Below are 134,463 nucleotides of genomic sequence, written 5' to 3' on the forward strand. Positions count from 1 at the left end.
GCGCATCAAATCCAGTTGATCTGGATTCTCACCTCTTAAAATAACACTGTCTCTTATTTGTGCATGGGTTGATTCTTTGGGCAGATTGTTTTTTTTATTTTTATTGCTGGCATTTCTCTGCTGCTCTACTCCAAAATGCCCTGTGGGGGGTGTGCGTGCGCTTCCTCTCTGCAGCAGAAAGTCCCGGGAAAGCCCCCCTGGTGTGTTCAGCTAATGGGCTGTTTGCAATTAGCCATTTTTTTACCATAACAGGAACTTGGGACTCATGACATTTCTCCAGTTACTACAGAAGTTCCTTATGTTTACATATAAATACTGTGTGTAGCTTTGATCTTCTGCATTGCATTTTTGAAGGCCTTTTTTTTTAAGTACACGTGTTAGTTTTGCCATTGTGCAGCTCCAAATAAAACGGTTAAACAAACCTGCAATCTTATTTCGCTGTTGCTTCTATGCTGTAGTGTTATCTGAGGGCATAGTGCCTGGCATGAAATAAAGGGGTAAATCTCTGCCCTGAGGGGCTTACAGCCTAAAAGTAGATGCCCAAAAGAAATTAGCCTTGGACCAAAGGGATGCCAATAAAGCTAAAATCAAAAATTCTGGCCACAAGAGAGCTTTTGCCTCAAGAAAGAAACAAGTGTCAAGCTAAGGATGTAGGCTTAATCAGCTAGATCGCTTACTTTTGAAAACTACTTGAGTTTTCCAGGGAGTTAAGAGGGCTGTTTTCCAAGGGAGTAGTCTAGGATGACCTTTCCAAAATTATTAATTAAATAGAGTCAGTATTTTTGCACTGAACTTTGTGGGGGGATGAGAGGTGAACCTCTGCTACAAGGTTGTGAGTGGGATGGTGAAGGAGCCTGCTCAGTCCCTTGTTTATTCGTTTAGTCGCTTCCGACCCTTCGTGACTTCATGGACCAGCCCACGCCAGAGCTTCCTGTCGGTTGTCAACACCCCCAGCTCCCCCAGGGACAAGTCCATCACCTCTAGAATATCATCCATCCACCTTCCCCTTGGTCGGCCCCTCTTCCTTTTGCCCTCCACTCTCCCTAGCATCAGCATCTTCTCCAGGGTGTCCTGTCTTCTCATTATGTGGCCAAAGTAGTTCAGTTTTGCTTTTAATATCATTCCCGCAAGTGAGCAGTCTGGCTTTATTTCCTGGAGGATGGACTGGTTTGATCTTCTTGCAGTCCAAGGCACTCTCAGAATTTTCCTCCAGCACCACAGTTCAAAAGGATCTATCTTCCTTCTCTCAGCCTTCCTTATGGTCCAGCTCTCGCAGCCATATGTCACTACAGGGAACACCATTGCTTTAACTATGCGGGCCTTTGTTGTCAGTGTGATGTCTCTGCTCTTAACGATTTTATCGAGATTGGTCATTGCTCTTCTCCCAAGGATTAAGCATCTTCTGATTTCCTGACTGCAGTCAGCATTTGCAGTAATCTTCGCACCTAGAAATACAAAGTCTTTCACTGCTTCTACATTTTCTCCCTCTATTTGCCAGTTATCAATCAAGCTGGTTGCCATAACCTTGGTTTTTTTGAGGTTTAGCTGCAAGCCAGCTTTTGCACTTTCTTCTTTTACCTTCATCATAAGGCTCCTCAGTTCCTCTTCGCTTTCAGCCATCAAAGTGGTATCATCTGCATATCTGAGATTGTTAATGTTTCTTCCAGCGATTTTAACTCCAGCCTTGAATTCCTCAAGCCCAGCATGTCGCATGATGTGTTCTGCGTACAAGTTGAATAGGTAGGGTGAGAGTATACAGCCCTGCCGTACTCCTTTCCCAATCTTAAACCAGTCCGTTGTTCCATGGTCTGTTCTTACTGTTGCTACTTGGTCCTTATACAGATTCTTCAGGAGGCAGACAAGATGACTTGGTATCCCCATACCACTAAGAACTTGCCACAATTTGTTATGGTCCACACAGTCAAAGGCTTTAGAATAGTCAATAAAACAGAAATAGATGCTTTTCTGAAACTCCCTGGCTTTTTCCATTATCCAGCGGATATTGGCAATTTGGTCCCTAGTTCCTCTGCCTTTTCTAAACCCAGCTTGTGCATCTGGCAATTCTCGCTCCATGATTGCTGAAGTCTACCTTGCAGGATCTTGAGCATTACCTTACTGGCATGTGAAATGAGTGCCACTGTTCGATAGTTTGAACATTCTTTAGTGTTTCCCTTTTTTGGTATGGGGATATAAGTTGATTTTTTCCAGTCTGATGGCCATTCTTGTGTTTTCCAAATTTGCTGGCATATAGCATGCATTACCTTGACAGCATCATCTCGCAAGGTTTTGAACAGTTCAGCTGCGATGCCGTCGTCTCCTGCTGCCTTGTTATTAGCAATGCTTCTTAAGGCCCATTCAACCTCACTCTTCAGGATGTCTGGCTCTAGCTCACTGACCACACCGTCAAAGCTATCCCCGATATTGTTATCCTTCCTATACAGGTCTTCTGTATATTCTTGCCACCTTTTCTTGATCTCTTCTTCTTCTGTTAGGTCCTTGCCATCTTTGTTTTTGATCATACCCATTTTGGCCTGGAATTTACCTCCGATGTTTCTAATTTTCTGGAAGAGGTCTCTTGTCCTTCCTATTCTATTGTCTTCTTCCACTTCCATGCATTGCTTGTTTAAAAATAATTCCTTATCTCATCTGGCTAACCTCTGGAATTTTGCATTTAATTGGGCATATCTCCCCCTATCACTGTTGCCTTTTGCTTTCCTTCTTTCTTGGGCTACTTCTAGTGTCTCAGCAGACAGCCATTTTGCCTTCTTGGTTTTCTCTTTCTTTGGGATGTATTTTGTTGCCGCCTCCTGAACAATGTTGCGAACTTCTGTCCATAGTTCTTCCGGGACCCTATCTACTAAGTCCAGTCTCTTAAATCTATTCTTCACCTCCACTGCATATTTCTTAGGAATATTAGTGAGCTCATATCTAGCTGATCTATGGGTCTTCCCTAATCTCTTTAGTCTGATCCTAAATTGTGCAAGAAGAAGTTCGTGATCTGAACTACAGTCAGCTCCGGGTCTTGTTTTTACCAACTGTACAGATGTCCGCCACCTTTGGCTGCAAAGGATGTAGTCAATCTGATTTCGGTGTTGTCCATCTGGTGAAGTCCATGTATAAAGCTGTCTTTTAGGTTGTTGGAAGAGAGGGTGTGTTATGCAGAGTGAGTTGTCTTGGCAAAATTCTATCAGCCTATGTCCTGCTTCGTTTTGTTCTCCCAGGCCATGCTTACCTGTAATTCCAGGTGTCATTTGACTGCCCACCTTAGCATTCCAGTCTCCTGTGATGAAAATAACATCTCTTTTAGGCGTGTTGTCCAGTAGGTGCCGCAGATCCTCATAGAACTGCTCTACTTCAGCTTCTTCAGTATCTGTGGTTGGGGCATATATTTGGATCACTGTGATGTTAGATGGCTTGCCCTGAATTCAAATTGAGATCATTCTATCGTTTTTTGGATTGTATCCAAGCACTGCTTTAGCCACTTTACTATTAATTATGAAGGCTACTCCATTTCTTCTGTGGTCCTCTTGTCCACAGTAGTAGATCTGGTGGTCATTTGATGTGAAGTGGCCCATTCCAGTCCATTTCAGTTCACTGACGCCCAAAATGTCTATCTTCAATCTGGACATCTCACCAATAACCACATCCAATTTGCCCTGGCTCATAGATCTTACATTCCAGGTTCCAATGGTGTGTTGATCCTTAGAACATCGGATTCGCCGTTCACCACCAGCACCGTCGGCCGCTAGCCGTCCTTTCGGCTTTGAGCTAGCTGCGTCATCACGTCTGGGGCTACTTGAACTCATCCTCTGTTCCTCCCCAGTAGCATTTGGACCATCTTCCAACCTGGGGGTCTCATCTTCTGATGGTATACCGACATATCTCTGGTTGTACTGATCCATTTAGTTTTCACGGCAAGAATACTGGGGTGGGTTGCCATTACCTTCCCCAGGGATCGCATTTAGTCTGACCTCTCTGTCATGACCTTCCTGTCTTGGGTGGCCCTTCATGGTTTAGCTCATGGCATTATTGAGGTGCTCAAGCTCCAGCACCACGACAAGGTAACGATCCTTTGCTGAAGAGTCCCTTAGAGACTTTTAAGCGTGGAGAGATGTGCTTCGTGTTAAGGCCACTCAGCCGTTTGCGACTGATTCAGGAGCGTGCACCTTCTCCCCCCCAGATTTGACCTCCATCCTGGCTCATGCAGAAAATGAAGGCCCAAGCAAGGAACCGGCTGGGGGAGCCCCGCCCTGCAGCCTCTGGGTGAGTGCCACTAACCCTGGGTCCGCCCCCCCCCCCCCGCTGCAGCGGTTGGCTCCTGGCAAACCAATATGTTTCCTTTGTATTTTCAGCACGAGGTGGGGTCCCTCTGGAGGAAAGTAGAAAGGAAGACAGCTGGTTCAGGCGAAAGCCCTGAATCACCAGCTCCACCGACCTTGGGGCTGCTCCCCACAGCGAGCATCAACACACAGGGGGTCATCTGTCCCAGGCAGCCTTCCAGATTCAACCTTCTCCCACCCAGCTCGGCCTGAAAGTCAGCAGCTCACTCCAGATCACTTTGTCCTTCCAAAACTGGGCGGGGGCAGGTTGAATGTCCACAGTCCTTCCCCACCCGAGTGTCCTTATGGCTTAACATATGTTGCAACAAGAACGCCAGGAACGGATCGTATTTTCAAATGTCCCTTCGCCTTTGTTTCTACGGTGTTGCAGCACGTCTGTCTGTTCGTCGTCCTCCAGCCAGAACGCGGGAAGTGTGGCGGCCTCCCACCGGGCTTGGGGCCCCCTCCTTAATTCTGATTGGACTGGAGGAATGGGGGAGCCCCCTGCCCCTGGAGCACCTGCCAGGCTGTTTGAGTCTTGAGGGGCCTGGCCAGATGTGCTCTGAAGGCGCACGGCCTCTCTCATCGCGCTGAGCCACAAACCTGGCCGGGCTGGCACAGCGCATGAAGCCAAGACCAGACCAGGAACATCTGGGGTTGCATCATAGAGCAATCCCTCCACCGGGGCAGCCCCAAGGTCGCCAACAAGGGGTGAGCAGTTCAGAGTTCAAGCAGGGGCAGGGACACCCGGGGATTCTGGAACCTTGCCAGCAGCCTCCTATGCGCCTTAATCTGCAGCACCATTGTGTGTTTTACCCTGGAAGGAAGCCATGGGTGATTGGTTATGCTTTTGACACCTACGCCACACACAGGAAGCAGGAAGGTGAAACAGGAAGGCGAAGGAAGGATGAATGTGCCCCAAAGTGGCAGGTGAATATTTACTCTGTTTAGAAACCACCAGGGCTGGGAGGGCAGTGCCACCCTTTAAGCTAAAACAGAGCAAAGGAGCCTCTTTCATGGCTAAGTGGCTCTTGGGAATGTTAGGCTGGGGGAAACCCCACAGGAGTCTCTCCCGGGCCTGGGGTCTGCAAAGCAGGGGCTCCAGAAGCTGGCAGGGACTGGATTGGCCTGCCAGCACTAAAGTAACCTGAAAAGGTGATGGATCGGAAGTATCTCTGCAGAAGCCGAGGGCTGGGAAGCAGTCACAAAAGGACCCAGCTCAGCATTCCCTGTTAATGCACTTCCAGCCAACCTGGGCAGCTCATCGCTTTCTGCAGCTGAGTTTGGCCAGGAAGCGCATCCTGCTGTTTGCAGGAAAATCCCCAGATATAGGGAGGGCCTCTTGCCAGACTGGCAATTCTTCATCTGCATCGTGGGGCAATGCTGGGTTTCTGGGCCCGAGGGGCCCCTGCCCACCACCTGCTGCCGCCTTGCTCCTTGCTGGAAAAGGGACTCTGGAAGGAAAGCTCTCAGTTGGCCTTCTCAAAGGTGTAGCACACACTGTAAACTGAGGCTACGGGTGGTACTTCAGAAGGCAGAAGCCCCTTTTTGGGGAAATCTAAGGGGATTCTGCCCTTGCTGACTGGAGCCCCTTTAGGGACGATCTGCCGTCTTGTTCCCCCTTTTGGGGCTTGAGTGTGTCTGAGCATGGAAATGCCAGTGACCATCAACAAAATCCTTGTTGCATAAATTTCCTGTTTCATCACCTGCCACGTCATCATCTGGGAAGGAATTCCAGATGTTAACTCTGGAAGGGGTCGGAGCTGAACCAACCACCGCCGAGTTCAGTTCTGCAGAGCCATGCTGAATTCAGGAATCTGGGCTTCCTCCCCCCCACCCCCCAACTCAAATTCCCTTGTTTTCTTGGCTTCACCCACTCCTGAGTTCTGGGGGAGGCGGATCACAGGATCTCTCCCACCCAGTGGTCCAACTTTGCTTTGGCTTCGTTCCCATTCATCTAAAAACAGATGTTTTCCTAAAGTCAGAATGAATTCCACCCTTCTCCTTCTTCCCAGAATTAGGGTCCTTCAGGAGGAAAAGAAAAAGAGGCTGGACTCTCAGATGAGGGCCTGTTATGAAGAAGAAATGCCCCGCTGGAGACGACTTTCCCTACCGAATTCTGGAGAAGCCAAGCCAGGCTGGTCTCTCCCTTGCTGGTGGGCATCTTGGAGGCATCTGACCAAACTTCCTGGGAGCTTTTGAGCCAGGCTGTATCCACTCTGCTCAGCTGGGGCATCCTTGCCACTGGCCCTCTGCTCCTTGTCTCGGATGTGGCTGGACGTTGGGGGCGATTATCTTCCCTCCCAGAGAAGTGAAGTGAATAGAATAGAATAGAATAGAATAGAATAGAATAGAATAGAATAGAATACTTTATTGGCCAAGTATGATTAGACATACAAGGAATTTGACTTCGGTGTTAGAGCCCTCAATATATTTACATAACATCAAAAATAAACAATAGTAAAGTAATAATGTTATTTACTAAAACTATACAATCAAGAAAGAAAAAAAATTGAAGGAAAGTAATACTACAGCTATTAACTAACACACACTCATATTTAAAGGGAGAATTAAGGGACAACTTAGCATCACAAGACCCTTTGCACTTCTCTCAGAGTGGAAATGCCAAGAGAGGGGCAACCCAGGCAAGACTGGGAGAGTTTCTGCTTCCAAATTCTTTCCATAAAAACATTAATGTTTTGTGGATCTGAGAGCCTGGTGGCTAATTTTGGAAGAAGGGAACGAACTGAGGAGTACAAGGCAACTTGCTATTATTAGCAATTTCATTATCCGCTAAATCTCTCAGAGGGGGGCTGTTTTATGCCACAAAGATTGGTTTGTTCTCCTTCTCTTGACTGTTGAATTGGCACGGAGGGCCCTGGGAGTCTTGCTCCATCCAGCTCACGCTGCAGAAAGGCTGGCTGGGGGCTGTTAAGCTTCCTTCCAAAGGCCAGGACCTCGGCAGGCTCCACCTCCATTGCTGGACCTGCAAAGGCCTTGTAAGAGGCAGGGCCTTCTTGGGGACATCTGTCTGTCTGCCTGCCTGCCTGCCTATCTCCGGAGCACCCTTGGAGACAGGCAGGCAGACTGGAATAACAGATCTGGAAAAACCCCAATGGGGGAAGGTGTCTTTGGCATCTGGACAGGACTCAAACAGGGCATCAGCTCAGAAGCAAGCATTCCAAACCAGCGTCTTACACCCGGAGCCTTTATACCCTACTTGAGTGACCGGCTGCTTGGTGCTGGGTCGGCGAAGCCACAGCGAGTGGCCAGACTCACATCTGCAGCAGCCACAGCCAAGCCCATTGCCCACCGGCATCGGCTCTGAGGACTTCAAAGCCGTCTGGAGGGGCGCCTTTTCTCTTTTCCAACTGCTTTGCTCCTAGACCGGATTTCAGAGCTGCATTCGAGAAGGCACTTCCTGAGGCTCTGGGATCTCCAGCAGCCAAAGGCTGATTTCCAGAGGAAATAAAGAAATGAAAGTGTGAGTCCAGCCCCACATTATAGGAGAGGAGAGAAGCAGAAGAGAGAAGCTGCCTGCGTGTCCAGCAGGGAAGAGCCCCTGTAGAGTGCCAGGAGCAGGCTTGGTTCTGCTCTGGCCTGGGAAAAGGAACTCAGAGGCTCGCTGCACCAGCCACCCAGCCGCATGCCACCTTAGGCCCGCTGCTCCCTCCAAGCCTCCCGACCGTCTTCGGAGGTGGTGGTGGAAATGCAGGGGGGCGCCTAAGAGGGTTGCAGGCCGAAACAAAGGGTCCCGGTCAAAAGCCCAGCAGCTGCATTCACCCCACAGGCTGCGCTTGGGTCGCCTTGGACAGCCGGGCCTGGTGCCCAGCCGGAAGGTGGGCTCACGAGGCGAAGCCTCCCGTGGCAATGCGGGTCCGGGTCTAAACGCTTGCAGCGCGCTCCCTCGGTGATATTGAGTCCTGGAGAGATACACTGCTCCTCCGCGTGGAGGCTCCTCAGAGCCGCCGTTTCCAAGGGGAAGACGAGGCCTCTCCGCGACTCCTCCTCCGCCGCCGCCGCCGCCGCCGCCGCCTCCCTCTTCGGGAGGCAGATTCGGCAACTTGGCCTCCCAGAGGAGGCGGGGGCGCTCACCTGCCTCTCCTTCCGGCTCAGCCCTGCCCCGGCCGCGAAGGAGGCGGTGCTTCGGGGCTCCCGACTTCGCTTTCGGTGCGGGAGCGGGGCAGGCGTTCCGCGGGTGCCGGCGGCATGGGCTCCAAGAAGGCAGTGGTAGCGGCGCTGGGCGCGCTGTGCCTGGTGGCCGTGGTGGGCCTCATCCTGCTCTGCGTGCCCACCAAGGACGTGCTGGAGTCGCCCGCCTTCAAGGTAAGGCGCGCCTGCAGCGCCGGGCACCGCGCGCGCCGCCATCCCGGGCTCTGCAGCCGAGCCCGCCGGGTGGAGAGGAGAGGCGCTCCCGCCGCCCAGGCGCTGCGCCCTCCGCCCGTGGGCGCTCACCGCTTCCCTTGGAGCCCAGGAGCAGCGGGGCGGGGTGCGGGGCGGGCGGGCGGGCGGGGGGGGGTCAGCCCGGGAGCCCCTCCGTCCCGGGAGGCGGCTGGGCCGGGGACTGGTGATCTGTGCGCGCCCGGAGGGGTGGGCGCTCCCTGGACGAGCAGGTTCCCCCGGCGGCGCCGAAAGCCCCCCGCCGCTGGGAGTCTGGCCTCCCTCCGCCCTTTCGCCCCCGGGCTTCTGGGCTGGCAGCCCTCTTCCCCGCAGAGGCGGCGGGCTCCTGGCCGCTCCTGGGTCGCGCTGCCAGCCCTGCCGGGTCTTCGGTTAGAAAACGGGTTTTTGCCGCTGACCGCCCAGACCCGCGGGGTCTCCCGGCTTCCTCCCCTCCTTTGGACTAGCGGCAGACCCTGACCGAGTTCGGCTGGCCCAAGCGGGAGGCTGGTTGTGGGTCTGTGGGTTGTGGGTGTCTTTCTGGGGAAGCAGAACAGGGCGGAGAACGGGAATGGTGGGCAGGGGGTCTTTAGGGGCATTTTTTTCTGGGGGGCACTTTGGGGGGCACCCACTGCTGCCTTTGTCTTGCAGACGTCGGGGGGGGGGGCGGCTCCGGAGTTTCATACCTAGGTTTCTGGGATGGCGGAGGTGCGTGTGTGGGCTGGAAGAGCGGCTGGCTCGGCTTGGCATTGGCATTTGGGTTGCGCTCTAGGAGCGCTTGGGGAGAGGGCCGGGCTCCCGCCAGCTTTCCTTCTGCACTCACTGGATGCTCAGGGTTGTGGAATGGAGAAGTTGGAAAGGAGATCCTTGGGCCAAAGTCTTCCTTCTCACATCCCACTCCTCGAGATGGGAAAAGACGGGCATGGCGGCTGTGGCTCCTGCCCGCCCTGCGTGGTAGATAGCAACAACCAGAAGTCTGGACCAGATGGGACTTTCCTCGGTGCTGCAGCCCTAGGCAGCCAGCCCATCAAGCTGTTGTTCTTTCTCCACCCGAGATAGACTGTCTCTGTCTCTGGGGGTTCTGCTTAGTGACGGGGCTCTCGGCAGAGTGGCAGCCTCCCCTTTAAGAGCTGGTGAAGCCGGTGCCCGGGCCGTGTCTTGAACCCACCCAGGAGAGAGAAGGCTTGCTGTTGTCTTTATTTACAAAGCAGTCGGGGCCCATGGCGATTTTGCAGAATTACATAAGTGGAAACAATCATTTTCTGTCCCAAACAGCTTCCAAGCTAAACTCTGAACTGTGGGAAACTTCCCATCCTTGCAAGGGGAGCGAGTGGCCACCCAGCCTTCTTTCCCTGAGGCAGTCCTCCCAGTGGGTTCATTAGCTCTTTCCTTAATTTTCTGGGCTAGACCTCTTCCAGTTCTTTTAGACTGGAAACCCCATCATTCCCGACTGGGTTGAAGGAAATTGTAGTGCAACATGATCACGAAACGCTACTCTAATCCTTTTGCAGCTATTTTCTGTGCGTCCTCCATGCGGACTGCATCCTTTTTTTTTTTCTGAAGCGTGCTTTGCATCCTTCCAGATAGGCATGGTCAATCTAGTCTGGCAACCTTCACTGTGGAATTCTGGGAAGTCTGGAATGGGCTTGGTCACCAAAGGGGGCATTCAGGTTTTTGGAATGGGGCAGACATTCCTGTCTGGTGGGAGGCTAAGCCATTGGTCAACACTTACCTTGCTTGTGATTATCTGGTTATTTGGGTTGGTTTTATTTAGTTCTCCTCAGCCATTCGGGAAGTGAAACCTCCATGCCCTGCAGCAGGCTACCTCTGAGTCCTAAATGCTGTGGGAGAAGCATCCTGCTTCGAAAGGGATCACCTGGACCACCTTCAGAGCCAGGGGGCTGCATCGACAGACCACGGTATTGAGATGTTGTCAGGTTTCTCATCTGCTCTGGATTCTGGGATGCTGGAATAGTGTTTTCAAGCCGCCTTGATGCCTTAAAGGTTAGGCACTTGTGCGCTTTTGAGCGGAGTCTGAAACAGCAAGGGACAAGGTGGGCGAGGGACCCAGGAAAACCCTGGTGCAAATTGTGTTTCATTTGGGAGCGTGCCTCCCCTGCCACAGGCTGCCCGATGTTGTAGGGCGGGCAGGTGGAAACCTTACCAAGGTAGTGCATGTGGGCAAAAGGAGCTGCTCTTTCTCCCCCGTGTGCACAGCTGGGGGGAATGTGCTTTTCCTTGGGACACCACGCCCAGGTTGTGTCTCCCACGTCTGGCACTTCTCACACCCCTTGGGGGCCCTGCCTAGGCCGCTTGCCAGTGCTGGGAAATGCTGGAGATCAGCTTTGCTCCGCGGGCCCAGATTCCACTGCTTGGGCAGGCTCCTCCCATACAGAAGTGGTGAAGGATCTTGGCTCTGGCAGACGGACAAGCAGGAAAAGTGGGGCAGGGCGTCTCAGGGCTTTCGCTAATGGCCTGGCCTGCTTGCTCGGAATTAAGTCCCTGAATTTATCTGGGTTGCCTTCCAGGTCAGGGGCCCCTCGGGCTGCTTGAAGCATCTTCCTCTTCCCTGTGACTCCGGGTCCAACTCCCGTCTAATTCTCTGGATTTTCCCTGGCGGGCTGAGCCATGTTTTAGTTGTGCTGAGAAGCTCTGTCTTGGGAAGGGGGCGCATTAGCAAGCAGTCTGGGGAGACTTCCAGCTAAAAGGCCGCCTTTCCCTTGAGCAAAACCTTGGATGCTGAGGCTCTAATACCGTCCTTCCGAGGACCCCCTCCCCTCCTTGCATTTCAGCCTCTACAAAGATTCCTGACGCCCACTCCCACCCCACCACTGGTTCCTCTTCCAGGCAGTCCTCAAGGCAGCTTACGGGAGGCTCTGGGCCACGTGAGAAGCCACGGAAAGCTGGATGGTGCCCTGGGCCACCGGTTACCAGAGGCAAGGCAGTGCTAGATGGCTGGGTGGGACCAGGGCAAACATTCCCTCTTGGGACGATGGGAGTTGTAATCCTGGAGGGCGAGTGGTGGGGGAAGGCGAAAGGGCAGGCACCTGTCTTTCCGTCTGAATCTTCGTCTGCTTGCCGTTTCGCTTCTCTGGGCTCAGACTTAGCTGCGTGGAAGCAAAGCGCCTTCTCCTCCCTTGAGCTGGACCTTTGCCAGGGCTCCTGTGAAGGTGCCAAGTGTGATTTCATTGCCTTCCCCCACAGAAAGGTCTGGAAGGAGACAGTGAAGAACCCTGCCATCCCTTGGCCTGCGTTTTGAACAAAACGTATTGACTCTTTGCACATCCAGAGAGAGGATTAAGAGTTGAGGCTGGGAATGGGATGGGGGCCCCCAGGCACCAGCTTTCAAAGCAGGGGGTCAGCTCAGGCTCCGACCAGCCTTTGGATCGTGGTCTCGGTTGCCCCCAACAGTGAAGAGAGCAGCATCGGGGTCCCAAAGGGCTGCCCCTTTCCTTTCAGGCTTTCCGACTCCGAACTCCGAGTGGCTTGTCCTGAAAAGTGCAATCAAGCCTTTGGGGCTTGGAGGTGCTCCTGAGGTGCCCCTCGGGGTAGCTGGTCAGCAGAGACCTCCACCCCGATCCCCCACCGGGGCAGCCAGCCAGGGCTCTGCGTACCTCCAGGCAAAGCCACACATTTCGGGGGCAGGCTCCCTGGAGAACTGGTCCAGGGCCAAAACGTTTTGCTTGCTTGGAGTGGTTTCAATCTGCACCTCCTCCTGGGCTCACCGAAATAACTGCCCAGGACACGGATATTGCAGAAGCATTAAGTGTCTGGCGGCTTTCCAAAGGACCGGCTTCTCGGAGGCCTGTGGGATGAAGCTATTGGCAGTGAAAGCAGCCGAACATCCTGCGTGGCCTTAGGCGATGGTGTGTTGGGACCAACCCAAGAGTTTTATGGTGGTGGTGGTGTATTAAAAACAGGAGGAGGAGGAGGAGGAGCAGCAGCAGCAGCAGCAGCAGCAGCAATAATGAGTAAAACAGTAGAGGTCATATTAGGACACCGCAGGGCTGCCATGCGTGTTCTGGGAACCCTCGAGCTCCCTCTTTGCAGAGGCCAGGCACATGCTGTTGAGGCTCTGCCAGGAGAGAAGAGCTGCCCACGAGTGTTCCCCGGGCTTCTCCAAATGGTCACGTGGCTGGTCTTCAGTGGGACTTGAGCGAACAGCTCTCGTTGCTCTTTTTCGGTCTATTTATTTTCAAAGGGAAGAATGTCCCCCTCTACGGTCCAGGGAGGGCCAGCGCTGCCAAAGAAAGGGAGGAACATCTCGCATCTTCCCAGCACTGGGCTTGTACATTTCCTCCTTGCAGGACGAGGCTCTGGGTAGTCACTTGTGGTGGTGCTCAAGGGGAGGCCTACGTTTCCCCCAGGTGAAAGGCAGGCTTCAAGGGGAGGAGGTTGCCCACAGATCCTCGTCTGGCAATGTCCAACTGGCTCCTGTTTGTGTCATGCCTCGTCCATCCACCAGCTTTCCTAGATCATCGCCATGAAACGCTCAAAAACCTTCCACCTGCAGAGGCTGAGCATCTCAGGCAAAGGCTGCTGCTGAGTCAGTGCCATTTTGGCAAGAGAGAAGTGAAAGTCACGTGTGGGTGTGGGTGACTCGGTTACCGCCTGCCCTTGGGTCTGGAATTCCAGGTCTGTGCAATTAAACGGTGGCGCTCAGAACCACCTGGATCGCTTGGACCAAATAATGGCTCACAGACAGGGGCTGCTGCTTGGGGGGGGGGACATGGAAGAGCTGCATCGTGTTCAGTCCTTCCAGAGAGCAGAGTCACGTTTTTGCTTCTCTCAAAAGAGTGGAACCCAGAAGGGGACTGATGGGAGAACAGAGAAAAAGAAGGCACTCAGGGCACATGGCAGAGCTAACCTGTGGAATTCATTGCCACGAGAGGCAGCAGTTGTGGCCAGCCTCAGTGGCACACAAGCGACACCAAACACATTTCTTGATGGTTCAGCTTGCAGTCTTGTTGACCATGGTGCAAAAGAAGGCTGGATTAGGTTTCTTAAGATAATTTGTGGTCATGATTTGCATGTCTGGCAAACGGTCAGGGGCTGGAGGGTTGCACATCCCCAGCGGGACTGTCTCCACCCTTCAAATTTGCAGGCTGATTCAAATGCAGCCTTGCCTTCCCCTCTGGCACCTGTGTGGTGTTCCTTGCTGCTGGTGGGGAACCCCACCCACCTCTGCTAATCTCTGTCCTCCAGGCTGTTATGGGAAGGAGAAGACCTGGGCGCCATGTTTTCTGGCTGATACAGTAGTTGGGAAATGTTTTGCAAGGTTATGTGGGTTCCCTGCAATGGGAGGGTGTTGGTAGCAAAGCATCTCCAGGGGAATTAAAGTTAAACTTCAAAGAGGGCGAGTAGCAGAGTGTGGAATGCACAGATTAATGTCAAACAAGCAGAGAACACAAACTGACATTTAATGGCCCCTTTTGGGTAGGAACAGCCAAGGGTTGTGCAAAAACACAGATCAGTGTAACCAGTCCACCAACTGGGGTCTAAAGAATGTGACGTACAGATTGAGGAGACTGAATAGGCCAGGCCAGTTCTAGAGTTCCTTCTCTCTCTCTGCCACAGGCTAATCTGCTTGGCAAAGGACCAAAATGTCAGAGGTCCGAGCCAGAAATCTACCCCCTGCCCCACGTAGCTCTCTTTCGAAGCCTCGAAATGTTGTCAAACATTCTATCTGCAGGTCTGGAATGCATCAGCTCTAGATTGTAGATCAACCGGTGCCGCTTCTGGGGAGGGGGTTTGGGGAGGGGGAAATCTCCCAGAGGGCTTAGGGCTGCAGCGACTAGGCCTTGGGAAGGCAAGAGCTGCTGTTGAAATGCTGCCGTCCAGTTTGACAATTAAAGGCTCCCTTGGTTAAATAGAGGGGGTAGCAAGTAGGGAAGGTGACCAACTGGCCGTATGAACGTCTGAGGTGTGTGGGTGGTGGGGGGAATTGGGGACAGAGCAGCCAAGGATTGGCCTGGAGAAAACGCCCTGGTTTTCAGGCAGAGGCTGCACCAGACTGAGAAAGTGGGAGAAATGCCGCAGCGCCGAGGATGGGGCGGGCGAGGTTCCTTGCTGCAGAAAACGAAGTCTTGGGTGAAAGAGACGTGGTTTTTAACCAGGAGAAAGGGTGAGGTGGGGGGGAACCTGGCAGGACCCCGCAAAGATGGGGGGGACTGCCAGTCCCAATTGCGTGGGAAGGCCAGGACCCCAAAGATGTGGGTGCAAACACAGAGGAGCCTGGAGAATGGAAATACTGGAGCTTTTGGGGGGAAACTGGTGAAAAATATATTTTTTCTCATGTGGTCTCCGCACCGCAGAGCGACCTGGGATCCCTAGTTCTAAATTAAGCCCGGGAGGGTCTTCCAGTCTGGGGCGAGAAGCATCGGCAGAGAAGAGCGAGACACCACCCAAGTAAGCCTCTTTGCCAGAAGCCGAACCCTTGCAGCCAAATTATAGTATTTATTTTGGTTTCTGGGGTGTTGGACAGGCGATCTCTGGAGGAGGCCAATCAAGTTGTGGCTGGTAGTGAGCAAGCGCATCCCGCCCTACGAATTTCTCCACCTGGAGCTGTAAATACTTGAGAGGCTTGGAAAAATATTTAGCATGGCCTCTGCCAGATTCTGACTTAAAGTCAGGCCGTCCCGGTTTCCTGCGTACGACCGGGATAATACGTGTGTGGTTAGATAATGGATATTGAGCCAATCGTTGTGTTGTTCCATCCGGAAAATGCCAAAATCAAAATGGCATCATTTGTGTGGGCTCTGCGCCACCCATTGTGGGACTACCCCAATTCCCAAAGCGTTTGGGAAGAGCCCAGTGGACAAAGGTTGGGAAGGTTGCAAATGGCGATCATGCGACCCCAGAATGGTGCAACCGTTGTAAATACAAGCTGGCTGCCGACCACCCAAATTTTGTTCACGTGATCGCAGGGATGCTACGACGACCGTTAGCGCAAGGATCAGTTGCAAGTTGCTTTTCCCCAGCACCGTCGTAACTTTGAATGGCCACTAAACAAATGATTGTAAATTGAGGACTACCTGTACAGTTATACATTTTCCGGAGAATTCTTAAGCTCTCCACGTTTCTCATTGTCCTGTACTTCTTGCTGTGAGGTGGTGGAGCAACCAAGGCCTCAATCTTGCATTTCTGCTTCCTGGCGGAAAACTGGGGATCTGGCTGATGTTTCCAACCCCCCCTCCCCCCTCCTTCTTCTGTGCAGTTCGGGATTGTTCTGGATGCGGGGTCTTCCCACACGGCCATGTTTGTCTACAAGTGGCCGTCGGACAAGGAGAACGAGACCGGGATTGTCGGCGAGCACAGCGACTGCCACGTGAAGGGTAAGTCCACACATCTTGAGGCTGCCAAGCTGGAGAAACACTGTCCGGGAGAGAAGGTATGGGGACTCACGCAGGGAAGCACCAGTCAGCATCCTCTGAGGGTCTCTGCCGCCTCTTATCCCGGCTTTGGAGCGCAGTCGCGTGGGACCCAGGTGTGGCATCTCTCTGTAGCCCCAGAGGCCAGAGCGAGCGAGGGCTTGCGAAGGGGGGTGATGAACAGCCTCTCCAGTGAGACATTGTGCGATGCATCTCTTGCAGAGTGTAAATTAGAGGCACTTCCCCAAATGGGTGCCCTCCAAAAAGGCTGGACGGGGCCTCTTCATCCCCAGCAGCTGGGAGGGACCAGAGCCATAGTGGGTTTCTCTCCCACTCCCAAATCCAGAGCTCTTCTCCAGTGCTGCCATGTGGGGTGGAGACGCGTCAGCGGCAGGCCTGGGAAAGCCCAGTTTGCACACACCTGTTGAGGGGCAAGGGGCTTATTCAATCTTGCGCCTGGGCAAGCCAAAGTTCAGGGTGACTTAGAGCTGGCAAGCGTCTCGCTGCCAACTGAGATTCCCATTTCACATTTTGTGCAATGGCATCTTTCCTCTTTTTTTCTGTTTCTTTTCCCATGGGTATCAGACAAAGAACTGGCATGACTCACCTGGTTCGTGGCAGCAACTGGAAAGAAAGACCTGTGGGCTCCACTTTGGGGGGGAGCGAGTGCGCGGGCGTGGCCTGGCAGGGGGCCAGGTGCTTGTCAAAAGGCCTGTGAGAACAGGAACGCTCCTCAGTGGAGGGCATGCCAGGGCATGGAACCAGCTTAGCCATGCCAACGTAATCCCGTCCCTTTCTTTGGACAGCTGGCAAGGGCTGGGGGGAGGAGGCCCCAGCAGGAGGCGGGCCAAAGGCCTTAGCAGCAGAACGGTCTCCCCCAACCTTGCCTTTTCCAGATGTTTGGGGTGGAATTCCCAGCACAGGGAGCACATCTGGAGGGCAGGAGAGGGCAGTGTTGGGAAAAAATCTGGAACGAACTTAGCTGTGCCTGAGTCAGCAAACCTTCCAACCATGTTTCTGTTGGGTGCTGAAAAATATCTGGACCCCTTCTGGGCCTGGTTTTGTAGAGAAGCCCCCACCGTTTTTTGCATGCGAGGTGGGTCCATCCTTGCCCAGGAGGGGTCTTCCTGGCCCGGGACTCATGGCTGATGGGCTTTGCAGGGGGAGGCATCTCCAGCTACGCCGCAGATCCCCCGGCAGCTGGGCAAAGCCTGCGAGAGTGCCTCGACCAGGCCCTGGAAGACGTCCCAAAGGCCAGGCACGCCATCACACCCCTCTACCTCGGAGCCACGGCCGGCATGCGGCTGCTCAAGTAAGACTTGATTGACTTGAAGGAGACTCCTTCCCCCAGGCATCCGGGAGGCTGAGATGGGTCATTGGTTTCCTGAGACTTTGTCTCCCTGTAAAGCTAGCGGCAGTTGCCTTGCAACAGCAGGGGCAATTCGCACAATCTCTTCTTCACTGGGTGCAGTGCCAATTTCTCCCCCTTTGATTCTATCCCAAATCCCAGTGTGCCCGCTGGCCTCCCAGATCCGCCTCTCTGGCGAGGTAGCAGCCCCATTATTCTTTTGCAACAAAAGCAGGAAAGAATTTGGTCACACTGTGAAAGTGAAGAAATTTCCTGTTCCTTAAAGTTTGTGGATCACCCTCCCCTGCATTGAATGGAGACAGAAATTGTCCTGAGAAGGGAGTTTGGTGCAGCTGCTCCTCAGTTTTTGCACGATCTTTGATGCAAGGGCAAGCCTTTTTCTGGCTTCAGGCTGTAGAAGTGCCCCCCTGTCCTTTCAGCTCCTGGGTGGGTCCATTTTGTGCTCTTTTAATAATGCCAAGATCTCTTCCTCTTCTGTTAATCCCCACCCACCCCAAGTTTCTTCATGCCTTGGTTTCTTTGGTTCCCCGGACCGATCCTTGTCTGTGAAGGAGGAAAACATACATGCCTGGCCCAGAAATTCCTCTCTGCAAATGCTCTAGCGATGTGAATATTTTTGCTAAGGAAAGCACCGTCAGGCCCAAGCCCCAACTGTCCGGGTAGCCAGGCTTGGGCAGGTCAACCCTGCCAGCTCCCCCAAGCAAACCGGCTTCTCTGTACTGCTGAGGTTCACATAAGACCCTTCCTGGTTACCAGCTTGATTCATTTTCTGGGCTCACAATTCATGGAAACGTTAAGCTAGCCAAATGGAGCAGAATCACAGAATATGCCAAGTCACACAAGGGGTGGGCTGTGGCCAAGCCTGGCAGCCACGAGACCTCAGACAGAGCCTGGTTAACCCTGTTGTGTGAACCTACAAGGGCAGATCCAGCTAGCAGTGGGTGCAGGGAGATCCCCAGAGTCAAGCCTAGCCCTGGTCCAAATCATGAACGATAATTGTGTCTGTGCGTGTGTGTGTGTGTGTAGCATTTCTGACCCCCAGGCTTCAGACAGTGTCCTCAGAGCTGTGACCTCCACGCTAAAGCAATACCCCTTCGACTTCCTTGGAGCCAGGATTCTGAGTGGAGAGGATGAAGGCTTATTTGGATGGGTCACCGCTAACTACCTCCTGGAGAACTTCATAAAGGTAGAGCCAACTTGCTTCTAGCCAGTCCTACGCCTTGCTTTTCATCCGGGCTCCTTGCAAATGCACAGCGGAGCCCCCCCGAAATTCTCCTCTTGCCTCCTTTTCCTCCGAGCCGGGTGCCACTGGGTTACCTCGCTCTGATGTCACAGCAAGAGTGCAGCCCATCGGTTTAGCTTCACTGACGTCACAGAAGGCCTGGCAGCTGAACCACCAATTGTGATAAAGTGAATGGGCAGCCTGATACCTGCCAGAGTCGCTTGGCCAGCTAAGCAATGCTAAGTGCTCAGCAAATGACAGAGGGGCAGGTTGATGGCGGGGCCAAATGTGTGTCCCTTGGGGTGAGAGCGGAGGAATGGGAGGGTAGGAACCTGAATGTGAAAAGTAACAGGAGGGTGGTTCTTTTTCCTGATGCCCCAGTAGACAGACACGGTCACAGGAAAGGTTTAAACTAGTCTGAATTGGCGGAGCAGGGGGACCTAAAATGTCTTGACTGGCTTTGGGGCCACATCCTTGCTGCGCTCCACCTAAGCAACCCACTCCCACCCTGGAGGGAGGTCAGCAGATTGCCCTCGCCTTTTCCCCATCAACGGCACGTATTAGGTGCTGCCCTTTGCGGTGCCCAGCGCAAATTTCAAGGGAGGAAAAAAGGCTTTTCGCAAAGGAAGCCAACAAAGACGATTGTCTCTCGGGCGAGCTTCTCCGAACTGGGTTTCAGTGAGGGGTCTGGCGGATGGGCCTGTGAAGAGCTGGCACCTGCACCCCTCTTTCTTTGTTCTTTTCTGGTGCTCCTCTTGGCGCTTGTAGAGTCTCATTTGGACGCCAGGCCCTGAGAACAGGCCCGCTGGCTCTTTGCCCTTGTGCTGGGTACTCTCAGACAGGCCGGTGCAGGGAGCAGGAGATGAAGAGGCCTTCTGCAGTGATGCTGCTTGTTTGAGAGCATCCTCTGGGGGTGGGGGGGAAGCATGGATGGGAACCTGCCTCCCAGGCCCAATTTGGCCCCAAAATACTGCCCATTTGCCTGTCTGCTGGGGGAAAGAAGGAATGCACCCTGCAGTTTGAAGCCCCAGGTGGAGAAAGCTCTTTGTGGGAAAAGAAGCAAAATTTGGAGAGCCCCCCCCCCAAGTCCCAAACGCCGTCGTGGCTTTCGGTTCCAGCACGGAGCTGGGAGACAGCGTCTTCTCTTTCCAGTACGGGTGGATCGGGCGCTGGATTCGCCCAAAGAAAGCCACGGTGGGGGCCATGGACCTGGGCGGCGCCTCCACCCAGATCACCTTCGAGACCACTGGGGTGATCGAGAGCCCTGGCAACCAGGTGACACTGAAGTTGTATGGGCAGCCCTACAAGGTGTACACGCACAGCTTCCTCTGCTACGGCATGAACGAGGTCCTCAACCGGCTGGTCTCCAGGATCCTGAAGGTGCGGCCTGGGCAGGAAGGGGCGGGGGCGGGGTTGCAGAGTGAGGAGCAGGGACCAGAGCCCCGTTTTTATGGGGCCCGCTCAGGTGGGATGGGTTCCCGCTGGTTGGCTAACAGAGCGTTCCTGCAGACAGGTCTGGTGTGGGGCCCCCAGCCATGGGATGTCCCTTGCAGTAGAAAACTGGAGGGAGGCAAGGGTTGAGATTCAGGCCCTGTGGCCACCCTCTGTGCACCCCAGATCCTGGCAGGGGCACTTTCCAGGCGGGAGGTTTTCCACCCGGGCAGCACAGCCTCTCATGGCTCCTGTGGAGAGAGCTGGAAGGGCCCAGGAGCTGGAGCGGGCCACTGAGGAGACATGGGGGGGCTTGAAACAGGCCCCCCAGTCTGGGTGTTTGCATCAACCTGCCCCATTGGGGCCCTGCCTGTCTTTAAGCTGGAAGGCTGTCCTTGTACCCCTCGGAGTCAGGCGGGGCGCCCACATTTGCCCTTTGGCAGCCAGCCTCCAGCAGGCCCCGTGCAGGGCTGGTTTAGCATCTCCCGGTGGCCCGAGGCAGCATTGCTTCGAGACGGGGCAGAGTGGCCAAGTCCTGAGTCCCTCGGGGATGGGCGGGCTGAGGAGGCCTTCCTAGAGCCCCTCGGCAGGGCTGCAACGAGGGTCTCTGTCACCCGGGGCAACCATGGATTCCGCGCCCATTTTGGCGCCCCCCAGTGCTCATTTTGCCCCCTCAGTTGCGGCCCTGCCCCTCCGTACTGGAATCTGCCCTAGGTAGGCTCCGTTTCAGTGGCCCTCAGCGGAGAAGGGGGCCCGCCTGCTGCCTGGGGCTGGCAGATACCCTGTGGGGAGGGGGCTGGCCTTCTCTTCTGCATCACTGATTCCTCCCCTATGCTTCCTCCCCGTGCAGGCTACAGGCTACGCCCTCCAAGTGGACAATCCGTGCTGGCCGCAGGGCTTCAGGCGCAGCTTCTCCCTGGAGAGCATCTACGGGTCTCCCTGTGTCAGCTCCGAGAGGCCTCCCAGCTACGCCCCCAAGGCCATGGTGAACATGAGCGGCTCGGGGGATGCAGCCCAGTGCTTGGCGCACGCGGAGAGCCTCTTCCGGTTCACGGGCTGCCCTTACTCCCACTGCTCCTTCGACGGAGTCTTCCAGCCTCCTGTCGAGGGGAACTTTATCGTGAGTCCTGCCGTCTGCCATTGCTGGGGCCCCGAGGAAGGGTGGGCCTGGGGTTCTCGCTGCGGCCGCTGGAACAGAGGAAACGGTCCCAGAGCTGGGGCCTTTCTTCCGCTGCCCCCTCCGTGGGGATTGAGGGGATCTAAACTTTCACGGCCCTTATAGTAACCAGTGAAAAGAGCTGCAAACGATTCTTCGGTCTTCCTCCATGCCTTCCTGTTCCCTGAGCCGTTGCGCCCAATGGGCAGAAGGCAAGGGGATCAAAATGGGGCCCGGAGGGAGTGGGGCCCCTGCAAAAGAAGGCAGAGGACGTGGGCAGGGCCTCCAGGACCCTGCTGCTCAGGGTCTCCACAGGATTCCAGGGAGGGAAGCCTCTCAGATACAGCAGGAGTGCGGCTCTGGACAGCGGTGCAAATGCCAGCCGCTGCAACCCACCTCTCCCGGAAGGATGTCTAGCTTGGAGGGTTCTTGGCTTGTTCCCTTCTCCACCAAATTGCACACCCTGCTCCGAGGGCCCCCCTGAGCCCAAACACTGCATTTATTTGTTTGTTTATTTATAAAATTTCCTCGCGGCCCATCTCGCTCGTTTTCCTTCGCTTTCCTCTCTGCAAGGAAGGAGCGCTTCTGCCCCCTGCTGGATAATAGTGGCATGACACCCCTTTTCCATTCCGTTTTGAGTTGGGCGTTTTTCAGCTATTGATTCCTTGCTTCGCTTCACTTCACTTCCATTCCACTCGTCTAGCCTGTGTTGCCTGGCTCGGCTTTACTGTATTTCTCCATTTTTATAAAGTCAAGCCTTTATAGTTGGTGACTTGATTTGTGTCTATGGCAGTAACACAGAAGCGGATGCTTTTACGGATTCTTTTACAACTTCCCAGTTTCAGCTGCAGCGCCCCATTGCCCTGGTGGATGGACCAGCTCCATCCCTGCTTCATTTTTTAAGAGAGTTCATTCTGGGTTGGCACTGCCATTCCCCACCCCCTTCTGAAATAGCAACAACATACATTATCATATATTTTTAACTATTTTTAAAAAATGGGCTGGATTGATCCCAATGGTAATATTACTGTGGCAGATGGGGTGTAAGGACCTTAAATGAGTTTGTCATTCCCCTTTTTCTCCCTCCCCTCCCCTCCCCCTCCTTCTTCTTCCACAACAGGCCTTCTCTGCGTTTTTCCACACGGTGGATTTCATCCAGTCCGTGATGAAAAGACCGGTGGACACGCCAAATGATCTGAGGGAGGCTGCGGTGGACATCTGCGGTACAACATGGAATGAGGTCGGTTTGTCCCCCAGAATCCTCCTTCACCGATACAACCAGGGGCAGATTCAGCTAAGCTAGACACGTAAACATGAGTGGGTTTTTCCCCCCAAGAACGCACACCTGAAATATTTATTTATTTATATATATAAAGGTTTAAACCTGAATTGAAATTGAGAGTGCAGTGGTTCACATGTGGGACAAAAGCTTCATGGTGACCTCTGTTCACATGTGGGACAAAAGCTTCATGGTGACCTCTGTTCACATGTGGGACAAAAGCTTCATGGTGACCTCTGTTCTCTTGCCGGGTCTAAGCCGGGTCTACCTGCAGAAGAAGGAAATGGATATAATTCACACCTAAAATGTTTCTACCCTAATGTTTGGGGTGGGAGAGACCAAGGATGTTTAGTTGTCCTCTGTCAGAGGATCTGGGGTGGGAACAGTCCATCAAGAAAGACAAACTGAAGCAAAGAAAACTGGTTTAGCTACTTGAGGGTAAGCAGAGAGGCAGAGAAGCAGCCAATGGGGGGTCCCCAGGAGGATTTTGAGAAGGCAGCCTGTCAAAATATGGACGACGAATTGCAGATGAAGCCCTATGAACTTGGAATAATTATTAAAGAATCTGTTGCGGATGATGAATGATCTTCCATCTCAGTCCTTGAGGGGGAGGAGATAGATTGGGAAACGAGCTGTACCTTCAAAGGTCAGAACTCAGCCTCCGCATTTCTTTCTGCCAATCCAGCTCCTTAAGAAAGCACCGAACCTGGAGCCCTTTCTGCAGAATTACTGCTCGATGGCCACGTTCATCTCGCTGCTCCTCATACGGGGCTACTCCTTCAGCAACAGCACTTTCCCCAACATTGCCTTCCAGAAGAAGGTAAAGTTTTTCTGGCATGCTTTGAGAGGGCAAGTTTGGAAAGATGGGAGGCCTCCGGATCAGGGCACACAGGCCGAGGCTCAGGGCTGGGTGCAATGGAGCCTTTGTGCGGTTGGTTTTGTTTTTCTCTAACTTGTGCAGGCCGGGGACACGACCATTGGCTGGGCCCTGGGCTACATGCTAAATCTCACCAACATGATCCCGGCAGAAGAGCCTGGCTTCTGGAAAAGCACCAGCTTTGGCCCCTGGGTTGGCCTCATCCTCTTGTTCGTCGCCATCCTCCTGGGCAGCATAGTTAGCGTCTTCTGCCTGCTGAGATCCTCCAAGGGACGAGGGGCAGTGTAGTGCCCGTGGGAGCCCTGACCTCACGAGGGGGCACTGGATGCCAGCTGTCTCCCATCCTGCCTTCCCTGGTCACGCCCTGGGGACTCCAGCCTCTTGCCAAAACTCAGGAAGGAAGAAACAGGGCCCGGACGGAAGGACCACTCTCCATGGCGATGCCTGGCATGGATCCTTGGGCGCTCAGCCAACCAACTTTCCTGCATCCATTTCCTTCCTGAAGGATCAGAGGGCTCCCAACTTCAAGAAAAAGAAAAAAAAGGACGCCGCCATTCACAAGGACAGCCTCCTGGAGTCCTCCATCACTTCCGTTCTTCCTGTTTGGTTGTTAGGCTCAGGAATTCCCAATTAGAGTTCAGATATCAGGGGCCTGTCCTAGACATCTTGACCCCAACCATACTCTGACCCCATGAACAAATGACCCCGGGAGGGAATATCACCACCTGTCTCTTTCTTTGGACTGTGGATGTTGGAAGGTGTGACAACCCGCTGGATATTTTTGCCCCTCAGCAAACACCAGTCTTCAAAAACTGCGGTCCCTTCAAAAGTAAATTTGTTTGTCCAAAAAATGTACTACGGGAACTTTAAATGGGCCCAAACCATCCAGATTCCCACTGGATTGAAGTCATTCGCTGGGGGAGGGGCGGTTTGATCCCAACTCTTGGCACAGGTTCTTGTTCCAGTTGAGTCAAGACATCATGGAGATCTTTGTGGTGTGTTTGGGGCAGCCATGTGGATTTCTGACTGTAGCCCACAACTGTGGGACTTCATTCACGTACAAACCGGGTTTGGCTTGGCTTAGCTCTTTGAGATCACCCACGATCGCCTAGCAGGGCATCTTTAGGGAACTGAAATCCAGCAAGCTGTCTTTACCTCTGCTGAGACAACCCCCTCTTTTTCTGCTTAGTACCTCTTCCTCCACCCACACACCCTTTATTGACCTCCTGACCCCCGAATGAAAGCTTATTGCAGGACAAGCCCCGCTTTGGAGTTTTCCTCGGTAGAGGGATAGCATGACTCCCTCCAGCCTTTGGGAATCTTTTTTTCCGAATCTTTTCCAGAAATTAGGGGAAGCCTTGCTTTCTTTCTGCGAGAAAAATCCAAAGACTGACTGTATTTCTTGCACTCCTGGGTGTCACACCCATCCATGAGACAAAACACTTCAAACAATGTTTAATTCAAAAATTAAAAATCATCTACATTCGAATTTATATTTTTAAATTTACTTTGGGTCCTTCCATTTCTTAGTGTACAATACACATATAGAAAAGTTGTCAGTTGTGCCAAGTGCCGGGATTGTATATACTACTGCTAACACGAAGAGACAGCTCTCCCCCAGCACCCTTAAAAGATACCTAAATACAGTCGTGCACAAAGTTTCCATTCATAAGATTAAGCTCAGTGGAGTTAGATGATTACTGCGTAAGAACAACTTGCAATTTTGCTGGCTATATGCCCCAGTTAATGCTTCCACTCTTTTACTTAGGGGTAAGTCCCACAGAAGGTGATGGGATTTATTTCTGTGGGGACAAGTCGAAGGTTACATTGGCAATTGTAGTTTCCTTCCCCCCTCCTCATTTCTAGAATGTCCCTGTGTGTGAATTTGGGACGAAGTCAGGGTAACTGTTTTTGTTGATGATAGAGCTCTGTATAATATAAACAAACTACATTATCCAGGGTTTGGGGTTTTTTAAATATTTTTTATATGGATAGTGCAACCATATTAGGCTTTCACATAGTTGGCTTCTGCACAAATTCTCAGGATAGGTAGAAAAAGGCCTCTGTCAGGGCAAACTGGGGAGGTAGCAAAGGCAAGGATGGGATGGGAAGAGAAAGATGGATTTTTTAAAGAAAATGGGGTAGTGTCTGAAGCTGGAAAGCTACCATTGTTGGCACCCTGTGCTCCCCACCAACTCCTTTTGGCTGTTTTGATACTGAGTTCTGACACGCTCGTATTTCCTTGTGCTTTTCTTTGGTGCCTTTGTGCTTCCCCATGCTCCCAGCCCTTCATTGTATTCTGCCTGTTTTCCATGTAAAGAAAACGAAGTGATGCTTGCCTTAAAATAATAAAAGCCCGTGTAGTAACCAACTTTGGTCCATTTTGCCTGGGAGTTGGCCTCTTGGTGGAATCTTCAATTCAGTTATGGCCATAAGGTAGCCCTGGTGTGAGTGCCAGGTGGGGCTGGGCCTCCTGGTCCTGGTGGGTTCTGCATTTGCAGCTGCGCCCCCTCTGCGGCACATCTGGATCGCTGCCCTGTGCAGGGCCTCACTTCCCGAGTGCCAGGTCTTTCTCTGCACAGCTGCTCTTGTTAACCAGGGCATGATAAAAGCAAAGCCCCTCCCATCGAGTGTCTGATAGCCTTTTAGACGCGCAACCCAAATGCTTGTCCCTGTTCCACCCAAAGGGCTCTTAGCCCTTTAAATTCAGGAAGCAGCTGCAGCAGAACCGTGATCTGCCTTCAGTGGGCAGGGAAGGCCCGTGTTCTATAAACTGCACTGAAAAAGAGGTTGGGCACTACCTGGGCCTGGGGCCCTCAGCGTGTGGATGGTCCTGTCTCTTGGCTGTATTAACATTCATGCATTGCTCGCTTGGCAGCCATGTATATTTATTTTGTATTTATTTATTTTATTTTATTTTAACTTTTAATTGTAATTGTTTTAATTGTTTTATAGTTTTATTGTTGTAAGCTGCCCAGAGTCACTCGGTGAGATGGGCAGCTATAGAAATCAAATAAATAAATAAATAAATAAAAATATCTAGATGCAACAGCTAGCGGGGGCGAGATGCCAGGGGGTGGCGGGTTGCCCCGGGAGCAAGGGGGGGCTGCGGGAAGGACTGTCTTGCGGGCGGCGCTCGTCCTCTCCTGGCCTGCCTCCCTGGGAAGCAGGATGTAGGTCAAGCAGTTCCGTGCTTTCCGCGGCTCTTTGAAGCGCCCGCGCGGCCGGCAGCGGTTCTCGCGGGCTAACCTTTCAGCCGATTTTCTCTTGCGCGCCCAGCTGGCGTGAGCAGGGCGCCCGGGGAAAACTGCCGGGCGGGCTGCGACGTTCCCGAGCCCAGCGGGTGAGGCCGCTTCTCTCTTCGGAGGCGTTTGCCTGCGCATCGGAGCCCGGTCCGGTGCCGCGACCGCTCGGCCTGGCTTGGCCTGGCCGCGCCCCTCGCCCCCCGTTCCCGCCCTGGGCCGGCAGCGGCTGGAAGGCCAGCACCGCCACGGCGAGCTCCCCCGGCGCCCACCCGGGCAGCCTTCGGGGCGCGGACGGACCGCACCGGCCGGCCTCCCCGGCGGGGGGTCGAGGCCACGCCCCCCGGAGGCCGAGGCGGGCATCCTGGAAGACCCCTCCGCGGCGCCGCGCGGGGCCGGGGGCGCGCGCAGGTGGCCGCGGCGAGTCGGCGGCAGCGGCGAGGGCTTTGCGCGCAGCCGCACTCGCCCCGCGCTCGGGCAGCCCGCGCACCTGCTGCCAGGGCCCAGGTGGGCGGCGCGGGCGGAGCCCCCCCCCCGGCAGGCGGAGCGGGCGGTGGCGCCATTGGCCGGCCCGCCGCCCGCCCCGCCCCGCCCCGGCTCGCTCGGCTTGGCCAGCGCCCCGCTCGCCTCCGGTGCCGCAGCCCGGCAGGCGCCTCCTCTTGCGCGGCGCCGCGCTGCTGCGATGCTCTCCCGAGGCAGCTGTGAAGGATGAGCGCCGCTGCCCACCGCCGCCCCTGCCCGCTCGGAGCCCTGCCGCCGCCGGTGCCGCTGCTGCTGCTGCTGCTGGAGCTGCTGCTGCTGCCGCCGCCGCCCGGCGCCTGGGGACTGCTGGCCGGCCCCGGCGGTAAGCGCCCCCGGCCCTGCCCGCCGCTCGCCCTCCCGGGCCCGGCCAGGCGGACCCGGCCCTCCCCCCGCGGGGGAGACCGCCGGGCCCGCCGCCTCCCAGCTAGCCGGGCCCGGCCCGCAGGGGAGCCGCACCCTCCCGGCGGGCCCCCGCGCGGCGCCGCAGCCGTTCCTCCGCGCCCGGCCCGGCCCGGCCCGGCCACCTCGCAGTGCCCGCTCTCCGGGGCTCCGCCATCTGGCTCCCGCCCCCCAATCCTTGCCCCCGCTTCTTTCCTCCCCGTTTTCTGCCTGTCCTCCCGCAGCCTCGGCCCAGCCAGCACTGGTGGGGATAATGGGAGCTGTAGTCCAAGGCATGCGGAAGACTGTAGGCATCCTGGTTTTTCCTAAGCCCCCGGGGCCCCTGACTGCCCGCCAACCCCCTCCCCGGCCTTTTTCGCCCAGCAGGTTGTGCTTCCTGAACTTCCTGTACTGAAGCAAGACTCTTCTCCCCTGGGACCTGGGGTGTTGGGCTCCTGCCCCCCCTTTCTTCAAAGTGCTCCCTCCTTCTTGATTGTTGCCCCTTTTAAATGACTTTGGGCTTCTTCTCAGCCGCCCTTCCCCGTTCTGTGGCAGCCTCACCCTGGGGTTCTGGCTGGGGAAAGCGTTGGTGGTTGACCCACCACCTGTCTTCGGAGGTGGTCAGTCAGTGCCTCAGATCCGCTCCCCCCCTTCCCATGACATCATTTCTGAAAGGCTTGGGGACTTCCATCCTCCGGTCCCCCTCCCTGTCGCTGGTTCCTGGTGAAAGCTCTGGAGAGTTTCTGTTGGAAAATAACGGGGGGAGGGAGCTGCCCACAGCCAGCTTTTGCGGCAGGACCTGTCCTCCAAACCTGACCGAGGGTGGTTGTCTGCCCCATGGCGCTTGCACCTGAGAGGCCAGCAGGAGGAAGGCAGCTGGGTGGGGTGCACCTGATTGTGTGTGGGTCCTATTTTAAAGGATATTGATGAGACAGATGACCACTCTGGGTCTCAAGGTGGGAGAGCAGCTGGTCAGATGATGTGCTTCTGACTCACCCACTCCCTCGTTTTCCACCCCAGCAATCCTGGTTGTCGTTTTAGTACATTGGGGTGGCGGATCTGGGGAAAGCTGAGCTGTGAATAGCTGAACAAGCAGGGGTGGTGGTAAGAAGGTGACCCTCTCCCCTTAAACCTTCCTCTTGGGAGTTATGGGTTGCTGCCCCCCCCCAGGCTCTCTCAGAAGCGGGTGAGACTGGGGGGGGCGCCGGGCAGAGGTGCTTAATGGGCTCCGCAGAGTTTGGGCATCCGGGGACCTGGGAGCCATTGAGTGAAGGCCTCTTCCTTCCCTGCGTAATCGGCCAAATAAGGCAGCCTTCCTTTTCAGATGGGACAGCCTCATCCTCCCTGGCTGGTTTCAACAACTTAAGAGGGGCTGTTTCTGGAGCCTCGCAAAGAAAATACTTTTCCTGGGCGGAAGAATTGAGGCTTTTCGTGTTTGGCTTGTTCCTGGCCTGAAGTGCTTGGGAAGGCCCTGGGGCCACCAGGGGGGGTGACCTTTAGCCTCTTCAAGCCATCCAGGACAAGTGGCCCCTGTCCTGCCCGCTTTCTGAATGGACTTCAGGCAGGTCCAGCAGGGAACAGCGAGTTTGGCGTGGTGTCTGGAGTCTGGCCCCTTCACCAAAGCCCTGGAAGTCCAACTGATCTTGCGTCCCCCAACTCGGATCCTGACGTTGCTCTGCAGGGGTAAGGTTGGTGGGGGCCCCCTGCAGCTTTTTCTTGAAACAAACATTTTGCCACCCTCCATTTAAACACCCCCCCTCCAACTTGAACAAGCTGTGTCTGGATTTGGGGACCATTTCTGTCCTGGGGTGTCTTGGAAATTGGTTGTCTGCAGCAGGGAATTTCACTGGGAATTGAGACGGCCTTGAAGGATTTTGTGTGATTGACTTTGACGGCTGTGCATTGCTGTAGGGCGGTCTAGTTGCTAACTTTCCCTTAAAAATGGTTATGGGAGTCTTGCAGCTTCCCACTGAGTTTCTTCTCTAAAGGGGGTCTCCAAGGCTCTGATGGAGTCAGCAGATGATTTTGGGGGGCCTTTGGCTGAGCGCTGCCGGGGGGTGCCCTTTGTCATTTCACACTTGCTTGAAATGACAAGCAAGCGTGAAATAACTAGCAGGAATGACTAGCTTTAATGGATCCATTTGAAAATGTCGGGATAGTGTGTAAAAACGAGGGAGCTCTGTGACTCGGCGGGCTTGGCCCCACATAATGCTCTTTCTGGAGAAAGAAAGCCAGTTTCAAGGCAGCGGCCCTGCCAACTCCTCTTTTGTAAGAGAGAAGAGGCAGCGTGGAAAGTCCATGTAAGACAGGGGATGATCTTGGTGGCAGATGCCGGCAGAGAATGTATTTTCCCCAGCGAGTCTCAGAAATGACAGTCGGGCTTTGAACGAGGAATGTTTTTGTTCTGGAAGGCAGCACGCCTGGCCTTCCACCACCCCAGGGCACCGGCCGCCTGCCCTTCCTAGGGCAGATCGCAGTGCCTGTTTCCCTCCCCGCTTGCTTCTCTCACGCACCGGAGGAGTAGAGGCACGCCTGGGCCTGGGCTCGGTGAGGCCTCGCTCTGAGCAGGCAGCATTAGGGCTAGAATCTGGATCCCAATCCTGGAATAATTATTGCCTGGCCGATTTGCAGATGTGCGTGAAAACATCCTTCTTGACGGCACATCCGGACGGCGTCCGAATTCTCTCAAATGGAAAAGGCTTCCTTGCGTAGAGGGCGGCTGTCAGAGAGAAGGGATCTTTCCTTGCTGTGTTTCTGGTCTACATGCAGGGGGAGTCATCTCCCCATCCAGGCACCCCGGAAGAAGGACCCGGGGGAGGAGGGCCTCCACCTTACATGGCACGCTGGGTTTGTCAGGGAAGTGGGGCTGTTGGATACCCTGTTTAGGGTGAGACCCAACCCCAGCAGCAGTGAGTGAGGGGTGGCGTGCCAGCAGAACAGGATGAGCCAGACACTGGCATGCTTGGGGGCCTGTCCCCCACTCCGAATAGGACTCTGACCTTCAGGTTTGGGGAGAAGGAGTTTAGGGTGCTGCCTCTGAGCCTCCTTGTGTATGGGATGCTTGTGAAACTGCAAAGGGTGCAAGTTGGCCAGCATCCCCCAACTTAAAGTCCTCCAGTTACGGACCATTTTAATCCCCGTAAGCCAGTGGCACTCTCCACCCGTCACCGGCCTGCCTGGCTGGGCCATTGCCCAAGGGCCGAATTTTCAAAGGGCTCCACCTGTAATCTGTAGCTGCGCAGGAACCTGCCTGGCCATTTGCTCTTTGGTACGCATCTCGGTGACGCTCCGTGTGAAAAGTTCTGCATGCAGACAGAGGAGACAGATGTTCCTGTCTATTTCTTTGCCTTTCAACAATCAGGTTTGCTGCCAAACCTGCTTTTCCTGAAACCTTTTTACAGGGGGTCAAAGGTCTGCACTCTGACAGGCATCTCTCACAGTTGCCCATGATTGGCATGATTTGCAAACAGGAAAAGTGTGTTGTTGTTTTTCAGGGGCTGCTGCCAGAGGTTGGCAGTCTGCTCCTCTCCTCTCATTAGGCAAGAGCACTTGGGCAGAAAGCCTTTCCGAAAACACAGGCAAGGCTGCCCTAGAGTGGGCGAGATAAAGGAAGGGATGTGGTCACAGATGCTGTGGAAACGGTCCAGGTCAGAAGAGGGGGAAATCCTGCATAAGATGCATCCTGAGCCGTGGTGGGTGGTATTTTCCAGCACTGTGTTTTTCACCTTCTGTCCTTACGGTAATTCTCGGCACGTTTACCCGGATGTCAGACCCTAAAATGAAGGGAGGGCAGCAACCAAACCCATCTGCCTCTCTGCCTTTTGGAAAATGTAGATTATCCAGCTCTCCCCCAACCCCTTCGTGGACGGAGAGGATTTTTGCAGGGCAAGGGAGCTGTTGACGTGGGAAGAGGTATCAGGCCTCGTGTCTTTGCTGAACTTCATCGCATCTTGGTTTGCTGGTTAGGAATAAAGCAGAGGACCGAGGTTCGGCCCCAAATCCCAGGGAGTCCCTTTATCTAGAAGTGCCTTTTGCTCTCCAAAGGTTCATTGGCAAGGATTTAAGAATCCCTGGGGAACCCATCCAAAGCAGCCATGCATCTGCAGAGAAGGGGTTTCATCCTAAAGCCTGTATTTAGACTGAGCGCACCTTGTGTTCCAGCATCTCCTTCCAAGCCACAACAGACACTTTCCTTGCGACTTCCACAATTGCTGGCTCTTTTGGAGTAACCCTTTAAGCAGACTAAAGAACGTTCTCCTCCCTTCCTCGCTGCCCCCCCCCCGCAGAGTTCCCGTCCCTGCTTCAGAAACCAGTTCTAATCTAGAGTGAAAATTCGGCCTATCAGCGTCCTCTTATCTATGTCTGATCTCCATTTCAAGGACAAATCCCATGCATAGTGTTGCATCTTGCAAAGGCTCTGTTGCCTTTTAGGAAGAGGTTGCGAGGTGTTCGGACAACTAGTTTCAGGAAATTATGCAGGAAAACGGTCAGCTCTTTGGCACGTGCAGAAAAGGTTCACCAGGAGTCATTTCTGCTAGAAAATTCTAACATGCAGGCTCCCCCCTCCAGGGTATTTTTGCTCCAGTTTACATTGCCATCTTGAGGGTGCCTCTTCCTCTCCCCTTGGATAACGGTCCAGTTATAGAGCAGAAAGGTAGCCCTACCTCGTGGGGGCACGTAGGGGAGGTGACACAAGATTCCCCCACTTGATTTTTGCAACCAAGCTATGAGGGAGGCCTGGCTGCAGCTTACCCAAAGCCCCCTTGCAGAGTTGGGCTCCAGGCCTGTTTCAGGCTCGGTTCCTGGCCAGGTGGCGCTGGCATGCTTCCTGCAGCCCACTCTGATGTCCCCTTCAGTAGCCCCTGCCCAAGTTGTTCTGGTCCTCTGAGGCCTGGCATGCCTGGAGCTGAGCAGACTGTCCTCTGCCAGGCCCATTGGCTGCTCCCCCGCCCCCATAAAGGAGATAGTTAATTCGCTGAGCTACAGCCGAGGCAGATGGTAGTGGGTGGCTGAAGCTTCAGTGGAGGGGGGGAGAGGTCGGGGGGGCATTTGGGGAAAAAGCCAGGAGTCTTGCCAGCTCCCCACCCATAAGGGGGAGTCTTGCCACAGTGTGAACCCCCAGCCACAGGGAGCCCCTTCTTCCCCAGAGACAAGGCCCTCTGGTGCTCCGCGGCTGGCAGATCTTCCTGCCTGGGTGCGTCTGCTGGTAAGGAGTGGTGTGGATGACCTCCCGGCTTGTCTGGGGAGGCAGATGTCATCAGGTGTTGGCAAATTCACCCCAAAAGAAAAAACAAGGCCTTTGGCATAGCTAGAGTGCTGGGGTAGCTACATCCTTGTTTATAGGCGTTGACTTTTCAAGCTGTGGGACTCTTTGTTTGCACAAATGCTAGAGAACATCTCAATGCACACAGCATGGCTTCCTGGAACTTCTTGGCCTGCATGTCTCTAAATCCTTAAAAAACAGCCAGACCTGCTGGGATCTCTGAAGGTTACCTCGTATGTCCGTCCTTCCTTCCTTCCTGCCTGCCTGCCTGCCTGCCTGCCTGCCTTCCCGCCTTCCCTGCCTGATGGCCCTGCTCAGCCTGGCGGAGAGGGCCATCAATAATTCAGAGCTGCTGTGTTCCAAAGAGACATTTTGTCACGTTGGCAGCCAGCCTGAGAGCAGGGAACCTTCTCGTGGCTCAGCCAGAGAACAACAACAGTGAGGGGCCCAGGAGGACAGGGCCACTTCTCCCAGCACCCCCTGGCTCAGGCGGAGGGGTTCCCTCGCCTGGCACCCCTTGGGCAAAGTAGCTAGCCAGCTCTGCTGGAAAACCCCCAAGGACGCTGCCCTTCCCCTGCAGTTTGACCCCTCCAAAGCGAAGCGTGAAATAGGGAGATGAAAACCCCTAAAAAAATAATAATTGGGGGGGAGGGAAGGATTGGAAAGGGATTTGGCTTGATGTGTGAGCGATGATTCCAGTTTGTCTTTCAAGGTGACGAGATCCAAACTCTGCTTTCTGAGCGTACAGGTGGAAGGGACCGGTTTCTCTGCGTGTGGATGGATCTGTGCTGGGGAAAGTCACGGACCCTGAGAGAGTGGGGGGGTGGGGAGTGTGCCAAAACTGCAGTAGGGAAGGAAGGAGGCCTCTGGCTGGCAGAGCACCTTGGCACCCTGGCGTAGGACTGCGGGAGATGCAAAGCTGGAGAGTCCAAAGCAGAAGAAGTTGGAGCGGGGCGGCTTGGCCTTCTCCGCAGGTGACCTGAGCCTCCTTGAAGGCAACTGGCGGCAGTTTGGGATTGTGCCAGGAGACTTTCTTTGTACAAGGCGGCTTGCATAAACGTGGCAGGTGGTAATTGGTGCCCGAGGAACGTCTTGCGTGAAAGGCCCAGCATCCCCGCAGGATCCGGCCTTCTGCTCCCGAGGGTGTCCTCGGGTGGAGACGGCCAAAAGGGTGCTTCTTTTGGCGTCCAGCTTGCCTTCCGCCTCCGGTGGAGGATCTCTCTGCTCCACAGGTGCTGCTGCCCCGGGCAATTGTTTGCTCAGCCGGCGCAGCCGCCATGGGGGGAGGGTAGGAGGGTTGGGTGATCTAGAAATAGCTCCTCACCTTAAAGTGCCAAGTTTTAAGTACACAGCATCTTTGCAGTGGACGAGAGGATTGCCCCACTCTCAGTGGGGAAGTGTTTTCGTTTCAAAATCCATTGGGGATGGCTGGAAATAGAATCGCAGAATCACAGGGCGGGAAGGGACCTTGGCGGTCTTCTAGTCCAACCCCTGCCCAAGGCAGGAGACCTCATACCCTCTCAGACAAACGGGTGTCCAGTCCGTTCTTGGAAACCTCCAGCAACGGGCTGTGGAATGTGCATCTTGAGTCGTGTGTGCCGAATTAGCGCCGTTGCGCCTGCCGCCCGCCCCAGTGGCTACACGCACCCGAATCTCCCATGTTATCTAGACCTGTCTCCCTTTTTCTCCGCTTAGCAACCCCAGAGCGTCCCTGGCTCTCCTCGGCTTTGGGGGAGGGGTGTTGGAGGCTCATTCCAGATTCGGAGAAGGCTTGCGCTTGGACTGGACTGTGAGGCAGCCAGGGCACTGCCTCTTCCGAGGCCTCAGCCTGGACCACGGCACAGCGCTGGCTCCCCGTGGCTGCTCTCCAAAGCGGCGGGACCCTTTCTGGATGCAGATCTCATCTTTCGGCCAGCACAGTGCCTCGGGGAAGTCGGGGAATTCCCAAGACTTCCACTTGTAGAAGTTCTTCCTTTGGGGTTACTTTCATCTTAGGCTCCTCGGTGGGTGACTGAGTCCAAATATCAGGCTGTTGGGTCAGGAAATAGTGGGGTCCTTCTCCTCCTCCATCACCATTATCATCATCATCATCCCTCCTCCTCCTCCAATTTTCCCAAACTCACTCTCTTCCCCCATCGCCTCACCGCCATTTCTAAAATTAAGTTGTATTTGCTTCTTGCAAGACTCAGTTGCTCTCCTGGCAGTGCCTGGACCAATAAGAGGCAGGTGGGGTGACCTCCCCTGAGCAGATGTGAGGTTTTTTGGCTGACCACGTGGCCTGTCCCCTTTCGAGCTGGGCCACCTCCCTTGGTGGACATCTCTAGAAGGCTGGTGACCTGCTGCTGGCAGTTGAAAGAATTTCCATGCAGTCACTCGTCATTTGGTGCGTAACTGCACTTGTTCTTTTTTGCTTTATGTGGCTGATGGTTTTCGGTGTGTTCTACCTCTTCACAACTCTCTGAACGACTCTGCATTTTGGGCGGGGGGAGCAAGGCCGGTGGCTGCGTGTGCAACTAAACTGTTTCCGTGTTTGGCTGCTGCAAACCAGCTTTGCTGCTGGCAGACAATCTGGATTTCCAGTCCTGGCTGGGCAGGAGCTAGCGATGGGCCCGCCTTTCCTCCGAGTGCCAACAGATCAAGGAGAAAAACAAAGCTAAAAAGGCTTAGCCTATCCCCATCCTCCACCTTTGCTAATCTTCCCTTGACCAGAAGCAGAGGGCGTGAGATGGTGTGCTCCTGCCCTCCCAGTCTGGCAGATGCAGTGGGGGAGGGCAGAACCCGGCTTCATTTGCCCCAATGCCAGGCCCTCCCGGGTTGAGCGCCAGGCCGTCCCATCAGCAGTTGCCAGACGGGAAATTCATTTCTTTCCTGCCATCCAGTGGACAGAGAAAAAAATCTGGTAGCGTATGGTGAGGTCACAATAATGGCAGAAATAAATACAGCAAGAAGTGCAAAGTGGCCTGGGTCAAGTTGGGAAAAGGTGCAGGAGGCAGGGGGCCCACATTCAGATTGGTGGCCCCGTCCGGTCTCTGGCTGACTGCCCCCACTTCCTTTCTCCCTTTCTTGGGGGAGAAACGTCACTCCAGGCAGGGCAGGGGCATCCTGCTCTTCCCGATTTGCCCTTCCTGTTTCTCCTTCGGAGCACAAATGTTCTCCCTAATCTCTGCGTGTCTGGCATCCCCCCAGACTATTCTTTCTGTGGCAGCCTGGTTTTGCAAAAGCAACTGACTGCAGGCCTCCAGCAGCCTCTCTCAGGGCCACGGGGAGGAAGGCCCGCATGATTGTCCCCGTTGCAAGGCTCCTCTGAGGCATGCAGGCTTGGCTCTTCCCTCACTTGGCATCTGACGGGCAGCCAAACAGGTTCCCGGGCATCAGGCTTTTCGTAAGGCTCATTGCTCTGCCTCTTGAGTGCCACTGTCCCGTTTTGTTATGTAGGGTCTGCTTCAGGGCTCCTCAATTTTGTGATAAATTTTAATGACGTTTTTGTCCCCCACCCCCACCTGCCGAGCAAGGGCACGGCCATCTGGAATAACCTCACGGTTCCTGTGTGGTGTGCTGCCAGGCCGGGCGGCTGTGCCGTGGACCCCTCTTGCTTGGCCGCCCTCGACTGAGGCCCGTTTTCTTAAGTAGGCAAACAAGGGAGGCTTAAAAACAATGCCCCCCCCCCCGATTATCGTTCTTCCTTGCCATTCTCTCTTGGCACCCTTGGCAAAGCTTTGTTGTCCCTGCCACGTTTGGACTGTTTCCCTTTTGCCTTCTGCCCAAATCAGAAATATAAGAAGAAGCAGCCAGTTCAACAGGTTAAACAGGGCAGGCGTTGCTTAGATCTTGCTTACTTTCCGGGCGGGGGCAGAGTAACCTCCACGGCTCCCCCACCCCTGCACCGAGAGAGACATTTGAGCTGCGCCACCTGGCGGCCAAGTTTCCAAGTTGTGCGTTGCGGCAGCTGTCTGGTGCCCGCAGCTGGGAAGAGCGGGGGGGGGGGGCGCATCCTTCAGGCTGCAGAAGCCCTGCCCGTGTGGCCCCGATTGACACCCACCTCGGGGGTGATTTCTTTTGGAGGGCCAGGTCTGCCATTGCACGTGGCCCCTGTCAATTTGGGGGGGGGCAGCTTCATAAGGAAGAGAGTCCATCTAAATCTCTATGCCGTGCGGGGCAGCCAAATGCCTTTCGCTGCAGAGCGTGCGAGGGACCCTGATCCACTTCCTCCCGTTTCAATCCAGAGCTGTGTCCTCGGCACTTGGATTGCACCCTTCAGCGGCGGACTCAGTGCCAGCTGGGGTCCCACGCCTGCGGCCCCTGCCTCCCCCAGTTTGTCGAAGACCGGGATGGCAAATGCGTGGCCCAGACGCAAGCGCCCAAAGGTAAGGCAAGGGGGGAGCCTCAGCCAGGATTCCTGCCGGTTTAATGGGCAGAGGCCACCTCTGACGGAAGGGCCCTTTCCGCGCCCTCCGTCCCCTTGGCTCTCGCCTCCCTGGCAGGAGAGAGACCTCGGGGCAGCCAAGCTGCTGCTTTGCCCCGGGGGAGTTTGCCCGGTTGCTGCGGATGGGGAGCCGGTGGGTGGAGACCGAGTTTACAGAAAGCCTCACACAAACCAAGACCGAGACGCTAGGGACAATTCTGGGACCATAAGAACCGCGCGTGCCAAACGTGATCCAGGCAGTGGAGGGAACCCACACTGTGCCCTATTATCAGAATGGCAGCAGCCCTGCTGTAGGCCCCGGCCCCACCGAGGAGCGTCAAGGCAGGGAGTTTTCCTGCTCAGCATGTTCCAGTGGGGGGGCTCTGGATGACAAGAAGTATCACCCCTGGAAGCCTTAGGGAAACGGCACTGAAGTAGGATCTACTCCAGTGTGCCAAAGGGTTGCAGAAAGAGGTGCCGAGGTGGCTCTTCTCAGCCAAGGCTGTAGTGAGTAGAGGGTTGGACTGGATGGCCTCTGAGGGCCCTTCCATTTCTAGGGTCTGAAGCTTCTGTAGCCCAGAGGGCAGGGGAAGGTACTCCCCTTGCAGGTTGCTGGCATTCTGCCTGCCCACGTTTGGAAGGCGAGGGAGGTGTGGGAAGGGAGGGTGTGCGCAGAACAGGGCAGCTGGCACAAGGGGCTTCATGCCAAGTGGCTCCTCCCACTGGCAGATGGTGGGTTATGCAACAGCTCGGTTGCAAGAGGATTGTTTTCCCGGTTGCGTTGGAGTCCCTCGCTGAAGACCCCCCCCTTCAAAACTGTGGAGATTTGGGGCCTCTCTGCCCCTGTGCAGTGCGGCTGCCTTGCCCTCTAACCTTAAGCCCTCCCTGCTCGCTGGAAGGTTTTGCTGAAGCTGCAAGTTGAGGGGTGAGGGGTGTCTTTTTTTTTTTTGGCTGACTGCCTTTTGTATGGGCCCCCTCCCTCTCTAGGCCAGACTTCTGTTGTTCCCAACCTAGAAGAAGAAATTGATTTGTTGTCGGATGTGCTGTCCAAGCAGGGGGAGGCGCCTCTACGCCACAGCCAGGAAGGTACAGCTGCCCCAGGCCCGGTAGCCTCCCCCCCACCTGGTGCAGGGCAGGGCAGGGGGCGCTTGAGGCTGGCCTGTTTTTCCAAGGGAAAGCTTCCAGGCTCCTTCCTCCTCCACCTTCTCTCTGCCAATCGGCTACCCTTCCCTCTCCCAGGAAGCCCGGCCCCCACCAGCCCGCACTCCGGGAGCGGGGCGTCGAAGGCAGAGGCCCCACAGAGTGGCCGGGGGGGATGGCCAGACACATCCCTTCGCCCCAACACGGAGCCGGTCCACAGCTCTCCGGTGGAATCGGAGCCCATCTCTCCAAACGACTCCCTCATCCTCGGTGAGCTTTTGCCCCCCTGGCAGGATGGATGCTCCTCCGTCTGTCCCTGAGAAAAGCATAGGGGGAAGCAAGCTCTCAAGGTGCTAGTCCTCAGCCCTAAGATGCCTGCCCTTGGCTTGGCAAACCTCCCTCTTGATAATCCCACCTCCAGCGGCTGTGGAGGGGGCGCTGGGTGCGAATAGACTCTGCGGAGCGGGGAAAACCTCCCTCTGCTCCGGCGGCACTCTCCGGCTCCCCTCTCCAGATCTCTGTCCTCCCTTTTGCAGGCTTGATCGTCGTGTGCACGGCAGCAGGGGTGGCAGCTCTGGTGGTGGCAACTGTTTGCTGGTGCAGGTAAGCCCTGCGGGGCCGCCCCTGGGCATCGGGGCAGAGCAGGGGGCGAACGGTGGCAACTAACTTCCTTGAAGCAGCAGCCTTGAGATGAGCCCCGGAGCCCTTCGGTGCTGCCTCCAAATGGAGCCTCCATGTACAGCAGCAGTATATCATGGGAGGCTGGGGATGTTTGGGAACTCCTTGGGGGCTTTCTAAAGGCACCGGGCTTGGTGGTCCTGCGCGTGGTGGTGGGGGTTTCCTCACAGACTTTCTCCTCTCCCCCCAGGCTGCAGAAGGAGATGCAGCTTGCCCAAAAAGCTGACTATCCAGCAAATAAGCTCCCTGACCTCCCGTCCTACGACAAGCTCTCTGTAAGTCCCCCTCTCCTGCACGCCCCTTTGCCAGCCCTGGGCGTGGCGAGGGCCGAGCCGTTCCCAGTTGTGCCCCAGGAGGAGCCTCTCTGGCCAGTCCCCGCTCTCGGGCACTGCTCTGTGCTGTGGCTTCTTCACGTGCCTCACCCTCCTGGCACCCTGGTTGCCCAGTTGGTCTCTGCTGGTGGCAGGGAGTTGTCTGTGCCCTGGCCGGGCTTGGCTCCCTGGCACCAGGGCAGGGTCCTCTCTCCCTTCCGAGTGCGCAAGGTGCCGCCTGCTTCGCTCTGGAGGAAAAACGCGTCTGGGAGGTGCAGCCTCGGTCGTGCCTGTTCTGCCCGTGTAACGTTCCCCGCGCTGTCGGTGTCTCCCCACCCTTCTCTTTCCACCCAGCCGGGGGATAGAAAGCTGGCGCAGAGTGCCCAGATGTACCACTACCAGCACCAGAAGCAGCAGATGCTCTCCATGGAAAAGTGCGTCCTCCTCCGCAGTGATGTGTTCAAAGCCTCTCAAGAGCATTGGTTCCTCTTCCCGGTTTTTTGTTCGACCTCCCGATGAATTGGGCCCAGAAGTGTGTCTGGAGAAGGTCCTTTGCGCAAGGCCGCCAACAGCACGGCACACTTGCACCCCTGTCTTGGCTTAGTTGGGGCTCAGCTGCGTGCCCAAAGCCAGAGGGCCTTGCCAACCATGATTCGTGGCCAGGATTAAGTAAATAGTGGCCTGGTGCAATGAGTGAGCCCAGTTTTACAAAGCGCCCCAGCTGCATTGGTGCAAACCAGTGGCTTGTGAGGCACTTGCTATGCGTGCGTCTCCCGCCTGTATGAAATAAGAGAGACGCTTTGCCAGACCACCTCTGCCCCAGAGGACGGGATTGCATTCAGTGAGGCTGCTTATCAGCTGCTCTTCTGAAAACGTTGGCAGTCTTGAAAAGGTGCACATAAATTAGGATCTCCGGCATGAAATACATCCGTGGCTGCTGGGGGAGCAGAATCCCACCAGCTCGTCCAAGTTTTACAGCCAAGTGCCAGAACCAGAGTGTGCCTCCTTCAACTGCCCATTCGCCTGTTTTATTCTGGGGGCGTCACTGAATGAGCTCTGGCCTGGCACGGGGAGCCCGGCCGTACAGTGTTTCTGGGGACCTCACGCAATCTGAAAAGGCTTTGGGTCGGGTACAAAACGCCAAAGCTTTGAAAGCAGAATCCCAGCTGGGGGTGGGGGTTGGCCTGGAGTGTGAACAGTTTCCTAAGTTGGCAGGTGGGGCGGGGATCTTCTGCCCCGTCTCACTGGCTGCGTCCTCCCCACCTCTGAATCTGCAGGCAGAAGGAGGAAGCCATGGTTCCCGAATCCGCCTCATCGGACGAAGAGAATGAAGACGGGGACTTCACGGTGTACGAGTGTCCCGGCCTGGCCCCGGTGGGTGTCTCTCTAGGGAGGGAGCAGGCACAGGGTGCTGCCCCCCACTACTTTGCCCTGTTGCTGAAGAAGTGAGGGGCAGACCCCTTGGGTGGATCTGGAGGGGAGGGGAGGGAGGGGCACAGCTTTGGTGGTTCGTTTCCCTGCGGGGGGGGCGCGGTTCCCCAGCTGAGGGGGCTGCCTTGCCCACTGTGAATCAGAGCGGGGGCCCCAGCCCCCCCAGGAAGTCATGCCCCTTCCCTGCCCTGCGTCAGGGCAGGTGGCTTCCAGCTCCTCGTCGTGGTGGGGGTGTAACGGTGGCGTCTCTCCCTTCCATTCTTCCTCGCTGGCCACTACAGACCGGGGAGATGGAAGTCAAGAACCCGCTTTTTGACGACTCGTTGCCCCCAAAGCTGCACCCCTGACCAGGGACTGTGGACTGTGTGCAGGACCTGCTTGAGGGGCCCGCCCGGCGGTTGGCTGTCCTCCACAAACTCTTGGCTGAAATAAATATGCTTCTGCTCGGCTTTGCGTCCTCCCCTTCGGCTGGCCAGGCTCCCGGATGTCAAGAAGAGGCTTTGTGGACTGTCTGGACTTGGCTGGGGGGAAGAGGAGGAGGGCCTGGAGCGCTGACCTGCCTGCCTGGGCCGCCTCCTGCCCCCTGCTCCCCCAGCCTTGGGCACGGCAAGACCCACGTTGCAAAAACCAGGTTCCAACACAGCAGGGTGGCCCTGCCTGCATTTGCCTTTTTCCTTTAACATTTTTTGCAGCCCCCAGGTAAAAATAACCAGGCTGGGGCACATTTAATGCTCAGTGCGTCTCCCTTCGAGATGATGCTGCAGTTTTAGGAGAGAGGAAGCCGCTGGGTTCGGACAGACTCTCCCCCGCCCTGCAAATTGAGACGCCTTTGGAAGGCGGTCGATGCGCCCATTTGACAGGTGGGAACCAGAAGCAGACTGAGGCTGGAAAAGGTGCACTTTCCAGGTTTAGTAGGTCCTTACCCATTTCATATGCAGTTTTCAGCATTTTCCCAAGGCAAATCTGGGAAACTGAATTTTGGGGTGGCTGAGAGTTCGCTTACAGGCTTTGTGGTCAGTTCCCAGGATTTCAAGGGGAAGGAATGTTTTGAAAGGGCTGAAAAGTGACCTCTCCAGAGGCAGGAAAGGCGGGGGAGCCAGGCCCACCCGGAGAGGGTGTTTCTGGCTGTGGGTGCCCTGCACAAGGTGCTCAGATGCCAGTCCCACCCTGCAGCGGAGCTTCCTCCTTAGTGAGTGGGGGCTTGGAACTGGGCCCTCCCCTGGCGGACCCTCTAAGTGGGGCCAGGGGGAGTCCTTGGGAGTTGGGAAAACGGTTCTCTGGAAGAATTTGTGCTCGCCCCGTTTGAGATAGAAGCTGGCCATTTGCAAAAGGCAGGAGAACCAGAACACGTCCTGTTCTTTCGGGATGGGGCCGGCCTGGCTGCCAGGGGCCCCCTTCCTCCACCCCCACCCACCCCCCGTGGGTAGCAGAGAGGTCTCTGGGAGAGGGAAGGGGCCAGGCTGCCTTCACCGCTTAGCTCTCTGGCCATGCTCACCCTTCTGCCAGTGTGACACACACACACCCGGCCTGGCACAAAGGGAAGGGACTTCTGCTCCAAACTCTCAACCTTTTGGCACTTCTGAGGAGTTCATAATCAGCCGCCAGACCGACTGAGCAAGGGCTAGGATGGCATTGAGCCAAGTCTTTTTTCTTTAAATTAAAATCGAATCTGAAAGGTTGATGAATTTTCTTCCCTTCGTACCAAATTCAGAACATTTCCAAAGTATTATCGCCTTCTTAATTCAGTAATTAAAGGGGGGTGGGGTGGGGAGGGAAGAGGAGTGAGATTCCTCAGTTGTTGGTAACCCACACAGTCGGCTTTTAGAAGACATGAAGGTCCAGGCCTTCTATCTCCCCCTAAGTGTTGGGGGGTGCAGGGTCGGAGAGGATGAGTTGGGTTAGGCAGCAGTAAAGGCAGATTCCTATCCCTACCTTCACAAATCCAAAGACATTCGTAAACCCCCTGGGTAGCTGTGGCCTATTTCTCCCTGCCGTGAGGTCTAGAAGCTTGATGGAAATCAGTAAAAGGAACACTAGGGCAACACCTTATGCTCAGGTGCAGTGTGTAAGCGAAGTTAGAAAGAGGCACGTTTATTTGTGCAGTTGCACTTGGGGATTGCGATGCAACTCATGAGCAATTTTGGAAGTTGGTGCCTTGCCGGGGATGGTGCAGGTGGACAGGGCAGAGTGTTTTTTTGAGAATTTTGCCAAAAGCATTTCTTGGCTCTTTGGGTTTGAGGTGCATTAGGGTTGCATTAGGGCCTTTTCGCTAAGGTGCCCTCCTCTGCCCGTCAGTGTCTCAAGAGGGGTTTCTGTAAGGTCTTCCCCACGCAGAACAGAGGGACCTGAAGCCTCCAGCTGCCTGGCCCCTCGGCCGCCCGGCTTCCGCCGTCTGGGGGTCAGGAACTGCTCTGGCCCGCAGGAACCACCTTATTAAGCTAGAGAAGCTGCTGCTGCGGAAACGTCTTGCGGGACTTCGGGGGGGCTGTTTCTGAAGCAGCTTTGTGGAGGGACCGCTCTGCGTTCACCGTGTTTTGGATTTTGCACAACACTTTGCACTACCCCACTGCGCAGTTTACTCCTTACCTTCGCATTCTTTCCAAAGAGGGAGCTGCGCACAAGCGGGGAGACCTGAACCCTTGGAGGATGCCCCCCCCCCGTGGTGACTTTGCAGACTTTCTGCGCCAGGTGGGGGTGTCCTCCCCCAAGAAGCCGCTCTGCCCTCCTTGCTGGACTTGGCTGTGCCCCGGAGCAGTTTGGGGCCCGGCAGCTCTTAGTGCCCCCCCAAAAAAGAGGGCGGGGCTGGGAGAGAGAATGCCACATGGGGAAGGGCTCTTTTTTCTTTCTTTTGTTATTTCCGTTTCCAGACCTGTATGGACTGTGTTTAATAAATTTTATTAAATGACCAATTATCAAGGTAGAGCTCAAATGCTTTCTTTTGTTCTGCTTTAAATGAGTCATTTTTTTCCTGGTTTTAGGGGTACCTTAGAGTACCAAGTCTGTCCTTTCCATGTTGGCTTGATCCCCAAATAATTCTGTGCCCAGGAGGATGCTGGGAAGTCGTTACAGAATGCAAATAAATCTCATTAACACAAGGAATTCGCAGCCTTCCCCTTGCAGCGTGTTTAATATTCTTTTGCAGAAGGCGAACAGGACTGAGGGGCGATCCGAAGATTTTTGGAACACATACAGCTGGTTCTCCAAGATGGCTCAGCTCTCATCCAACCCACAAGATGCCCCTCCAGGCCTGAAGGAGACCTCTGGGGATGGGCAAATGGTAGCCCTGGCATGGGTGACTCCAGGTTACACTCTGCACATGTTTTGAGAAAGTTGCTCTTATACTAAAAACCTGGACATTGTAGAAAGCATCACAACAGCCAATCCAGAAAAACAACAAAGAGGAACATAAACTATCATTAAATAGGATGGAGGAAAACAATAATCAAATAATCAGATTAAACCAAGTAATTCAGGTTAGCATTGGAGAGATGCTCAGTGGCGAAAGAAACGGTTTTGATTCTGGAGGGTTGGAAAGATCCAAGCAGGAGGACATTCGTAGGCTTGAGCAGCACCATCCTTGTGGTCAACCTAAGGAGCCGGCGCATCTTCCACGTTCCAGCCTCCAGCCCTAAAAAACCCCAAGCAAAATCCTGATTTAACAGGGTCCTTTTTTTAAATTGCCCCCAAGATTTGCATTGTTGATCTTCCATTAGGGATGTTTGCAGTTTACAAAAATAAGATTGCCATTTAAAATCCACGGTTCCTCCGAGGTAGCATACTGTACATGGATTTTCACCCACCCCCCAGTCCACGCCCTGCAAAGTAGGTCAGTTTAAGATTAAGACCCTGGCCTGCAGGCTTTTCGCTGCGCAGCTTTAGACAACGGAGATGAGAAGGAAAGTCGGGGAAATTAAAAACGGGTCTCTCTCGGGGGCGTCACGTTCGGCGCCTGGCTGGCTCCATCGAGCCGTGTCCGTGGAATCGAAGGGGCGTGACCCCCGCGGGAACGGCGAGATGGCGCCCGCGGGCGCGCGGGCTAGCACGGTGCCCGGCGAGGGGCAGTTCGTCATCCCCAGAGGCAGAATTAGGCAGGGGTTAGGTCGTGTTCGCGGGACGCGGGCAGGCCTTGTAACTCGGAGGGCCCGGCGGGGGGCCGAGCTCCGGCCGGTGGCAGCCCAGCGCTGGGGCCAGCGGCCACTCTATCCCCCCCCCCCCGCAGGGCCGGGCAAACCGGCCGCCTAACTCGGCCCTCCTGCTCCGCCGCTGCTCGCCCGCCGCCGGGGCGAAGACTGCGGGGCCACGTCCCGCCCGGGAAGAGGTTTCCTGCAGCGGCCGAGGGCGCGCGATGAAAAGCCGCTCCTCTTCGGAACCGGAGTGGTCGGGACGGGCGAGCCGAGCCCCGCCTCTCCCTTCCCCTCCCCGGCCGGGAGGGGGCCCGCGGGAGGGGCGGCGCGCGGGGGCCGCCGGGCAGGCGCGGGGGGCGTTGTCCGGTGGGCGCGTGCCGGCTCCTCTCAGGTGGGCTGCCTCTGAACGGGGAGGCTCCGCGAGCCCCCCTCTCGCCTCTCCCAGCCGCTCCCAGGCGGGTCCGGCTGAGGGCGCCTGGGAGGGTGGGCCGGAAGCAGGCCTCCCAGCTGCCAGCCTGGCGCCGTAACCGCTGCGCCTGCTGGCCCCTTGGCCAAGGAAAGGCCGCCGCCTCGGAGCCCCCCCTTCCCCCGAGGCCCAGCCTCAGCCCCTCTCCGCCCCCTCGCAGCCTCTGGCGCTCTTTGCCCAGCTCGGGGAGGGGTCTGTGGGGGTCGAAGGGGAGCAGGGGCCAGGGGAGGCCTGGGGGGCACTGAGGTTTCTGCTTCCTTTCCTGCCAGCTTCACTTGGGTAAACAGGAAAGCGAAGGTCAGGCCCATCTTCTGCTTGATATTATCTTCAGAGCTGTAATGCCTTCCTCTCTCCTCAGCCCCCCCCTGCCCCGCCCTGTGTGGCATTCCACGGGGTTCAGCTACAAATCCCATCATCCATCCTGGGCACCCCAGGGTGGTGGAATTGAGGCAGAGGGGCCAGGAACTTTGCTGTTTGGGCCTGTGGCCGCTTCTGCTGCACCCGGAGGGCCTCGGGGAGGGGCTCCTGGCTGCCTGGCTCAGGCACAAGGCAGACCCGAAGGGAGGGGGGTTGTGCCCGGTGAGAGCAGAGAAGAGGCAAAATTCGAGGAGCTTCCCTACGCTGGGTGCACCTGAGCAAAGAAGGGAGGAAGGAGGGTGAGTAAGTGGAGCTGGAGAACCAAAGTACTGAACCTGGAGTAAGAAGGGAGGGTAATTGAAAAAAGGGAGGCCCCGTGGGTGGGCACTGACGCAAACGTGGGGGGTCTTACTCCGGTGGGGGGCAGACCTCTAAAGAGCCGGTGGGCAGAGGAGCCACCGGGCGTCTGTGCTTCCCCAGGGCCTCTCTGCCTTCAGCGGCAGGCACTAGTAACCCCAGAACCACCGTTTCAAGTCTGGGTAGACTTTCTTCTGGGGCAGGCTGGGGTACCGCCGGCAGATGGTGCAGAACCGCTCACGCCAGTCGTCGTGCAGCCTGACCACGTAGCTCTGCTTCCAGGCGAAGAAACTCCGGTAGTGGCTTTCGTTCATGGTGGTCAAGAAAGTGGCCAGTTCCTCTGCCGAGCCAAAGTCGTCCACGTGGATGAAGGCGCTGGCAGGGATGAACTGCTGGTAGTTGGCGCGGGAGGGGCCCAGGACGATGGGCACGGACCCGGTGAGGAAGGCGTTCCGCCAGAGCTTCTCTGTGATGTAGTCCCAGTGGACGGAGTTCTCGAAGGCGAGGTAGAATTTGTACTTGGAGATGGTTGGCAGCAGGCAGTCCGGGCAGAGCGGCTTCCGGCTTGCCCGCCCAAACACGTCGATCCTGATGTGCCTGGACAGGTTGCGGTACATCGCCGCCCTTGCTTGGCTGTGGTGGTAGTTGCTGACCACCCAAGACACTAGGCCGGTCTTTTCTGGGATGTCCACCACGTCCGATGAGCGGGGAACCAGCTCCCCATAGGGGATGAAGAGGTCGGCATCCCGCCGGTACGACAGGACCCAGTTCCATTCATCCCCCGTCCAGCCCTCCAGGGCTTGGGTGTGGCTTGGAGACTCCAGGGAGACCCACACCCAGTTTTGCCCAGGGTGGGCCTTTGATGGTGGAATGTCCCATCTCCCATAGCGGAGTTCCCGGTGGTGGAACACCACTACGTCCGCTTGGCTGAACAGGCTGCGATTTGTGGTCAGCCGGCAGCCCGTGATGCAGTAGAGCCTGGAGCAGACGTCCCCGGTGAGGTTTGCGGCTCCCCCAAAGGGCCAGCTCCAGATCAGGAGGGTCAAGGTGGCGTTGAGCTGGGGAGACACTCTGGGGTGGTCAGACAGCTTGAAGAGGAACAGGACGTTCCAGAACAGGACGAGGCCAAGGAGAGACGAGCAAGCCCAAATCCTCGCAGCGGGGCCCATCGGCTGGAGAAGCGGCCAGAAACGCTGCCACTGCTTTGCGTGGGAGCTGGTTTAAGAAGCGGGGCTGCTCAGCCCTCTTCCTTCCTCAGTCCCGGCGGCTGTTCTCAGAGCTGCAAGAAAGAAAGAAGAGGGCAGGGTTGCCCAGAGGATTGCAAAATAACCCATTTCGTTGGGTGCTGTCTGCACAAGAGGATGCACGGAGCAGCTTCGCGGCCCTTTCCCACACGTTGACCAGAAGTGCGGGAGTTTAGAAATCCTTCGCCTTACGCAAAAGGAGTTGCTGCGATAGGAGCCTTTGGGGTTGTTAAGGGTGGAAGAGTCCTCCCGGGGGGTGGACAAGACTGCAGAGTCTCTTTCGGCTTCAGCACTGCCCACCACCATCTGCAGCATCGTGGTGATACTGCGCACCAACCTGACTAGGCCGTTGTGGGCTTGCAACCTGCTGTGCACTTGGAAAATGCTACGAAAATATGGAGTAGTGTGCCATATTTCATAAATAATATTTCTGTCCTGCATTTGGCTGCAAACAAACAGAATCTCTCCCCCGCCCCCCGTATCTCCTAAACCAAAACTCAGGATAAGATAGAGATTGTCTTGGGGCACTGGTGAAAAGATGGGGATGTTTGAGGGACATGGAGACAGATCATGGGTCCAGGCAGGAAGAACAAGGAAGAGGAGACCCAACTCCAGAGGAAGTCCTCCCCATTCATCTTCAAACCAACCTGGAAATTTGGTTGGATTAATTTCACATTATTTGGGATAACATAAGAAAATTCAGTGTTTTGCTCAGGTTAAGCGGGATGTAACTGTGGTAATACGTGGGTGTTCTGATCAGAAATGCTTTCGCTCCTGTGCCTCACACAGCCGGATTTTGCTTGTGAGAAAAGTTCTGAGAAGTTAAATATAGAGAGAGAATATGGTAGTAGTGGTATGCCTGAAAGTAATGAAACCTCAGGCTGTCCACGAGGGTGGGGGCTTTAAATCTTTCTGTTCTGGAAGAGGAGGAAGTGAGAGGTAGCTACACAACTCTTACTAACGAAACACGTTACAGATGGCAATATTAATTATGCTGGCCATGGCTTCCTCGGTTTATAAGGCTGCTGTTTTCATTTGCACACGTCTCCATACATATTCTATTTTTGGTAAAAAAAAAAGTCTTTTGGCTTGGTATGCACTTACAACTGAATCCAGTACAAAGAAAGCAAATTGATAATGCACTATAAACCTGAACAGAATAATAATCATGAATAATTCAGAACACCCCCTAACCCTCAAACTGCCATAATTTAACTGGCATCAAGAGAATCTTTCAGATTCATAAAGATCCTGGAAAAAAAAACTTTTTTTTTAAATCTGAAAATATCAGACTCCAAGCAGAGTTCTGAGGGGCCAGTGCAAAAGGGTCAGAGCTAGGTGCAAAATGCTCTGAAGCACGAGGCGGTCATCCTCACAGCAGCCGCCCTGAGTGTGCAAGTGAGCCGGGTGCAGGAGAACATGCAGTTTGAGGAACGGTGTTTCTGCCCCAGCAGTTTAAACTGGCAGCGCTCTGACTACCCAGCAAACGTAAGAAGTGAGAAAAAGGAGGAGGAAGTGCCAACGGGAAGAGGTGGAGGACCATTTTGAACCTCAAGAATGCCACGTGGCTACAAGAAAGGGTCTGAAGGAGTAGGGGCTTTAAAGACGCTTCCTTGGTCCTGTCCGACTCACCTGCTGCAGCAGGCAGGCAGGGATGCATGGGTCATTGCTCAGTGCACATCTTTCAGTGGCCTCCCCAAAGGTACGGGGGAGAGAAAGGGACAAGATCCAGGCTTTTGGGATGGTGAGGGAGAGGGGAGCATTCGGGGACACCCAGCCAGTAAACTTCGCAAGTGGGCAAAGACCCGTACCCAGTTTTTCCCAGTCCAACTACACTGCAATGGTTGGTGCCAGTCTAATACAAGGATGGTTAAGAATCAGCGTTTAGCCAAGAGCTTGGCAAGCGTCTGGACAGGGACCTCCTGCATGCTTAGGGATGCTCAGGGTGGTTGCTTGGACCAGCAGTCCTGCAGAATCATCTACCAAGGAACTCTAGATAAAATAAGTCTTTCTCCCTGCTGCTGATGCCACAGAAAGCAAGCAACGACATTTGTGTATGCCACCCACTCCTCCTGACACTAAGCAGCTTTCAGTGCCTAAAAACATAACTAAAAAGCACTTAATGAATAAAGCTACCAATTCTTGGTCATAAAAAACATGGCCACCCTCGAGGGACCTTAATATATGCGTGCCCTTTGAAGTAGGACTGTTAAAACCGTTTTTCTGAAGGGCACATCTGACCCTTGGGGGTACGCTGTTCCAGAGGGAGGGGCTGCTCTGGAAACACGGTGGTGCGTGTTGAAATGCGGGTGGCCACGACAGGAAAATGGTGTGTCTGCTTTCCCGGATCAGATGCCCACAGGTTCTTCATCCCCCTTTACTGTACCTTGGCCTTCCGGAAGGCTGTGGATTGTCCAAGAGAGACTGAGCAGAACCAGGAAACGGTTGCAGAAATTCGTAAAGAGCTTGGCTAATAAAGGGGAAAATATGGAGGAAGCAGATTATACAGACCCACAACAGGAACTAGAAAGCTTGAAGAAATCTTCTGAGTCAACTTAGGAGTTGGCACAACTGGCCCTTATCTGCAGAAAGAATATCAACAGTGCATGCAGGCTACATTGTGTGTCATGATATAACCATGCTTGTCTATTCACAGTTAATTGCATGAAAATTAGTTTAATGGATACGTGCAGTATACTGGAAATTTGTGTGTGTGTGTGTGTATGCACCATGTGTATGCACACAGACAAATTTCATGTTTACATGTATATTGCATGTATTTATGTATCTCTATTTTCATTCTGCCTGTTTCTTTCTCCTTTCAGGACAGGTGCCCGATGAGCCTTGTTCTTTTACACATAATAAAGGTGCACTGTTAATTTCCAGCTTCTTGGTTCATTTGGGGTATTTCATCAGCATCAGACGACGTCGGTGCTTCAAGTAATTCTGAAAGTGCCCTGAGTTTAAGAGCTGAGCTTTCATATCCTTTCAGCGCTAAAATCAGTGTTCTCCTAACTGGCACTTCAAACCAACTACTTCATTAAAAATACTTAATGAAATAAATCAAAAGAAAATAACAGAGTTTGCATAACTGGTGTGCAACAAACAACACAGCCTTATTGAAATGCAAATTAAAAACTGCAGTATGGGGTTAGCCTTGAAATAGTGAAAATAAAATTAATTTTAATTTTAAAATATGAAGGTAGTTGGATTCAGAGAATTTTACTTGTTTCTGCGCACAGAGATTTTAAGTTTTGGATTTTTAAAATGCTAATAAGAGTGTTGTCTTTTTTTTTTTAAGATGCCCTTCCAAAATTTGAAGAGGGAGATGTTGCTACTTCAGCTGAAAAATCTGGAAAGGTACTGAATTTGAAATACATACTTATAACATCTCTTTTGGGGGGCGGGGGTAGCAGCAGGTAGAGATGAACCATATAAGGAGAATTTTTGCCCAGAATGGTTGGTGGGAGGTCCAAGAGACAAAAAGCGGAGGAACCACAATGGGAGAACTTAGTTCAGCTCATTAAAAAAAAGCACACACCAAAAAACAGCTTTCATTTTGCTTCATTTCAATACTTGATGTTCATTAAAAATCGTCTTCTCTTATCAACTTGGGCTGACGTTCCTAAAGCAACAACACAAAACTCTGAGCTGCCCAGAGTTGTTGAGAGTCGGGTGGCATGCAAGTTTAATAAACTATCTTATCTTATTATATTATTAATCAGGGCCATTTAAAACTCCTGTCAAAACAATACAGAGTTCTTTATTGATAGAAAACTAGCACGAACACATGGCCTGAGCTGCCACTTGGAAATGTTTAAGTTACTCTTTTTAAAAAAGAAAAACAACCAATCATAATCTACAGCACTTTTAGCTCTGTTCTGCCTCTGTTTCACTCGCTCAGGGGCCCCCTGGCAATGCCCGTCCTAAACGCCATAAACCTACTGCCTCGCTGACTTACCTGACACCTCAGTGCTCCTTCTTTCAAAAGGCTGCTCTCTTCCGAAGAGAGAGCTGGGGCGGGACGCAGAATACGGGCTGCGGTCTCCCTCCCGCGCTCATCAAAAGAAATTTGTCACTGATGTTTTTTCACACCCTGGTTAGACTCAGACAGCTGTGTTGCTGGAAGCGTTTCTCTCTCTCTGCCCCCAAACCACATCTGGAGCAGCTGCTAAGGTGGCTGAGACCGGGCCCCAGAAAGGTGTCCTGATTCTGCTCAAGGGAAGGGTGCAGCTGATGCTCCTTGCCTCCCTCCCTGCAGGAAGAGCTTTCATTGTGTGAATACAGAACCCCCCCGAGTTTCCCTTCCCAAAGGGGAGCATGCCTTCAGAGGAGGGAGGGGCCATTCGCCTGTGAAACTCAGTGCCACCAGGGCTGGTGTCAGTTGTTGGTATTTTTTTGTTACTGTGCAAGGAGCAAGTCACAGAGGTATCCTGGTTACCATGGTAATTGTTTGGCAGAGTCAGGTGGTCAGTCTTTCCTCAGGTTGGGGTGTGGAAAAGGATGACCAAAAGCTGCATTGCCTGGGGGAACTCGCCTGGACTTGCTACCAGAAGTTTCAGTTTCTCTCTTCCAGCCCAGCTCAGCAGCTTGTTGCCGCTCAGCGCATGTGTGCGTGTGTGTATGAGCTTGTAAAATATGATTATTTTTAAGGATTTGCCTATCCAGGGCTCTGGATAAGGAAACTTGTTTTATGTTCTATGCTTTGTTTAAATACAATTATTTTTGTAGAAATGCCTGGTGTCTTTTTTCTGATCTCTCTGGCTAAACGCTTTCCAGCAGTCTGCAACATAAGTGGTCACTGTGGCCTGCCTTCGAAAGGTGGTAAGGGCCGTGTGGGCAGAGGGGAAGCTGAGCTGTGGTGTTCCAGTTCAGCACCAGCTGCAGGCCGGGCTTTGGCACAGAGCCAGCTGCCTCTGGTCATCCCAGCAGCTGAGCTTCGGTTCCACAGAAGTCTTAGCTTTGCTGCCTTTGTTTTTCTTCTTGTCGTTTCCCCTGTCTTCCGATAACCCTCGTTGTGCTGGTTGGGGATAATGGAAGCGGTAGTCTACCACGGCCAAAGGGCTTGAGGTATGGGTGGGGTGGCTTGGTGGCTCCCCACAGCTGCATTCACACAACATCCCCCTTGGGCTCCTTTAGGCTTCAGCCTTTTGCACAAACCCAGAAAAAGGCCAAATTCAGCGCTAGGAAGTGGCTCAGGTTGTGGTTAATGCAGGATTTTTTCTTCCCTTCCTTGCATTGAAAAAAAGTAAAAAAAATCTGCAACTCTGATGGTTCTCCTCCAGAGGGAGCTCCTGCACCTGCCCTCGATTCCCACCTTTGTTTCTAAAGGAGCATCTTCTGTCTGTCTGTCTGTCTGTCAGTGAATGCTAAGGCACGGGCGGGTTCCCCTATTTTCCAGAGCATCCCCCTGTTGCATGTGCACCACACGTTTGACATGTTGTGAGCCGCAGGGTCATTCTGGCACCTTGTTCATGCAACTGGACTGGCTCTGACGATACAGCCTGGAAGATCAAAAGCGCCCTCTGATTTGACGCCTGGCACCTTCTGCCGAGGCTGGGCCCCTTTGCTGCTAGGAAGCGGCGAGCGCGGAGGAGACCCCTTTACTCCAAGGGAGGAGGAAGGGGAGGGCCTCTGTGGCACCCTCCTACAGGTCCCAGCAGCCCATCGCATGCTCAGAAGGAATTGTGGGAGTTGAAGTCCCAGTTCGCCCGCCAGAGCGCAGCCGGCTAAACCCGGGGGCCCGGCATTCCCCCGACCCTTTTTCTTGACTTCGCCTCCTTGCCCCTCTCCTGAGCGGCCTTCCATGTTGGAGGAAAAATGGGCGGGGGGTAGAAACTCCTTGGAACCTTGCCGGGAGGCGTTTTTGTTCTTCCGCAGAGCCCCCAGGAAAAGAAGCTGCAACATCTGGAAACTGGATTCCAGCAGCAGCCCACCGAAAACCTCTGGGCACGAGATAGGATGCGTGATGTGGATCCCCGGGGCCCGTTACACTAGGGTATCCTGGCCCTGTACATGGAGGGTCCATTACGTGCCCGTGGCTAATGGGCTTTTAACTGGGCTGTTAATCGGGCATCGGGGCTTGGGAGGCGGGTACCGGCGGTCTCCAGCTTGGAAGAAACTTTCAGAGGGCCGCGACGCGCCACCCCTTTGCAGACCAAGCCTGCACGCGCCACCGAGCCCTGGTTTGGCCGCCCTTTGTTGAGGAAGCCCAGTTCGGGGGAGTGCCTCGCGCCGCGCGGTCGACAATCTTCAAACCAGCCAACGCGCCCGGGCCGCGTTCCCTTCCAGACGCCGCTCGCGGGCTCGCTCTGCCTCTCCGCCTGACGGGGGGCGGCACCTCGGGGGAAGGCGCCCGAGCGACGACGACGCCCTCAGAGCTCCGGCCGGGGGCTGGAGGCGATTTCCGAGGCGGGCGGGGGTCGGGATCCCAGCTCCGCTCGCGGGCGCTGGGGCGGCCGGAGGAAGGGACGAAGGGGAGGCCGCGCCGCCCCCGCAGCGCTGCTCCCGCGGGGTCTCCGGGCCGGCTGCCGCTTTAAGAGACCGGGCTGGGCCCGCCGAGGTCAGGGGCGGCGCTGGGCTGGCCGGCTTTGCGGTCGCCGCCCGCGGCGGCGGGGAGCGAAGCGGCTCTCGCCAAGCCGGGCGGCCGGCGCGCGGCGCCTCCTCTGGAGTCGGGGCCCTGCTGGCGCCTGTCGAAGGCCCGCTGCCCGCCCCGCCTCCCTCCCTCCCTGCCGGGCGTGTTTGCCAGCCTCCGCTGCCCCCGCCCCCCCCCGTCTGCAGCGGAGAGAAGCACCGGCCGTCGCTCCGTCCCAGCCGCTGCCTCCGTTTCGGCGAGGGGGTCGCCGTGGGGGCGGCTGTGCGTTCGGCCGCCGCTCCCCCCTCCTCGCCTGCGGCTGATGCCCAGGGAGGGGCGACGCGATGGGCTTCCTGCACCAACTTTATCTCCTGCTGTGGAAGAACGTGACGCTGAAGCGACGCAGCCCGGTCAGTAAGCGGGGAGGGGCGGCTCCCCTAAAATGTCCCCGGGGCGCCCCGGAGGTTCGGAAGTGGGGGGCAGGAAGGCGGCGGGGCGGGGGCTCGGCCCCCTCCCCTTGGCGGCAGGGCTTCGAAGGGGCTGCCGGGCGTTGGAATGGCCGTGATTGTCGTGCTCTGCAATGAAGCCATTTTTCGGGGGGTGGGGCGGCCTAGGAAAGGGTCCCGTGAAGGGCTGGGATGGGACTCCGAAGGGCCCCCCCCCGCCCGAGGGGCCGAGTTGCAGCCAATCTCTCTGCTCCCGGCTCTTAGCCGGGCTGTGAGGGAGGGGTGCGCTTGGCAGCCCCTCTCCTGCCAAGTGGAATGGGAGGAGGGAAGCCGCACCTTCCACGCTGGAGGCTGGACCTCGCCCTTTGTTCGGGGGGGGGGGGTGAAACGCAGAGGGCTAATCTGGGCCTGGAAAGGCCCCCCCCCCCCGTTCACTAGAACATCTGAGGAGTCTGCAGAGGAGCTGAGGGCCGTCCACCTGCGCACAAAGGTGCCTCCTCCCCACCCACCCCCCGCAGCTCTTCCCTCCCGTTTCCAGGTCAAGGGCGGGAAGAGGCTCCAGTGCCTGCTTTAGAGAGAAGCAGAAACCTGCAACAGGTGATGGGTGGCCTTGCTGGGGTACCCTGAACCCCTGAAACCCCTGTGGCTCTCCTCAGCCCCCTGTAGCTTGGAGGTGTGGGAGGAAAGCCCCATCTCTCCCAGCCCACCATGCCGCCAGTCATGGGAGTTGAAGTCCCTGGCATCGAGAGCGCAGCAAGGGAGGGGGCGCCCTGTGCCTTGTTTCTGTGGCGCCCCACCCCCTCCATCCAGGAAGATGAGAGGCCGGCCGGTTGTGGGGGTGTCTTCCGGCCCTTAAAAGTAATAATAAACTCTCACGCAGGTTGGGTTTACGCACTGTGAAGGGCCAGGGTTTCTTTGAACCAGGGTTTGTGAAATAAAACCCCGGTGGTGGCTGGCTTCATCTGTAATGCAAAGCCAGAGGCAGCTGGGTTCCCAAATTGTGCTAAACCAGAATCCCTTAAACTCTGATGGGTGAACTTAACCATCGCTTGCTACCATTTCGCCTCTGCACCCCTGTTTAAAAATAAATGTGTTTATTCTTCAGTTAGCACCAGCCTTGCGAGGGGGGGTTGGTTCTCACTTTGCAAAAGGAAACCGGGGCGCCTTGCAATGTGCGTTGTGCTTCCAGTGGTTTGCAATGCCTGGCAGCTGCCTTTCAGGGGAGCTGCATGCTCACTGGCCTGTGGAACTCATTGCCACAGGCTCCTGTGTTTGCATGAACTCTGACGTCAATTGTGGAGAGAGCCGTTCCTTCTGCGTGGCCTCTGTGGTCTTCTGGGAGCGCTGTCCTCCACATTGGGGGCTGGGGTGGGAATTCCTGGCATGCTTGGTGGACGAACTTCGCAGACCGCTCTTCTCTGGGGTAAGAACGGTCAGATAGACTGCTGCTTGTGCGTGAAGAGAGGGAGAATGGGCGTCCCTGGGCTTTAAAGAAACCAGGCTGGTGGTAAGGAGTGATGTTTGCATTTTGCACACTGCCCTCTTCCTGGTGGGGATTGGAGTCTGCTGCCTCGAGCTGGCAAAGAGAGTTAGGTGGAACAGGTCCAAGGGTGGCACAACTGCCTTGACGTTAGGTGGGCCTGCAGAATTAACAACCTTCTGCCCTTTTGAGGGGCAGCATGATCCATTGCTGCCTGGGGTACAGCCAGAGCTTGAAAACCAGCATTCTTCCCTGTCTCCCTCCCCCAGCTGTACACAGTCCAGGGAGGGAGTTTGGTTTGCATTTGGCCTGTGGAAATCGCCACCCGCTTTGCTCTTCTTCCACCAGCTCGGGACCAGTTGGCTTCCTGGCCTGGGGGCTACCTGTACCTCGTCCAGCCTAGGCAGCCGGGGACAGGCAGGGGCCTTAGTGCCACCCCAGGGCTGGAGGCCGTATCATATCCCCCTCTGCCTTTCCAGGGTGAGAACGGCTTTTCTAAGCCTCCTGCCTACGTCTCTATGCCGCATTGTTATCCCTAGATTATGGATACTCTATATTATGTCTTAGCTCTCTTGAAAGCTTAAGTTTCTCGGCTCCCTCCCTCTCCTCCTGTTTTGGACGTTCTTCTTTCTGCTTCTCAATTCCAGCAGCACGACTCGGCTGTTTTTCTCTCTCTCCTCCTCTCTGGCTCGGAGTTTACTCCCTGCCAGTTTTCCCCTTCGGCCCCCAACTCCAGCATCTTCCTGGCAGTGATTAATCCCCCAAAGGGTGAGGTGTGGCCAGCCCCAAGGAGGCAGCTCGATCTGGGGGCCTTCTTGAAAGAAGGATGGAGAAAACAGTGGGCTGTGCCTCTTCTTTGGGACGGTGTTTGGATCTGGGACACCAGTGGCTCATTTATCATCTTCAGTGAGGAGGATCTGGCACCGGGGCACAGCGATAGCGTTAGGGAGTTGGCACTGGTCTCACTTTATCTTTGACCTCCCTCTGAAGAATTCAGCAGCCTCCCCATTCTTGGGCTTGCAATTTCATTTACAGCCACTGTTTCCTCTGCAGAAAAAAAGCTTACACGGGGCACTGATTCCTCTCCCCTCCCCCCCGCTTAATTTATGTCCATTGTAATTAAGGAGCTGTGTAGGATATTTCTAAGCCTTCTGCAGAAAGGGCATCAGACTTGGCTTCTGGGGCATAAATTCTGCAGAAGGCTTTTGCTGCGGAGCGTTCAGAGCAGCCTTTGATCTTTTCCCAGTGAAGAGGGCTGGGTTTCAGCTTCTTGTGGGGGGGTGGGGTGGCCCCAGCTGGCTTTGGTGGATCTTGAAAAGCTCAGCGCAGTTGCACCTGGCCAGGGCTCGGATAGGAGTCCTTCAGAAGTCTCTGGCTATGCGTTTTACTGGGAAGACAAAATAATTCCCAGAAGGCAGGGCGGACTTCTGTGTTGCCGCTGATAAAACTTCAAGGATGTGTCCGTCTTGATGCCCAAGAGCTGGGCTGGACCAGACTCAGAGGAGACCTTCCTTCTTTAGTGCTGACCAGATAAAAACCTGGTTCTCTTTCTGGAAGATTCTTCTATTTTTGTTCCTTTTCTTCCACAGACCTTCCTATCCCTGTTCCATAGCAAAATACTCTGGGATCCCCTCCCCTGCTGCCCCCTCCTGCCCCTTCATCCCTTTGCAAGCATCATTCCTTGGCACGGGAGGCATCCAGACAGCGGCCTCTGCAGGGTTGCTGTTCTTCTTGGAAATACTGCTTGAAGATGGTGAATTGGGATGCTCTGGAGCATTGACAGATGTCTGACTAAACTCTAAAGCTGTGTTTCTCAATCTTGGCAGCTTGAAGATGGGTGGACTTCAACTCCAGAATTCTGGGAGTTCAGGTCCACCCAACTTCAAGTTACCAAGGTTGAGAAACACTGCTCTAAAGGGAGGGGTTGCATTTTAGCTCCTTTCTTGGTCCACCTGCTAGGAAATGAGGCTACCTGGGCTGAACCATCAGCAGAAGGCTAGTGCAGCTCCAAAGAAGGAGTCTGCAGTTATCTTCCTTGCCTGCCCAGACACTGGCTCAGTTGAGGGTGCTCGCCCGATCTGCTTCCTGGAGCTGAGAACAGGCACTCATGCAGAACTGCAACTGCAGCATCTCACGAGCATGGAGAACGTGGCTGGATTTGTTTACCTCCAGGGCGTTTAAATGATCTTCTTGCCTCGGATCCAAGTGAGGGGAGAAAGTCTGCCCCAAAGGGTTTCAGGGTTGTAGCTCTGTGGGATAAGGCGCTCCTCTGTTACTTCTCTGCTAGGGTCACTCAGAGTCTGGTCTGATCTGGTGGCTGGAACAGCCTTGCCCCAGTGAGTGCGCATCAGTCCCAGATGGGCATTGTTTATATGTTGGTTTCTTTACAGAGACCTTGCAGATTTGAACTTCTGGTAAAGGGCATCTGGAGGGGGAAGAAAGACCTTTAACTCAAGCTTTGACCCAAGCCCATGCTTGGTTGTGGGTCTTTTCACTGTTCTTCCCTCACTTGAAATATTTTGTTGGCTTGCTGAAGCCGACCTCCTGGCATGGACAAAGGGGGATTTGTCCACCAGGCCGTCAACGCCACCATAGCTATGAGTTTCTGGGAAGCTTCTGTGAGCTGCAAGAAGCATCATCTGTGTTTGCTGCAATGGATCTTTCTTTGCCCACCCTCCTCCCACCACTCTGCTCTGAAGCTAAGAACAGGGCGGGCAGGTGGGCAGCAGCTCTGCTCATCTGTGGATCCTCTTGCGCATGAAAACGTTGGGAGGGAGAAGAGAGATAACCCTGTGCCCACCCCCACCCTGCCCCCATGGCTTCCAGTCTTGGGTTTTGACTGTGTGGTGACGATAGGGGGAAACAAAGTAGAATAATGGTTCTTTTCCTTGCAGGTAATGCATAAAGGTGCAGCTAATTAATTTTAGGCACTCCACAGGGTGGCCCGCTAGGCGCCACCTACCCACTCTTTCGTCAGCTGTTCTGCCATACCCATAACCTGAGCTGTGCAGGTTAATTTTTTCTCACCTGCTACTCCATGCTCTTTATCTGCTTCTCCCTTTCTCTGAAGTTAGAGGGGAGAAAACTGACAAAGAAAAATGCTGCAATTTAATTCCACTTAAAGCAAAGCACTCTTGTGACTACAGGGACAAGGTGCAGTTTGCTGGTGATTGCTTGGATGCAAAACTCATGTATATTTAGAAACAGGTGCCAATTTGTTGCAGGACAGGATCCTACGCTCTTTTAAAGTAAAAAAGGGGAAAAATTACTCAGAGAAAGTCACTCTGTGGCTGGGCATCCTGTGACGATGGTGTCTTTTCAGGCACAGCCCTCTGGGCTGAGCTGCTCCAGTTGCTGGTGAGAAAGCAGCAGCCAGGGCTGCCTTGGGTCCCTTGCAGCGAGGGAGGGTCTCCCCTTCCCCACGTGGCCCAGGGTCTCTGGGCAGGGACACTCGTGGTCCTGCCCCTGACATTTCTCATTGAACGGAAGGCAGCGAGGCTCCTTCCCTGGCACGGGAGCTTGACGTGTTGCAAGATGCAGAGAAACGACGGACACTAAGAGGCTTGGATGATGTAAGCTGCAACCTGTAGGCATGCAGAGTGCAACTTCGAAGTCCATTTTGGGTGGACTTTGAACTGAGCTTCTTTTCCCCACTCCAGTTCAGGAAAAACTGATTGGCGGACACATCCCACTCTGGCCAGCCACTTCCCCTTCTTGCAGAACCACTCATTCTGAGCCTTTCCCTCCGAGGGAAGGGGCACCTGCCTTGCTCTGGGGGAGCAGGTGGTGCTCAGTGGTGCGGCTCCGCCTGCGGGTTCCCATGGGGGCATGGCCAAGGTGTTTGGCAAGTGGATGCCCCTGGCCCGCCCTTCTCGCCTTCTGCTTGAGAGGTTGGAAGTCGTTGGGATTCTGGGAGCTGAAGCCCAGACCTCTTGAAGCTGTCATGGGTTTATGCAGACAGTGCAAAAACATGCCTGTTGGTCCCAGGACCAGTCAGATGCCCCCCAGCAGGATCCGCCCCTTCCCACGTATCCAATTAGACTGCTCCTGAGCATCAAGGATCAGCTAAGGAATCGCCACTGGTGGCTTTCTCCCTTCCTTCCTCCGTGGCTTTGTTGTTCTCAGCCCACGTCCACTGCCGGGAATTTGGTGAGAGCGTGACATGAGGAAAACAGTGGCCTCTGTTCCTTCGCTGCCCATCACCCCCCCCCCCCTGAACAAGAGGCACTCCCTCTGGCTGCTCTCTGCCAGCCACGCATCACTGCGTCACAGGCTGCCTGGGTCTTACCACCTTGCCCTCTGCCTTTCCTTTTAGCACAAAGGTGCCGCTGACAGACATTCCTTGCCAGCCACCTCAGAGTGGCCCGGTCCGGGGACTGCGGTCAGGAGCCGCTGGCTCTTCCAGAAAGATGGCTCTGAGAAGTCCGCAGTGGACCTTTGTCCCACTTCCATTTTGTCCTTGCAAAAACTGCAGTCATTCCACAACGCGGCAGCCAAAGGCCCTGCCCTTAGCCAAAGCAGCTGCAAAATTAGGATGTTAAGGGAAGTCCTGAATTCTGCTGCTTTAAAAAAAGAAGACTTCCCCTTTTTGTCCATCTCTGCAGGAGTAACTTTCACCATCCGCAGAGCGTCGCTGTCTGTTTTTGGCCGATCCTGACCCCCTCTTCTGGGCGCTCCCTGGTCTGCAAGTATAGGTGCTCAGTGGAGGAGTGCTGGGGGGGCGCTTTCTCTCTGGGAGACCCAAAGGCAGACCAGGGTGATGAGTGGGTGGCCCTTTCCATCCCTCTCCTACTCCCATCTTTTTGGGGTGGGGGGGCTGAGTTTAAAGTATCGCGCGCGAAGGTAAGAGAGTGTCTTTGCAGGGTCTGAACCCAGTTTCTGGGGAGGGGTGATTCGTACGTGGCGGGATGTCTTGGGGGCAGAATGGGGTGGCTGCTTGCAATGCAAATCACAAACCCTGATTCGGTTGCTATGGAAACATAGCAAAGAGTATCTTCTTCCTAAGGCTGTTTTAAAAAAAAATTGCATAGGGATCCAAAAGGGAAGAGGGAGCAAATCGGGTCAAGAGGCAAAGAGCTGATTTGATATGCTCCCAACCACCCCAATACACTGCTAGCTGGGAAGCCCTCCAGTCCAAGGAACCGGCCTCTGGGAAGATTGGGCCACGCTCTCTGCACAGGGGTTGTGTATCTTTTTTCTCCTTTTAGTTGCACGCGAACAGGAAAATCTCGGTTGCTCAGAGACTTTTATGGCTTTGCAGCCAACAGTTAATGCTGCATTTGCGTTCAAGGAAGTACCTCTCCAAATAAACAGATTAACACTGCCTTGGTTCTAGAGTCACAAAGAAGGAAACAATAATGTGCATGAAATGAATACTTTGGGCATTCTGAAGCAACACTGACTTGCAGGGGCTTGGCCTGCTCATGAGCGAATGCTTGCTGGTCAAGTTTTGCTCTGTGAGCCTCGAGGGCCAAGAGGGAGCCTTGCAGGCTGTGGGCAGCGTCACCCCCTTTCCCTGCCTTTTTCAAATTGGCCAGCTTGGGCAAGGAGCCATCGCTCTTCCATCTGAGCCATGCACAACAGATGTTTCGGCTTTGAGAGGCTCCCCAGCTGGCCTTTGGGGCAATGCAGGTACAAGCGGCCCCATGTCCCATTGAAGGATGCCTTCCTGCACTTTCAGAAGTAAACGCCAGACGCCGCTGTCTGGCGAGGCTTCCGAAATCTTATGGGCAAGATGTGCCATTCTGACTCTGAACTTGCTCGGCGCTGCCTGGTAGAAACCGGCTATAAAACAGGGCTCGTGTTTCTGGTGACAAAGTGGCAATTGTGAGCTTCCCACCCCACAGTGAGTAAACAAGGGAGGAAGGAGCCAGGGTGACAGCCCAGCTGGAAAACAGTGGGGAGATGGCCGCCCTCCCCTGGAGGAAGTTGGTCTGTGGTTTGCCCGGTTCTTCCTTTCTTCCTTAAAGGAGAACAAGGGAGGGAGGATCAGGCAACACACTGAACTCAGCATCCCTGTTTCCACCATGTTTTGAATGATAAACCACCTAAACACACTGGGTTTGCACAGCATCCTAAGCCAAAATCACTCGGCCAGAACAAATGGGATGATGCAACTAGAAGTGACAAAGAGGGTCTAGGTCGGTGAGTCCGAGGATATAGCTGGCCCTCCCTGATGGTCCTCCTGATCCATTCCCACAGCCTTGCTAGCAAAGAGGAAGGTGGGCTGGGTAGTCCCAAGCCTCTCTCAGATTGTGGGGAGAGCCAGCTTTTCACCGTGCCTGGGGAGCGGCCCAGCCTGTTCCTTTGGCACAAAAGCCACCAGCTCTTGGATGGTTTGTGTGTGTGTGCGTAAATAAAGTAAATAAGTTTATTGTTGTAACCACAGGTCACAACGTAGGAATGCAATAAAACACAAGAACATAAAAGAGTAATCAGACACTAAAACAGTGGAATTATAAAATGAAGTAATAGAAGAAGCACTAGGTGTAAGGTTACTTAGATGTAAGGTTACAACAAAATAAAGCCGTCTGTGTGCGTGTGGTCGAGCTGGGCTACCCCCTTTGTCCCTCCGCCATTCCAACCAGGCTGCTTGGGGATGGTGGGCTCTGCCCAACTGCCCTCCCACCCCTTCGACTCACCCAGAGCTCTTTCCCTCCCAGTGGGTGCTGGCCTTCGAAATCTTCATCCCGCTGGTCCTTTTCTTCATCCTGCTGGGGCTGAGGCAGAAAAAGCCCACCATTGCAGTAAAAGAAGGTAAGTGCCTGGTCGCCCGGAGTGAGACTGGTAAAACTGGTGGGTCTCCCCCAATTGCCACAGGCAAAAAGTCAACCAGTAAAGCCTTTGGCGGGCTGTACCAGCCTCAGTGCTCGGGAAACCCCAGCAAGACAGAGCTGAGGGAGGCTTAACCCAGTTGATTCTGCTCGCATGGGTTAGCGAGATCTCTTGCTGACCTCCTGAGTTTTGAGCAGCTCATCTGCTCCAGACTGGAAACTGGCGAGCCTGGCACAGAAGCTGCTACTGAGATGCCATGACAGCCTCCTCCCAAGGGAGTTCCTCAGCCAGAGCACCAGGAAGCCGAGCCAGCCCGCAAGGGCTCCTGCATCTGGGGCCCAAGGAGACCCAGAGGCCTCGGGGCAGGGAAGAGATTCCCACGTGGGTGGAAAGATCCATGCTGCAGCTGCTGTGCCAGGAACAGTTTGTCTGAAAGCAGCCAAACTCCTGGGAAGAGGGAGGATAATAAACTCTTAATTTAAGCTCAGTCGGAATTAGGAGCAGCCTTTAGGTCCTGGTTTGCTGATGTCCTCCGACCCACCATCTGGGGCCTTTCTTAGAGTGCCCCCATATACTCCCTCTCCCCCCAGCCCATGGGAAGCTGCCCGGATGTATTACATCAAGACCCCCAGGTTTCCAGCTCCCACCTTTGAGGCATTGCCTTTATCTGCCCAATTTGCTTTGGGATGTGTTTTTCTTTTGTCTCTTACACATTTTTTCTTCTCTCCTCCCACTCTTACTTTTCTTTTCCCTGACCTGACCTATTTCTATCTTCTTTTGCGCCTGTGTTTCCTCTAGTCTGTAAGTTGGTTTCCTTGGGGCTGAAGCCAAATCTTCGGGGAACGGGGAGGCCCGCCTGGCCTGATGGTTGACTAACGTCGCCTGTTTTAATCCTGGCTTTTCCCACTCTCCCACTCTGCGTTTGTAGCCCTCACAGTCACGGTGGCGTGTAACCTTTGGGTGTGCCTCAGGGATGTAAAGACGTCTGCAAATTTTGTAGCCAAGGCCAGTTCCCCAGCGCCACCATTGACTTGCAACCTTGTCAATCGCAAAAGCGTCTGGAATTGGTACAGTCTAAAACTTTAGACGCCGCCAGGAGGATTACTTGCCACTGTTGGGAACCATTTCCCTTCTAGGTTCATACCTAGCTAGTTCATTTTTCTCCCTTCTGATTCCCCGTCCTGCTTTCTTTCCTGCAGTTGATCAGGGCTGGTCTTTGAATCAAGGGCTGCAGGGTATTACGCCTTAATTCTCTCCTGCCCTAACCCATCTTCCTCTCCCCGTCTTTTTAACTTGCCCTCTAGGATGTGACTAACTGGTTGGCCAAAGCAATGCACATTTTGGCCAGGGATGAAAGGTCACTGGTTTCCTGTGGTGATGGGTGGACACTGGCTCGTGCACTTGCAGAATCTCAAATACCTCCAGCACTGAACCACAGAATTATAAATGTTGATTTGTGGCTCAGGGCATGTTTATTTAGGAACAAGTAGCTGTTTGAGTAATCAGGCAGAGCCTTCCATGGCGTGAAATGATTGCATGGACCCATGCAGTTTGGGATCTCTGTGGATCCAGGGATTCAGACGCGACATTTAAAGTCCAGCTTTTTATCGTCTGTAGAAGGGGAATTATACCGTTATAGCTCTAAAACAAAATTGTAATTTTTTGAAATTTGGGATACAGCAAATTTAGCTTGTGTGAATTGGTCTTAAACCTTGAAATATTGGGGGAATTTTTGTTTTGGCGCCAAATTCCGCTTTGTAAGAGGTTTATAGCACCTTGGAGGCCTGCCTTGAAAAGGACCGTTGATGCCAGCTTGGCTGTGTGCAAAGAACCAGCTTCTCCATCCTGGTGTCCTCCTGATGTGTTGGACTACAGTACCCATACCCCCTTGCCAAGTGTCACGGGCAATGTAATCCAGCACATCTGAAGGCACCCTTGGATTGGAGAAGGCCAATTTTGAGGGGGAATTTGATGGAAAGACCGCTGACCTTTAACCCTCTGACCCGTCCATCTGGCTTATTGGAAAGGACTTAATAGAACTGACCCAACTTCCGCTCTGCTCTCTGAACCGGTTGTGTGTCTTCTCACACACCCCCTGTCACGTTTCCACCCACCCCTCTCTCTTCTCACACTCTTCCTTCTCCAGCTTACTACACGGCAGCTCCGCTCACCTCGGCTGGGATTTTGCCCGTCATGCAGTCTCTGTGTCCCGACGGGCAGCGCGACGAGTTTGGGTTTCTGCAATACTCCAATTCCATGTGAGTCCACCTCCCCAGTCCCCCAACTCCTGGCGCTTTTCACCTAGGCGGTGTGCCACAGGAGAGGCGGCTGGGTCCCGTTGCCGGCCTGGGGTGCCCAGACCCCTCCAGAGACGGGCGGGGCCCCTCTGGGAGGCTTCAGCTGCCCTTCCAGTGGCGAGGAGGGGGGCGAGTTCTGGCTGTAGCCGCTTGTCGCTCAGTGAAGGCTGAGGTGAGAGGGGCCTTCAAACAGCTGCCCCGCGAACTGATAGCTTGGCTGCAGAAGAGGAAGGAAGACGGGTGGCAAAAGAGAGCCTGAACGGGAAGGGTCTTGCCTCCCGTTGCTTGCTCGTTTGTTACTCCTGCTTGCAGCTTTTCTGGTGCCGGGAAGCAGCCGTGGGACTGGGCTCTGCAGGCTTCCGGCTTGCTGGTGGCGGCCTGCTTTCCCCCCCACCCCACCCCACCCCCGGAAAGGGCGAAGGGCCGAAGAAAGCCAAGCCGGAGCACCTCTCAGGAAGGCTCCCCGTCACACCCTCCCTGGGTCTTTCCCACAGGGTGACCCAGTTGCTCGAGCGGCTGAATGAGGTGGTGGAGAAGAGCAACCTCTTTGACCCGGGTCGCGCAGGGCCTGAGGAGGAGCTGGAGTCTCTCCGGCACCACCTGGAGTTTCTTGGCGGCAGCGGGCCCAGTGCTGTGGAGGTGCCCTTTGCTGCGGAGGCAGGTGCGTTGGGCACGTGCCCGCAGGGAGGGGCTGGGCAGAAGGCCACCCCAGCAGCAGGGCTCCTTTCCTCATTTGGCTGCCAAAGGTTGCTGCGTCTGGGGCACGCCCAGCTGCCCCCTGCTACCCGTGGGCGGGCTCTTTCCCTGGTTGCGCTTGCTGCCCTGTCCCCCCCCCCCATTGATCTGCTTCTTCTCTCCTTGGCAGCCCCGGGTTTTTCCCTCGACTCCATCGCCAAGGACACGTGGGAGCTTCATCGCTTTCTCATGCAGAACCTCTCTTTGTCCAACGAGACGGTGGCGCTCCTCACAGGCTCCAGCATCAACCCGGAGGAGGTTTGTTGGGTGGGGGGAGCAGAGGCCGGGAGGGGGAGGAGGATGCCAGTTGCAGTCACAGACCTGGAGGGGGGACCTCCAAGCATATTGAGTTGCTGCCCAGGGATGATGGGAAATGTAGTCCAACCCAGCTCCGGTGAGGAAGGCTGAGGAGTTCTAAATCTCACTGAACCATCTCACAATCCAGCCCTTTCTGGAAATAAGTGGCTCTTTGAAGGAAAAGAGAGCCAGTTTGGTCTAGTGGTTTAGGCAACAGGCTAGAAACGGGGAGACTGAGAGTTCTAGTTCCGCCTCGGGCCTGAAAGCTGGCTGGGTGACCTTGGGCCAGTCTGTCTCTCTCAGCCCAACCCACCTCACAGGGTTGTTGTTGTGGGGAAAATAGGAGGAAGAAGGAGTATTAGGTATGTTCGCCACCTTGAGTTATTTATAAAAGTAATAAAGGAGGAATAGTAAGTAAGTAAATAAATAAATGGCGGAGGGAAAAGGCTGTGGTTGTACTTTTGTGCATTTTCGTCGCAACATTGCGAGACTACAACCTGTGCAGAGTTTTCAGGAGGCGTGTGGGGCTGAGCAGAACACTCTGGATACAGATTAACGCCCACATGACCAGGAGTAAGATTCACTGCAGTTCCTCCTGCAGGTCTACCGGCTCATCTTTGGCACGACTCCCGGCTCTGCCGACAGCCTTGGGCCAGCGGAGAAGTGGCATCGCCCGGAGGTGAGTCTTTGCGGACCCTCATGTCGGTGGGCCAGGGCAGGTGAGGGGGGAAGCGATGGAGGACAGGCAACGGGCTGGCAGTGGCTGGAGACCCGATGGGAGCCGTGATGGAAAGGGGGGATGAACGGATCGCTCCCGTTGTGTAAGAAAGCACGATCAGTCCCTGGAAGGCCTGGCTTCCTTGGCAGGTGAATTGTAACAACCAAGGCAGAGGGATAGTTTGGAAGCGTCCAAGAGCACTGAAAATTGGGGGGGGGGGATGCAGCCAGACCACTTGAGGTGTGTTACCCAGATTCTGAGGCATCTTCCTCTGCTCTTCCCCACTCCCCAGAAAAGCTTCCTGGGCAGCCTGAAGATGATGGAAGACGGGCTGGTCCGGCAAGCCTTGCACCACCCCGCCAAAGGCCCCCAGCAGAAGGCCATCCTCCGTCTCTTCTCCCATGCCTTGGGTCTCACCAGCTCCATGGCAGAACCCCCGGGTTCCTACAGCCCACAGACCTTCGTGAGGGATGTGGAGGTGAGGGGGCAAGGGGGATGCCAGTTCTCCCCCCCACTGGGAGGGATTGGGGAGGGGGCTGCACCTCCAGGAAGGGGAAGGCAGGAAGGCGGCTACCTCCACAGAGCAGCCTCTGGCTCTTGCCAGCACCGGCAGCCTTCTGTGACGTCTCACAGGTCTGCTTGCCTCTCTGCCCAAGAGCACCTGACTATTGTGCTTGCTGCTGCCCCCCCACAGAACATCCTTTTCACCCCACCTGTGCTGGAGAGCCTGACGTGTCGCCAGAGCCCGGACAAGCTGAGACGTGTCCTGATCATCCCGGACAGCCAGCAGCCCCTCCTGCATGCCTATCGTGCTGCTGTCTGCAACCGGAGCGCCAGCCTGCGGGCCGACTACTTTGGGCAGTTGGCCGCTGAGATGAAGGACCAGCTGGATGCTCGCAAGGTCGTTGAACAGGTGAAGTGGGACGGGGAAAGGTGGTGGGGGAGACTCTTCTGCAGCTGCCCCAGCACTCGGGCATCACCCGCCTGCCCCAGGAGCCTCATCTGAGCGTCCGGTGCAATGCTGGGGTGGCACGTACCACCTAGTGAAACTGTGCCCTGGTGGAGTTGCTGAGAAGAGAACTTGCTCGGGCCACTGGTTGCAACCTGACCCTTGGGCCTTGCAGCTGAAGCTGGACAATGAGGTGAACCACACAGTGGCCCAGGGCCGCGTCCACACCCTGCTGGAGGACTTGGTGGAAACGGAAAAGGTGCTGAAGGACGTGGACATCCTCTCAGCTCTGGCCAAGCTGCTCCCCAAGGGGGCCTGTGCCGCAAAAGTGCCCACCCCCGCCCCCAACAGCACCGGCCCGGCCGGGAACTTCACCTCTGGCACCAATTCCAGCTCCGAGGAGGGCAAGGCCGAGAGCGAGCCGCCGGCTGAGGATCCGCAAGGGCAGTGTTCGGCATTCGTGCAGCTCTGGGCCGGCCTGCAGCCCATCCTCTGTGGGAACAACCGGTAAGGGTCCCGGGCAGTCGTTCGGATGGGAGCTTCGGCACTGCTTCTGGGCCAATGTCCAGAAGCGGCCTTGAGGCCGCTGCTCTGAGCCTGGGCCCGCAGGCATGCCAGGTGACCTTAGATCTCTGTCCCCTAGGACTATTGAACCTGAGGCGCTCCGGCAGGGGAACATGAGCTCTTTGGGGTTCACCAGCAAAGAGCAGCGCAACCTGGGGCTTCTGGTGCATCTCATGACCAGCAACCCCAAGATCCTGTATGCGCCTGTTGGCACGGAGGTGGATAAAGTCATCCTGAAGGTGGGTGGAGCGCAGGGACGGACGGCCTTCGTGATCAAGCTGATGGATCTGTCAGTACCTCCCTCCCTCTCCACAAATGTCATACGCACACGTGCGCTGTGGTGTCTCTGCTGTTTCGCAGTTGACCAGTTCAGAGGCACCTGGCTGCCAACTCCAAGAAGGACTAGAGTTACCGGTGCCTCCCTCATCCTCCCGATGCCAGCCGCTGCCCTGCCTTTCCCTGGGTTGCGAGGAGATTCGGTTTTACTCAGGGAGACCGTTCTTGGCACCCCAAGGAAAATGGCCCCACCATCCCTTTTCGTATCCCTCCTGCAAAGTCCTTGGGGTGTCCTTGGGCCTGCTTGTGCTTGCCTTGACAGGGTGCCCCCCCCCCCCGTAGGCCAATGAGACCTTTGCCTTCGTTGGGAACGTGACGCACTACGCCCAGGTCTGGCTGAACATCTCTGCCGAGATCCGCAGCTTCTTGGAAGAGGGCAAGTTGCAGCAGCGGATCAGCTGGCTCCGGCAGGTATGGGGAGTTGCAGTCGGCTTGCCCCCCCACCCTCCCTGGGCAGCGAGAAGAGGCCTGGCAGGAGAGCTGCCTTTATCCCAACCAGCCCAGCTGCAGCCACAGGTGGAGGCGCTCACTCCCAGCTCTGTTGGCCCTGCAGGTGGCGGCGGGTCTTCACAGGCACCCCGAGGTCCTGAAGGTCTCAGACAGCGTCCTGTTCCAAAACTTCACGGAGAGTAACTTCTCACTGTCCAACACCAGCGCGCTTCTGCAGCAGCTGGACACGATAGACAATGCTGCCTGTGGCTGGATCCAGTTCGTGTCCAAGGTGGGTCCCGCTGGTCTGGCCATGGCCGGGCTTTCTCTCTTTCAGCCTGAGCAGCTGAGGGTCAAGCTGGGCTCCCACGTGGCTGGGAGGCAACGAGGGGATCCCAGGGTTGAAGTTAGGGTGGGGAGTCAAAACAGCAGTCCCACGGCGAGACTTTTCCCTAATAGGTAAAGGTTGAAAATACATATTCTGGATGGTGCAACCCTGTAAAAAGTCATGATTTAAAACAGGAGGAAAGTGTTTAAGATTCAGGTTTCTAAAAAACACCAACTCCCAGCGTACACTCTTGCCTAGGAGCTGGCAGGGGATGGTTTTCTAAGTGTCTCCATTCCCTAGTTGGCCTTGTTTCTCTCTCTCCAGATGGCAGCCATCTTCTGCCGCCCCTCCTTGGGTCCTCTGGCTCCAGGGCAGTCATGCCCCTAGGACGGGGGGTCTCACACGGAGCATCTCCCCTGGGTGATTCTCTGAGGGGAAGCTAATGCTTGGGAGCCAAAGCCGTTCCCAAGCTTATGGTCCCTGCGCCTCAGAGGGATCCAATCTTCCCCTAGGTCAGCGTGGACATCTTCAAGGGCTTTCCGGATGAGGAGAGCATCGTGAACTACACCCTGAACCAAGCCTACCAAGACAACGTCACTGTCTTTGCCAGTATGTCCTTCCCTGCCTCTCACCTTCCCCCCTCGCAGCTCTTCCCCTCGGGTAGCAGAACCGCCAGCTGGAGCACTGGTGCTTCTGGGCCAGGACTGGCCTCGCCGTAGTAAAGGAGGAATCGTTTCTAGACGTGGCCTTCAGAGGCTTTGGACTACAACTCCCACAATCCCCAGGGTGTCTTGTCTCGGTTGAAGAGGAACGGTGGTGGAGCCAATGGCTTCAGCACTGCGGACAGCTCCAAAGAGTGATTTATTCCCTGTATTGATTTCCTGGCTCTAGAACGCATCACAGAGCTCTCTACGGGTAGTGAGGTGGAAATATGGATTTATCTGTATAAATCCTGGTGTGGGAGTGGTTGGTGTCTTGGGAGAAGTTGATTCCTGGCTTCCCACTTGAGGAACGTTGGCGTGTCAGAACGTCAGGCTGATCTTTGAAGTCAGGAGCACTAGAAACCTTGAGCAAATGAAAATTGAGGGTCTGTAGAGGTGGTCCTTGTGCAGCAAATAATAAACCCATTGGTTCCATCCAGGACTTAATCGGGAAAAATTCTCATGCCCCAATCCCCTACTTCACAAGGCAGAAGGTCAGCTGTCATAGGAAACAAGGTAGCAGAGCCGGTGGCCTGTTGGTGGGATCCAACATCCCAGGCCAATGTGTGACCTGCTTTGGGGCAGGCCCAGCATGCTCGCACCTCTTTTGCACCCCTGATGGAGTGTTTCCCTTTGCCTTCCCCCCAAAGGTGTGATCTTCCAAACCAACAAGGATGGCAGCCTCCCTCCCCACGTCATGTACAAGATACGCCAAAATTCCAGCTTCACGGAAAAGACCAATGAGATCCGCCGTGCGTATTGGAGGCCTGGACCAAACACCGGGGGCCGTTTCTACTTCCTTTATGGCTTTGTCTGGATCCAAGGTGAACATGCCTGGCTTTTTCAGTGCCTATCAGAAAGATCAGCTAAACATATGCTCCATTTTACTGCCCTAATGTCTGTGAAGTTGTGTCCTTTGACTTTGGGTTAATTAACTCCATGCTCCAGTAACCCTTTCTGGCCCTTCATTTTATTATTCATGCGCTGAAGAGGCCAGTCACTTCCTGAGACCAATTTAGAGGCCACAGCGCTAACCTTCACAGCAGCAGAAATCAATGCAGTGGGAGAGATAAACACAAGTGCTTCTCTCCTCCCAAAGACATGATGGAGCGCGCCATCGTCAACACCTTTGTCGGCCGCGATGTGGTTGAGCCTGGCAATTACGTGCAGATGTTTCCCTACCCCTGTTACACCCGTGATGAGTGAGTCCTGTCCTGCATAAGGCGTCTTGGGATGCGTGCTTCTTTGGACATTAGCAGGGAGGGCGTCTCCCCTGGAAGCCCATCTTAAAATCCACCCCCCACACTATTTTGAGGGGTAAACCCTGCCAAGGGAAAGGGATGCATGGCGCTCTCCAGGAGCTGCAGCTGACTCACTAGAGCAACTGGCTCTTGCTGCACTTCCGCCCAGCCAGTGCGGATCCCTCTCATCCCGAGGTTGGCGGGGGGGGGGCAGTGTTCCTGGGCTGTGGACGATGCTCCCCGTTTTCTCCCCTCCAGCTTCCTGTTTGTGATAGAGCACATGATGCCTCTGTGCATGGTCATCTCCTGGGTGTACTCGGTCGCCATGATGATCCAGCATATTGTTGCAGAGAAGGAGCACCACCTGAAGGAGGCAAGGCTGCCAGGCGCTGTGGGCGGAAGGCAGGGGCGGCTTCCCAAGGCTAAGGAGACGCTCAGGGGCAGGAGAGGAAAGAGGTCTGGGACGCAGTCCGAGGGAGCGGGAGGCATTGCTGAAAAGCTGGGAGTCAGTCTGATGCTGCAGCTGGGACCAGCCAGACCAATGAGAGGAAGCGGGGCAGCTGCTTTGGAGTCGGGGCCAAGCACAGGAAAGGCCAACTCCTGGGTAGCCACCCCCTTGCCCCTGAATGGGAGGTGCCAGGGCAGGCTCCCGCAGGCCTCTGAGGCACAGATAGCAGCATAACGCAATGGGTGCAGTGAAGGGCGCATCCCTGCAGAACCCCTTTACTGCACCCAGTGCCAGGGATGCCTTCCGTAGCTGGCGTGCCCACGTCCCTTTGGTCGCTCTGCTTAATGAGGTCGTGATGAAGTGCCAGGGCAGCAAGCCAGCCAGCGAGCCTGCCTTCAGGCTGGTGGCTGCCTCCCTGCCAAGGAAGAGGAGAGTTGGCAGAGGTACCAGTTGCAGGGAGAAATTCCATCCAGGCAGGCAGGGAGAGACCCTGGCAAGAAGTTCCCTTGTCCACAGTGATTTTGGCAAAGGTCCCATCAACCTGCTTGAGGATGGCCTGAGTTCAAAGGTTTTCTCGAGTCAAAAGAGAGAAATTCAGAATTGGAGCAGTGTGTGAGAGCTTTTAAACAAACAATGCATGGAAGTGGAAGAAGACAACAGAATAGGAAGGACAAGAGACCTCTTCCAGAAAATTAGAAACATCGGAGGTAAATTCCAGGCAAAAATGGGTATGATCAAAAACAAAGATGGCAAGGACCTAACAGAAGAAGAAGAGATCAAGAAAAGGTGGCAAGAATATACAGAAGACCTGTATTGGAAGGATAACAATATCAGGGATAGCTTTGACGGTGTGGTCAGTGAGCTAGAGCCAGACATCCTGAAGAGTGAGGTTGAATGGGCCTTAAGAAGCATTGCTAATAACAAGGCAGCAGGAGACGACGGCATCGCAGCTGAACTGTTCAAAACCTTGCGAGATGATGCTGTCAAGGTAATGCATGCTATATGCCAGCAAATTTGGAAAACACAAGAATGGCCATCAGACTGGAAAAAATCAACTTATATCCCCATACCAAAAAAGGGAAACACTAAAGAATGTTCAAACTATCGAACAGTGGCACTCATTTCACATGCCAGTAAGGTAATGCTCAAGATCCTGCAAGGTAGACTTCAGCAATTCATGGAGCGAGAATTGCCAGATGTACAAGCTGGGTTTAGAAAAGGCAGAGGAACTAGGGACAAATTGCCAATATCCGCTGGATAATGGAAAAAGCCAGTGAGTTTCAGAAAAACATCTATTTCTGTTTTATTGACTATTCTAAAGCCTTTGACTGTGTGGACCATAACAAATGGTGGCAAATTCTTAGCAGTATGGGGATACCAAGTCATCTTGTCTGTCTCCTGAAGAATCTGTATAACGACCAAGTAGCAACAGTAAGAGCAGACCACGGAACAACGGACTGGTTTAAGATTGGGAAAGGAGTACGGCAGGGCTGTATACTCTCACCCTACCTATTCAACTTGTACGCAGAACACATCAAGCGACATGCTGGGCTTGAGGAATCCAAGGCTGGAGTTAAAATCGCTGGAAGAAACATTAACAATCTCAGATATGCAGATGATACCACTTTGATGGCTGAAAGCAAAGAGGGACTGAGGAGCCTTATGATGAAGGTGAAAGAAGAAAGTGTAAAAGCTGGCTTGCAGCTAAACCTCAAAAAAACCAAGATTATGGCAGCTTGATTGATAACTGGCAAATAGAGGGAGAAAATGTAGAAGCAGTGAAAGACTTTGTATTTCTGGGTGCAAAGATTACTGCAGATGCTGACTGCAGTCAGGAAATCAGAAGACGCTTAATCCTTGGGAGAAGAGCAATGACCGATCTCGGTAAAATCATTAAGAGCAGAGACATCACACTGACAACAAAGGCCCACATAGTTAAAGCAATGGTGTTCCCTGTAGTAACATATGGCTGCGAGAGCTGGACCATAAGGAAGGCTGAGCGAAGGAAGATCGATGCTTTTGAACTGTGGTGTTGGAGGAAAATTCTGAGAATGCCTTGGACTGCAAGAAGATCAAACCAGTCCATCCTCCAGGAAATAAAGCCAGACTGCTCACTTGAGGGAATGATATTAAAGGCAAAACTGAAATACTTTGGCCACATAATGAGAAGACAGGACACCCTGGAAAAGATGCTGATGCTAGGGAGAGTGGAGGGCAAAAGGAAGAGGGGCCGACCAAGGGGAAGGTGGATGGATGATATTCTAGAGGTGATGGACTTGTCCCTGGGGGAGCTGTGGGTGTTGACGACCGACAGGAAGTTCTGGCGTGGGCTGGTCCATGAAGTCACGAAGAGTCGGAAGCGACTAAACGAATAAAAAAAGTGAGAGCTTTTGCCGTTAAAGCTGCAAATAGACTCATATCAGCATCCTGTATGCAAATCCCTGCCATGATTTCCAAACGTGGGTTGGGGGAAAGCCTTCCTTTGCAACTTCTGAAGAAGCAGTTCTTTCCCCCTTTTGGCCAAAAAAAATAATAAAATCAGATTTTGTCTTCCGCTGAAGATTTGACTAGAGGGGCGAAGGCAAGGGCTGGAAGTCTCGGGGCTGCTGTCAGAGCTCCTGAGAAGTGCTCGTGCAATGTTCAGGCTGGCCTTTCCAGAGGTCTCTTCTAGCAAGTGCCAGCTCTGTCCTGGCCCCAGGAAGGAAAATGGGAGGAAAATGGGGAAGGTGCCACAGGGAGCCCCTTCCAGCCAGCAGTAGCAGCAGCAGCGGGTGCAGGCCAGCCCACAGAACACATGGCTGCTTGGTGGTCTGGGGCACACCCCAAGGCAATGCTTCTTGTGGGTGGCAAAGCCTTCCTGGGCTGTGGGCTCACCCCTCGGGCTCCCTCCCAGCCGAAACGTAACCGTGGTCTGTTCAGCTTAGGAGACTCATTCCCATCGGGCAGATAAGACGGGGCTCACCTGGGGGACGCTGCGAAGTTTGCCACACAATCCAGATCTCTTTGGCTGCTGCGCTGCCCCATGTGTGGAGCACAGGATAGGGCAATGGGGCTGATCTTGGTGCCTGTGCCGTGCAGGTGATGAAGATGATGGGGCTGAACAACGCGGTCCACTGGGTGGCGTGGTTCATCACCGGCTTCGTCCAGCTGTCCATCTCGGTCACAGCACTGACCGCCATCCTCAAGTACGGGAAGGTCCTTATGCACAGCGATGTGGTCATCATCTGGCTTTTCCTGGCCATCTATGCTGTGGCCACTATCATGTTCTGGTGAGCGCAAGGAGGAGGGAGGGAGGGAGGGGCAGCAAAGACCAAGCCCTTCCAGAGATAAACATGGGGCGGGATGGCCTGGCCTGCTGTGAATCTGGACCTTTGCGTTGAGGATGCAGGCTGTGCTCCTCTGGCCTCCCTTGGGGTGCTTTGCAGAAGTAGGAAACACAGCCTCCTGCCTCCCATGAGGCTGCCCTGCTGCACAGAGCACGCAGCTCCCTGAACTTCTCCCTCGGTCTAGCACCCTGGCTGAGGAGGATGGGCTTGGGGAGGCCTGCTTAGCTAAGCCCCTTTCCCCTGCTTCCGCAGAACGGTGGGCTGCCTGTGACTTCTCTCCTCTTTCCTCAGCTTCTTGGTCTCCGTGCTCTACTCCAAGGCCAAGCTGGCCTCAGCATGCGGCGGGATCATCTACTTCCTCAGCTACGTCCCCTACATGTATGTTGCCATCCGTGAGGAAGTGGCCCACGACAAGATCACCGCCTTTGAGAAGTGCATTGCCGTGAGTCCTCGGGAGATAGTGGGAGTCCTTGTGGCTGGGGGGGCAGCAGAAGCCTCCAAGCCAGGTCTGGCCCAGTGGGGCAAGATGGAGGCGCTTCCGGATGTTTCCCAGTCCCTTCTAGGAAGGAGGATTTTTTCACTCTTGCCCCTCCTTTATTTCTCCCCAGTCCCTGATGTCCACCACGGCCTTCGGGCTGGGCTCAAAGTACTTTGCCCTCTACGAAGTGGCAGGAGTGGGCATCCAGTGGCAGACCTTCAGCCAGTCCCCCGTGGAAGGGGATGACTTCAGCCTTCTCCTTTCCATGATGATGTTGATCATCGATGCCGTGATCTACGGGGTGCTGACGTGGTACATCGAAGCCGTGCACCCAGGTATGGGGTTTGGGGGAGCCTGGCGGTCCCACCTGTTTTCTCTGCTCCCTGCTGGCTGCAGCTGCCACCCTGGCTGGTGGGGAGGGCCAAGATTGTCCACGGCTGGTTCTTGTCTGGCTGCTGGGCCTCCGGTGCTGTGCCAACGTGGGTTTCTTCCCCAGGAATGTACGGGCTCCCCCGGCCTTGGTACTTCCCGCTGCAGAAGTCCTACTGGCTGGGAAATGGGCGCACCGAGGCCTGGGACTGGTCATGGCCCTGGTCCAAGATGACCCACCTGAGTGTCACAGAGGAGGACCAAGCGTGTGCCATGGAGAGCAGAAAGATGGGTAAGAACAGCGGTGGAAGCAGGGCCGACTTGTGTAAAGAGCTCCCGTTCATTTGCCTTAGAGAAAGGGAGGAAGATTGCCCTTCAGTGGCCTCCCTGCCCCAAAAGTCTTTGGAGACGCAGCTGGCACACCTGTTGCCGCAGTGCACGTTGCAAGCTGGCCGGGGCGTAGAGGCGGTCTGGGCAGAGCATGATCTTTGGTGGGAGGCCTGACCAATGGGCCCCCTCCGTTCTGTGCCCTTTGTTGACCTGCTGCAGAGGAGAGCCGGGGCATCGAGGAGGAGCCCACCCACCTGCCCCTGGTGGTCTGCGTGGACAAACTGACCAAGATCTACAAGACCGACCAGAAGCTGGCCCTGAACAAGCTGAGCCTCAACCTCTACGAGAACCAGGTGGTGTCTTTCCTGGGCCACAACGGTGCCGGCAAGACGACCACCATGTGAGTATGTCGGCTGGGGAGGGGGGAAAAACCCCTTTCAGGGTTGGGGGGGCAGGGAGGGGGCCCTGTGTGACCGCACCCCCTGCTGCCTCCCTGCTCAGGTCCATCCTGACGGGCCTCTTCCCCCCGACCTCCGGCTCTGCCACCATCTACGGCCACGACATCCGGACAGAGATGGACAAGATCCGGAAGAACCTGGGCATGTGCCCCCAGCACAACGTCCTCTTTGACAAGCTGACCGTGGAGGAGCACCTCTGGTTCTACTCGCAGCTGAAGGGCATGGCGGAAGAGGAGATCTGCAAGGAGATGGCCAAGTAGGCGTGGCCACGAGGCAGCCTTCCCCAAGCTGGGGCCTTGGATCACAGCTCCCATGTCCCCCAGCCAGCAAGGGCGGGCCTACCTTGCCCCTTCCCCCCCACCTCCAGACTCCTTTGCAGGGGAGCTTTCGGCTCAGATCTCACTCCCTCTCCACGAGCAGATCCAGGACAGGCTTACCGAGTCTTCCCAGAGGGGCTCCATTTCCCAGCCAGTAGGACTTCTGCAGCGGGAAGTACCAAGGCCGGGGGAGCCCGTAAACTGAGGGACTCCCTGGGGAGATGGAGCTGTGTCCCTTCTTGCTTTTGTCCCTGCAGGATGATTGAGGACCTGGAGCTGACCCACAAGTGCCACTTCCTGGTGCAGATGCTCTCCGGAGGGATGAAGAGGAAACTCTCGGTTGCCATTGCCTTTGTGGGGGGCTCACGGGCCGTCATCCTGGACGAGCCCACAGCTGGCGTTGACCCCTATGCCCGCCGGGCTATCTGGGATCTCATCCTCAAGTACAAGCAAGGTGAGTCTGCTGGGCCCCAGAGACGCTTCTTCGGGACCAACACAGCTTGGCTCCTTGGCTCGAGTGACCTGGAGGCGCTGGCCCTGAGCTTCTTTTCCTGGATCCTCTCTGCAGTGCAGTGGGGCCAGAGAGGTTGCTGAAGTCTCCTGCAGCCAGGCTGGGGTGGGTTAGAGTCAACGTTAGCTGGTTTATCTGACTTTAATACAAGTAAAACAAACCTGAAAAAGTTTGGAGTTGTCAGTGAGCTGGGCTACAATCGATTGGACTTCCCCGATGCCTGGCATGTTGCCCCTCACCCAATTTGGAGGCCCCAGGGAACATTTGGGGAGCCCCCTTGTGGCACCAAGTGGTGCTGCCGGTCTGCCTGGTGCCAGTGGGTCTCTGGTCTCCCCCTGCCGTGATGGGCCTTTTTGTGGTGTCCTCTTGGGGGTTCCTCCTACCCCCACGTGGCCCACCTCCACCTCTTCTGCCACCCCAGGAAGGACCATCCTCCTCTCGACCCACCACATGGACGAGGCCGACCTCCTGGGCGACCGCATCGCCATCATCTCCCACGGGAAGCTGAAATGCTGCGGCTCGCCCCTCTTCCTGAAAAGCACATACGGGGACGGGTACAAGCTGACAGTGGTCAAGAAGCAGGCAGACCCCCGGACCAACACGGGTCAGTGGCCCCGTTGGCCCTGCTGCGTCTGCAGCAGGGCCAAATCATCCTCCTTTTAGTGAGCACAATGCTGACTCTGCCTTTTTGGCAGGCAGGAAGTCCTCTTGCGTCCTTGGCCTTTTGTACTCAGGTAGACTTCCTCTGAACAGGGAGGTTCACCTGGCCACCAGACTGCATAGCCTTTGTAGCCCCGTGTCTTTCCTTTGCCTGACTCTATGCCTCTCCCGATTTCTTTTAAAATCGCGCAATTCGGCAGCAGCTGTGTAACGCTTAAAATTATGAGCTATGCGAAAAGGCATCTTTGTTGTGGCAACCGCCATGCAGGTTGGTCTGGCTAACGCTCTCCCTCCCTCCGTCAGAGGCCGGCCTCCCCCGGAGCCCCCCCTGCCCCTCCACCATCAGCCCCTGCTCTGAAGAGCGCGTCACCCAGTTCATCAAGAAGCACGTGGCTTCCTGCATGCTCGTCTCCAACACCAACACGGAGCTCTCCTACATCCTGCCCAGCGAGGCCGTCAAGAAGGGCTGCTTCGAACGCTTGTTCCAGGTGGGTGCTTCGATTTCACGAGTGCGCAGACAGCAACTGGTTTGTGATCTCTGTGTGCGTCACAACAATCTAGCGGAAGGGGGGTCCTTGCCAACCCAGATGCCCCCTTTCCGTCTCAGCGGGACTCGCAAGCCATGCAAATCTCACAGTGGATCCCCAGAAGAATCTAGGGAGGGTCCCATCGTTGGCATTGGCTGAGCTGATAACAGCACACACGCACCCCTGTGGTTGCAAGAGGTAGGCTACCCCTGAGCCTGGAAGCTCAGGGCTGGTAGGCCCTGATCGCCTTCTCTACCTCTGTGAATCGGTGAAACTGATTTAAAGCAGTGAATTTGCAGCCTCCTTTGGGCGTGGAACAAATTGCTTTTGTCTGATCCTGGAAGGATAGTTGCTTGATTGAGGCCCTGGACATTCAAACGTTTGCATCAAGACCGTCGGTGCCGGAGGGTTGCTTTTGGCCACCCCCAAGCGCACTCGTGGAGCAGGACCCTGAATGGGAATGGGCTTCGTTGGGTTTCCCCCTTTCCCCTGATTTCCTCCTGCTCTGCTCCACTCCGCAGCACCTGGAGCACAGTTTGGACGAGCTGGAGCTCACCAGCTTTGGCCTGATGGACACCACCCTGGAAGAAGTCTTCCTCAAGGTCTCAGAAGAAGATCAGTCTCTGGAGAACAGCGATGCCGGTGAGCCGGGGGTGGGCAGAGGCTCCCCAGCCAACCACGGTTCCTGGCAGGCAGCCCGGGCAGCCTCGCTCACCTCTGCCCACCCTTGCAGATATGAATGAGTCCAAGCAAGATGCTCTCCCGCTGCCCAGTCCTCGCCTTTGCCCCACGCCCGAAGCCAACGGCCAGCCCCTCCTGAGGCCGGAAAGGCCGGCGAAGCCAGAGGGGGACCGGGGGAACCTGCTGGCCTGCTCAGACTTGGCTCAGTCGCAGGCATCCCTGCAGTCCTCCTCCTCCTCCTCCTCCTCCTCGGCCGGCTCTGTGCGTGGCGAGGAAGGTGGGGCTTACTCGGAGTTCTATGGCGATTACTCCCCCTTGTTTGAAAACCCGCAGGACCCTGATAACAGCAGCCTGCAAGGTGCGTGGCCTGGGAAAAGTCTTGCCTGTGCGGGGGGTGCGGGGGGGGAGCAGCGGTTCAGAATGGGGCGGGCGGGAGGGGAGGGCCACCTGCTTCCTGGAAACCTTGTGGTCCACGTTGGTTTTTTCCTGCTACTTTTTGAAGGGTGTTGGCAGAAAACCTGGGCTGGTGCAACGGGTTGAGATGGGAAGGGCGCTGCCTCCCGGCGCTCAGGCATTTTGCTGGGGAAGGAAGAGGGAGCGGAGTGGAGGTGGTGACCCCAACCCAGAAAATCTCTGGGCCCCGGGCAGGGGAGAAGGGCCTGCCTGCCCGCCTGCCTGCCTGCCTTCCTTCTTACTGTCTCTCCTTCCCTCCCTCCTCCCCCCCCCCCCCCGCAGAGCAAGATGCTGACCCAGAGGAGGCTGCCCTGGCCGGACAGGGCAGCTTCCGGCTGGAGGGCTCCTGGCTGAAGCTGCGCCAGTTCCATGGGCTGCTCGTCAAGCGCTTCCACTGCGCCAAGCGCAACAGCAAGGGCCTCTTCTCCCAGATCCTGCTGCCAGCTTTCTTCGTCTGCGTCGCCATGACCGTGGCCCTCTCTGTCCCGGAAATAGGTAGGGGATGCCCGCCTGTCCTGAACTCTGGATGGCAGGAGCCCTCCTCCCGCTTCCCGACGGGGCCCAAGGCTTGCCCTCCGGTTTTTCTCAGCCGTGGCCACTTGAAGATGGGTGGACTTCAACTCCCAGAATTCCCCAGCTGGCCACGGTTGAGAAAAACTGCTCTGGAGGGAAGGGGTTGGGAAGGCTTCTCTGTCGAAGGAGAGCCAGTGGGACGTTTCCCCTGACGACCCTGAACGTCTTCCCTGTCCTTGGGAAGGGAATGGGCCTCTGGGCTGAATTCTGGATTTTAAAGGGCGTTTAATGATGGGAAGTTGAACTCAGAGCTTTTGCCCTCCCTGCCCCTCTTTCTGCTGCTGGAAGGGGGGGTGTCCCTCTGCGTCCAGTGGTAATGCCCCCCCTCTTGCTCCGCAGGTGACCTGCCTCCCCTCATCCTTTCACCGTCTCAGTATCACAATTACACCCAGCCCAGAGGCAACTTCATTCCGTACGCCAACGAGGAACGTGGTTACCAGTAAGAGATGGACGTCCTTTGCCACCCCCCCGCCCCCGAGCATTTGCTGCAATCTGGTCCAGAGAGGTTCTCGGACGTTAAGGCTGGGCTGTGCAGGAAGGAGAACGTTCCCCTTTTTGGGAGAGAGCAGATAGATTGGGCAAAACTCTGCCTTGGTGGCTGTTCCTTAGGGAGGAACCCTCCAGGCTTTGGTGGGAACAAATGTCTGCTTTCCTCCTCTGTCTTGAGAATGTTCACCCAGGACATACACTGTAAATCAGTGTTTCCCGGTCCGTTGCATGCAACGCCCATTGCTCCCAGCCACGCAGCCCTCATCAGAGTCCCTAAGAGTCCCTAATTCATGAATGTGTAGGAACTTGGCAGGCAGAGATGTTCCCCCAGTTGTGGGCAGGGGCTGTTCAATAGCCAGGGAAATCTTTGGATCACGGTGCAACGGGAGCACAAGCCTGGATAAATACAGTGGAACACCCAGTTGCAGAGGCAGTCTATCTGCCCACTGCATAATGGGACAGGCGAGTCAAGCAGGCTCCTGAACTCTGCTGGGGTGGGTCAGGGGCAGGAATGCTGGAGTCTTGGGCTGGAAAGTTCTCCTCCTCCTCTTCCTCCTCCTTTCAGCCAGCCATCGCCAGATGCCAGCGCCCAGCAGCTGGTGAGCACGTTCTACCTGCCCTCCGGCATCGGGGCCACCTGCGTGCTCAAGTCGGCCTTCAACAGCACGTTGGACCAGCAAGTCCAGGCCCTTAATCTCAACAGCAACGAGTCCAAGATGTTGGCTGCCAAGTATTTTGACGCGATGTGCCTGGACTCCTTCACCCAGGGGCTGCCCCTCTCCAACTTCGTGCCTCCCCCTCCATCCCCTGCCCCCTCCGACTACCCTTACTCCCTGGACGAGGACTTGCTGCGGGCCTGGAATTTCACCAGCTTCCCGCCCACTGTTAAAGGTACGGGCCTGGCCCTCGGCTGGAAAGCTCCTCCAGGCGGGCTGGGTCGGAAGAGCAGAGGCAGGTTCAAAAGTGGCGCTTTGGAGGTTGGTGCAAACCCGCCTCTCCAGTTCATTGGAAGCGGGGTCCTGAGGAGAGGTTCTGGGACCCCAGTGGGCTTGGAGGCACTAGCCCTGAAAGGCTGGATTAATGCACGATGGTTATGCCGCTTTTCTGTGCCGCAATAATGAGCCCCGAGTTCCCTCAGTGGGTGACACCCCTGGTGTTGGCTTTTCTCCCTGCCAGAGACGGTCACCTCCACCCCAGCCCAGCCCAGCATCGTCCATGAACCCATCAAATGTACCTGCTCCATGCAGGGAACCGGCTTCTCCTGCCCCAGCGGGGTTGGGGGGCATCCCCCCCAGATGAAGGTGGTGACGGGGGACATATTGGTGGACATCACAGGGCACAACGTCTCGGAGTATCTGCTCTATACTTCGGACCGCTTTCGGCTGCACAGGTGCGTGTGTGGGTGGCAGGGGAGGCTGCCCACCAGGGGTGGTTCTGGCAGGTGCCTGCTAAGCAAGACTTGGTCCCTTCCCGTCCCAGGTATGGAGCAGTGACCTTCGGCAACATCCAGAAATCCATCCCGGCCTCTTTTGGGGCCCGAGCTCCCCCAATGGTCCGGAAAATCGCTGTCCGCAGTACCGCCCAGGTAGGGCCCCCCATTATGTTGCTTCCCGTCTGTGGCGGGCAGAACAGAAGCACCCACCAGAGGGGCTCAAATGGGAGTTCACGCCCCCTTTGGTGGCGCAGCGCACCAGCTCCTGGGGCTGATTGATCCCTGTCTTCCAGCTGGCCCTGCCTCGCTGGGTCTTTGGTGCCCCGCTCCCCTCCCTAAGCCAGGCCCTCTGTTTGCCCAAGAGCAGCCTGGTGCCAACGCTCCCCTCCCTGCACCTCCTTCCTAGGTGTACTACAACAACAAAGGTTACCACAGCATGCCCACCTACCTCAATGCCCTCAACAACGCCATCCTCCGCGCCAACCTCCCCAGCAGCAGGGGCAACCGCGCAGCCTATGGTGAGCATGATGGGCGGAAAGGCCTCCCGATGCCGGGGAGAATCGGGGCAGCAACACTAAATTGGGTGGCGCGGCAAGGCTCTATCTGGGCACGTTCGCCTCTGCTCCTCAGGCCGCCTTGGATGCCCTGGGAGAGGAGGAGGTGGCTGAGTTACTAGAGAGGGAATTTGGGGAAGGAGATGGGTGTTGGGCCCGGGCAGAGGAACCCCTCTCTTGGCAGTCGTGCCAGTCTCTCTCTCTGCCCTCCAGGCATCACCCTGACCAACCATCCAATGAACAAGACCAGCGCCAGCCTTTCTCTGGATTACCTGTAGGTACCCCTCCCCCCCCCAATTCCTCTCTTTTGCAGCCAGCTGAGTTACATGGAATGTGCTGAAGTGAATATGGGGGTTTATTTCTGCGCTACTTTTCAGCATGTTGGGCTTGGGGGTGGTGTGGGGTGTTAGGGTTTTCCACTCCCGGGGTAAAGGAGCAAGGGATTGAAGCAGGCCCAGAGCATTTACGGGGCTCGGCAGGGAAACTGTCCCCGCCTTGGAGGAGTGTCGCCAAGCCTCAGGGCGAGTGGGTTTCTGCGGAGGAGCGTTTGCAGGCCTGGCGAGATGCGCCAACCTCTTCTCCCCCGCTCAGCCTCCAAGGCACCGACGTGGTCATCGCCATCTTCATCATCGTGGCCATGTCCTTTGTGCCCGCGAGCTTTGTCGTCTTCCTGGTGGCTGAGAAGTCCACCAAGGCCAAGCACCTCCAGTTTGTCAGTGGCTGCGACCCTGTCATCTACTGGCTGGCCAACTACGTCTGGGACATGGTAGGCTGGGAGGGGGAGGCCACTCGCTCGCCTGGGCTGGCTGGGACCCCCGGGTGTTGGGGGACGGAGGGGCAGATGGCTTCCGTGGCGGGGTAGCACCATGCTGAAGCTCCCCCCCCACCCCCTGTTCCTCTTCTCCCAGCTCAATTACCTGGTGCCAGCCACTTGCTGCATCATCATCCTCTTTGTCTTCGACCTGCCGGCTTACACCTCGCCCACCAACTTCCCCGCGGTACTGGCCCTCTTCCTGCTCTACGGGTGAGTTGCGGCTTCTAGCTAAATCGGTGCCAGGGTTGAGGGAGCCCGCTTGCCCTCCTGCGGGCATCATGAGAGTGGTGGGGGAGACCTCCCCTTCAGGGGTGGCGTGCTGCTGAATGGTGGAGCGGCTGCCTTCCTGCCTGGCCTGTAGGGGCTCCTGGGGGTCTTGCCTGAGGCAGCGCTCCAGTTCCCCTCCCTGATGTGCTGCTGCAGGGGAGCAGCAGGGCAAAAGTCAGCCTCGTGGAGTGTGTTGAGACAAAGGGAAGCCAGTGGGTCTGCCCTCCTGCCAGAAGGGTTAGGAATGAAACCTCCACTTTCAGAGGCAGTCTACCTCTGAATTCCAGCTTCTGGGGGAGGGAGCTGGGATGGGAAGCTCTCCCCTTCAGATCTTGGCTGGAACTCCTGGAGCTCTGGGGCTTGTGCGCCTTCAGGCGGGGGCCTATTGCGTTCGCCCCCAACTTCCTCCCTTCCCCAGGTGGTCCATGACGCCCATCATGTACCCAGCTTCCTTCTGGTTCGAGGTGCCCAGCTCGGCGTACGTCTTCCTCATCGTCATCAACCTCTTCATTGGCATCACAGCCACCGTGGCCACTTTCCTTCTGCAGCTCTTTGAGCACGACAAGGTGGGCAAGCCGGGGGCCGGCCGGCTGGGTGCCTTAAAACATGGGCTCCACCCCCCGTGAGTCCACGTCTGGGCTGTGCAGAGGTAGCCCCTGCTCATTGCCAGGGCTGACTGTGGCCTGGTCTGCTCCTTGTGTTGCCCTGTTTCAGGCGAGGGCCCCGCCCCCAATACACCCCAAGGATATTTGGATCTTTTGAAGTACCTTCCTTTCAGTGGGTACTGCATTTAAAAAGAACACCCTTGCTTTTCAGTCATTTTCCTCAGCCACGTGGACGGGTTTTTCAGCAGAAGAGGGAGCTAAAACAATTGTTAAAAAATAAGTAAATGGCTTGTCTAACGCTTTCCCCCCAAAATGTGGTGATAGTCGCTGGCTTCTGATTAGCTTTTTCTTGTCCCATGAGTTAGAACCTCCCTGTGCAGACCCAGTGTAGCTCTGCATTCTAGAGACTGGAGACAAACGATACCGGGGGCAGGGGGTGGGAGGCTGGTCTGATGCTGCTGTGGCCCTTCCTTAGTGCCTTTTTCTCCGCAGGACCTGAAGATGGTAAACAGCTACTTAAAAAACTGTTTCCTGATTTTCCCCAATTACAACTTGGGCCATGGACTCATGGAGATGGCTTACAATGAATACATTAACGAATACTACGCCAAGATAGGTAAATTTGCCCCTGGCTTTCGCCCTGCAATTTTTCCTCCCCCCCACCCCCACCATTCTCTGTGCCACAGTTTATTCCTGTGGCGTTGCAGGCTTTTGAACGCATGGAGAGTGGTTTCTAATCCTGGCTTGTTCAGTTACAACTTGTCCTAGGTTATCTGGGAGATCCGAGAGGAAAGAAGGATTCACCTCTTGCGTTCAGCAAGGAAATGTTTGTTAAAAGGAAAAAAGCACCTTCAGGGCTTTTGTGCTTAACTATAGAAATAAAATTATAGATTCGTTAAATAAAACAAGTAAAATCCCTAGAAAAATAGTCCTGGAAAGTAGGAACCAGCCTCTGGTGCCCCTTGCTCAGCACCGGCTCCCACCGCCCAGAGGAATCCCCTGGCAGTGTGGGAGCTTTTGGCCCCGTCACCCCGCCCGCCCGTGCCTCTGTTCCTTTAGGGCAATTCGACAAGATTAAGTCTCCCTTTGAGTGGGACATCGTGACTCGGGCCTTGGTCGCCATGACCGTTGAAGGGTTTGTTGGCTTTTTCATCACCATCATGTGCCAGTACAACTTTCTCCGAAAACCACAGTGAGTGTGCCCATACACACGTGTACACCTGGAAGAGTGATTTTGGGGGGGCGGCAGAGTTTCCTTCCCATCTGGCTGGGGAAGGTGGGAATTGCAGTCCTGCAAATCTGGAGGGTGCTGGGCAGGGGAAAGCTAATGTAATGCCACAGTGTGGGGCAGGGTTTCTCAACTTTGGGGACTTTAAGATGGGTGGACTTCATCTCCCAGAATTCCCCAGCTAGCATGGTTGAAGTCCGCCCATCGTAAAGTTCCCAAGGTTGAGAAACGCTGGTGTGGGAGGTGGAGGTTGCTGTCTACAACTGAAAATACAACTTCTTTGCACCCCTCCCACCCCTGCCCAGGCGCCTTCCTGTGTCCACCAAACCCATCGAAGATGACGTGGACGTGGCTGCTGAGCGGCAGCGAGTTCTGCGGGGGGGCGCTGACAGCGACATGCTCAAGATTGAGAACCTCACCAAGGTGGGGGGGTCGATCCGCGGCAGGTTCGCCTGGGGCAAGGGGTCCACAGGGAGTGAGATCTAAAGCTCAGCCGGCCCTCTTTGAGCATGGGGGGGAGAACCCAGGTGGGATTTTGAGGCAGGAGACGGATGCAAGGGGGCCTCTCCTGCAGGTGGAAGTCCCCCAGGCCAAGGAGGAGCTCTTTCCTCACTGAGGCTGAGACAGCTTCTGTTTCCGCCCCTCGCTGGGCACCAGGTGTACAAGTCCCGCAAGATTGGCCGTGTTCTGGCCGTGGACCGGCTGTGCATGGGCGTCCGGCCGGGAGAATGCTTCGGCTTGTTGGGCGTCAATGGGGCAGGGAAGACGACCACCTTCAAGATGCTGACAGGGGATGAGAGCACCACCAATGGCGAGGCCTTCATCAATGGGCACAGGTAAGCCTGGGGTGTCGGGGCTGGCGGGTCTCTTGGGAGTGGGGTGCACAGCCTACCTCCCGTTGCAGGGTTCCCCAGGAGCACAATAGCTGCACCTGGAGCTGATTCTGTTTCCTCTTCTTTCCCCTTGGCATAACCTGTCGTTCTGTGGGGGAATTTGCTGCCCCAGAAGGGGTCATGGCTGAGAAGCCTTTACAGTGGGGTCATGTGCCCGCAGAGCAAGAGAGAGGACGTGAGTGCGTTGGCCAGTGGAGCCCTCGTGGGTGGGCAGTACAGTCCTGTCTTACTCATTGCAAGAGAGCAACAAGAACAGAAGGATGTGCCTTCCTGCTAGCTTTTAGTATTTTAAGTATTTTGCAATACTTAAGGAAGGATTGCAAGGATTGCAAGCATCGGGTCACCCCGTGGTGACCCGATGCTTGCAATTCTTGCAATACTTCCTTAAATTCATTTTTCCTCTACTTGATTTTTTTTATGGCTAGCTGCTTTGAGCCCTTTGTCTCTTCTAGAGTACCCTTTCCTTTTGAATGAAATCCCTTTCCTTCCAACCTGCCTATCTGGGGGCATCCTGGGGAGCAGGGTTTCTCAGCCTCGGCAGAATTCTAAGAGTTGAGGTCCACCCATCTTCTAGCTGCCGAGGCTGAGAAACCCTGCTGGGGAGCGTTGAGCTCCGTGCCTTGCGCTCAGATCCGCTCTTGGTTTCCACAGCATCCTGAAGGAGCTGCTGCAGGTCCAGCAGAGCCTGGGCTACTGTCCGCAGTTTGACGCCCTCTTTGATGAGCTGACGGCGCGAGAGCACCTGGAGCTCTACACGCGGCTGCGTGGCATCCCTTGGAAGGACGAGGAACGGGTGAGGGAGAAGCGGAGGAAAGCAGCCAAGGCCGACATGCCTCCAATCTCCCGGTTGTCCTTGCTGAAGTAGAAGGCAGCTGCTGCTGCTTCACGTGTGGAAAACGTGTTGGTGGGACTCACCACCACAAGACAGAAAGGGTTGAAGAGAAGTGAGGCGAACGCCCCAGTTTCAGGCCTCTGCAGGGGACTGTGGCGTTCCTTGGAACGCCTGGCCGGCCACAGGATGCTGGACGAGTGGACCTTTGTTGTTGTTGGCTGTTCTGGGCGGGTGTGAGCCCCTTCTTCCTTTGCTCAGGTTGTGAAGTGGGCACTCGAGAAGCTGGAGCTGACCACGTGTGCCAACAAGCCCGCGAGCACCTTCAGTGGCGGCAACAAGAGGAAGCTGTCCACCGCCATTGCGCTGATCGGCTACCCATCCTTCATTTTCCTGGTGAGGCACGAAGTGGGGGCAAGAGGAGGGGCGGGAGGGTGGCGTGGCGTGGCGTGGCGTGGCGTGGGGCGCTTCGTTCTTCCACTCTCGTGCTCCAGCGCCTGGGACACAGCCCAGCCTGCCCAAGATGGAGCTGGGCAGGGGAGGCTTAGCCCGGCGGGGCCTAATTCCGCCCCCCGGTCCCCTCCTGACAGGATGAGCCGACCACCGGCATGGACCCCAAGGCCCGGCGCTTCCTTTGGAACCTCATCCTGGACATCATCAAGACGGGCCGCTCCGTGGTTCTGACTTCGCACAGGCAGGCTGGCGCCCCCTCCCCCAGTTTCCTGAGATGCCTGGGCAAGGGGTCGGCTGGGTTAGGGAGCCCCGGGGGGCGGGAGTGTCTGGGTGAGTTAGCAGCAGCTGAGGGGCACCCGGGAGCCAGGGGTGAGCCGCTTCCCCTTCGCGTGGGGCAAGCGTGCCCCGCTCGGCTCTTTCAGCTGTGCCCATCCTCCCTCAGCATGGAGGAGTGCGAGGCCCTCTGTACCCGGCTGGCCATCATGGTGAACGGGCGCCTGAAGTGTCTGGGCAGCATCCAGCACCTCAAGAACCGGTGAGCGAAGGGCGCTGGGCGGGCAGAGCGCGGGGGCCTCGCGGCAGCCCCCAAGCCTGCAGCGGACCTGGAGAGCGGCTCCTGCAGGCAGCCCCCTCCCCTCTTGCTCCGGACAGGTTTGGGGACGGCTACATGATCACCGTTCGGACCAAGTCAAGCCTGAACGTGAAGGAGGTGGCTCAGTTCTTCAGCCGGAACTTCCCGGAGGCCGTTCTCAAGGTTTGGGTGACTCTCGGGTGCCAGGAGCCACCGGCAGGGGGCGGGGGGCGGGCAGGGAGGAGCTTCCTCTTGCAGGAACTCCAAGCAGGCTCTCTACCGGCCCCTCTGGGTCCATGCCTCCCGTTGCTCTCGAGCGCCAAGGCAGATGCAACCAGCTGCAGGCTCCTGGAGGCGCTTGAGCCCAGCTGGATTGGCACTCCTGCCAGGCCAAGCGAGGAACAGGAGGAGGAGGCCGCAGTGGTGGCACTGACCTTACCCTGCCTTTTCCACTGCCCCAGGAGAGGCACCACACAAAGGTGCAGTACCAGCTGAAGTCAGAGCACATCTCACTCGCTCAGGTCTTCAGCAAGATGGAGCAGGTGGTGGCCATCCTGGGCATCGAGGATTACTCCGTCAGCCAGACCACGCTGGACAACGTGAGTGGGGAGGTGGCGGGTCCCCACGTTCCCTTTGGCCACCCTGTTCTGGTGTGGATTCCAGCTGGCTCTGGGCCTGATGGGTCGGCAGAGCAGCGTCCTTGGGAGCGGGAGCCAGACACATCTGGAGGGTGCCAGTCTGGGGAACGCAGCCAGCCTGGGACAGGGGCCCTCCCCCCTGGAGCTCCCAGGGCCTCTCTGCGGGGCTGTTGGCGGGGGAGGCAATTTACCGCATGGGCGTCCGGCCTGACCCGGCCTCCCCCCTTCCAGGTGTTTGTGAACTTCGCCAAGAAGCAGAGCGACAACTTGGAGCAACAGGAGTGCCTTCCACCCTGCTCGATGGAGTCCCCTCTGCAGCGCCTGCTGAGCCTGCTACGGCCCCGCGGGACCCCCACGGAGCTGCGGGCCATGGTGGTGGAGGAGCCAGAGGACTTGGAGACAGACGACGAGGGGCTGATCAGCTTCGAGGAGGAGCGGGTGAGGCTGCTGGGAGGGGGGTCCGTGCCTGGCCAGGTCGCCTGGCGCTTCGGAGGGGGCAAAGAGGCCGGCGTGGGTGGCACTCTCCTGGATGCTACGTTAAGACTTTCTCTGCTCTCTTCTCCGCCCCACAGGCCCAGCTTTCCTTCAACACTGACACCCTCTGCTGAAAATGGAGGGGATGCGCCCCCTCCCCTGGCTGTGCATCCGCCCCCCCTTCCCGCTATGTGGCTGCTGTCGAGCGTGCGGGAGCTTCCCGGAGGCGGGGGCAGCGAGAGGAGGCCTTGGCCCCGTTGGGCCCCCTGGGAAAGGAGCTGGCCCTGTGTGGTTTTGCAGCTGGCCGGGGCCCGAATGCGGCGCAGCCCAGGCCACATGAGAAGACTTGCCTCCGAGCCCCACCTGAACCCCACAGTTTCAGGCATCGGTCCCCGGAGAGACTGTGCCTCGCTGCCTTTTCTGCTCGGCTGCCCTGGACCAGACTGCGGAGGGCGGCTGGCCGTGCTGCAGAGGAAGCCTCGCCGGATCGGGAAGCTGGGTTCCGCCTGCCTTTCTGAAAGGGAAGCGTGAGATGCCAAAGGGGGCTGATCCTCCTGGGATGAATCTCTGGATTGCTTCGGGGGTGGGGGGAGTTGTCTGTTCCTAGCAGGGCGCACCTGCAGGCAGGCAGGCACCCTCCCTCTTTCCCCCTCTTCCCCCCCACAAGTCACTCAGCCCAGGGACAAAATCCTGCTGCAGCTCCATGCAGGCTTCGAAAATGCTGCCCGCCTGGGCATCCTGCTAGAAAAGAAAGCAGCCAACCGACCCTGAACCCAAAAGCAGCCCAAGGGAGCGCGCCTGGCCCCCATGAGCCTCGCCCTCCATTTCCTCTAACCAGGCTTGGAGCTCTTTGCTGTTTTAAAGTAACGTCCCTTCCGATTTGTCTCTCAGAGCATCAAGGAACCGACTGGGCCCAGAAGGGCAGAGCCTGTGAGAAGCGTCTCCACCGGTCAGATGGGGGGCAGGGGCTTTCCGGCTCCTCCGCTTGTGCCCTGATTTGGCACGGTGTTAATAGGAAGCGTCCGGTGGGATGATGAGTTCGTCTTTCGGAAGTCTCTGCTTCTAACCGTGGAGGCTCACTTAAGCGGTAGCAGCAAATAGCTGCTGGGGGTCTGTCCAGTTGCCTCTTTGCCCAGGTGGCCAAAGACAGAGCCTTTATTTGCTTCTGGAATCACTCCAGGTGTGTGGGACTTCAATGCCTGTTGCCCCAGCCGGGTGGTTTGGGAAGATGGGAGCTGTAGTCCAACCTGCCAGATGGGGCTGCAGCTGGAGAAAGCGGGTCCAGATCCATCCTGTCCTTTTCCGGTTGGGGAAGGGCACCAGCTGCAACACTTGCCATAGTTGCCCGCCCCCCCAGCTGAGTCCCATTTGCACCACCTCCAGCGCAGCCAAGAGACCAGCCGTGGCCTCCTGAGGTTTTTCACCCTGGTTGAAGCTGGAGAGGTGCTGGGAGACCCGGGGAGGGACCCTTTGGGGCCAGAGCAGGGCCCGGCTTCCTTCTCAGCCCGGCAGCCCTGGGACAGCAGAGCTGCTCAGCACAGAACAAGTGTAAATTGTATTTCGAGAAAGATGAAGATTTTAGACAAAGACTGCCTTGGCTTATTTTCTGCTTAGCAAGCACAATGTTTTTTATTTATTGGAGAGCTGGGGAGGGGCGTGAATGTGAGCGTGTGCCTAAGCAGTGGGGGAATCTGGGGGTGAGGCTGGCACTGTGCAGGGTTCCCCCGATCTCCCCTTCCCAACAACAGCTTTTGGGCAGCTGGGCTTGGCCAGTCCTCTCTCTGGGTCCAGTATCAAGCACGAAGGAGAGACACTGGCCCTGCCGAGTCAGGGCCGCGCTTGGCCAATGTCCGCTCTGCCTGGCCCCTCCGGCCATTCTCCCCGCCCCGACCCCCGACTTGGGGGATCCTGGGCCCCACCGAGGCAGCTTGTAAGGAAAGCTCTGGCAGTTGGCCTTTGCAAAGAGCCCGTACGTTGCTAGCAAAAGAACCGGAAAACCCAATGTGAAAAATAATTACTGTTTTAATAAAAAGATGATAATAACCTATTGGTGTTTGGCAGAGAATTTTGTGGGGGTGGCGGGGAGAGGAGCGTGGGCTGGGACTTGTTTTGCAGTGCTGAGCAGGAGCAGAGAACAAACCAACCCCAAAAATATCTGTGAAGGAGATGCCAGAGTGGTGACTGCTTTGATCCTTGTGTGGGGAGGACTTGTCTGCCAAGTTGTGAGTGGTTTTAAGGGCAACGCCAGTCCTGTGAAGTCGGGAGGCCGAACCTCGGCCTCGGTTCAGCATGAATCATTCCCTTCCATAATCTAGCGTGTGAATCATTCTCGTAACTGCATTGGTGAATTTATTACTCTTTTAAATTAAATTGTCCTAGAATATCCACAGCTTTCTCTTACATGTGTTTTGTTTCTTAACACATTCCCCCCTAATCACGACAGGCTGGGAGCAATGGAAGCACATGGGGGCTGGCTTGAACCCTGCATTGTGGCCCCGGGTGCGGAAGGCTGGCATTTTCTGCAGAGCCATCTCGCCTCGGGTCTTAATTATGCCCATGCTGGAGGCACCTCCTTAATCTCTCAGCAGCCTTTCAAAGGTCAGGTGAATTGTACTCATATGCAGAAATATTATCGCTATTTTTATGTCCTCGGAAGCGTGGCTCTCACACTTCTGGCTTCTGAGCAGCTGGATCAAGTGAGGGCGGGCACCTTGTCCCAGCTGCCTGGGACAAGGTGCCTGGGGCCTGGGGTTTCTAGAGGTGGGATTGAGAGATGTCACGTGGAGGATGTGGCCAGGTCAAGGGAGAGCTTCCCCGTGGAGGACGGGGTGAGAAACGGGCTCCTGGCTGCTCTCCGCTGAATGGACAAGGCCAAGCATCTTGCAACTGTTGCTCTGTTGCCCTAACACAGCCTGGGCCCCCTTTGATCCCGCTGTATGTTTGGGGCTTTTAAAAACAAGAGAGAAAATTTGGCCCTGAGCAGAGAAGTTGTGGGAGGATGTATACATGCAACAGCAAAAATCTTTTTTTGGTTACCCTTTACAAAGCTCAGCCTTCCTGCCACGCCAGTATCTATTAGATCAGTGTTTCTCAACCTTGGCAACTTTCAAGATGCGTGGACTTCAGCTCGCAGAATTCTGGCTGGGGAATTCTGGGAATTGAAGTCCACACATCTTTGTCAAGGTTGAGAAACACCGTACTAGACTAATAAAGCAGGATGGATTCTTCCTCCCCTGTAATGTGTTAGCGCTGGCGTTATTTAGATGTATATCCGGCCTTTCGACCCAGAGGAGGTCAGCAGACAGTCTGTGACATCACAGCAGTCCCCCCCACCCCCAGCGCCACCCAGAGAGCAAGGGAGTTCCTTGGATTGGGTGGCTGCAGGAACAGGGCTCTGAGAGGCGAGGAAGAAAGAATGCAGCTGGTGAAGCTGGGAGGAGGGTGTGTCAAATTTATAAAACAGATCCGAGCAGATGCTGGACAGATGCCAGGTTTCCCTGCTAGGGCCAAGACAGAATGGCAGAGGGTTCCAAGCTCCAGCTTTTCGTCAAGGTAAGGCTTGTTTTGACAGGTGCCACTGGGCTGAACTCGGATGGGGCACTCCAGATGGGTTGCTTGGGCGCTGCTGCCAAAGCGTGAAGGGGGGGGGTCTAGGGATCATCAGGCCCAACCTCCCCTCCTAACCAAGGACAGGACAGGGTGGATGCGTTTCCCCTGCCCACCCTCGGCAACTGGGCTGAGAGCAGGATTGTCTTTGGATGGGGCCTCCTCATGCTCCCCCCCCCCAGATCCCTGCCTCTATCCGCTTTGTCCCTTTCCTTGGGGTCCTAAGAGAATCTCCCCGGCTGCAGCCTCTGCTGTCGTTCTACCTCTGGAGGAGGCCTCCATGCACTTCTTGGTCTGGGCCACATCAGGACATTCCCACCTTCCCTCCCCAGAGTTCCCTCAACATCTGGCTGGAGGGGAACTGCAAGCCCAACAATGGGGCGGGGGGGGGGAGGTTCATCCTGCTTGGAGACACTGGGAAGTCCCAAGGAAAACAGCAGCCTTCTCCCTCTCTGAATGGGTGGCTGCAGCCGTAATGCTTCCCCCACCCCCCCAGAGCCGAAAGGTTCTTTCTCTGTGCAACCGTATAGCTGTGCTCAGAAGGAGGCCTTGCCCAAACCAGTTTCCCCAGAATGAAACCCCGCCAGATCTCTGCCCCGAAGCGCCCTTTCTGGCAGAGAGCGCATCTGAAACGTTGCACCATCTTTGCATTTGGCCCGAGAACAATCCTGATCGCAATAAAAAGCAGCATCACTGGGAGGGCTCCCTGATGCCCTGCCGTTCACAAGAAAGCTGGTTGGGCAGGTGAGTGCGCATACCAAGTGCACTGTTTTCCTCCAAAAGACAGATCAGGAAGAGGGTGTGAGGCCAAGGTGTCGCAGAGGCTCAATTAAGCAGCAGCCAAATAATTTTCCCATCCCACAAGCGCCCGCACTGGTCCAAAAATAACTTGCATATGAGGAGGGAATTAACAAGCATTGAAACTGGACTGAAATCCCAAAGGGTTTTGATGGCATGTTGAAATGCTTAAAGGCGTGTCTCTGTCGGTTGACCTACTTCACTTGCTCACATCCAGTCCTGGCTGGGAGGATGGGACTTGTAGTCCCACACACTTGGTGGGCACCGTGCAAGGAAAGGGGGTAGGTTGGTTATAATTCTCAAGACTGTGTTTTGCTTTGCTTTGCTTTGCTTTGCTTTGCTTTGCTTTATTATTTGAATTGTTTGATTTCTATAGCTGCCCATCTCAGCAAGTGACTGGAAATGCTTTTCTGCAGAAATGGCACCAGGGTGTCGCAGTTCCCTTGTGCCATTTCTGCAGAAGGGCATTTCCAGATGCCCTGAGAGAGGCTCCTGGCCTAGGGCCATTTGTTTTACCCCTGTCCCTGCCCGATTTAGGCCAGCAGTGACGGAGAGACCGTAGGGCACTGTCCCTTCTGCCAGCGCCTTTTCATGGTTCTGCTGCTCAAGGGGGTCCCCTTCACGCTGACCACAGTGGACATGAAGAGGTAAGAGGCATGCAGGGAGGGCCATTGCCTTGCCTGCCAACTCACCCTTGGCGGCAGCACTGAATCTGTCCCACGCCGTTTCCCCTTCAATCGGCTTCCCCCTCCTATTGCCCCCCAGAATCCCCTGGCAGGGGGCGGGGATTGTTGTCCAACTGGGTTAGGAAAGCTTCCCTTTTGTCTGGGGTGGTGGCTTCCCCCCAGAATCGGCCCCAGAAGCCTTTCTGTGTTTAGGGGCAGTTGGGGAACTGCCCCTGAAAAAGGAGGATTAGCTCTGCTGGGGCTTGGTGTGTCCCTTGTGGGGATACAGAAGGGGCTTGGGGTGGGGGAGGCCCTCCGTGCCCCAAGGTCGGCCCCCTTTCTGACCCCTCTCCCTCACAGGTCCCTGGATGTCCTGAAGGACTTCGCCCCAGGAGCCCAGCTGCCTGTCCTGCTCTATGGCAGGGAGCCCAAAACAGACACCATCAAGATCGAAGAGTTCCTGGAGGAGACCCTGGCCCCACCTGAGTAAGCAGCTGGGGCCCCCATCCAGTTTTGAAGAGGGGCTGGAACTTGGCATGAGTTTCACACCTGGGTTGTGCCCCTTGTGCAGAGGGGGAGACTGGGCCAAGCAGGCTCAGCAGTCGGCATTCTTCTTTCCCCCACAGGTTCCCCAGCCTGGCACCCAGATATAGAGAGTCCACCTTGGCTGGGAATGACGTCTTCCACCGGTTCTCTGCCTACATCAAGAACCCAGCACCTGCTCAGGATGAAGGTGAGAGGGCGGGGTGGGTGTTGGACTACAACTCCCATCCTCCCCAGCCAGCATGCACAAAGGCCTTTTGTTTGGTCCAGTCGTTTGCTGACTCAGAGAAAGCCGGTGCTGAGCCAGTGAGCTTCCATGTAACATCTGGAGGGCAGCATGGAGGAGGCACAGCTGCCTTCCTTTAAACTCAGCACCCGGTGGGCTTCCTTTTGGGGGCAAAGTGGTGGGGGGTGCAAGAGAGAAAGGCAGAGCTGCTTCCCCGCAGGAGAGTCAGGCTGGGCACCTATAGAACAGGAGCAAAATCTCCCCTTTGTCTGCGTGGAAGGCCTTGAGCCGAGGGGCAGGAGCTGGCAGCAGATGGGTGGGTTGTAGGAGAGGATATGAGTAAGGGAAGTAGATCAGCTGGCAGAGACACCCCTCCAAGCACCTCAGATGCTAGAGCAGAACCAGGGGTGCATGGGTCTTCAGACACCTGGGCCTGGCCTCTCCGGCAAACATGATGACTCTCACGATTTGAATCTTTGGTTTCAGAAGACAAGGCCGAGGAGTTCCTTTGAATGAGAATAGCAAAACAAGCCCCCCGTTAGAGGCAGCCTGTCTGTGGATTTCTTTGCGCCCATCTGCCCCAAAGGCTGACTTCTTGGGGTGTTTTTCCTGCAGCTTTGCACCATGGCCTTCTCAAAGCCCTCCAAAGGTTGGACAAATACTTGAACACCCCTCTGGAGTACGAGCTGGCCCGTGACCCCCAGCTGGCTGTCTCCCGCCGGCAGTTCCTGGATGGGGACCAGATGACACTCGCTGACTGCAACTTGCTCCCCAAACTCAACATTGTGAATGTGAGAATTCAGTGAGGGACCCAGAACAACCCATCCCTCTCCATTGCCTGCCCCCGCCACCCTTTTCCTGCGGTGGATGTCCTGGGGACCCAATTCCCTGTTCCTTTAGAGAGTCCTGTCTCCTCTCTGTGCACCAAATTCGCTCAAGGAAGGGGTGGCCTCTTCTCCACCCCACCCACAACAGATCTATAATTATCTCAAAACTCAGCACAAAGATAATTCAGGATCCTGGGAATCTCAACCTTCTGGTTTGGGTTCATCTTTAACTTGAAAACAAAGTGAGTGGAATAAACGGAGGGCACAGCCACCCTCAGCTGAGGGAGGCCCTGATCTTTGCTTTCCTCTCCTCTCCTCTCACAGGTGGTGTGCCAGCACTACCGCCAGGCAGGCATCCCCAAGGACCTGCGGGGCATCGGGCGCTACCTGGAGCATGCTGCCGAGACCAAGGAGTTCCAGTACACCTGTCCAAACCGCCAGGAGATCATCCAGGCCTACCACGGCGTGGTCAGGCAGCCCAAGTAGCCCCCTGGCTGGAGGAGGAGGCTGGCACGCCCTGCCCAGCTCCTCCTTCCTCTCCCTCAGAGCCACCCAGCAGCGGAAGAAACCATTGGAGGCTGAGATCAGCGGGACCCCCTTGGGTACAGCTCTGCCCAAGACTGCCTTTTGGCATGTCTGGCACCGCCGCCCATCTTCCCTCCCACCAAGGCAGTGGGTGCTTACACAAGGTGGCCAGGAACTAGCCCTGCCCTTGGGCAGCACTGGCATGAATGCTGTGGCGATTGTCTACAGACAGGCCACTCGCTAGACAGCCCGGCTTGCTTCTTTAGGCTGACCTGCTCACGTTCAGATTCAGCAAGGAAGATTTGATGGAGGAGAGACCAGCTCCCTTCACAACTGCAAGGATGGGCTCAAAGGCCCTTGAATGGGTGGCACTCTTAGGATATGCCACTCATCTGCAGCTCGGAGAAGCACTGGACACGACCTCGCTCTCGGGGGCTCGGAAGGTGACAGGCCAGGAGAAATGTGGCGGGTGGCTTTGCCTGCATTTCTACATTTTCTCTCTCTCCCTATCTAGGGCTCTTTCTAAGTACGATACCCCTCCCAAAATTCAGATGCAATAAATGTCCTTCCCCAAAATTAAACTGATGCTAATACTAATAAGAGAATTAAGACTCAGCTGATTCTTGTGCCCTTCTGTAACTTCACATGGAGAATTGCTTAGAATTTAAATACTCTCTTCCTGTTGTCCAACCCCTCCAGCAGAATTTATTCCCACTATTCCAAGATTTCTGTCCCCCCCCCGCCCCAGAATTTGTCCCAGAAAGCACAAAATGGAAAGTGGATAAAATCAAGCATGTATTGTCCAAAAGAGACATTTGCACGAAATTCTCATTCTACAGCACACACAAAAAATACTTTTCCAATGTAACGCTTAAATAATTTTAAAAACACCCATGACGTAGATCCTTGCCATTTCATTTGGAAAACTATTCAGGCATCTTCAAAATCTACCCCCGTCGGGATCTTCTTGCTAGAGCAAAAGGGGAAATACTGTATTGGCATCCTTGTGGCCCACTTCACACGTTCAGAAGCCACTTCCCTCAGCCGCTCCTGTGCCAGCCCTGTGACGGGTTCACGGGACGCAGCGGAAATTGACCGAGTCCGGCAGGGGAAGAAAAGCTGTTTGTTCTCCCACTTGGGGCTGCTGAGAAATGCTGGACTTGGACACTCATCATCCCCTGCTAGTTGGGAATGATGGGAATTCAAGTCCAACATCTGGAGGGAACTAGGGAGAGAAGGCTATCCCACCCCATCATCTTCATGCACCACATTCCCCTCAAATGCCAGTTTCACCTTCCAGATGCAGAAACGGGGAGGAGACTAGCATACCCGCATGAGCACCCCAGTTTCACTAGCAGGTTTCTAGGCCTCAAGTGTTTTCCCCTGACCGAAGATGTGGAGCCATTTTAGGTTGGGGAATGCTGGGAGTTGAAGTACACATGTCTTCCAAGTTGCCAAGGTCGAGAAACACTGATATGAGCAAACAGCCCCGCACAGCCCAGACGGGTTACCTTCTGAATCCGGGATTAATGAGGGACTCCCCCGGCAGCCGCCTCTTACTCGGACCGGCCCCTCCCCTGGGCTTCGGTGGGCTTCGGTCTGTGGAGGGGCAAAGAAATCACAGCGCCACCTTCCTTGGGGAAACCGGGCAGGCCGTGGGGAATGGCGGGGAGACTCGGGGGGCTGTTCTGGGGGAACTGCTATGGCAGGCCTACCTTCCCAGCAGTTTGGAGCAGACATTCGCACACAGCCGGCCCAGGGACCGTTTCTCCCTGCAGAAAATCCTTTCCCCTCGGAAGGATGAGGCATAGGTATAACTGGGTTTCCAGAATCTGGTTTTTCAGGCCTGGGAAGCCAGATAGTTTGAAAGGGAGGGGCTGGGGGCACAGTTGGGTCAGCTTTCTTCCCTCTGGTTGGACTAGGCGGGGCGGAAATGCACCCTCCTGGCTGGGTGTCACCCCTTACCTGCTTCCAAGAGACTCTGGCTTGGCGAGCTCTTCTTCTCCGGGCTCCCGAGCGCCATGGAGGTGGCAGCGCTTTCTGGGGGAGGGGAGCAGCAGCAGCAGTCAGGCCGTGGTGCCCCCCCCACCCGCCCATCTCCCCTGGACCCAGAGGCCATCCCAGGCCAAAAGGGGCCTCTTCCTTTGGTTGAAGCGCAGCCCCCGGGCCATATTTTGGCTGGGGCAAAACGTTCCTTCGGACACACTTAAGCTGCCTTGGCGAGTTTCGACAGCATTCAAGGGATGCTCCATTCACAGACGCGCACACGCGTGCCGTGCCTGTCCTCTGCTGCCTCCCCGCTCCCGCTATGGCTACTTAAAAGCCAGAGATCTGCCCTGTGCATCCCGCTGCTGCTCCCCTTTCTCTAGGAAGGACCTCAGCTCTTTCTGCTGCTGCTTCATTTTGGTTAAGCAGCATGGTCTTTGGGGGTCTTGCCTCCCAGGAGCAGGGCTGAGTCTGCCTAGCCCCGGTTAGGCGAGGCACCTTCCAGGCGTTTCTCCAGCGTCTGCAGCTGCTCCACCAGGCCGAAGGTGAGGTCCTGGAGCTGCCTCCTGGCCTCGGAGGGCGGGGCTTTGCAGAGGTCGAAGGTCACACTCTGCCCGCCGTCCTGGACCCGCAGTGTGGCCCCGCCGTCGTGGAGGGTGAGGGCAGGTGGCTGGCCCTGCACGAGTTTCCTGCAAAGAGGCGAGGCGTCACTGTCCTGCAATTAAGTGCCGGGGGGGCCAGGAAGCAGCGGAGGGCCTGGGGCAAGCGCAGCCATGCCGCTGGAGACAGAGGAAGCGAATTAACTTCCGTTCTGGGGAGTCAACGGTGGTGGTGGATAAAAGCACACTATAAATGGCGCCACCTCTCCGCGAGGGACGGTGTTTTCCCCTGACTGAAGTTCTCGCTTTCCTCCTCCTCTCTGACTCCCCTGTGGCATTAGGCAAAACGGGCCACTGATCGGTGAAATGGCCAAAGGGAAGGAGAAAGCGGCAGGGCTGCCCTTCCACAGCATCTTTCCTGGGCCAGCTAGGGAGGGGGCAGACCAACCCACAGATGCCCTGAGCTGCGGTCCCTCCCCAGGCCAGAGGACGGTGGAATCTGGGGGGGGGCTTCCACCTTCTGCCGGAGGGGTGCCGCAAAGGAGAATGGAAACCCCTCGGCTCTCCCCCTCCCCTGCAACTCGTGCAAATGTGCTGGAGCAGAGGCGCCCCTTCCCTGGCCCACACCCAGCCAGCTGCTAGGAGAAAAGCCAGCAGGAGTCGCCCAGAGTCGCTCTCTGAGTGAGATCGGTGGGGAATAAATTTGATACAAAATAAATAAACGGCCGGCAGCCACACTCACCGCAGTCTGAAGAGGCAGTCGGCCGGAGAGCAGGGCTCCTTCTGCGCAAAGAAAAAGCTGCGGTGAACCTCCTCCCATCCGCACGCATGCTGGGCTCACCCCACACACAGGGAAGGGGGTCTTCTGCTATCCAGGGCAAGGGACCCCGGCCCAGGGAGAACCAGAGGGGAGAGCAGCCCCACCCTTCAGACCTGCCCATCCAGCTTCTCCGAAGGGATCCTGCAGCTCCAGAACTCGCAGGCATCGGTCAGCCTGCAGGGAGGGAAGGGATGCGGTTGTGGCCAATGGGGCTTCTCGGCGGCAGGCCCCAACAGAGGAAAGCAGGCCCCGGGGTGCTGTGGCTGGGTTCCCAGAAGGGGCCCGGCTGCTGCACTGTTGCTCCTCTGCTTCTTCAGGGGCGCTAGATGCCAGATCCAGGAGCAGCAGAAAATGGGAGCCTCTGAGAATGGGCAGAGCGATTTTTCTCCACCCCCAAATACCCAGTCAAGCAGAGGTTGGTTTTGAAGATGGCTCGCTCTTAGGTTATGGGGACGTCACCCTTCCAGCCACCCTCAGTGTTGATCTGCTGCCTCCCCCCACCCCACGCAGATGGGGTCCGGGAGGGCTGATCATCCCCTGTGCTTCTGCGGGCCAGCCTTGTCCTGTGGTGGTCTGCGGGGGGCACACACTCCTGAAAGCGGGTCAGGGCCAGAGCAAAGGGTGCCAGTCTCTCAAATACCTTAATGGGATTACTCTCCATGTAGGAAGTAAATAAAACTGAAGACCTGAGCGTGAGAGGATTGCTATGAATTACACTGACACGCAAAGCAGTGTATTAATACATTGTATTCCTTCAGTGCCTCCTCCTCCTCCTCCTCTGTATTAAGCAAGGAAACTTAGTGACACTTTTTGACACGGCGGGGGGGGGGCAGGAGGGCGTTCCGAGGCCCCACGGAATCCCCAGGAGCTGCCGCCCCTTCCTCCCCGCTCTCGGGTCCGGCTCCTAATCGCGGCGTTGTCAGCCGACAAAGGGGCAGCGGACAAGGGCCGGGCCGGCGCCAGGCCGTTCTCTCCGGCCCCCGTACCGCGGGCTACCAGGTACTCGAAAGGGGGCTTTTCCGGGCCCTCTGCACACGCTCAGGGGCGGCATTTCGGCGCAGGCCAGCGAAAAGGTTGCCGGGGCCTGCGCCGAGCGCGAGAGGGTCGCGACGCCGAAGCGCCGCCTTCGCACTTACTGCAGCCGCGGGGAGTCGCCTCCGCCCTCGCAGAAGCAGAGGAACCGCCGCCCTCCGTGGCTCACCACGCGCAGCGGCCCCGGCGGCGCCATAGGCGGAGCCCGGCCCCGGCGGCTCGCGCCCCGGCCGGCCGCCCCCGATCGCCGCCCCCGGCCCTCGCGGGCGCGCTTCGTCGCGGCCGGGCTCCCTTTCGAAGGGCGACGCAGCGGCGCCTGCCGGCGGAGCTCCAAAGCCGCTGCTCCGGGCGCCTCCGCCGGCCCGGCAGAGGGAGCTCTGCCCGCCCGGCGCCCGGAGAGGGAAGCCATGCCGCCCGCGACGGCTGCCAGCCCGGTGAGCGGGCGCCCCCGGCCGCGCCGGGCTCCGCGCGCCACGCCCGGGCAGGCGCACCCGGCTCGGCCGGCGGCGTCCCGCGTCAGGGCCCCGGGGCGACGCGGGGGGGAGAGGCAGCCGCCGGGCGCGGGGGAGGCCGGGGCGGGCGGGCTGCACCACCGGCGGCCCCACTGGCACGGGGCTGGGAGGGGACCGCGCTGCCCGGCGGCCCCGGCTCTGACCCGGACGCTTCTGCCCCTTGCCGCAGGAATCCGCCGCGTGCCGGGCTCTCGTGCGCCTGAAGGGGCTGGCCGCGCTCGCCCTGGGTAAGCCGCGCCGGGCTGGGGTGCGCGGGCGTCCTTTGGCTGCGTCCGGGTAAACGGGGCCAGGCGGGGGGCCCCCGCGGGCGTCGGAAGGGAACGCGCGACGGGTGTTAAAGGCGCGAGGGTCACGGGGGAGGGGGGCCCCGAGCCTTGGCCGGAGACGTCGTGACTGGCTCGCCCGGAGTCGTCCGGGCTGCCCCCCCCCCGTCCCCCGCGGTCCTCTTCTGTCCCGGGAGAGCCGCAGCGGAGCCCCGGAGACCGCGCAGCGTCGCTCAGGGGCCGCGCGGCTTCCCGGCGAGCTTTGAATCCCGAACGCCGCCCCCCGGTGCACTGGCCGACTTGCGGGGGCAGCCGCGGGGGACGGGGGGGGGGGGAGGCGGGCCGGCGTGGGCCGTCCAGAGGCTGGCTGAGCCTCTCTTGTCTGTCCGCGCAGGCGCCGGAGTGGCCTTTGCCGTTCTCAGGAAACGCGTCGCCCCCCCTTGGAGCTGGCTCTTCTCTCTGGGTGGGTATTGCCGGAGGAGGCTCGGCCCCCTTTCGTCCCAGGCGGCCCGTGGGTCAGATCGGCCCGCGGCATGGGAGCCCGCTGGGGGCTCCGGTTGGAGATCCAGTGTCCCCTTTCGGCGTTTGCCACCCCGACTCCGATGGAGGACCGCTTGGATGGGGAAAAAATACAATTTCAGCGCGATCTTTCCCTTGTTGGGCTCCCGCAGGTGTGGCTTCCGTGCCCAGCTACACAATGAGCCAGAGGCAGCTGAAGAAGTGCGCTGACCCGTGGGACTCGCCCGCCCCACCCCCCAGAGGTAGCCAAAGGTGAGCAGGGAGGGAGGCCGAAGCACCTTTCTGCACAGTAGGCCGAAGAACCCTCTTTCAGGCCAAGGAGAATGCTGAATTCTTGTCACGGATGTGCTTGGATGGATTTTTTGTGCGAGTTTTTCATTCATGTTCTGCGGGGGGGGGGGGTGTTCTTGTTGGCCTCAGCAAGGGGGGCGCTTGGGCTGGGAGGCTAAAAGGAGTCAGGCCCCAAAATAAGGCAACCCTTGGAACAAGCTCTTCTCACACCCCTCTGGACAAAACTTTGCCTTTGTACCTCTCCTTTTACCTGCGAAGATTCTGGGGGGCATCAGCAGTGAAGTCCTTGTCTTCTGAACCTCACGGTGAGCCCCCACCCACACTGCTTGGGAGGGAAGGTGATGCTGGGCTGCAGATAACATATGTTGGTTTGACATTTATTGGCCACCCAACTCCAGCAGAGATGAAGGGAGACAAGTGGAAAAGCCTCCCCACTCCCTGCAATGACACTCAGGAGTAGCTGTTTTTGATTATTCAATCATGTAAATGAAGCAGGAATAAAATACAATCCGTCAAGGTAGCAAATCAAAAGCGGAGGCTTAGCTCATTGGGGATGGACTAGGTGCCCTTTGGAACCCCTCAGAAAGAAATCACCATCGACCGAAAGAGCCGCCTACACCAGCGGCCGGATTTTCATCTCGGAGCGCTTATAGGAGTAGTTGTAGCCTTTCCCTGTTTTCCGGTTGATGCTGTCCGCGAAGGACTTGTGTTCTCCAAGGCGGTATTTCCCGTTGAGGTTGGCGGTGTGGCAGACGTTGTACCACCAGGCCCCTTTGTACACCTCGGCGCATTTGGAGTTCTTGGGGTTCTGCTGCTTGTCTCGGGTGGAGAAGGGCATGTTGTTGTGGCCAGAGAGCGAGTCGCCTGGGAGGAAGAGGACGGTGGGCACCAGGAAGGCCCCTTGGCCCGGGCCATATCCAGGGCACCAGCCAGCCAGGAGGGTGTTGACCTGTCCCTGCCCAGCCTGGGGAGGTTCGTGGAGAAGGGCACTTATTCCCCCCTTGACATTCTCAGGGGCTCACCTGCAGGGCCCCCGCTGAAGGCGCCCAGAGTCAGCCGATACTGGTCAGTTTCCCCTACCACCCGGAAGGACGTGTATTTGGCGAAGGAATGTTCGTTGTTGAAATCAGCAAGGTCAACGCACAGTTCGTTCTCTCCTAGGAGGGAACCGAAGAATTAAGGGCGTGTGCCTGCACAAATGCACAGTCCAGTTGGTGCACACAGCCTGGAGATATGTGTCCAGCTGCAGCCCCGCACAGCATCTCCCTGGCGGTCACTCCACCTGCAGAGCGGCGCGACGGCCTGCTCAAGGCTCTTCCCAGCGAGGGACCTGCATCGCTGCCCCCCCGCAGCAGTCCGTGCTGCTGCTCTCCAGCCAGAGAGTTCAGGGCAGCAGAAAGAAATGCAGAGGGTGCAGGGAGCGGCCAGTTACCCAGAGAGGTCAGGAGGTGGATATTGTTGTTTCCCAGCCAGAATTCTGTGAGTTGGCTTTCAAAGCCTCTCTTGTAGGAAGCCCAGTCCCGGTAAAAATCCACCGAGCCGTCTGACTGCCTTTGGAAGACCTGCGGGCAGAAATGGGGCTCTTAACCTTCCCGCTGGGACAGGCCCCAAAATCTAAGGCTTTCCCCGCGGCATTTCCCAAAGGAACCCAGGGGACAACGAAGCCCTTGAAAGAGAGAGACCCTGTGGGACGTCTCTATTTCTGCTGCCCAGCAGGGTTGGGCTTCGTGGCCCTGGTGGGGCCTTCCCACTCTCGGGGCCCTGCAGTTCAGTTCCCAGCAGCGATCGGCCATGGCCTCGCAGCAGCACCCCTGCTGTTAGAGCCTCAGAAAATAAAAATCGGATCATGTCAGAACCTGGGGAACCCGTAGGCTGGTGTCAGCCTTGCAAGGTAGTCTAGACAGGAAGCACACCCAGATGAACTAAGTCTACTTTATTGTCCCTCCGGCCACCATCCTTGTCTTGAAAAAGACTCAGTTTCCTGGTTCTTTCAATTTCTGGCAAAAGATGGGCTAGCAGTAATGTGAAGATCCTGAGTGTTTTTGCTCTGGGGCTGACCTCCCTTCCCTGAGTAAAGCCTGCCTCAGTGGCAGAACGGTAAGAAGCGTGCAACACCTTGGCTGTGTCTGGGCAGAGCCGCTCTCGCCGGACTTACGATCCATCCGCCTCCCTCGGTGTCCATGTCGCACAGCACCTGCAGGGGCTGGCAGTCCTGGGGGTAGATGGTGTACCAGCCGCTCAGGACCACCCCCTTGGCCAAGAGCTCTTTGCAGTTTCGGGCACCTGGGCAGAAACGGGGCAAGAGATGTGGGCGCTTCGTTTGCCAGGGCCTTTGCCAAAACGCCACTCGCCACTCTTATGCCTGAGGGGCTGGCTCAGTGGTGGGAGCCTGGTTGGCAACAGGCATCTGGCTGGTTGAGCGGGCCAAATGGTTGCAGCATGGTGAGGTGTGTTGGGGATGGGGGCTACTCTCAACATTGGGCGGGTGGGCTGGATTTCCGCCCTTGAAATGTTTTGGCAATTTTTCTTTTAAAAATTAAGCCTTTTTTAGGGCAAACCGATTTTTCATGTTTCCCATTTTGAAGCAGAGGCAAGTCTGTCTGCTCATGGGCAGACGTGGATCCTGCAGATGCCAGAACTGTGTTTGGGACCGAGTTTGCCCCCTCTACCTGGCCGCGGCGTTGGCTTTTTAGGATGTTGGAGGGGGGACAGAACAAAACGGATAGGAGGGGGCACCTGCTTACCTCGCTTGCACTGGAGAGTGTCCAGCCCCTTCTCATCTGCAGGAAAGAGGGGAGTGAAGAAAAGCCACAGCTCAGCCTATTTGCTCAGGAGTGCCTCCTTCACTGTCTCCGGCAATTAGGCGTCCTGCTCGTAAACGGTGTCCCATGCTTGTGAGCCTCTGGACAGAATGTACGCTGGGGCAAATTCTGGAGGGCTGGGCCAAAGACCTCCTCGTTTCCAGGGTCACCTGTTCATTCCTTTGGGATTTACAGCCATTTCCTACCCCCATGGAACAACCCCACCCCCCCAGGTGGCAGGCAAGGTCCTCAGGGGGAAGGACCCCCCCTTGCTGACTTGAGCTGAGGCTCAGCCGCACTTGGGGTAACAGCATCTGGGGCGCCCCTGCCAGGAGCCCCTTTATGCTGTAACTTCAAGGCTCATGGGGGGCTGAGCTGCGCATAACACGACACAACCAGGGCCCCCTTAGGCTTGAAAGAAGTGCCCCGATCCACAGCAGCTCATGCTGCCGTTGCCCTTGCAGGGCTGCACTTCTTACCAATTTCTCTTTTGTTGCCCACATCACCTTTATTTCCTGGGGATCAAAAGAGAAACAGCTTTCCTCCTGTTTCTGGGGTGCCAAGGACCCCCTTGTGGGCAGAACCCCAGAAAGAAGCACCCTCCCCGGGGAGAACAGCACAGGAGAGAGGCCATCTGTCCAATAGAATCTGGGGGAAGAGGGGTTCACACACTCTCCCCAACACCAGGAGCCCCCCCACAGGCTGCTCACCCCATGGCCCCCAGAAGTAATTTACAAGGGGGTCCCCTCCTTTTTTAAATGGCCTCAGGAGTGGTTGAGCTCAGCTTTTTCAACTATTGCAAAACCTAGCAGAATGGTTTGTGATTTGCAAACTGTTGTGGCCCCTGTTAGCGGTTGCGATGGCCCCAAGGGTGAGAACGAGGGGGCCCGTCCCAGGGCAGCACAACCAGACGCTTACCTCTTGCCCCAGGGCTTCCCACAGCACCTTTTTCTCCTGGGTTAAAGGGGAAGAAAATCAGTTCAGCCCTCCTGCACTCAGCCTGTCCCAGGCCAGGAGACGCCAATGTATTTTCCTGCCCGCAGCGAAGGAGAGCTGACTGGTGGGGGTCTGGGGCGGGTGGGGCGGTTTGGCCTTCTGACTCAGGCAACCCAGCCCTGCCCCCCCAGGTTTAGGGTCTCTCCTTCGGGAATGTCCTCTTTCTACAAACCTCCACCAGCTGCACCCCCAGCCCCAGGGTCCCTCTTGTGGCCACCTTACCTTTTACCCCAGGAGGTCCAATTTTCCCAGGGATTCCCTGCAAGCCTTTTTCGCCTATGAAGGAAAAGCCCCCACTTACCAGGGGTCATGGTTAGGGGCTGGGGTCCTAAAAGGTGGCTTGGAGGGCAGCCCCCTGCCAACCGCTCTGCATTTTACACATGCGTAAACCAGAGCAGACAGCTAACCCCAAGGAAATGCCAACTTCCGAAGTGGGAATTTGGACAGATCGAGTGCCAGGAAGAAAGGGGCCCCGTTCCCCCACTGGGCCAGCTCTGGTGCTCTAAAAATCCAACCATTGGCATTAGTTTATTGTTCAGTGTATTTGTGCGGATTAATCAGCCAGCTCAGCCCCTCCATCAACAGACCCACCTTTGGCCCCAGGAATGCCCGGGGTCCCCTGGGGCCCTGCTGCTCCAGGGAAGCCTGGACATCCCCAGAGGCTATCTTCTCATTGCCACCCAGGCCCACCACCTGTGCTTCTGGAAAGGAAGAAGAATATTTGGGATGAACCACCACTTTTTTTTTGAGCAAAGCTAAACATCCCACCTCTGAAGGGTGGCAGTGCCACCCATCCTCAGAGCCAACCTGCCTGCTGCTCACCTGGGCAGGAGGGCTCCAGGGCCACTCCACAGGTTGCGATCATCAGACCAAGCAGGAGGAGGCCTGCTCGCTCGCCAGCTCTCCTCATCGTGGCACCTCAGCTCTGGCTGCAGCCTGCACTGGCCCCTCCGGCTTTTCTACATGCAAGCGGTTCCCCCCCCTTTTTTTAAAGTGGGGACTCCAAAGTCAACAGTTACAACACTGCAAACTTCTTCCTTGTTCATCAGGGCACACGCCTGTTGGTTAAACTGTACATGGGGTAATTCTTCCTCATTTCCGGAGGGAGACAGGCTCATCTGCCTCAAGGAAAAGTTGGATTATTACAACAATGAGATGTCTCCAGGTGGTCCCCTTTTCCTGCTGGTTGGTCATAAACAGAACCAAATTTTCAATTCAGAGTAAGGAACCAATAGTGCCAAAGTTATCCTTATCGATCGTGATCAAACTGCAAAATTATGCAAACTTTGGTTAAGAACTAAACTTGTTCAGCTGGTTTTGCAACATTCATTGTACGGAAACACAGCTACAGCTTCTCTTTCCTCTTGGGACATTTTCTCAGATTTAGACCAATCAAGTTCCTGCCTGATTTTCCATTTTTTTAAAACGACTCTTACAAGCTGCCCAACTTCACATTTGGGAACACATGTGCACCAAGTAACAAAAAACCACGATGTAACTTTTCTGATTTGGTAGAAATAGGGACAAGATGGCTGAAAGATTAAAAGCAACAGGGCAAGGAGAAGGTCTTGTCAGCTGCTGTGAATCCCAGGAAGGAAAGGGCCCGTTCGTGCCTGCGCTGCTGCTGGTTTCCGGTGGCCAAAATGGAGCTATGAGAACCGTCCAAAAAACCGCCAGGAGATGCGTCCTTCCTCTGCCTTTGGGATGTCCTGGCAAAGGCCACTAGAGGAGGTCTCCTTTGGGCACAGATTTTGTCTTTGAAGTCCTGCCCTTCTGCAGCAGAGACAGGTGGGTGGGTGGGCTGGATGCACAAGGCCACCCTCGGTCTAGGTCTAACCATTCTCGCGTGGTGTTGTGAACATGTGGGTTAAATTGGAAGTGGCACGATGGTGCCAAGATATAATGTGGATAAGAGTAAGCACGCCTAAGAGCCATTGGGAGAGGTGGAAAGAATTATATGAGATTGGATATTTTTCCCCTGCTGCCCTCACCCTCAGCCAGCATGGCTCCAGAAAGGGGAGGTACAGCTCTGGCCCATGCATCTCCTGCCCCCAGCTCACAGTCCAGCAGGTGCCCAGGCAAAGGGCCCGGGGGTGAAGAAACAAGTGCCCTCCAAGGAGCCCCTCGGGGCCTGGTCCCTTTTTTGGCTTTATTTTCATGGTTTTCCAAAGACAGGCTTCCTGTTTTTCGTAAGAGGGCAGCAGAGCCACAGATGGTTGCTGAAATGGGGTGTAATTTTGTGGCACCTTTAAGGGGTGCTGAATCCAAGTGGTTCCGTTTTCAGTGCAAGCCGGAATGCAGAATGTGGCTCTAATTGGGAAAGGGAAGTTTGACCTTCAGATCTCGAGGTTCTTGTCCAAATAAAGTTATTCTATGGATTAATCCACAAAGAAATCCATCAGGCAACATAACTGCTTGCCCAAGTCTTGCCAGTTGCCAGATTTTGCCTGCTCCAGCTAAATTGGGAACCGTCAGCTGTTGAAGACAATCACTGAGCAATAGGAATTAAGAGTGCCTGCTTGGGAAAAGTTCTTTGTGGCTGGCAGGGATGGCAAGAGGGGGACTTACGCCAAGGGAAGGGCAGCAGGGTGTTCTATTCTGTTAGATGGAAGCTCGGCCCTCTGCACTTTATTTGTTTTGATATCAATGATGAGCAAACGGAGGCCTTGGGGCTGGTCATGTTGACTGGTGGAAAGACGGGTGCTTTAACTGCTTCTGCTGGGCCAGCAGAGCCAACGGCCCCCCAGCGGTGCCAAGCCAAGCTGACCCCCATGTGTGCGTGAGTGAAGGGACCGGTGAAGCCAGCAGGGGAGGCGAGGGCCTGGCCAGGAGAGGGGCCATGGGCCAGGCCCCCAGGCTAACCCCACTGGCTCACCTTCTGCAGGAAAGGAACAGGGAGACCTCGGAGAAGGGTGTGACAGGCTGCCTTTGGCGGTTTATTTGCAAGTCAACAGAGCCAGGGCTTGGCGTTTGCCTTCTGCTGGCAGGAAGATGGGCTCTCCTTTGAGCCCCCCTGGAAAGAGGGGGGTCCGCCTTCTTTCCCCAGCGGGGTGGGTGTCAGCACGCTGAGGGACCTTTCCTGGCGAGGACCACATGGACACACAAGTCCCGTCGGGCCTGCATCCTCAGCACGAGGCTGCGGAAGAGAAGAGAGACGGGTCACCCCAGTGGGATGGGTGAGAAGCTGCCCCTCTGCACGTGGGATGCGCGGCGATGGCCCAGTGGATGCCACATCCCACGATGTTGAAGGAGGGGCCGACGAGCGCCATGGGGCTGGTTCCTCATTCTCTTTTCTTAGGCCGTTTCCAGGCTCTCATAACCATTTTTATATGCCCTCCCTCAACGTGTGCCATGCTGAAAACAACGCGCACGGGGGGAGGTTATTTTCATTGGCATCTGAGCAGTCACGCCTTTTTCATTGGTGTCTCTGTTACTGTTGGAATTTCTCCCTGGATCCATGCATGCAAATTCCCATCGTGCACCTTTGTACACCCCTTTGGTTTGGAAACGTGTCGCTGCAGGGAATTTGACACGTTTGCAAGTTGGGACACTTGCGTGAGTGTGCAGAAGGAGCAAACTCTGCCCAAGTTTGCCAAGGAGGGTTTCTGTGGGCCCAGAAGAGGTGATTCTGAAGGGCCAAAAAGTTACCTTTTATGATGGTTGGTGAGACGTCCGCCGAGAACCCCAGAGAGACGGCAAGGTCCTTGATTTTTTTCTTCAGACCATCTGTCAGGTTCGGCTCCCTGCCTGCAGGCAAACAAGGAGATTGGGGGGTGGGGTCTGGCAGGAGACCTTGGGGGTGGGGAGGTTGCCGTGGCTCAGGGCTTTGCCCCCCCCCCAACTCCCTGGTGGGATAGAACTGAGGGCAGAGGATAAGGGCTTCGGGCTACGCTTGGCAGCATGGGTGCTGGGGAGATCCCAGCCTGGCTGACACTGCCACGGGGGGGCACCGTTTGGGGCAAGAAGCCTAGAGAACGGTCCAGACTGGGGCAGCCCCCCCGCCCCCGAGTCTCTCCCAGCCAGCTGCCCCACCCAGCTCACCTACCGGCAAGAGCCAGGAAGCTGCCCGTCTCCTTCTTGACGTGAGCGATGAAGAAGGTGTTGTAATCCGACTCCACAAAGTGAACGGGGCTGGACACTTCATTGCAAACAGGCACAGGGGGGGTGTTAAGAGTCACCCCCCATTTCCCAAGCTTCTTGGAAGGAGCCCACAAGCAGGGCCCCTCCATCCCTGGAGAAACCCTGATCCTCTCCTGGGCGTCCCTTCCCAGCCCCCTTCCTTGCCCAGCGGGGCCTTTTGTCCTCTGCGAGAAGCAACAGTTGAAGCCCCTTCGGAGCAGGGTGAGGCAGAGGGGCCAGTGGGTGGGGAGGTGGGCAATTCCCCGGGGGTACCAGGGTGGTAAGTTGGGCAGGAAACCCTCTCTTCCTCTTCGTTGCCAGCCCCGTGAGAAAAATTGCCCATCCACAAGTCCTGATGAAGGAAAGAGGGCGATCTTCACTTACATTCAGATCTGTAGTGCCCAGGCTGGCTCTGTGGAAAGAACCGGAGCTTTGTGGTCTCGCATGTGCCGTCCCTGGAAATGAAAGTGATCCACACAAACCTTTATGGCAGTCGAGGGACCGAGTCTGGCTCGCCTTCTGCTGGGGCTGGGAGGAAAGGAGGGCCAGCCAGCTGCCTTTTTTTTTTTAAGGGAATTTCAAAATGAAAGGCACACCAGTCACCTCTTCCGGCCAAATCTCCAAATGTCAAATATCGGAAATAAAAATCTGAAGTTTTGGAAAACCCAAATATTTACAATATTTTCTAAGCAGGGTAGAAGTGTATTTCAGCATGCTTGCTTTTCCAGCCATCCAACATCCACAGCAAGGGCAAGCAACTCAGATATCAGCGCCAGACATTGTGCCAGTATCGGGGATGGTGGGTATTGTGGTCCAAAGCATCTCAAGGGCTCCCAACTCCATGCGCTTTTCCTGCAGGCTACAGAGCTGGATGGTTGCTTTACAAAAGAGCCTTTAACCCCCGACACGTTGCGGATGGCATTTCCTTACAATACGGCTCCAGAAAACTTACCCAGGAACATTAAAGCTAAACATCAAACTTCCATCCTCTTTGGCCTGAAATTTAAATGGGTAGAAGTCTTTCTCCAGTTCTCCATTAACTACAATTGCAAGAGGATACCAATTCCCAGAAATCTAGAAGAAGAGGAGGAAGAAGAAAACAGGGAGAGCTTGTTAGCGCTGAAGGGGATGGGCTCCAAAATCCAAATTATTTTGCCAGGCATGGCAGGAGACCCACCTTCAGCCCCGCTCCATGCGAGGAGCCACCTCATTGGGCCAAGCGATTCTGAGCTGGCCTTCGTGTGGCTTGGCACCCAGCCCACAGACCCCCCTCTGCAAGGACACGGAGGGCCAACCTCTTATGCTGGCACAGGGGCCAATCTCCTTCCTGGCCGACTGCGCAAAGCAGCTGGCCATTGTGCCAAGTGGGGTCCCGAAGGGCACCAAGGTGCTCCAGCAGCAATGTCAGGTCAGTTTAGAGTTGTGAGAAAAACTTGCTCTGGAGACATTCAGCTCTGACCTTCCTGGCATCAAAGCCCGGCTGGATGGAGATGTCTCCCGCGACACCAAGCTGGCAGAAACTTCCCAAGAGGAGGCTCCCCAGAAGAACGTTCATTTCTGCAACCGTCTTGTGGTCCTCAGTGCTGAGCCTCCCTGCTCGCTTTTATCCCCTGGAAGCTTGTCCGGGTGAATCCACCCATGTCCAGGAAGCTATCAAAAGAGAAGGGCAGTGGATCATTTACAGCAGAAATTGGATCACAGGTGGGTGGATTTCCAGGACACGCTGGGATGGGATGTTCCCACCGGAGAGAACATGGACAGCATAGCCTTCCCTCCCAAGCAATGTGGGTGGGGGCTCACCGTGAGGTCTGGAAGACAAGGACTTCACTTCTGATGCCCCCCAGAATCTTCGCAGGTAACAGGAGAGGTACAAAGGCAAAGTTTTGTCCAGAGGGGATCTGGCCTGAATCTGGAGACAGAGTGACCCTGTGGGGGGCTTGGGTCCCAATAACCTTTCCACTTTGGGGGACTGGGACCCAACCACTAAAAAGAGGCTCCCAGTTCAACTCTATTTTGAGCAGCGGCCCTCATTTGCTGCCCACAAAACCCCCTCGTTCGCCTAGCAACCCATCGGCTGCACAAGAGCGGACACCAGCCTTCCAGGACAAGCAGGAAATCGTTGCATGTGAGTGGGACTGTTCTGACCACCCAGTGCAGGTGTGTGTGCTCACCTGTGTTGGCTCAGAATTACAGTAATTGTTTTGGCTGACTGCAAAGATCCTGAAAAAGATTAAGTTTCTAAAAGCACAAGAAGAAAAAAGATCGCTGGAGTATGCAATTCATAAACAGTACTGGAAAGATAGAAAACTCATCATTCCAGTAGAGAATGGAGACTTTATTGATTTAATTAAACAGGGGAACTGAGAGAGGCTATGCAAAGTTTTACCCAAGGGTTTCAATAAAAGATGAACGCATTTCACTGTAATCATCCGTATGTAAGTTTTTGCTTTGTCAGATCCCAACAGCAGCTCTCAGCTGCAGTGAAAGGGGGCAGGTGGGACCGATGTCCCTGCTGTGCCCTCCTCAGGGGTCAAGGATGCAAACCACCAACAGATCCACGCTCCTGAGCAAAAGAAACATCTCCATTTGCGTGCCATGCCGTTTTTCTTTCACTTCTTACTTCTGCTCATCTGTTATTTTCCTTGTTCAAAGTTTGCACTCCACTTGTTTAAAGTCTGTAAGTGAGCTGCATTCACGGTTTCTACAAACCAATCCATTCTGGCTTGGCATTTGGCCTGCCTGTGTCACCGTTGCCGCCCGGTGCCAAATTTATTCTTGTCCATTTGTTTCACAGACGTAGGTGTGTTTGGGTAGACTTTTTCCCTAATAAGCTTAATGTTTAGAAACCTGACAATCTGCCCTACAAAATTTGGAGAACTGTGGATTGCAAATGATAGCTAAGGCACATTAGCTGACACCTGTAGCTTTAAATAAACACTCCCATGCGAAGTAAATACATTTTATTTATATCTGGCTCTGCCAGATTCTGGATGCAGCTGATCAGACTCCGTGTCCTGATCTCTTGTCAGCAGGCGATGAAGCAGGGTGGCTTTAACGCAGGGCAAGGTTGCTCTTGCCCATGTGAGGTTAAGAAAGAACCAGTTCTGCAGCAGCCTTGCCTGCGCTGGGAGCCTGGTGGATGTGTGGTGTCCCAGAATCCTCTGCCAGGCTGGCTCTTGCTGAGGATTCTGGGAGCTGGAATGGAAGCGCCTCCAGGGCTTCCAGGTTGGGGAGGGCAGGCAGGTGGAGAGCATCGAGGCTACTCCGCGGAGAAAGAGGAAACCAGCAGCAGCTGTTCTGGCCCATTAACGTTACACCCTCTGGTCCACCGGGAATCCCAGGTCTGTGAGACCTTCCTGACTCTTTCCTTCGCGTCGTCTGAGGCGCTTTGTTCCTGCCCTGGATCCAGGTAAGTCTGTGGCTTGGTAGGGTGTGCGTGTGCAAGTGTTCCCAGGACCGAATGTCTGAATGGAGCTTGGGCTCAGGTCAGCGGCCCTTCTGCTTGACCCAGTGAACGTCACACCCACACACTGTCGGGTGGAGCGGAATCAAAAACAGCCCCCCAGGAAAAAGTTCAGGAGTTTTAAGGGGAGTCAGCCTTCTGGGGATAAAAGGAGGCATCTTCCTCCTTGCTGGTCCAGGTAGCTCGAATCTTGGAAGCACAAAGCTGGAGGGGGCATTCAGGCCACCCCCCAGGCGCAGGTTCCAGCCCCCAGAAATCGTACCTTCCAGATGGAGAATGTGGTTGATTGCGGTGTTACCCTGCAGGATCTGTCTCCCCGATGCAAACCCTCTCCATCTTTTGCAGGATGCAAACTCTCCCTTCCTCCCTTTCCAGGAAACTCTCTCTTCCTTCAGAGAAAGCCAATCCCCCTCCAAAGTGGGGCACATAAACATACACTTCTTTCTTCTTGTAACTTAAACTTCATTCTGATTTATTAGCACACTGGCACCGTCGGAGGTTCCCAAGGAAACACAGGTGGTGCATCCTTGGATGGTTCAGCTCCCCCCCCCCCTTTGCAGAGCCCAGCAGTAAAAGGAACCTGTGTGTGGGGGGGGTCTTTTCTGTCTATTTTTGAGGCAGTTTAATTCAGCCATACCCATTAAGGTTGCAATGTCATGGCTGCACTCATGGAACGTCTTTAACCCAGTTAGTGTCTTGACCCACTTCTGGGGTTTGCTTGACCCGCTAAGCCGAAGGTTAATATTGACCAGGGGAGATGCCACCATCGATAGTTCTCTGCATGAGCTGCTGGGCAAGTTGTGTGAACCGTTCTTACCAACTGCCAGGTGATCCAAGGGCGCCTGGTGGGCATCGACGCTGCTTCCAGTCCCCTCCCTCTTCAGAGAACAGTCGCCAGCCTTGCCCACAGTTGTGAACTTCCCTGGTGGGCCACTGCCTGGAAGTTTGTTTCCAGGTGGCACTTTCCGTCTCTGAAAAGATGGAGACAAACAGAATAATATGGACTCCTGCAAGCAAGGAAGAGCCCCACCGTGTAAATCCGGACTAGCTCCCCACCCCACCCCACCCCCTGGCCTTCCAGGGGCTTGGAATCCCACCTCCCCTTATCCCCAGCCAGCACGGTGAAAGCACTGATTCCAACAGCGGGATTGATTTTCAGCAGGGGGCGGGAAAGAGTGGGGGGCGGCGATGTGCTCTCTGCAGCCACAGGCTGTGCTCCCAGGAAGGTTGGCAGCTGCTTCAGGTGGGCTGGCCATGCTCGTGCCAACCTTGGGGTCAAGGCTGCAGGTTGGCAGGGGGGCTGCTTCACCAGGAATGTGCTTAAATGGAAAAGGGGCCGCGATGGATCTCCTCGAGCAGCCAGTGGCCTCAGGTTCAAGAGTGCTTACTTGACTATTGTGACATCCATGGGCAGCTCTCCATCTTTGCCTGGTGTGGCCAGTCGTGAAACCATGATGACACCCTTTCCCTGCCCACTATCTGACACCATTTGAAGTGGGCACCACTTCCCAGAGGAGGTAGACGAGAGTCAATAGGCGGAGCAGACCCAGAATGGCCTTGGGGTTGCCAGCAGCTGAGGGCACCTGGGCAGCCAACCCAGATTTTATGGGACAGTGAGAGGTCCAGGGTGTGGAATCTGCAGGGCTGAGATGCTCGTTGTTCTAGACGCTTCTGGAGGAGCGTTGGGGCAGATGGGCTGGTCCAGGTCCTTCTGAGCCAAGAGGCCGTTCCCTTGCTGGAAGGGCCAAGGTAGACAGTGCCCGAGGCCTGCTCTCTGCCAGCGGCCAGGTGGACCCCCTCCCTGTCAACGGTTGTCTTCATCACGTCAAAGTTGGGCTGTGCGGGAGCATCGGCCGCTGGGATGCCGATGCCAGCCAGGGCCAGCCAAAAGGTCAGGAGCTCAGTTCTCACCCTGGCTGATTGAGGGGAGGTTTTTCCGATGCCAAGGAGAACGATCCCTGCTCCTGGCGGCGCTGTTTCGCTTTAGACCCTGTGGCTTATCTGCCCAGAGGTCATCAGAGCAAATCTACCCCACCTCCAGGGGAGACATCGGGGAGGAAGACAAGAGATACAGTTCTTGTTTGCAGAAGTTGCTGTTCCGCTGGTGGGCACACATGGAAAACTCAGGAACAGGATGTTCCATGCTGAAAGAAACGGGAAGGAGGTTAGCTGTGACCAAGGGCTGGGCCACCTCACCGTGACCTGAATGGCCTGAGGCTTCGCAGATGGGAATAGAGGCCCAAGCATCCCGTGGGGCCCAAGACTTTCCTACCTGCGCAGTCAGTGCCCTCTGGGTGGTTGGTTTGCAGATGTTACCTAGTCCAGTAATGAAACATCATCAGTGCATCACTTCTCCCCCCACCCCACCAGAACAGCATCCTTTATAAGTTGAGAAGGCAGCTCCTAGAATTCCCTGCATGCAAGGAGGCTACAGAATTCACTTGGTTTGTCTCTTGGGCAACCTGAAGAACTTCAGGAATAAGAACGAAGCTTTCCTCTCTCTCTTTGTTTTCCCCCTCTTCCCTCCCTGCCACCTTTCCTTTCGTCTGATTTCTCAACATTCCCAACCCTGGTGGCCAAAGAATACTATAAGGGGTCGTCCACTATTCCTTTAGAGGGGCTCCTGTCTTCAGAAGCAGCTGCATATCGTCTTCAGCATCAACTCATTGTGTTAGGAGTTGGGCTGCTGTGTCTGGGTTGCCAGATGTTTGACTTTTCTGTGTGCCCCTGCTGCCACCTAGTGGTGTGCTGGAGTTTTGCAGCCCAGACCAGCAAGAGGCCCGTGGGTTTGCTCCCGTGTGGGAAAAGAGCCACACGTTTTTCGTGGTTTCTGCCTGCTTGAAATGGCTGCAATTGCCTACCAGTTGAAACGGCTGGAAGCGGCCTGCCTCCCATTCTCCACCTCGTGTCCCCAAAGAAGGCTGCGTGGTGAGGCTTTTTAGCCAGAGAGCTGTGTGAGTCTATGGTGGCAAAAAACCAGGAATCTGGTAGCCCCTTTTCTGACTCAGACATTTTATTCAAAGGCACAGAGTGCTTTGACTGCTGGAGGATGTAAAGGGAGGGAGGGGAGGACAGGTTGGTTGTGCGGACGCAGGTTACACACGAGTGGGATCGCTGGCAAACACCTTATCAATGCCCAGCTGTCGTGTTAAAACCCCATTGGGTGCGTTAAGACATTCTGAGAGTGCCTGAAACCTTTTGATGTATGTGAGTTTAACCATTTCTTGCTTTGAAATAGTCCAGAGGAGGAGCAGGTCCAGGGGAGCAAGGAGCACCTCCCAGGGCAGGCAGCAAGAAATCTCGGCGTTGGCAAAGAGAGGGAGCTGTTGCTGGCACCAGCCCGGCTGGGCAGAAGAAAGGGATTCCCCAGGCCTGGCGCATCTCTTCTGAGCACAGCACCTCTGCCCTCTGTGTGTCAGACTACAGGGGAGGATCCCCCCTCCTGTATTTCCTCCGGGTCAGAGACTTGGGGCACTTTTCCCAGGGAGACAACCTTGCCCTGCCCCACGGAGGGGGGCAAAGTCCCGAAGGAAGAGCCTGGGGGTGGCCTGGTTGGGCCAGCTCATCTGCTAGTCCCTCCATATTTCGCACCCCCTGTTTTTTAAATTCAGGTCTGCCCCTCATCCCCCCCGCTGCTGGATCTTCCCCCGCCTCCAGCCCGTAGATCAAGATCACCCCACAGCGGGAAAGGGCAGGTGGCGGAAATAAGAGTCGCAGGCGAGAGAGGAGGTGAGTCTGTTTATTCAGATTTCTCCCTCAAATTTTAGCTGAGCCGAAGCGCGACCAGACGCTGCTCCTGCAACTTTGAGACCTCCGCTTAGGTCACCTGAGAGGAAAGAAACCAGTGAGTGGAATTGGGGGTGCTGCCTCTCCCAGTTTTCGGGCAAATGGGCAGCCCCCCAATCCCTGTGAATTGTAAATGCACCCCAGCATGGTGCGAGGCAATGCCAGCAACTGCACGTGGCCAGGGTGAAGGTGTGCTTGGCCCCTTTTTCCACAGGGTCATAAATAGGAGGCGGCAGAGTCTTCCCAAGAAGGACTGCCACTTTCCCTTTTGGAGCACTTTCCCCAAATTGTGGCTGAGGAAGGCTTTTGGAGACCATAAAGCTTCCCTGCGCTGGCTCTTAGGCATCGTAAGAGGGGGGACCCATCTTAGAAAACTCACCTGCTCTTCTCATTCGCAGATCACTGATTTTGAAGATTAACACTGAGATGAAATCAGAACTCTTTGTATTGGGACTTACAGACAGTCAGTCAGAAGACTTACGGAGCTCTGATTTTATGTATGGTAACTGCAGCAAGATGATTATTGTACATGCATGAAGATGGAGAAATACTGAAATAGCCACAATGGAGGAATGGGCTGTGAAGGAGGCATTGCGAGCAGAGGTGGCAAAACTGACCTGTTTAGTCAGGGACAAGACAACAATGGCTTTTACAGAAGATTGGAAACCTTTCATGGACATTTTACTCCAAATGGAAAAAGGTGGAGTGGTGATTTCTGGATTTGATGATTGAAAAAAGATTGAATAAGGGACCAAAGGGTTTATTGTAATGTCAAGGAGGGAGGAGGAATAATCGGTTTGTTTGTAACCGCTGTAAAGAAGGATGGAAGTCGTTTCTTAAACTATTTTTTTCTTTTTCTTTTCCATTTCTTTAACTGTATTCGTTCCTTTTCTTTTTCTTTCTTTTCTTCATATATTTCTGTATTTGTCTTTTAGCTATCTAAAATCTTTTAATGAAAGTTAATTTAAAAAAGAGAGAGAAAACTCCTGAGGACACCGTAGGCAGCCAAAAAACCAAACAAATGGATCATCGAAAAAATCAGTGCAGAGTTTGCAAATGACCAGGGTCAAATCAGCCTATTTCGGACATGTTATGCCAAGACCTGGCAGCTCTCTGGAGAAGGCTCTAATGCTGGGAAAGGTGGAAGGAGAGAGAAGTGGAGGGTGACCAGCAACAAGGTGGATGGACTCAGTAACGGGCGATGGGTGCAGTGTTGCGAGATCTGAAGGATCAGGTTTGGGGAGAGATCATCATGGGAAAAAGTCTGTGTGGTCACTAAGAGTTGACACCTTCTTGATGGCAGATAAACAATGCACTTTCCCACAGTGAGTGTCACGTAGCACATGAGTCTGCAACCTGGGTTAATAAAACACAGTTGCTATACTCACTCAACATGCTGTGACGAAGGATTCAGACAACCTGGAAATGTTTCAGACGAGGGCACCAAGGATGGGCGAGGGACTGGAAGCTACGTCCTGTGAAAAGGGGTGAAAGGCATTGGGCATGTTGAACCTTGAGAAGAGGAGGCTGCAGAGGAGGCCAGGAACTGTTCCCTCTCATCCCCCCCAACCAGGATTCATGCTGTGGACACCAGTCAAAGGCCCAAGCCCCTCCCTCAGAGCAGCTGGACAGCAGGGGCAGACCCCTGCGCAACGGGCTCCCTGTCGCAGAAGGCTTCCAGCAGAGGCTGGACAGCCCTTCCTCGGGGATGCTTGCCCGCCCCTGGGCTTCTGAGGACCCTGGCTGATGGGGATGGGCTAGTTCCCCCAGCATTCTGAGACAAGGGCTGTGTCCCCACAACTCACTGAGCCACGAGCTGCACGCCCAGCCTGTGTTCGCACAACTGGCTAGGCTCGGGTGCTGGGAAACCCCGTCATTCCTGTTAGACAACTTGTGGGAATGGGACTGTGGAGAGAAAATCTCCCTCGCCTGCTCAGGCAAAGGACTGTGCTTGGGATGGGAAGGGAGTTCCTCAGGAGGACAGCTGGGCTGGAAGCCCGTGGGGGCCCCAGCTGCACGTCCCACTGGCCACCCACGTATGGAGAAGCCCCTTTTCCCACTCGGGTCACAGCTTTAGCAGGGAGGGTGCCTCCTCCCGGGGAGGGATGGACCTCCGACTTTGCTCCAGGCTGTCCAGCAGGCTGAGCACTGGGGACTTTGAGGATGTGGTCCTCCAGGATGGGCCATCTACTGGGAATCCAAGGGCTGCAGGGTGCTCCCTGGGATGGAGCCCCGGCCCTTCACTTGGCAGGGCAAGAGGCGCTGCCAAACTGCCCAGGACGAGAGCTCTCCGAGAAGGGTCAGTGTCCAGAGCTCAAACCCAGGAGATGCTTGTCTGTCACAAAGCGTGGCCAGGTGGTCCTCTCGTGGGAATGGCTGAAGGAAGAAGTGCCCCGCCAAGGAGAAATTAATTGCCAGCCCTTTGTTCACAGATTGGTGGGCGCTGACTTTAATGTATTTATTTATTTATTTATTTATTTACTCACTCACTCGATGCATTAGCCACCCATCTCACTTTTCCAAGCAACTCTAGGTGTCGTACAACACGGACCCTGGACCGTGGGAAAGCCAAGGTTTTCTTAGAAGCTGAGGGCTGCAAGGCGGGAGATGCTCAGATCTGATGGGTGGCCCCTTGGGGGAAGCGGGGCAGGTCCTTGCCCAGTACCTGAGGTTCGTTCTCCTGTTGGGCAGAGGGGTGCGGGCGGCAGCCGGAAGGTTGAGAGAACGGGTGGAGGGGTCCCTGGAGGAGGATGGCACCTTGGGGCTCCTCGGTGGGTTCCTATGTTGCCCCTCCCTCCTCAGGGCTGCCTTGGAGCTTCTAGGTGGGCTTTCTGGGGCAGGAAGAGTCCACCTGGCCCTGATGGGGTTAGGCAAAGAGGTGAACTGCATTTGACCCTGGTCATGTCCAGAAGACAGGGACAAAGAGAGGGTGCAGCCTCCATTTGGCTGGTTAGATTTATTGCTGTCCACTCTCTACTGCAGTCCACCAAAGGTCAGGTGGTGCCTGCCATTCGTCCACCCTTCGCCTGCTGCTCTCAGGTGGGGGGTTCGGTACAAGAAGCCCCTGGCCACCCTCCACTGGGTCCTCAGGTCTGCAGGCGCAGAAGTCCCTGCTCCCCGTCCTTTGTGTACCGCCCTCGATTTTGGAGCCAGACCTCTGGACCAGCTCCAGGGCAGAGTGGCTCAGCCGAGGCCTCAGCGCTAGGCTCCGGAGGAAGCAGGGCAGGTAAGCCAGACTTCGCACCCAGCTCCTGCTCCGCAAAGGGTCAGCTGGGGAGAGCTCTGTGGGTGGTGCTGTCAGCCCCACTCTCCCCGAAGCTTGGCCCGGCACCTTCGCTTTGATGCAAATGGACCCTCTGCGGTGGCCGAGGCATCCATCCTGCCAGCAGTTGACTCCACTTCTCTGCCCCCCTCAGTCTCTGCCCAGCATCGATCCCTTCTTGGGTGTCCCTTGCAATGAGCCGCCTCTTTATACATAAGCCTGGCAGAAGGGACATTGGTTGTTTGGCTCCAGGTAAGTTTCCCGTCTTGCCTTGTTTTTAAATGCTGTTCCATTTTTCTGACCCACCCACCCCCCACTTTTTCTTTTCTTTTCTTTTTTTTTGCAGTCCTGGGCATTTGAAATGAGAAGCGGGAGGCCTTCTTCAGCTATCACAGTGCCAGTGGGGCAACCGCCTCCCTCACTGAACGCAGCGCAGGATCAAACTGAACCCCTGCCCGTGTTTCTCCCCCTGGGCACTCCGCCCTCCTCGGAAATGTTCGTGTCCAGGTAGGACCAAGTTCAGGGTGTTTCAAGCCACGCTCCTAACCACACGGCTACGGAACAGCGAGGCCACAGAGCTGGGAGAGTTTTTAAACATGACTAGAAAGTATCATGAAATTGCCGCAAGCCTGGAGAAGAAGGCACGACCTTTGGAACCTGCAGGATTTCTCAAACGGGGAAAAACCCCCAACTGAGAAGCAGAAAGCGGGGGAGGGAGCTGCTGCTGGCACTGGCACGGCTGGGCTCTTGCTGGGCAAAAGAACGGGCTTCTCTGGGCCTGGCAAGCAGGAGACAGTCCTGCCCTGCCCAAGGACGGGGGCAAAGTCCTGAAGGAATACTCTGGGGGTGGCCCAATGGGCCAGCTAGTCTGTTAACGCCCCCCCCATATTTTGCACCCCCTACTTTTTAAATTCAGGTTTGCCCTTCATTATCCTGGCCCCCTCCAACCCATACATCAAGATCATCCCACAGGACGAAAGGGGTGGGTGGCGGAAATGAGAGAGAGAGGAGGTGCGTTTTCTGAGTCTATTTATTCAGATTTCTCCCTGGAATTTTAGCCAAACAGAAGCACGCCCAGCCGCTGCTCCTGTAGCTCTGAGGCCTCCCCTTGGGTCACCTGTGAGGAAAGGAACCAGTGAGCAGAATTGGGAGTGCTGCCTCTCCCAACCTTGACTGCAGCCCCCCCCCCGCTTTTGTGCAAAGAGGCAGCGAGCCAGAAATGCACCCCAAGTCCACCAGGCGATGTCCTGGAGGCCAGCCAGGAGCCCTCCCCCTGCTTCAGAGGGACCATGCTGTGATTTCCAGTGCTCTGGGAAAGTGTCCTGCTGTCGGTGAAGGTGAGGGAGGGTCCGAGGAAGGCCCACTATTCCAAGAACCGAACACCAGTGCCTGAAATAAACCTACCTATTGGGGAGGGTCACACATTCCTGCGGAAAATAAAAAACAGTGGGTTGAATATTGCCTATCTGCCATTCCTTTGTGCCTCTGAAGGGACAGGACCCCCTGTGGGCACCCCTCCTCGGTTCTCCAGCCAGGGCCGGGTGGGGCATCCCTCCCTCTTGCTCAGCATCACCCAGGGGAATGGGGAGCCCCGGGGAGAGGTGCTGAGCCAAGGTGCTGCGGTGCTGAAAGACCCCTCGGATCCTGCCCCTAGGCCCCCCTGTGCAGAATTCTACTATGCACCCCCCTCCAGAAAATTGTGAAGAAAATTAATTTCAACTGGCGCTCTCACTCATGCTGCGCCCTTGCACGGCACAAAATTTGCACACCAGGTTATGGTGGCCCTGCCTCCAATTTAATAAGCTGCCATAAGACAGGGCTCTGTCTTTCTTCCACGTGCTGGATGCCTGGGTTGCCCCAGCCACCCTCGAAGTGTTTACCTTTGATGGGGTGTTCCTGGACGTTGTTCTGGCCCACCCTCTTGGCAAAGGCTTCACATTTGCTCTGGAAGTCACTGCTCACGTGAAGCTCCTTGCCTGCACACAGAACCGAGTCAGACCCAAGTCATGCCCACTGCGTATTTCCACCCCGGGAGGCAGGAGAGTGGGGGAGGTTTCTAAACCATTGGTCACTGAGGACCCCAGTCCTTGGGCAAGTCTCCCCAAAGGGGGTCTCTTGGGAAAGAGGAAACAGGGGAGCAGCTTCCTTGCAAGTACCCCAAACCACCAATGGATCAATTGATCGATGGGTGGGTGGCTGAAATTAGGGCCCACCAGGGATTGAGGGGTGTCTTCAGAGGTAGGAGTTGAGGGCTGGGGGGCCCCTGGAGGGACATCTGGTTTTGGGGAGAACTCAACGTTAGACATGAGTCTGCAGCTCAGCTGGTTGTGGTCCCGCAAGCTCAGGGCAAGTGGCATCGCAGTGACCCCAGAAGGGGCAGCGGGGGTAGGTGAGGCGATGCCTGGAGAGGTTCCCAGCCCTCAAAAAGGCCCAGCAGAGGCAAGTGCCCATGTTTGGTGGATGAACCCCAAGAGGTCCCTTGGCTACTGACGGCCAACCTGGGGGCTGCCCAAACTTCTGCCCGGGCATGGTCGTCATGTGGCGGGAGGGGGGAATCAGAGCTGCCACTCAAAAGACAAGCCAGCAGAGGGAAAGGAGCCCTGTTTATGGGCACGGCTCAACTCAAGGAGGCAGGAATGTCCCCCCCCCCAAGTCCAGGAAATGTTGGGCCAACTTGACCAAGGGCCCCAGAAATGGCCCCCACTGGGGCCCTCTCCTCCGCTTTCAGAGCTGAAGAAGAAATAGCGAGGGCTCCTCCATTGGTCGCCAGAAGCTCCCCCCGCATCTAGCCCAACCTCCATTGGAGGCTTTAAGTCCCCCTTCGTTCCCTAATAAACCACAGATGGAGCCCTGTAGATTACTGTATGGTTGGTTTTGCAAAGCAAACCAAGGTTTCCGGCTTAGCAGGCTCTGCCTCCCAGCTCCTGTGGCCAGTTCAAAATGCCATGGTTGAAACAAATCCTGGATTAATGGGATGTGCAGACTCAGCCCTGACAGCCCTTTCTTTCCTTCTGGGGCAAGGTACGTACTCAAACACGCTGCCACACCACAGGGGTCCTTTCTGCCGTAATCAATTCTCAAGGCAACAAATGCATGCTCCTCATAGTCTGTCTGTATGGAAACTGCAGTTTTTTTAACACCTTTCCCTGTAGGAAAAAGATGAGGCAACGGTAGACCGGGTTGCTATTCCTCTTGCAGAAAGAAAGCGGGGACAGGGCAAGCCCCAGTCCAAGCTGGAGCCCTTTTCTTCCCAGAGATTTAGGCAGGAGCTGGAGGGCGTGTCCCCTGATGGTGAAGAAGGGGCCTTGGAAATGGGAGGCAGCGATGAGGCCACCTGGAGCTTAACATGCTGGCTCTCGGCCCCTGACGGTCCCTGTGCATTAAGGAAGCTACCCCTGCCAACAAAGCTCCTTAGAAGGTGAAGGTGTTCCCCAAACCTTGCTCGCCTGAGCCCGGGTTAAATCCCCTTGCACCCCAGAAACAAGATGGCACCCCAGAACCCCTTTCTTTGCCCTCCTTGTTGACCTAAGCCCCTCTGGTGCAGCTGGCAGGCCTGGTCCCTGCAGGGTCCAGGCTGTTGCCCTTTTGGGGTGCAATCAGTGGACCTCAGAACCGTGGCCATTGCGCCAAGCGCCTACCAGGCCACGACGGAGAGTGTGATCTCAGCGTGCCATTTTGGGGGTGTTTGTGTTTGCAAGCTGCAAGGGGGACTGGCCCCTTGGACCCTTTGCTCCCTCTCTGGCCCAGGGCTCTTTGGGGCCTTGGACAGCAATAAGGGGCCCTTTCCCATTAGCGCCTCTGGGGAACTCTGCTGGACCCTGGGAATCGAGGTGTGCGGAGCAGACATTCCAGCCCCGCCTTGTTCCTTTCCCAACGCCCACCCTGCCTCCCCAAGTCTTTGCCCAACGGGCTCCCATTGTTACAAACCTCCCCCACCCCACCTTAATACATACCACATGTAGTGGTGTATAATCCATTTTCTTTCTTGAAGGTGGCATTGAAGACTTTGCACGTGTTCATCCTGCAAAACAATGTCGGAGCTTACAAGAGCAGTTTGGGGCCACTCTGCTGCTTAAGTGAACCGCCTCCCCCAGCAGAGGGTCCTTCTGTCCCGAATAAGGGGGCTGCCTAAAGGTTCTCAAACTAATCCCACCGATGGCCTGAAACAGCACCTCCTGTGCCCCGGGTCTGTCAGAGGGGAACAGGAGGTGGTCTTGTCCTGGACACACCCCTTTAGTTTTCAAAGCAGCAACGCTTTCTGGACAAGGGGTTTCATCCTGACGTACCAAAAATCAATTTGGGACAAGGAAATCTGTCCTCAGATTGACTGCAGATCTGTGCTCGCCTATTTTCCAACACCAGTTGTCCTCCCAAAGGCCCTTCTGGGTTGCTTTTGTCGGCTTGATGTTGGGAGGACGCTGCCCTCGAGTCCTTAAGGGATCTGCTGTCCTCCTCCCTTGGGGATCTCTCTGAATCTCAAAAGTTGCTGGGGAAAAGCCCCCGGCCCCAGGGGAGTTCCAGGGCCTTTGGGGTGACTCGCGGTCCCTCCCAAGAGCAGCACACATTTGGGCGTATTGGAAGCAAGCAGGCTACAAACTGGGACACTTACACTGGCACGCTGATCGTCAGGTTGAACTCATCGTCCGCTTTCGGAGAAAACTTGACAGGAATCACCGTCATGTTCTGAGCTATTTTCTTCCAGCATGAGCAGTTGCTTGCCGTGGCTAAACAGTTCCATAGTCCGCCCATCTGGGGATCAAAGGCAGCGTTAGGGACCCGGGGGGCATTTCCAGAAGGAGCATCTCCCCAAAGAGCATTTGCCATCTTGGAGGCTGCCCAGATGCTGCAGAGAGATGCAGTCCACCGTGCTGGGAGGCAGCCTCAGGAAGCCTTCGGGAGGTACCAAAAGGCCGCCTTGGTCTTCCTGATTAACGAATGATTATTCCATTTCAACTAAAACAGGCTATCTAGAAAGACGGATCCATAAAGAATTGGTTTTATGAGAAATTCCATTTAAATGTGTATTCAGATATGAATTTTTGTGCATTGTGTAAAGAAGTTCCCAGGTTTATTGATCTGCTGTTTTTTTGCTAGACTGCTATCTTTCCTTCCCGTTTCCAACGTTCTCCTTGCAACAGCAGCCCTCTACGGTAGGTTGCACTGGGAAAGAAAAAGGAAAGAGAGACTGACCTCAAGTGACCCCATGAGCTTCAAGCGTTGAGGGTGGGCGTGCACCCCGGCTGCTCTGGTCCTAGAGCAGCGGCTGGTTTCATGGAAACATGGGACGGCAGAGACGGAGGAAGCGGTGCAAAATAGACCTGGACTATGGACACCCCGGGTATCCAGGGGGGCTTCCTGTCCCTGCAGCCTGAGTGTTCCTCTCCAGGACCTGGGTCTCCAGTGGGCCCTTCCCTCACTGTCCCACCAGCTTGGCCCCAAAGGGAGAAGCAGAGACCAGGCACATCAGCCCTTTCCCCTCTGCCCAAAGGGGGGGCTTTCCTCGCTGGGGAGTCTTGGGCTCCTCTGACCAGGGGAGGGTCAGGGAAGGCACCCCAGAGCAGAGCAGCCCCTGCTTCCCCACAGTGTCCTACCCGAGTAATATTGGCTAACTCAAATGGCATCATGTCATCAGCCCGGACGGCGCAGCAGAGGGCAAGCCCCAGAGCGAAGAGCCAGGATTTCATCTCGTGCACTCCTTTCTCCTCCTCGCCAAAGAAGGATCTTCTGAGACTCAGAGGCAGGTGACTGGGCTTTGCGGGCCTCTTGCTCTTATAGAGCCCAAGAGTGCCCCCCGTGGCCCCCGCCCCTGCCAAGCCTTGCGTCTCCTCCGTCCACGTGTGCAACCACAAGATAACGGGGTTATTCTTGGCCTGGGCCCTGCTGCCTCGAGGGCCCTGCTGGGCAGCTGACCGCACCCGTTGACGTTCTCCAAACGGGGGCGTTTGCGTTGGCCCTGGACCCAGTGGGCATTTGGCCTGCAGCCCACCAGGAAAGGTCTCCCTCCTCGTTCTGAGGTTGGGTGGAGGGTGCAACCAAGGTGAGCGGCTTGGCTGAAAGGCAAAGCTAACAAGCTTGTGGCCAGCCAGGTGTGCGAATGGAAGACAGAAGACGGAGTCAGGAGACCAAGGTCTGCTCGCGTGCTCAGGGGCAATGTGGCACTGCACAAAGCAGCACTTGTGGGGAAACAGGTGTGTGAGGAACAGGGACGAGCCCCTTCCCCTGCATTGCTCTGGCCCAAGAGCCAGCCCACCTTGGAATGAAGGTTCCCCAGAGAGGCTTGTGGGAACAGCCCAGTGTTGCCTTGGAGGCCTTGGTGCAACCCCCATGAGTGAACAAGCTCCCCAGTGCCCCCCCACTTTGCCCCTCTGCAGCTGGCAGGTGGCACAATGAAGGTGGCCAAATCCTCTCTGGAAGGATGCTGTGGACCCTTTTGCCTGAAAGCAACTAGATGTTGCAAGCCAAGCCAAGTGCCGATCCCTTCTTGGAAGGGGACCCTGAAGAGGAGGGAGCAGAGCAGTCGCCCCTGGACTTGGCAGCAGGTGGCCTCCCCTGCGTTGGCGAGGGGGCCTTGATTCTCCTTAAGTCAGGGGACCCCTTTCAGCAGGTGCCCAAGCGTGTGCCAATTCTGTGACTTTGGTGCCCTCTCTCTCTGACAAAGACTCATGATGCGGCTGCTGTGAAACGATCTCTAGGTAATCCGGTGCTCAGAAAGCACTGGAACTGACCCCAGGGTCGTGGCTGGGATCGCCACTTTTTCAAGGCTGGCCAGCCAAGGCCTCCCAAGTCCTCTTGACCGGGGACTCTGGAGCAGTGCCTGGGGTGGGTGACGGAATGCTGGGACCCTCCGCCCAGCCTGTCCGCAGGGCTGTGCAATGCTTCGCTTGCCAAGGACCCACTCCTTACCATCTTTGAGAGCGGGGATGGGGGGCAGAGCAGGCAGGGGGAGGAGGAAAAGCAGATGGGGAGTTTCCAAATTTTGTGTCTTTTGACTTTCTTAAACTTAGCTTCAGGGCTTTGCGGATCTATGAGTTGCGTGACTTTAAATGGGCACATTTCTGACAAGCGTGGTCAGAAGGCAGCAAAAAGGGCTTGGGGTCTGCCTTGGCCCTCCGCTTTCTTTGCTCTGTTTTCAAGGTTTAGTTCTGCCAAACCAGAACAACCAGACCTGTGTTCCTCTGCTCCCTACATTCACCTATTATCTTTATAATAAGCTTATTTATTTATTTGGTTGGTTGGTTAAAGCTTGGTTGAGGAGAGAGCGTACGGATTTCATCCATAGCATTGCAGCAAAATGCCCAGGGTAGGTGCAACACCTTTGTGAGATGGGCACCTGAATGGCACAATAGTGTTAAAGGTGTCTCCTGGAGAGAAAGGCCGCTTGTGTAACTACAGGGACCCTATTTTCTTGGAAAAAATAAAGGAGAACTCCTGAAAAGGGGGCAAATCTGAAAGAGGTTCATAAGGATAAAAACATCCAATTGTTTGTGTTAATAACTTTGCTTTAATTCAAGAGCAAAACCAGAAAAGAAATAACTAAATAAATCTAAAGGTCTGCCTTCTGAAATGAAAGGCTGTCCTTGATCATAATGGACGGGCAGTCACTGCAGGCCTAACCCACCTTTTATATCATGTCGCTGGCTTGCTGTTTTACCTGAGACTGGCTTTTCCTTCCCTCTTTTTACAGGGATGTATTTTTATTGATCTCAGAATTGATCGTGGAACTGCCACGCAGTAATGCAGAACCGACTCCTCCTGGGCCACTGGTTGCGACGAAACTGCTGCGTCTTCTTTCACGTGACGGGTCGTGGCCTTGTCCGCCCCTCCCCCTCTCTCTTCCCACCCACCCCTCCTTCTCTGCACAGGTTGCTGCGACCCCCCCTCCCCCGATGCACCCCAAGGAGCATCTTCCTTTTTTTTTCCTGGGGTTTTAGCCAGCAGCTGCACCATCCCTTTTGCCATCATCTCTGCAGTTCCAGGCCTCTCTGGTCGGAGGAGTGCTCCCTGTTGCCAAGGCAATGAGAGATGAAAGGATGAACTGAAGACTGTAGGACAACCTGGCATTTGGATTTCCCCAGAAGGCACCGCAGCAAAGGGGGCACGTTGCACATTCCAGCCTCACAACCAAAACGCCCCTTGCAGAATACGTTTCTTCTCCAACTCGCGGTCCCTGAGTATCCCGCGTGTGTCAGAACAGCCCTTCTTTCTTAGTGCTGGCAAATATCCTGCTCATCTAAAACAATTATCATCTTCTGACTGTTCCTGGTTAGTATCTTTGCCACTCCGGAGGTCATCACACTGTGATCTGACACCCTAATGTTGGTGCAGCGGAGCAGATACACAATTTTCATTATTCTTGACAGCCAGCGAAGCCGGCCTCGTGATCTGGAACGTTGACAGTTTGCCCTCCCTCCCTCCCTCATGCTGGGCCTTGGCAACAATGCAACCAGAGGTGGAAAATCCCCCTAACCCCAGTTTTAATTGCAGCTCTGCTCCACTGATGGAGGGAAGAAAGACAGGAATTAGCTGTGCTGCGTGGGAGATGTCACCTGACCATCCACTTGCCCCATTTTAACCAACTGGTTTTTAGCTGAGGCTGAACCGTCCTCAAAGGAAAAAGTGAGGGTTCCCACTGAGAAAAGCTACACAAACAGCACACGGACAAACATGCAAGAAAAGAGGTGCATTTTCCGAATCTATTTATTAAGAGCACATCAAGGTGGTTTATGTCCCAGAGTTTTTGTGAAGACAAAATTGCACATAGCAGCTGTTGTCCCTGGAGTTTCAGGCTTCCGTGGGAGCAGAATTGGGTCCCCCTCTTTTGGACTTCCCGTGGAGGCTCAGCTGGGCTCCCTGCCTGTCCTCACCATGCGCTGCCAAAGGGATTAAATCTGGAGCGATGGCATCTGTCACGAGGCAGGCGTGCTCACCCTGGAAACAGTCCCTCTGGCACTGATGTCGTCACAGAGGAACTTGCCTAGTCGTTTCTGGTATGCAGAGACAAAGTCAGGATAGCTTAGTTGTTGCCTACATCAAACTTCCAGCATCTGGATCGCAGGATGCAAAGAGGGGCGGTGGGAGAAACACAGAAGTGACCAAACATGGAATGGTTTTGCTCGTAACTTAGAGCTGCACTTCACGTGCGCTGGCTGGTCTTGAAAACACCCCTCCTTTGGACATGGCTACACCCAGCATTAGTGATGTGTGTGGATGCAGCTGGCCCGGCTGCATCCGGATCCAATCAAGAACAAAAGAGGGGCTTTCCCACTTGGGAGCTGCATGGACGTCACCAGGGCCCCGCTGAGCAGCTCCTGCAGAGTGTTTGTGAGTGCGCCCAGCGGCCATGCAAAAGAGGGCTCTTGCCGCCATCTTGCATCCCGCTCGCCCTGCCTGGCATTGCCGCCGATCCTCATACGAAATGCTGCTCCCCCAAATGGCCCCATCCTTCCCCTTCATCCGGAGAACCTCCATTTCCAAGACAGCAGGGGCCCTTTAGGTATAATCCCACATGGTATCGGACTGTACGCGTAGAAGCGTGTTGTATTGTTGCCTTATTTATTTATTTATATTTCAAATTTCTGTCACCGCCCATCTCCCCCAGAGGGGGACCCTGGGCAGTTTACAACACAGTAAAGAAATTAAAACCATAAAACATAGATTGCAATACAAAATATTATAAATAGATAAATATACGATAATAAATATATTATTAATAAATAATAAATAACTACATAATAAATATATTAATAAATAATATAAAATCTATATTTATAATAGATATATGAATTTATATTTATTATAAATTATAAATATGCTAATTCCATCCGGGGGGGCGTGCCCTATCTCTATTTTCTTTTTTTGCCGGCTTACTGCTGAACTTCAAAAGTTTTAGGGGGCGGCGGGTGTGCGCAGATGCACACCTTTTTGGGTGTGGAACACAAAATGACCTGTAACAGGAGCAAATTAGTTCAACAAATACCTGAGCAAGGAAATACATAAACGACCCTTGCTCTTTGTGCAAAAAACATGCCAGCCTCCCTTTCCCTGTTGGGTTTTTTTGTAAATTATCTTGACAAGCTCAGCAGAATGAATGCGTCTCCAGGCTTCTTTCATGTTTTTGTCTCCCTCTCAATCCCTGCCCTTGACTGACAACCCTCTTGGGAGCTTACGTTTCTTGGGCAAGAAGAAGATGTGGTCCCTCTTCACCTGCATCTGCACAGCCTCGTTTTCAAATACCTGCTTAACGGGCTGGGACACGGACATAGTCCTGGCTGCAGGAAGGAAGAACAGACAGGCCTGAGGTGAACGGGCTTCTCCGGTCTCCCCTACAGACTTCTGTGGGGAGAAAATGCTTCAAATATGGAGGTCACCAATGGGCATCAAAATCTGGGGCCAACTTTTCCATCAAGGGAATACCCTGAAAGGTGGAATTCATGCTGATCTTAGCAGCACCAAAGCAACATTTGATCAGCTCGGGTCCGACTATGGCCCGGGTGGTTTCCTGGGAGCAGCTGGATCTGTGTCGAGCTGAAGAGAGAAGCACAGAGTCACTGCTCAGGCTGCGTGTTAATTTCCTGCAGGAAGTGGACAACACAAAACCAGAAGCCATGGCACTCTTGTGGCACTCCTGGGAATACTGCTGATGTGGCTGACCTCATGGTCACCTGTGGCCCCCCACCAGAGGGGAGAATGGGAGGGTGGCATCTGCCTGGAAGGATCGGCCCCTCCCCAAAGGATCACAAAGGGACACGTTGGTTTCCTTGATCTCATTCATTTGGAAATGACTTTGAATGCCCAGCGCGAGTGCCCTGCTGCATCTGGAGGAAGAAGTCATGGAGATGGTCCACCTGGCTACCAAAAAAGGAGAGGTGAGGGAGGATCATGCCAAGAACCCTTCCCAGGTGCAACTTGGCATCTTTCCCTCTTCTCTCCTGTCCTTTTCCTTTCACGCAGGGTGCCTCGGAGGGTGACGGTCATCACTTGCAGTCCAAAATCGCCCTTTGGCAGAAAAGGGGTGCGCAAGGGAACAAATAAATCATGGGCTGGCCTGGCTTTCCCCTTGATCAAAATGAAGGCAGGAAGTGCTCTCGATACCTACCGTAGAGTGCCACAATCTTGTCATTGATGAAGGGATTCAGGTCTCTGGTACCCATCGTGATATAGTTCTTGCAATCTGTCTTCATCCTCTCTACAATTTTGTCCCCCACATCTGGTGGAAAAGGCAGGAGGCCATCCAGAGTTAATGGTGGGGGCTGGCCATTGCAGAAAGCCTAAATCAAATTCAGCACGTCCTGAAAGCCTCTCCTCCTAACTACATTTTTAAAAACCATATCAATATTTTATTCTATTATCAACCTACCATTTAACCCAGGAGCTGCAAATGCAAACTGTGAGTCAACATGAAATCAATTAAGTACTGTTCAAAAAAGTTAGTTTATTACGAACAAACATTGGCTAATGAAATCATAAAGACACTGATGGCTTGAAAATAATTCCGTCTCACTGTGTAGAGGTCACTCAGATGTCAAGACACTTCCAGTAGAAGGGAATTCTACAGTTTCAGCTTCTTATTTTTTTAAAGAATTGGAAGAGGGTCCTTACATCGCCTCCTGTGTCAGAAGGTGGAAGAGTATGTTTGTATCTCTGCTTTGGCCAGCCTGCTGCTTTTCAGGTGTTTGGGGCAAAGAAAATGCCCCACATTCCAACCCAGGACGGCCTAGACCTCTCTTCCAGCTCCAACTCCCCCCACATCTGCTGACTGATTGATTGATTGATTGATTGATGATAGACAGACAGATGTAGAAGCAGAAGAAAAAGTGCTGTTTTGGAGGCAGGCAGCTGCTGAAGAGGGAAGGGAGCTGGGGTGGGAGGCATGGCCCCTGCTGAGCAGAACCCATGTTGGAAGAGCACCATGAGTCTCCAGAGACCTCCTCCCCCAGAGAAACTGACCCAGCTGAGATGCCCTCTACTCTGCCAGGCTGCCTGGAGTGGAGGCAGCTAGAAAGGAGCGATTCCTGCTCATACAAACCACTTTTACAGATGTACATCCCATTCTCCTGTTTTGTATATGTCATCTCTATGTCCAGGCATACGTCTTCCCTGCAAAATTAAATGACAGGAAAAGTCATTAGGCAGCAGCTGAATCAGCTTCAAGTCACTGCCTGGGTCTTGGCCAGAAAAAGCTCCACGGAAGGAAGATGCCGAGGAACACGCTTGCATCGCGCAGCAGCGACCAGCCAGAGGGACTCTCACTCAGCCCCTCCCTCCCTGGGCTACCAGGGCACCTCTGGTCCTAAAGAGCCAAGGGCTTCTCTGCTTCTGGGGGAGAGTTCTGTCCTCCTGCTCATTCACACGGATCACGAACATTCCTGTTTCTTGTCCCCACTGCGATCTCCTGCTGACTCTGCAGACATTCCGGAACAAACTGGCAAGGCTCAGTCCCTCTCAGAGTTACTGGGATTATCCCCCCGTCCCTGAAATCCTGAATTTCCACCACTCTCCAGGACACAAGAGTGTGTGCCCACCCAGCCAGGCTGCAGAGGACAGGAGCAGCAGAAGCAGCAGGCACAGGCTTGGCACAGCACAGCAGGCACTTACATACAGAAGTTGGTAGTGACGTTGAAGCTTCCATCCTCCAGTTTGGTTATGTTGACCTTCATGATCGCCGTAATGAACTGTTCTGCTATCCACTCACAATTTGTTGCAATAGCAAGAATATTCCATTCTCCTAGAATCTGAGGGCAAAGGTTAGCTAGCAAACCAGGATTCCCAAGCTGATGGGTGAGAGAAGTTGGACTTCTGAAGTGCAGCCCAGCCGGACAACAAGCTTCCTGTCCAGCTTATTTGGGGGTCGTTTGGTTCTGCCATCCAGCCCCCGTGTGGGAGTTTGACTGGAGTTCAAGTGCCCATGGTGGGGCCACCTCACACCCCACTTTCAAAATCAGGGGAGGGTGGGCTTTAGATAGAGGCTTGCAATGGGACTGGACTGTGCAGCAAACCTCGGGGGGGGGGGGAGCAGAGGAGCAGGGATGCTCAGTGGGCAGAGAGGGAGGGATGCTTCTGCTGGCCTCAGGACTGCAAAAAGCTGGGCCAGGCAAGAGCTGGCCCTCCCAAAGGGGAGTCAGGAGGCCCAGCAGGGACCGCTTGGAAAACTTTACACTTTGGAAAGAAGTTTTCTTGGAGAGAACCCTGGGGTTATGCTGTAACTTGGTGGTGGTGGTGGTGGTGGAGAGAGCTTAGATTCATGTTGAATAGCATCCCCGTCA

The 134,463-nt window shown here is 55.5% G+C and overlaps 8 protein-coding genes across 10 annotated transcripts in view; 4 read left to right on the forward strand and 4 right to left on the reverse strand.

Annotated features, from left to right (window-relative positions):
- The first annotated feature begins 8,494 nt into the window (after nucleotides 1-8,494).
- Nucleotides 8,495-24,893, forward strand: ENTPD2 (ectonucleoside triphosphate diphosphohydrolase 2). Its single transcript, XM_063316110.1, has 9 exons — nucleotides 8,495-8,645; nucleotides 15,913-16,030; nucleotides 17,228-17,378; nucleotides 18,462-18,621; nucleotides 19,810-20,037; nucleotides 20,939-21,208; nucleotides 22,365-22,484; nucleotides 23,209-23,343; nucleotides 23,485-24,893. Exons 1-9 carry the CDS (start codon nucleotides 8,529-8,531, stop codon nucleotides 23,686-23,688), a joined length of 1,503 nt encoding a protein of 500 aa, XP_063172180.1. The 5' UTR covers nucleotides 8,495-8,528; the 3' UTR covers nucleotides 23,689-24,893.
- Nucleotides 24,894-27,248: 2,355 nt separating this feature from the next.
- On the forward strand, nucleotides 27,249-43,114 carry NPDC1 (neural proliferation, differentiation and control 1). 2 transcript variants are annotated; one of them, XM_063316181.1, is made up of 10 exons: nucleotides 27,249-27,486; nucleotides 37,029-37,169; nucleotides 38,195-38,293; nucleotides 38,447-38,617; nucleotides 38,884-38,950; nucleotides 39,216-39,300; nucleotides 39,691-39,770; nucleotides 40,614-40,710; nucleotides 41,049-42,630; nucleotides 42,677-43,114. In XM_063316181.1, exons 1-9 carry the CDS (start codon nucleotides 27,351-27,353, stop codon nucleotides 41,112-41,114), a joined length of 942 nt encoding a protein of 313 aa, XP_063172251.1. In that variant the 5' UTR covers nucleotides 27,249-27,350; the 3' UTR covers nucleotides 41,115-42,630; nucleotides 42,677-43,114. The 2 variants fall into 2 exon arrangements, with proteins under 2 accessions (XP_063172251.1, XP_063172252.1); XM_063316182.1 differs by lacking the exon at nucleotides 38,195-38,293.
- Nucleotides 43,115-46,219: 3,105 nt separating this feature from the next.
- On the reverse strand, nucleotides 46,220-47,253 carry FUT7 (fucosyltransferase 7). The gene has a single exon (XM_063316180.1). It carries the CDS (start codon nucleotides 47,238-47,240, stop codon nucleotides 46,221-46,223), a length of 1,020 nt encoding a protein of 339 aa, XP_063172250.1. The 5' UTR covers nucleotides 47,241-47,253; the 3' UTR covers nucleotide 46,220.
- A 6,828-nt stretch (nucleotides 47,254-54,081) lies between these two features.
- On the forward strand, nucleotides 54,082-91,609 carry ABCA2 (ATP binding cassette subfamily A member 2). Its single transcript, XM_063316337.1, is given in 49 exon segments — nucleotides 54,082-54,299; nucleotides 62,478-62,571; nucleotides 64,736-64,847; nucleotides 65,381-65,547; nucleotides 65,752-65,879; nucleotides 66,520-66,597; nucleotides 66,929-67,114; nucleotides 67,331-67,552; nucleotides 67,554-67,622; nucleotides 67,800-68,092; nucleotides 68,229-68,388; nucleotides 68,768-68,896; nucleotides 69,039-69,206; nucleotides 69,755-69,851; nucleotides 70,594-70,767; nucleotides 71,043-71,145; nucleotides 71,443-71,557; nucleotides 74,711-74,901; nucleotides 75,250-75,400; nucleotides 75,567-75,771; nucleotides 75,933-76,097; nucleotides 76,355-76,535; nucleotides 76,637-76,849; nucleotides 77,168-77,364; nucleotides 77,843-78,025; nucleotides 78,385-78,569; nucleotides 79,130-79,250; nucleotides 79,342-79,647; nucleotides 80,031-80,237; nucleotides 80,655-80,754; nucleotides 81,370-81,695; nucleotides 81,981-82,194; nucleotides 82,284-82,389; nucleotides 82,643-82,754; nucleotides 83,004-83,064; nucleotides 83,382-83,556; nucleotides 83,699-83,814; nucleotides 84,290-84,437; nucleotides 84,969-85,092; nucleotides 85,536-85,668; nucleotides 86,010-86,127; nucleotides 86,362-86,540; nucleotides 87,249-87,390; nucleotides 87,688-87,822; nucleotides 88,017-88,414; nucleotides 88,531-88,633; nucleotides 88,912-89,049; nucleotides 89,320-89,526; nucleotides 89,661-91,609. Coding segments are annotated over 49 exon segments (7,737 nt in total). The 5' UTR covers nucleotides 54,082-54,233; the 3' UTR covers nucleotides 89,697-91,609.
- Nucleotides 91,610-92,869: 1,260 nt separating this feature from the next.
- CLIC3 (chloride intracellular channel 3) lies at nucleotides 92,870-97,336 on the forward strand. The gene is made up of 6 exons (XM_063316313.1): nucleotides 92,870-93,114; nucleotides 94,504-94,613; nucleotides 94,992-95,117; nucleotides 95,258-95,364; nucleotides 96,016-96,191; nucleotides 96,552-97,336. The coding sequence occupies exons 1-6, from the start codon at nucleotides 93,079-93,081 to the stop codon at nucleotides 96,711-96,713; spliced, it is 717 nt and encodes a 238-aa protein (XP_063172383.1). The 5' UTR covers nucleotides 92,870-93,078; the 3' UTR covers nucleotides 96,714-97,336.
- A 179-nt stretch (nucleotides 97,337-97,515) lies between these two features.
- PAXX (PAXX non-homologous end joining factor) lies at nucleotides 97,516-101,424 on the reverse strand. Of its 2 annotated transcripts, XM_063316141.1 has the most exons (8): nucleotides 101,294-101,424; nucleotides 100,271-100,331; nucleotides 100,080-100,120; nucleotides 99,237-99,427; nucleotides 98,718-98,792; nucleotides 98,468-98,598; nucleotides 98,264-98,351; nucleotides 97,516-97,722 (listed from the first exon to the last, which is right to left on the reverse strand). In XM_063316141.1, the coding sequence occupies exons 1-8, from the start codon at nucleotides 101,383-101,385 to the stop codon at nucleotides 97,700-97,702; spliced, it is 702 nt and encodes a 233-aa protein (XP_063172211.1). In that variant the 5' UTR covers nucleotides 101,386-101,424; the 3' UTR covers nucleotides 97,516-97,699. The 2 variants fall into 2 exon arrangements, with proteins under 2 accessions (XP_063172211.1, XP_063172212.1); XM_063316142.1 differs by lacking the exon at nucleotides 98,468-98,598 and having other exon boundaries at nucleotides 97,517-97,722; nucleotides 101,294-101,418.
- Nucleotides 101,425-103,316: 1,892 nt separating this feature from the next.
- On the reverse strand, nucleotides 103,317-107,511 carry LOC134506105 (ficolin-1-like). The gene is given in 11 exon segments (XM_063316144.1): nucleotides 103,317-103,638; nucleotides 103,797-103,931; nucleotides 104,207-104,336; nucleotides 104,930-105,057; nucleotides 105,519-105,554; nucleotides 106,055-106,090; nucleotides 106,494-106,529; nucleotides 106,794-106,847; nucleotides 107,163-107,228; nucleotides 107,231-107,272; nucleotides 107,394-107,511. Coding segments are annotated over 11 exon segments (1,002 nt in total). The 5' UTR covers nucleotides 107,482-107,511; the 3' UTR covers nucleotides 103,317-103,387.
- Nucleotides 107,512-131,340: 23,829 nt separating this feature from the next.
- Nucleotides 131,341-134,463, reverse strand: part of LOC134506125 (lipocalin-like) — a 3,536-nt gene continuing 413 nt past the window's right edge. The window contains exons 2-4 of the mRNA XM_063316164.1: nucleotides 133,796-133,932; nucleotides 133,227-133,297; nucleotides 131,341-132,407 (exon numbers count right to left, since the gene is read on the reverse strand). Coding sequence (XP_063172234.1) covers nucleotides 132,262-132,407; nucleotides 133,227-133,297; nucleotides 133,796-133,932 — 354 coding nt within the window. The 3' untranslated portion in view covers nucleotides 131,341-132,261. The remainder of the gene's footprint in view (nucleotides 132,408-133,226; nucleotides 133,298-133,795; nucleotides 133,933-134,463) is intronic.

This window comes from Candoia aspera, chromosome 16 (genome assembly GCF_035149785.1).
Source record: "Candoia aspera isolate rCanAsp1 chromosome 16, rCanAsp1.hap2, whole genome shotgun sequence".
Lineage (NCBI taxonomy): Eukaryota > Metazoa > Chordata > Lepidosauria > Squamata > Boidae > Candoia > Candoia aspera.

Bases quoted from the DNA above. Each gene is read 5' to 3' on its own strand.
- ENTPD2 (XM_063316110.1), top strand. From the start codon at position 8,529: ATGGGCTCCAAGAAGGCAGTGGTAGCGGCGCTGGGCGCGCTGTGCCTG. The intron at 20,038-20,938 runs GTGCGGCCTGGG...CTCCCCGTGCAG, and splicing joins TGGTCTCCAGGATCCTGAAG to GCTACAGGCTACGCCCTCCA. The intron at 23,344-23,484 runs GTAAAGTTTTTC...TAACTTGTGCAG, and splicing joins ACATTGCCTTCCAGAAGAAG to GCCGGGGACACGACCATTGG.
- NPDC1 (XM_063316181.1), top strand. From the start codon at position 27,351: ATGAGCGCCGCTGCCCACCGCCGCCCCTGCCCGCTCGGAGCCCTGCCG. The intron at 37,170-38,194 runs GTAAGGCAAGGG...CTCCCTCTCTAG, and splicing joins CCAGACGCAAGCGCCCAAAG to GCCAGACTTCTGTTGTTCCC. The intron at 38,618-38,883 runs GTGAGCTTTTGC...TCCCTTTTGCAG, and splicing joins AAACGACTCCCTCATCCTCG to GCTTGATCGTCGTGTGCACG.
- FUT7 (XM_063316180.1), bottom strand. From the start codon at position 47,240: ATGGGCCCCGCTGCGAGGATTTGGGCTTGCTCGTCTCTCCTTGGCCTC.
- CLIC3 (XM_063316313.1), top strand. From the start codon at position 93,079: ATGGCAGAGGGTTCCAAGCTCCAGCTTTTCGTCAAG. The intron at 94,614-94,991 runs GTAAGAGGCATG...TCTCCCTCACAG, and splicing joins ACCACAGTGGACATGAAGAG to GTCCCTGGATGTCCTGAAGG. The intron at 96,192-96,551 runs GTGAGAATTCAG...CTCCTCTCACAG, and splicing joins CCAAACTCAACATTGTGAAT to GTGGTGTGCCAGCACTACCG.
- PAXX (XM_063316141.1), bottom strand. From the start codon at position 101,385: ATGGCGCCGCCGGGGCCGCTGCGCGTGGTGAGCCACGGAGGGCGGCGG. The intron at 100,121-100,270 runs GTCTGAAGGGTG...TTCTTTGCGCAG, and splicing joins CGGAGAAGCTGGATGGGCAG to AAGGAGCCCTGCTCTCCGGC. The intron at 98,793-99,236 runs GTGCCTCGCCTA...CCCCTCCCCCAG, and splicing joins GCTGGAGAAACGCCTGGAAG to AAAGCGCTGCCACCTCCATG.